Raw genomic sequence first — 144,179 nt, forward strand, 5'->3', positions numbered from 1 at the left:
TCCATCTCACATATTGAGGTGGGGTCTCTCGTTTGAACTCAGAGCTCTCTGGTTTGGCTAATCTAGCTGCCGGCTTGCTTGCTAGATCTTACCTCTGCCTCTTGAGGGTTGGATTACAGGTGATGTCATGCCTATAATGAGACCAACATTTTCATGGGAGCAGAAGATGCGAAATCCAATCCCCAAACTTCACACAGCAAGTGCTTTACCCATTGAGCACCTGCTGTGCACAAGGAATTTTCATTTCAACATTGTCCCTTGGATTACTTTACTGGGTTAATGAATCGCACTTTTGGTGTTGAATTATAAAACATTAAAACAAACAAAAACAAAATAGCAAGGTTGCCTCATGTGCAGGCTATTTCATGCCAACATGGAGTCAATTGGAAAGAGGGAGTCTCTGTTGAGAAGTAACTCCACCAGAATGCCCCATGGACAAGCCTGTGTTATCTTTTCCTGATTCGTGAATGATGGAGGAGGGCTCAGCCCATTGTGGAGGGAGCTATCCCTAGGCTGGTGGTTCTGGGTGCTATAAGAAAGCAGGCTGAGTAAGCCATGGGGAGCAAGCCAGCAAGCAGCACCCTTCTATGGCTTTGCAGTTCTTGCCTGCAGATTCCTGCCCTGAGTTCCCTAGATGGTGGACTATGAACTATACGATGAAATAAACCATTTCCCCCTCGAGTTGCTTCTGCTCATGCTGTTTTACCACAGTAGAAGCAGACCTAAAACACACCTGGATTTTTCTCTCCTATTAATCTATGAAAGCTTTATAACTTTGTATTTTATGTTTATAGACAGCATTTTGATTTACCTTTTGTATATATGAGGGGTGTGTGTCTAAAATCACTGTTCTGTAAATGAACATTATTCCGTTTGCAGGACAGCGCTGAAAGGTTGCTCTCCCCTAAATTGTGTTTGCTTCTTGATTAGTTATAGAAAATAGCTATGCTGCAAGGCTCTCTATCCGGTTGTCTTTTATCTAGTCGCTTTGTAAGAAACTGATGTCACATTGTCTATTTTACTGAGGGTCTATGGTAAGTTTTCAAGTGAGGCACAGCTGCTCCTTTGACTCACTCCATCAAGACCGAGGTGGCTTGATGTATCTTTTCCCTTTTCTATATAAACTTTAAAGTAAATTTCTTTATAGATACAAAGCATTTGCTGGAGTTTTGAGTAGAATTGTACTAAACTGATTGTTCGAAGTTGTGAATTGATATCTTGGATAACATGAATTTTTCATAAAAATACGACCGTGAGCACATCTGCCACCCAAATTTAGTTTTCTAACACCCTTCCCCAAGAAAAAGAGCCTAGGTTCCTTCTAGAAAAGACTGACAAAGAATGTATAAGATGAACCTGAATTAGTTGATTGTAGCAGGAATTGAAGAATGTCTAAAAATGAATCAATAAATGCCATCAACAAGAGAAAGGGTCTTGATGATCAGACCTGGAACAGCAGAGGGTTAGAATACTTATAGATCAGTTGTGAACCACTGGTGAATTGGATACCTTTGTCCTGAAACACCAAAACAAGCTGAGGAACTGCATGACTGCAACATGTCATGCCGAAGTAAATCTGTATTGAAAGAAAATACGCTCGGCCAATTGACAAAATTATAATCTGGATCATAGGTCATTGTTAGATTTTTTTCAGTTGCCAAAACTACTAGGATGTTGTTGTTGTTGTTGTTGTTGTTGTTTAAAAATATGCTTTTAACTACTTTGGGAAATGGGCCATCGGTTAAACATAGTCTCCCTCATTTCAGAAGGCAGTGTCTGCACTGTTTACATCTGTTCACATGTGCCACAGTGTGTAAGACTCAGTGCACATGTGACAAGGCAAATGCAGCTTAGGCTAAGATTGGTGAATTTCAATAGAGAACATACAAGATTTCATGTACTTATAACATTTCTCTTAAGTGTGAAATTCTTCCAAATAAGATTCTTGAAAGCATGAATTCAGCATACACCAAAATGGTATAGTAACACCATGTATTCTGAAGACCTGTTGTGTGCATGATGACTAAGACCTTGAATTTGGCTAGTCCTACTTTGGTCAGCTGTAATATCACTACGTATACCATGGCTCATGGCTTAGATAAGGCAGGAGTTCTTACGATACATAGATCCAAGTTCGCAGTCAGTTGATATGGGAAACATAAAGTCATGTATCCCTGAAGGTCCCTTGAGTGGAATAAGTGAGTGAAGAGAGCTGAACACTAGGAAAGGAGAAAGGCATGGTGTGGGGACAGTCTTCCTTAAGGAACAACCCCTCAGCATTGCATCATAACCCAGAACAGTATCTGGGAATGGCTAGGTGGGCTACAATGAAGTCATCTAATCCTCCTCTTTTTATCAGTTGAGGAAAAACCTGGTAAAAGTTCACAGACACCAAGTCTCAGAGTATAGAAAATAAAAAGTGTAAGTGTGTGTGTATATAGAGTACATATAAATATGTGTATATATATATACGTATATATATATATATATCACACCATTTATATCACACCATTCTTAACAACAAAAAATATATCACGCAGTTTGCTTCTGTACAATTTGGGATAATATATAATTTTAGCTGTTTACAAATAAGATGTGGTGCATCAAATATTACATAGGGTCGATAATACATTTCTGGCAGAAATAAATATATTGCACTTAAACAGAACTTCAGTAAATGTTACTTCATAGCATTAGGCTTATAATTTTTTCTCATAAAACATTTCCCACGCCCTTCCCCCACCCCGCACACTGCATTACAGTGACTTTTCCACGCAAATTGTTAATCAAATGAAGACACAGCAAACAGGGAAACTGTGACAGGGCCTACTAAGCAGGTGTTACACAATCTCATACGTTAGCAACTAAAAGAACCTTTTCAGATTTTTGAGGAAAAAAGTTTTAAAGCAACTAAATACAATGTCTTTGCGCCAGAGTAAAGTAAAATACAACAAATTGTATCTTTTGTCCAGATTCAGTATTTTACACACACACACACACACACTCACACACACACACACATACACATACACATGTACTCACACACACATACACATACACATATACTCACACACACATACACACACTCACACACACACTCACACATACACACACTCACACACACACTCACACATACACACACACACACACACACACACCACTATTTTCCTTGCAGGATGCTTTCTTAAAGGGTTAAGAGATTGAAATTATATTAGGGAGAGAGAGAGAGGCAGATAAAGAAAGCTAGTAAATACTTGTGGATTATTAACACATTGAATACTTATAAATGTGCCTTTGTACGATTAAGCTTGCAGATGAAAGGTGTTTGGTGTTTTATAACAGCTACAGAATAGTAAGCTGTGTTAAAGGGGCTTGTACACTTCCTTAAAATGTTAAAAGTGTGTAACCTTACCTTTGGTGTTTATAGCAATGTCTGTCATTCTAAAACAATATGAAAATGTATACAAAACCCATCCTTCCCTCAGTAACTCTATGGAGGAACAAATCAAATATTCTATCTTTTGTCGGCTGCTTTGTCAGAGTATTGTTCTGTTTGCAATAACTATCAGCTCCCTGCCCAGTTAATAATGGACGTAGCTTTTCTTACTCGGTAAAATGCAGAATAAGAACATGAATTTAAACACATTATCTTAGCCGGCTCATTAGTGACCACTAAGCTCACCCACCTAGCTAGTGGGGTGAGAAGTCCGCCATCCACTTTATTTGTTAACATATATTTAGTTATTTTTCTCAACCTAATTGCCCCTTACATAGGCAATGTAGCTTGAAAAGTTCATCTCAAGTCAAGAAATAGGATAAATATCCTAACATCTCCCCGAAGTGCTCATAGGCAGTGTGAGACAAGAGGTTTCACTACTGAGAACATTTCTTGAGTTTGGAAAGGATTCATTTTCCTTTTGCTTTGTTTTATTTTTCCGGTTGGGGGGTGGGGAGACAATGCTGTTGTATCTGGAGAAGCAAAGAGGCAGACAGTTATCCCCAGTGGCTGGGGAGGTAAGCACTTAGAATGCCCCAAAGTCGGTGCAGCTCTGCTAAATGATGAACCTGTATGGAGAGCCTTCTTGTAGCCCCCACATAAATGCTCATAACTTTCTAGGTAGGACGCCAGTGTTACAAGCTGGCAGTGCCATCGATGGAGCAGAAAGTCACTGAGTTAGACAATGCTACCTGACAACTGTTGATCTGTCACACACAACTGGAAGTACTTCCACAAGAACCGCTAAGGACAGGAACAGGGTGGGATGGTTCACACCTCAACTTGGAATTATCGAGGGATCTTTTAAAACCAGAGCGTGAAGTTATGAGCACATCCCTTAGAGCTCAGTAAAGCAAGCCTGGCCAGGCCTCTTCAATAACTCCATTCGACCATTCTTTCTCACAACATAATATCCATAAGGAGGGAGCTCTGAACAGTTTCAAATGTATTATAAATCTTCGTCATTATTATTTGATTGGATTTATCAATTAATATCTAATTATTACCATCAATTTCGGTGGAACAAACTTGGGGATTTTAAGTGATAAACTCCCCAAGGCTTAATAAAAGTTGACAGGATAAATCAGAAAGGCACAGGTGGCCCCAGGCTCAAGTGCCAGGCACTCACATGTTGCTGTTTCTCTTGGGAGATTTCTGTCTGGTTTACGTAATACCAACAGGGGAAACAAACACCCAGCGAAGCCTTTTAGGGGGAACGTGTTCAAGAGCCCGCCTTGCTGTCTATCATGCATTTCAGTGAGTCTCGTCCTCATGCTGCCTAATTACAAGCAAAATTAAAAGGTCAGGAGATGCCAGCAAAAGATCAGATGAACAGCAATTAAAAAAAAAGCTACTGTGAGGCACACCGGTTTGAGAAACTCTAAAAGCAATATTAAAACAATCTTTTCATCCTCACTGAAAAGAAAACACAGGCATGTGTTTAGAATCTCAACATAAACCAGGGGAGACATGAGGGGCACTCTGTACAATCCTGCCTTGGGTTTTTCTGCTTTAAATGGCAACACTTTATTCCAAGGTTCTTTTGTGAGAGACCAATTATTAAATATCAATACCCTACCCTAGCTCCATGGGCATTTATTTTAAACATCACTTGCAATGGGTTTTTAAGAGAAATGCACATCTGTCTGGAAACCAATGACTTGTGGAGACTACTACAAGACACACAAAAAGCTGGGTGTCTGACATAAGAGTTTAAAATAGTTCTGTTAACAGTTCATGCTTCTTTGTAAGTAAACTATGGACTTTCGGTGGAGAATATCAAGTGCAAAATCTAAAACCAGCATCCCACACTCAGGCTGCGTATGGTGCCTCGTTTCATAGACTAGACGTGGTCTGGGAAGCGTAACATTAAAGGTACCAAATCAAACTTCAGAGTGGTGTGGCAAATATATTGCATTTATGCCTAAATACACTTCTACTGTCAGGAGAGCTATTTCCCATATCTCTGATTGGACACACTCAATACTTTTGAAGTAAGAGCAGAGAGGAGTAAAAGCTACATATAAAACAAAGTTCAGAGGACCTACATGAAGCAAGCTGGTCACATCCTACAGGTGGAATACACTGTCTTCAAAGCTGAAAGCCTAATGACTTAATAAATCTAATCTATTAGGGAAATGTACTACTGCCAAACCAGATGCACTACCCTGACTGTAAATGCTAAGATACATGTTGCTCGAAAATAATGCGGTGGCTATATAGAAGGAAAACATAAGCTCTGGCTTACGCATCGAAGGAAAGCTTAAGAAAATAGCGAAAACCGGAAGAAGCTCCTGCTTGTTAGTGTTTCTGTCAGGGAGTCATTGAGTAAACATGCAGCTTCTTATTAGGGACCGGGGAAGATGGAAAGAAGTCTGTAAATGTAATACAGTCAGACAGGAGGAATCAGCTACAGGGCATATTCATACCCATCAGCACACACGAGAGCGTGGTGAGCCATGCACATGGAGAATGGCCACTGGCAAATCCCAGACAATAGTGGAAGCAACAGTAAAGCAGATTTATATAAAAAAAAAAATCAGAATTGGCCCAGTGTGTTTTAATATGCAAAAGGCCTCCTGACGCTGGGGTGAAAACGAAGAGGACTTTGGTTCCCATGGCAGAGAAATTCCCCACAGAAGAGAGACACCAGATTTTGATCGTGTGAGAGAGAGTCTCAGCCATCACATGGGCTCTGGACAGGTCCCCAGTGGCTATCCCTATTTACTAATGCAGCCCTTGAAAGCCAACCTCTTTGATGATGACAGAGCCTCTTGCTTTAAAATGGCAGATGGAGGGTTTTCACTACATAACTGCAGGGTTGGTGTGAGAAAAAGAATTATTAGGAAAAAGGAGGAACTGAAGACAGAGTTTATGGAGTCATGGCCCGTGGATGTGGCAGGGATTTGGTAAAGGCGTTCCCACGTATTCGTTCACGCCACAGGATGTACTAGCACCAACTTTTCCCCTTCTGTAGTAAATGACACAAAGGAAACTAAACATGCCTAAACTATAGCACTACAAACATAGCTACTGGCTTCCATTTTCTCCTGGGAGAAATGGACTTTCGTGTCAATGCGTTACATGGTATTGCCTTCTGGACGATGCTTTGAACTTGTTGAAAGCAGAAAGAAACCTCTACACGTGGATTTTATACAGGACTGCATCAACAGAACTTTTAACCAGTGGGATTATTAAGCTTTCTGGGCAAACTGATATCCTATTAGTTGTAGGAGTTTGTTGGCTAAACTTCACACTGATTCTCTCCTGGATCCAACCACAAGTGAATCCTGGCCCACGGTGCACTCCCTTACCGGTAGTTTTATTTTGTGAGTCCAGCTCTCCTCTTTTATAAGTCCTGTGTTTTTCTGGAGAGTCCCTGCTCCAATACCCCACTTCCCACCCACCCATCCCTCTCCTGTATTTTCATAGCCGTTTGCACACTCTGTATCTAGCTTCCCCCACTCTCAGAAGAATCATACAAATGGTGTCATCACTGCAGAAGAGTGGCGAAGTCCCTGGATGGCAGCATAGGGCCCCTGTTGGAAGTAGTGGTGGTATCTAGGCATGTGGAATGAAGGGAACGTGGGGCCACTTCCCTGCATGGAGCTGGCAATTGCAGATGGCGTCAGAGGCATTCCCAGGCGGCTGTAGGGTGGCAGAGAACCCTGGATAGGGTGAGGAATTGGTGTTGCTATGGATGCCGTACTGGTGCCAAGAGCAGTCAGGGGCTGTGGATGCTGAAATCCAGGAAAACTGGAAGACGATGATACCCAGGAACTGAGAGACAAATTGTCAGATGTTGTAAAGGCTGACCCTGGAAGAAAAACACTCATTAGATTCAAGTCGCTACTTCAGTATACTGATGAAGAACGGACAATCGGTTGGTTGTCTTTTGTTGTAGTTGTTGCTGCTGTTGTTCTGAGGCAGGCTGTCACTATGTAGTTCTGGCTGTCCTGGAACCCACTATGCAGAGCAGGCTGGCCTCACACTCACAGAGATCCTGCCTGCCTTTGCCTCCCCAGTGCTGACATTAAAGGAATATGGCACCACACCATGCTTAAGAGCATATTTTGAAAAGTTGCTAATGCCCCAGACCCAAGAGTAGTAAGGCAATGCAAATTGAACTTTTTCCTTTAAAGAAGGGGTTGGAGAGGTGACCCTGCAGTGGAGAACACTGTTACTTTTCCAGGGGAAGCAGGTTCATACCCCAGCACCCATACGGCTGTTCACAACCATCCATAACCCCATTCTATGGGAGCCTGACGCCCTCTTCTGACCTTGACAGACACCAGGCATACACATGGTGCACATGCATTTACACAGGCAAAACACTCATATACATATGAGTATATACATATGATATGTATATATCATAATAATATAAATAATACAAATATTGTAAATATTATAGATAAAATATAAAAAAAGGAAAAGAACTCAAAGCTGGGTGGCTAAATCTGAGAAGTATTTGGAGAGGGCTGGTGAATGAGATCACAATATACTACATTCTAAAGAAATTCTCAAATATTTGGTAAAACTATTAATCTTTTTTAAAAACTCTATATTAGCAATTCAAAAAGATACACCGACAGCAGATTGATTAGAAGGTAGATTCATCTTTCTAGATGAGAAGACTTCATTTACTCCCAACATAGAAGGAAGAATTTACTAAACAGAAAAATATTCAACTGATGTCACGGCCTACATACTCCAAAGTGGCTGAGCAGTGACACTTTGCCTGAGGATATGGTCTCATTGCCTCAAGAACTCCAAATATTAGCAGCACCTCTCTAAAGAAAGCTGGTCGTGTCTCTGCAAAGCCACCTTTTCCCAAAGCCATCATGAGAACAATAAACAAGAAATTCTTCTTCATCAGCATTCAGAAGTTGAAACAGGAGGGAATGCTGGCTGAATTTTCCAAGTAATCATGGCTTCCTTTCAGTGAGCTATAAAGAATGTCCTGTGCTTTCCCTAATAATGTCATTTGTTATTTTAGGCAGAGAGGCGGGGGGGGGGGGTGGGGAGGGAGGGAGGGAGGGAGGAAGGAAGGTAGCAAGGAAGGAAGGAGATTCTCTCCTCGTGTGAACATCCAAAGCCCTGTGGTGGGTCACCACTGGCCTCCCTGTCTCCCTCTTCTCTCTATTCTTGCTTCCTATGTGCTGAGGCTTCTCTCTGAGCTTTCTGCCCAGAGAAACTTTGCTCAATTCTTTGGTGTTCTGGGTGAATATACTCACATTTGTTGTGTGTACTGAACAACCTTAGACGCCACTTTTAAAATATAGCCTCTCGTTATTCTGGAGTTCACCAGTAGGGACAGGCTGGGAAGTCAGTGAGCCCAGAGATTTGCCTCCCTTTGCATCCCCAAATATAGGAAATTACAAGAGACTGAGCCATCCCCCAAGCCCTCTGTTTAGTTTTCGCTTCAACTATGAGGGCCAGTGATGGTCTTTGGTCATGACAATCTTTTTAAAAGTGTTCTTCATTTTGAACTGATCCTAATAAAATAGCTTTAGTTTTCAAATAATAAAGCTGGGATTCAAAAGTAGCATGAAATTGACCCAAAGTGTGGTTGGTGTCTCTTTGGCCATTAGTCACAGAAGAGCCCGCCACTAACCTGATTCAAAGGCTCTAATGTTCTGTCACTAGCAAATAAAACACCTCAGGTGGAGTAGCTAGTCAAGCAAACTAACGAAGCACATGAGAATCAGCACCGTAGACTACCTCTTCTGAAAAGGCTCAACGGTACTTGTTGGCATATGTTCCCAGAGGTTCAGACACTCCATCAACCCCTGTCATCCCCTGCCAAGCGCTCTAGCCTGTAGCAGTTCCACATCTCCAGATGGTGCATGGCCTTACCTCGGTTCGGAGTTGTCTGACTCTCCTCCCCCAGGACATCCTCCTCTCCATAGGTGCGGATGGGTGACCGGGCATAGGAATGCTTCTGGATCAGGCTCTCCACACTCTCCCTGTAGAACACAGGGACACATACATCACAGGTTCACTTCAGAGAGGGATTTACGGGGAACTCACAGGTCTGTTTTCTCAGGCAAAGGGAAAGATAACATTCGAACCTTGTATGTTCACTGGCTGTGCAGAGACTTCTGGGACATGAGTTCAGATGCCTGAGAGCAACTAAATACAACTAAACATAAAAGGAAGGACAGGGCAGTGAAATACGGTCTCAGGAATATGGAATTTAATTGAGCAAAAATACTATAGGGTGGCAATGCATCTTATTAACTTCAGCAGATGATGATTCAAAACAAGTTATGAATTGATCCAAATGTACTGGATCAGGATATGACAAAATATTGGGGAAAGTTCATTATATCAGTAATAAAGTGACTGCATTCACTAATGGCACAGATGTGAAGAGCATTGGCTACATGGACGTTGACGGTGTGGATAATAAATGTAGTAAATTGTTGTGCCAAAACTAAAGACCACAGAGAAGCTGTGCCAGGAACATAGGCAGCCATTAAGAAATCAAGGTCCTCTTGAAACAGATACGTGGTCTTCTAGGAGTGCAAATACCTCTTTCAAAAAAAATAGCTGTGACCTAAAGACAGTACCAAATGACTAACCAAAGAGACAAAGAAAACGAATATTTTTAATTGTGCGGTATGAGGGTATGAGAAAGGAGAAGCCAGTCACCCAATTGCATACTGAACAAACGAAAATAATAAACCCAATGTCCTAGCTACTATTCGAAATGTAACATTTGACATTTCATAGAGATGTATCAATACTTGTGAAAAATACTATCTAATTAACAGTGTCTGGGGTTCCAAAAGGTTACATACCTGGGACAATTCCCAACAGACAGTGGGGAAGGGCCCACTTCTGAGAGTTCTGCTGTTTTCTTAATCTCTATTTGCAGTTCTTCACATGGGAGCTACCACTTCCTAACTGCTGTCCCTCTGTGAAAATCTTGAAATTAGTTTTTACCAGTATCCCAACTTTATTTTTCTTTTTCAAAATTGTATTGGGTATTGTAGCTCATTTATTTCCATATAAATTTAATAATTTCTTTTTCAAGCTTACTGAAACTTTAATCAGGATGGTATCTAAGATGTACATCAATTTATGGGGAATTGACATTTATAATGTTGAGTCTTTTTCAATCCGTGTACAATATGTTCTTTCATTTATTTGGCACTAAAGTTCAATAGATTTAAATATAAAAACCTAACCTATCTAACCATATTTATCCCAAAACATTTCATATTCTACTAAGTGCTTTCTAATTTCCATTTCTAATTGTTCATTTATATTAGATACAAATGTAATTTTCTTTCGCATGCTGATCTCGTATCTGGTAGATTTTTTTGGCTGACATTACTGTTTGCCCCAATGGCTCTTTTAAAGATTTGCAGTTTGTGATTATTCTATGACCCGAAGTAATTTCAATTGTTTGCTTCTGTTTGTCACAACTGTTATTTTAATTTCCCACAGTTTACTGTTTGTAATTACCTGTGCAGTACTGAATAGTAGCCGTCAGAACCACTTACTAAGCTCTTCCACTCGGTGGACAATATGACCTCCCGTGATTTGGTAGACATCCTTCACAAGACTCGGTCATTGGTCCCTTCTCATCCCATGTTGCTGAGAGGATTTTTAAAACTCAGAATAGATTTTGTTTTGGTTTTGGTTTTGATTTTTCTTTGTCTAGTAAGATAATCAAATAATTTCTCTTAGTGGGTTTTTGTTTTTGTTTTTGTTGGTGGAGGGTCTAATGTCAAGCTAACTTTGTGTTTCTGAGGAACCTCTAATTGGACATGTTAGCATCCTCTTGTTGAACTCAATCTCTTAGAATTATCCTAAGAATTTTCCCATGTATATTCAAAAGGGCGTATTAGGATCTAATTTTCTATTTTGTAATATCTTCCTTCAGTCTTATTGTTAAGGTAATGATGTCCTTGTGGCTTCATTTTTTAAAGTATTCCTGGTTTCTTTTCCTGCTGCTGTGATAAAATACCCTTACCAAAGCACCCTCCGGGGGTGAGGGGAGACTTTATTTTCGCTCATAGTTCAAGAGTAAACCATGTCAGGAAAGTAAAGACAGCTTGAGTCTGGGAAAGCAGGTCATATTGTAGTCACAATCAGAAATGAGAGGGGAATGCATACAGGCTACTCCACTTACACAGTCCAGGACCCCAGCTAGTGAATGGTGTCACCCACAGTGGATGAGTTTGCAGTTAATGCAGTCAAGATAATTCCCCCACAAGCATGATCAGAAGGTTATCCTAAGCTATTGTAGGTCCTGTCGAGTTGATCGTTAAAACTAACATCACATATCCTTTCAATTCTGATCTCTGGAAGTGCTTGGATATTTTTGCTAGTGTATACTCTTCACATATTTCATATTAGTCATGGGGAGCACCTTAGCCTTTATGGAAATGTCAATTACAAATTTACAGCTATCAAATTACCTCTTTGTTCTTGAGTGACAATTGATCGTTTTTTTCTTCCCTCAAAAATGTATATATGTCATTTAAATTGTTGAAACTGTAAGTGTGCTGATTGTTGTACTAGACAATACCATTCCTTTATTACTCCTGGTCTTCTTATTTTTTGCTGTAGTAAAATACTCCGACAAAAGCAACTTAAAGATGAAAAGATCTTTGCATCTCAATTAAAGACAATTCCCCATAAACATGCCTCAGACCAACCTGATTTGGGCCATGCTTCATAAAGAGTCCCATTCCAGGAGATGATAGATTACTCAGACTATACAGTGATGTTGTCCCATCACAATTAATTAGGGGGATTGTGTTTTCTTCCTGGTCAGTTTGACTAGAGGATTGTCAGTTTTATTAAGCTCTGCATTAATGTCTCACTGTTTTTCTCCCCTTGTTTTCCACTGGTTTTTTTCCCTATGACTTTGAATCTGATTTGTTCTTCTTTGCCTAGTTTTTTTTTCTTTTTTGAGATTGAAGATGGGGGGTCATTGCCTTCAGACATTTCTTCATTTCTAAAGGAAGGCTATATACTACTCAGGAGTGATTTAGCAGCATCTCAGTGTTTTCTTTCTCCTTCAGTCCAAAGCATTCCGCAGTCATCTTGATATTTCCCTTACTGACACCTGCTATGTAGTTTACAAATGTTTAGGCATGTTTCAAGACTTCTTCATGCTCTCTCATACAGTTCTTTGTAGTCCAAGACAGGATTCATAGGACGCGGGTGTGTTTGACCTTATTGAGCCTTGTTTTATAGTACAAACCTCTTCACAGCACTTGTCTGTCACTTACGTAGAAGGCATAGTCACTACTGAAGGGAGTGCTGTCTAACTGTAAACTGGGTCAGGCTGGTTAACAGACCTGTTCAAATATTCAGACTTCTTTTTCATTTTTGCCTACTTAGTCAACTACTAAGAGAAGGACATTGAAATTTCCTACTCTGATTACTTGTCTGTTTCCTTTTCAGTCAGGCAGACCTGGCGTTCTGGTGTTAGATGTATAAACAGATACAAGAAAACACCCTAAAGGTGACAATTTATCCCAGTCAACTTTGATGTTAGTACAGCTACTCTACTTTTCTTCTTTTTCTTTATCTTTTTTTTCTTTTTGAGGCAGGATTTCACATAGCCTAGAATGTCCTAGAACTCCCTAACCACCTTCCTCCATTTCCTACATGCTGGGACTTGATATCTGTGCCACCCGTGCCACCATGCCCAGCTAGTCCACTCTTCTTTTAGTGTTAATTTGTTATATTTGTTTTCTATTATTTTACTTTTAACTCATCTCTTTATATTCTAAGGTACTCTATGAGCACCAATCCAACCCAAAATCTTCCACTGTTCTATGAGGGTGCTTAGCATAAGTGCAAGTGACACTCCTGGTTGGTCGTTGGTACCTTCTTTTGTCTGCAGCTTTATTTTGTTTACTTGGTTTGGTTTAGTTGGGTTGGGTTGGGTTGGGCTGGGCTGGGTTTGTTTGGTTTGGTTCGGTTCGATTTCATTTTGTTTCATTCCATTTGGTTTGGTTTGATTTCATTTCAGTTTTTGTCTGCTGCTCCTTTGCTTGTTCTCTTTGTCCTTGACTGTTCTCTGCCCTTTCCCTCTTTCCTTTAAGGTTGCATCTTCATGGTTCCTCTTTATCTCCTTCTAGCTTAACAGTTAATGTCTCCACATTCATAGTAAATACTTAATTTGTCACAACCTACCTTGAGGTGATATTGTACCTTTCAAGGATTACAGAAGAATCTTATCAATCCTCAGCACTTAAAAAAACTTGTATGTTTAATTTACCCCGTCTAGCTCTGTGCCCATCTTTTAAGTAACATTTTCTAATGATCTGTTTATTTTTTATTTTATGTGTACTAGTGTTTGCCAGTTTGTACACCTTCATCAGGGTACCAGATCCCCTATAACTGGAGTTACAGACAGTTGTGAGCTGCCATGTGGGTGCTGGGAATTGAATCTATGTTCTTTGGAAGGACAGCCAGTGCTCTTACCTGCTGAGCCATCTCTCCAGCCCCACTATGTAAACTTTTATCTGTCCATGTCCTCTGCCTTTCTGCCAGTCTTCCTTTCCTCATGGATATCCAGAATGGGACCCAGCACAATCATTTAGCCTGAAGACTTCCTTTACCAATCAACAGACCAAGTTGATGATGGTGAGTTCCTTGGCTTTCATGTGTCTGGAAAATGATCTTTATTTTTCTTTAGCTTTTAACAAGTAATTTTGGTGGCTGTTATAACTCTAGCCAACAGACTTTTCTCCTCAGTTCTTCAAACACTGTCTTACTCACAAGGAGTCTGTCATTGTCCTGGTCCTCTGACGTAATGTCTTTAATTCCCTTAGTATCTTCAACACTTCCTTGTGTCGTTGATCTCAGCCATGTGATTATGACATAACTTCACTGTTTCTTTTTGCTTCTTGAGGTCAACCTTGTTGGACCTTTTGGATTGTGTGTTTAATTGTTGTTAAATTTGGAAACATGATATTTCTTTTCCCATTTTCCCATGACCTTCCAGGGTCTCCAATTATATACACATGGTGCCTCTTTGAACTCTTTTGGTTTTCTAAGTTGACTCTTTGCTCTCTTTCACTTCAGATAGTTTCTGCTACTCTGTCTTCAATTTTACAAATATTTTCATCTGCAGTGTCTGTCTGCCCCTAATCCCACCCAGACACTAGTTCACCTTGTGAACAGTAGCTTTTACTTTCAAAATTTGACGGGGATCTTTCCTTTATCACTCATATTTTTGCATAAATGAAATGCAACTGTGTCAACTATCTACTTATCTTTATTATAATATCTGCAGTACATAAGCTACTTTATTTTCAGTTAGTTCGCTACATGGTCAGTCATATTCATTCATGTCTTTCATGCCTGCTTCCTTTCTCTCTGTGCTAGCATTTAGACTCAGCTTAGACCCTTACCAGGCTCTGAATAGCCTCATATTCTGGTACATAATCTAAAACATTGTTGTGGGATTTGCTTATTTTAGTCAGAAATAGTTTGTAGTTTTTCTTCCAAGATGTCTTAGATAGGACTGTACCTAACCAAGGACTATTTTTTCCCTTCACTCATGAAACAAATTTTCTGAAGCATTGCCCAATGTCATATTGAGTAGAACACATCCCTGTGTGAATCCTGGATCCTGCCATCCTTTTAAGCATTCTGTTTCCACTTTCTGGAAATTCCTTCACATATTTGTGTTTAGCAACTTCCAGAACACCCCAAAAAGACTCTTTATAGATCTCTGGGTTTCTTTCACTTAATCCATTGCCTCTTCCTCTTCCTCAGTTGTCCTCTGACTTCTCCTATCACAGGACTCGTCAGTTCTGGCTTCTCAAGGGTCATGCAAGCTCCCTTCTCTTCTTCCCTCCCCATGTCATGGTCTAAACCAGTGGGTCTCATCCTATGGTTCATGATGGGGATTGAACAACCATTTCCCAGAGGTCATCTAAGACCATCGGAAAACATATATTTCCATTATAATTCATAACAGCTATAAATTTGCAGTCATGAATTAGCAAGGAAAATATTTATGGTTGAGAACATGACAACATGAGGAAGTGTATTAGAGGGTCACAGCATTGGAAAGGTTGAGAACCACTAGTCTAAACACTCTTGAAAACAGTGAGCTACGGTATCATTTTTCTCTCCATTTGCTTTGTCCTCAAGGATTACACTGCTGTTTGTTGCCTCATGTCCAGTATCCTGTAAGGTTTTCTGTGTTTTGTTTGTTTCTGGTTCTTGTAGCAACACATTTATCTGGATCAGTGTTCCTCATGAGGCCCTTCTAAGCATCCCAAAGTCCAGCAAGAATCTTATTTAGATCAATTCAATCACTGCCTCAGGGGATGGGGTACAGGATTTAGTAGCTGGTAACTCCAACAGAAAGGTGAGATTAGGAAAGGAGAGGAGGAAGATATGTGGTAGAAACTTTTAACCAAGTACTGTTCTCTAAGTTTTGAATTTTTATGTATATTTAAAGATAAACAGTACAATATAAAAATACCATGTGGTTCTCATAGACTACCAATGGCAAAACAAAATTGATATCCACCATTAGCATTTTGGGGACTTACTATATTGAAATAATAAAAATAATAATCATATCAGCATTTATTTTTTATATCAGCCTATTTATTTAAAGCATATATTAATCTCAGAATGGAGAGCAGGAAATATGTTACTCTGGGAAAGGGGCTTGGCATAATTTCATACAGATGAATAAAATTATAGATTTCATACAAACTGGTAAAAAGCAGATGTGATAGAGAAGGACACCTTAAAGATCTTGGCTGTAGACAGGAAGAAGGAAATCAAGAAGACCAAACAAGACAAGTAACATGATGTCCTGATCCCTCTACATAGGAAGAGCCCTGAGACTGCCTGAGACATAAAAATGTCTCCAGTCAGAACTTCAGCTACACATAGCCAATGGATCTTGTTGCCTACCAAGTTTTCAAGATTCATTACACCATTCTTATGGTATGAATGAAGACTTATATTACAGTTTGTTCATATGATCAAACTAACTCAGCATTTGCATCAACACAAAAGACATAGGAGGCTGCAAGTTAGAGTGCAAATACCATGAACTTTGATCCATTTGATAACTGGATGGCTGGATCCACGAGGCTGTGAACTACTGACAACATTTTTGTCCTTGCTTTGTTATGTCCTTAACCTCTATTTCTTGTAAATTGGGGTTCAAAATTTTTGCTTCACGGATTCACATGTTCAAGTCAATAAGCATAGATGCATAAACATACATGCACATACATATGGAATTGTTATTATGAACAATCTATATAGAAATTGCAGAGTTATAAAATGAAATATTTAAAAATATCTCCTTTTTGAAGGAGGATGGTGAAAAGAGGAAGAGGAGGGGGGAGGGAAAGAGAAAAAAGAGAGAGAAATGTGGTGTCTATTCACAATGGTGTTGTTTGCAGTCATAAAGAGACTTTTTCAGCAAAATGAATAGGGCCTGAGGACATGATGTTCTGTATAATCTCTGGTTGTAGAAACATAGGCTCTGTGAGCTCTTTCATGTGTGGCAGAAACAAAAGAAAGGGGTCTGACAGAAGAGTGGCGACAACTAGAGACTAGGGAAAGGGTGAGTAGGATGGGGAATTACAGAGAACTGATATTAATATGTGTGTGTGCACTTATGTGCATGTGCCTATGTGTTATGTATGCATTGACATACAGCACTGAAGCCAGCTAAATGCAGACAACTAGTACATGTTAATCAAAAGGAACAAACATAAAGGGTGGCTTTAATCATGACAGACAACTCTGGTACTGTTGAAGCGAGCACCCCCAAAAGCTAATGGCACTTACTAAAGGACTCAAGCCACTGCAGTACCAGAGAGGGATTCTTTTTAGGGTAACTTGGGTCACTAAGAAAACAGTCAAGTTAGCTGAATAACCCAATACAATGACAACTTAAAATACACCAAATTTGATGCCATTTAAGTCTGAGCCATGAGTCATGGTGTTAATATTTAAAATACAAATTTTAAAGAAATGGACCATTATTTGTACATAAGGAAAAGAACTTGCTTAAACAGCATGGAAAACCACCTCCTTCTGGAACGATTATAAGGGGCGTAGCAGTCTATCTCTAAAGTATGTTCCTTTTACCACAACTTTCATATAAGATGCTACATGCAAGCATTTAAATTCTAAAGAGGTGTATGGTGCTTGCCTCTCCGAAAGGGCCTCTACGGAACATCATTTAAACATCTTCCACATTCAACAAAGGAAAACTCATTCTCCAAATGATATGATGAATCACTGTCTTGTGAAACATTTTGCTTTTCTATAAAAAGTACATTATATTCATTCTGTCCTTGCTAGACCACTGGTGTCATTACTTATGCTATTCCCTGGGAGTTGGGGGAGACGGGATTTTATCAAAGTGATTTACTTGTGTCAGGCCTGGAAGTGAACTGAAAGCAGTAGCAGTTCTTATATAAAGGACGGCCTAATTGTATTACTGCCTTTTAAGTGATTGAACACAGTGGTGCATATCAGACCCGTCTCCTCAGAATTGCTACAAAGAGTAGACAGCCCAGGATGTTTATTTTATAGGGAATCCATGATCGCAGCAGAAAGAAAGGAGCAAAGCCTCTGTTGAGCCTGAGAAACTATCAGAAGAGTTTCTAAGACACGGTCCCATGGAGAGTGACTCAGCTAGTGGACTTGTTTTGTACTGCTTGGGTCTGCTTTATCATAGTGTGAGCGACTATAGTTTCCACTCCACTTGCCTTGGACCTGTGTACCTCTGTAGACCAGCAGTGTCTCTAGCATCGAATGCTAAACTCACCTAAGCTAGAGGATGGCCTCTTTGCCTTAGCTGGCCTTCACTGGATTTCTTCTGCCTGCTCAAGTCAGAAGTAACTGTCAAGTCTGGGAACAAGTGTTAGAAATACAAGCAGACAGAGATGTCAAGACAGAAAAGTGGAAATGAGGATGCTGTTCTCCCTGTGGCCTGCAAGTCATTCACCCCAAGGTTGTTCTCAGAGCTTCAGCAGGCAAAACCAGCGCGCTCTGCTGGGAATGCAAATGGTTTCCTGCTTCCTCGGCAGTGAAACGCTTATTTCTCAATGCTCCGCGCCCATTCTCCTTCGTATCCCTGCTCTTCTGAACACACTCGCTTTGTCTGCCCCTTCCAGCTGAAGAGCAGGCCCATTTGCAAGACCTTGTCCTGCATCAGCCTTCCTGGGAAACGAAAGCACAGAGCCTGGATCTGGGGATCCAGAATTCTCAAAACACACACTGTCCCCAGGGCTTCAGGTTCATCTGCCTCGGGTGTGGCCTGAGCACGTGACGTAGTGCCTAGTGGTACAGATGTCAATGCCTGGAACCACGTGACAAAGCATTGTCCTGGGCAGCGGGGGACTGTGTTTTCTCAGTGCTTAACCTAAAGCCCAACTTGTCCATTTGTCCCCTAGCTTGTCCCCTTGCCCCACCCCCGGCTTGCCCCTGTAGGCTTGACACGTTATTTCACCATTCTATGTCAATGTCTCTGAAATGAGAACTTCAGTGTGATGTCACCGTGGATGTCATTATTAGATTATGTGAGTAAGTCAATACACATCTACCTTGGTACCTGACTCAAGGGTACTCAATAAATATGCAGAGATTTTAAAACTATGTTTAATTTCAAGACTGTGTTCTAAAAACTAAATGTAAACAAACTTATTTTAGATAAAACTGACATTTCTAGCCCCAACAGTTTTCTATGCCTTGATGAAATTTATTTTTCTATAACTTCTAAGACAGAAAGAGAATTAAGGTAAATTTATTTAAGTCTAACTTTCTCTTTTAAATATAGACCTGCTTCTCCCACCTCCCCAAAAGTGTTCAATCTAACTTAACTTACAGAAAACAAAATATTTAAAGTTTTCTTGTTCATTAATTTGTCCTATATCTCATTAAGTCTTTATAAATAACTTCTTGTCACAATATTTTACTAAAGATTTATGCAGATACATTGTAAATTATAATACATCAATATCTGTAACTTCCCTAAAGCATTTAATAAATGAGAACCTTGGGATAATACAATTTGAGACATATTATAAACCATTAATTTTAATCTGAGAACTAAATATGTTATGTAATCCATTCTGGAAAAACAAATAACTCTAAATTCATTTTTTAAAAAGCTTTTAGACTTGATTTTTATTTATTTGACTAAATCCGATTGGGTTTTGTTTTCCGTAGTAATATGTATTTCTAGTTCTGTATTGTCATTAACAACTTAACTAAGTAATGGAACCACTGAAAAGCACATGAGGTATATGTTGTCACATTTCCTTAAATCGCAGCTAGGACTAGAAGAAATCTCTTAGCAAAGTTCAAAGAACTCAACCTATAAATAAATCCTGATAAACCCTTAAGCGTCCTTAATTGAAGATGTTGCAAGCCTCTGTTTTGTAAATATATAGCGGTGAGTAGGACCAAAATACAAAGGAAAGATTAAGGGAATTGGTGAACTAAGATACAAACCACAACAATGTTATTTGCCAGGCTAAGGAAACATTTGTTTTCTCCTGGCCACAACTGGTTCCCTCCTTTAAAAAATAAAATGACGTGAAAAATATTTCCTTTAGCCCAAATCTATCTCATTGGCTTTCTTTCAAGAGCTAAGGAAGATAAAAAAATAATAATAATTCCGTTGGCTACTCAGCTAACAGCCGTTAGGTTGAATTAGTCAGCTTGCAGCCCTGACTTTTAGAATCCTCTCTTTCTCAGAGCTCGATGGTACGAGGGAGAAAGCACAGACAAGCATTCAAGAGGATGACGAGGGCAGAGATGAACTAAGGGAACAAATGGTACTGAACTCTGACTGTCCTCTCACCTCGAAACTCAACAGCCTCACTCCCAACAACTGTTTAATGGAGTGGGGATGTTTTTAACACCTGTTTCATTTCTTCAAAAGCCCTCTGAAAGGCAGAGAAAAGCCTCTCTTCCTTCATGTTTCTCCACTATACAAGAGTACTTGAGCCTGGGTTCTCCATAAAGAAAAGATGTTCATCTGTGTCATGGTTTTAAGAAATGAAACATCCAAGATTCATGCTCACTTTCCTAGGGCCAGAATCAGATCTGTCAGAGAGAGCCTAATGCTGTTTCTTAATTTGGCAGATGACATCAAGTGACAGTATCATGTGTTAGTGGCAAGGATATTATATATACCCAGAAGAAAAAGAGATCACAACGTGGTAAAGAAAGCAAGAAAATATGCCAAGGAAGACGAGTTTATTTTGTAACCACTCACTCTTGAAGTGAGTAACCTACACTTTGCAGAACAAGATCTCATTCCCTTGAAGAAAAATGAAACATTAATCCCTCTTGATGATACAGTAACTCTGCGACCTCCCAGAGATGCCACATCCCAATGCAGGCACATTGGAGATCTGTCACACAGCAAACCATATACAACATCACAGAGCTATATTTCATTTATTCATAACAACTGAGGTACGAGATTAACACAAATCTTTAAAAGATTCAACAGGTCTTTCAAGTGCACATCCCCACACTGTCACTTCCTCACCCCACACTTGTCATCTTCTAGCCAGAGCCACAAGTGCTAAAATGACCCTAATACCATCTTCACTGCCAATATGAGAACATAAAAGAGATGCGGACCGACATCGGCTAGCATCACCGTCTGGACTCCAGAATAAAACAAGACTTTTATCGCTTAACTCTGATGAAAGGAAAGGCAAGCCTGGAGTGTTGGCACATGTCTGTATTGCCAGCATCCAGTAGGCTACTGTAAGGAGATCCTATCTCAAAAAGGGATGAGGAGAAGAGAAAAGGGAAAGAGGGGGAAAAAATCACCTGAAGGGGATAAAATTGCTAGGCAGTCACATGGCTGTCAGCATTGCACGGCGTCTTAAAACCATGTCAGATAGCTAATACGTTGTTTTCCCTGTGGGTCTTATGCTATATACTTAACTCTGAGGCTATAGCAAAGAAGAAGCCATGTTGAATGTATACACTAAAAAACATGACTGTGTTCCAACAAAAACAACTACATCTCACTGGGCTTGCTTCCAAGCCCCACATTTGAAAGTTTTATTCAATGTACGTTTTAGTCAAGGTTTTAAAATCATTTTTCTGAAATTCTCAATATGGCTTCTAAAGCAACATGGTAATATAAGCTTATGTATTTAATTTCCTGCCCCACTTACATGCCCAGAGAAGCCCAGAAAACGAGGGAGTGCTGATTGCATACTTATACAAGTATTTCCTTCATTGACTAATTCTAGGGGAAGGTGCCTGCTCACTTAGCTGGGAGTGGTTGGAGCTTGGCACATAGAAACTCCGTTTCTGAGGCAGAGAGGGGAGCCACATGAGCTGCTCCCACCCAAGGGATCCAGCTCACTACCACACTGAATCAAAGTTTCCATGATGTGGGAGTAACAACGAATCTGTTGCCCTTCTTCATTCTCAGCTTGAAGAGCTAACCAGCCACCACATGTTTCTACTCAGAATTCATCTTGATTTCTAATATTAAATGAATATTTTATCCTACAAATGGAATTGGAGAGGGGCCATTGTAAAACACTCAACAATCAAAAGAAGGAAAGTTACTTAAAAAAAATGCCAAGATTTTTTTTTTTTGAAATGGGTTTGCTGTGAACTATAGGAAGACGCCATTTGAAACCTCTAGCTTGTACTTTTTAATTTCGATATTTAAGAAAAATAGATGAATAAAACTGGGGTGAGGATCCACGAAATGGGAACATTTGAACATGATAAATATTTGAAAATAATGAAATAGCAATCATCACATTTTAGAGAAACTCGGCAGAAACTATCAACATAGTATTAAATACTCCAGAAAGCAGGAAACAAACTAGAAGATTGATAAATTCCCCAAAACAAGAATTGAAGAGACAGAGGAATAGGAAAAAGACCAGGGGGAGCTGTGTGTGCACAGCAGGGGCATTAGAAAGTCTGAAGGGAGCCTTTGAACACCAAAAGAAACAGCAGAGTAAAAAAAAGAGAAAGGATAAATTTCTTCTTGAGCTTGATTAAAACTTCTAAGTAAGGGTTTGGAGAGATGGCTCAGCAGTTAAGAGCACTGACTGCTCTTCTAGAGGTCCTGAGTTCAATTCCCAGCGCCCACATGGTGGTTCATAACCATCTGTAATGAGATCCAATGCCTTCTTCTGGTGTGTCTGAAGACAGCTACAGTGTACTCATATTTATAAAGTTAATAAATCTTTCTAAAAACTTCTTAACAACACAAAAACATTAATCATATTTACATGCTTACAATGGACAGATGTTTAGTACTGTGTCTGAATTTTAAAGTGAAAGAAACACTTCAGAAACATATACAGAAAGAAAAGGTAAGCTCTCTATAACTAAAAACGTAAGCTTGGCACCAGCATTTTATCCCATTATCTATAAAAGGTAGATGATAAAGTGTTGTGTAACAATTTCCTCTGAGGTAAAACATTTCATCTGAGGTAATGAGAAGGAAGCTCATTAAGATGCAAGGTGCTTGGGGGGGGGGGTGAATCATCCTATCCTACAGGGAAGCTCTATTAAACCCAGGAAGTAAACAACTCACATGCTTCAGTAAGTCCCTAAAACTGACTAAATACACTAGACTCCCCCTTCCCCAATCTTATATAAGTTGTAAGGGCTGATGAGAGATGCTCTCCAATAAGCTGAGGTGAGCTTTTCATGATGCAGCTGTCATTAACTCATTTCTCCTCGTAAAAATAACTCCTTTACCTATACTCCTGTAAGTAACCAATAAAATCCATTAATTCACCAAGGTGAAATTCATTTATATCCTTAATTTCTTATCAGTTCTTGGTATGAGAGGAGAAGACATTAGTTCATGTCTCTCAGAAACAATACCACCCAGCATACACTTAGAAGAAAGATTGAAAGGGTTCAAGGAAAATTACTGTGACCTTTATCAAGTTTATACATAACAACAGACATACTAGAACTCCTAATATGGGTGGCTTGAATTTTTAAAAGGCCCCAAAAGCTGATATGATGATGGCTTGGCCCCAGCTACTATTGTTATTAGGAGTTTAGAAGATCATAAGGATCTTGTTCTAGTAAATGGATAGTCCATTGAGGGATTTTCATTGAATGGGCTACTATGGTGAGGCCTCAAGTGAAAGAAGCAGGTCACTGGGCGAGTTCTTTTAAAGGGTATACCTTGTACTTTGCCTTCATGAGAACCATGAGGTATGAAAGGAACCTCCTCTGCCACACAGCCCCACAGCCATGACACACAGTCCCCACAGCCATGACCCTCTGCCTCACCTCAGATTCAAAGTGACATAGCCTGCCAACCATGATCTGAAATACCTGAAACTGAACTAAAAATCAGTCCCTACCGATGTAAGTGCTCCCAGGTACTTTGCTACAGAAACATAAATTGATAACACAATGCATGAAGATCACACACACACAAACACACACATCACATACACACACACAAACACACACATCACACACACACATACACACACATACACACACACAAACACACACATCACACACACATACACACACATACACACACACATACACACTCATACACACATACACACACACATCACACACACATACACACATACACACACATACACACACATACACACACACATACACACATACACACACATACACACACATATACACACACATCACACACATACACACATACACACACATACACACACATCACACACACAAACACACACATACACACATACACACATACACACACATACACACACATCACACACACACAAACACACATACACACACATCACACACACAAACACACATACACACACATCACACACACACAAACACACATACACACACATACACACACACATCACACATACACACATATACACACATACACATACATCACACACACATACACACATCACACACACATACACACATACACACACATCACACACACACATACACACACATACACACATACACACATACACACATACACACACATCACACACACACACATACACACACACACACATACACACATGGCCTTCCAGAACCAATTGTTATATGTTCACTAGCGAATTGGAGTCAAAAGAATCCAACTCCAATTGCTGGAGAGAGAAAGGGAGCAATGAGTGTGTGAAGAGCTAAGGCTGCAATGATTGTGCTTAATGTTTGACAACAGCAAGGAAAACAAAAGAGCTCTGGGGATAAAAATCTGGCAGATTACCTAAATAAAGATTACTGGTTGATGAAGGCTAGTGTGAGGAAGACTCCATTTCCCGTTTTCTAGGATAAGAAAGTTTATAGTTTCATTCACATCCAAAAGTACAACAATGCCAAGCAACCAGAGCTTCCAGGGACTAAGCCACTACCTAAAGACTATACATGGACTGACCCTGGACTCTGACCCCATAGGTAGCAATGAATATCCTAGTAAGAGCACCAGTGGAAGGGGAAGCCCTGGGTCCTGCTAAGACTGAACCCCCAGTGAACTAGTCTATGGGGGGAGGGCAGCAATGGGGGGAGGGTTGGGAAGGGAACACCCATAAGGAAGGGGAGGGGGGAGGGGGATGTTTGCCCGGAAACCGGGAAAGGGAATAACACTCGAAATGTATATAAGAAATACTCAAGTTAATAAAAAAAAAAATTAAAAAAAAAACAGCGAAATATTGATTTCACAATTGTTTTATTCTAGAATTTAAAGGTAATGATCTTACATTTAAAGGCAATAGTTATTGAAAATCAATGATTGTTAGGGAGGGGAGTTTGTGGCGAGAAGGCTGTGTACCATGTTGTAGACAACAGTGGTTTGGGGCTTTGCCTTCCATATGAGACTCTGTTTTACACAGTGGAACTTGATCCATTCTGAGCCTAAGTGCTAAGGCTCTGTACCACCATTGCCACCAGTGGTCTAACCCAACCATGCAGCATAGATTGAAGAAAGAGCTACAGAAGCAACAACAATACCACTTATGGTGCTACTAGGTTACCTCAGGGACTTGCAGCACATCAGACTATATATAAAATGAGTCTGTGAGATTGCCTGCACATGAGAGCAATGCACTCAACTGAAACATTTAAAACAGGGAGTATAACATGGAGAGGCAGTACCAGTCAGACATCAGATGGCCTAGACATCCAAGCCTCAATTCCTATGGGCAGGGCTGGAAACATGGTTCAGCAGTTGAGCGCATATATTATGCATGCATAAAACCCTGTCTCAGTTCCCAGCACCCACATCAGGAGGCTCACAGTCACCTGTAGCTCCAGTTCCATGGGATCCAACACCCTCTTCTGGACTGTGCAGTCACCTGCATGCACATATACTCAGGTATGCACACACACACACACACACACACACACACACACACACACATTTCTTTTGTCTATATGACAGTTTTCATCTGACAGCTCCTCAGTTGACAATACCTCACCTGACATCTCCTCACCTGGCAGTCTCACCTGACATCTCCTCACCTGGCAGTCTCACCTGACATCTCCTCACCTGGCAGCCCCTGCCACTGAATAGCCTGACTGGGTTTAACAACTCTTACAGGACCACCTTCCATGACTCTTACAACTCTTTCATGTCTGCCGTCACTTTCAGCAAGGCTCTGTAGAGTCTTAAGGCCACATTAACCCTTCCTTGTCTACTCTTTCACTCAAATATCATTGTATGAAGTGTCATATGTGACCTGAATGTTAGTGATATTGTTCATTACGGTTAGAATAGAATACAGAATTTAGGTTTGCCCTCTAAGTTAACTCGAGACTGTTTGGGCGGTTAAAGCCTAAGGAAATGATGGATGGATAGAGCTTCTGAATAACTGTTGGTAAGCCCTGACTGTGGAAGGACATCTCCATTGCTGGCATAACCCACTCAGACAACTTTGGGTTTTTCACACACTGAACTGGCTTTGATGCTCAGCTGTGACAACTCATGTGAATAATGACAGAGCGTCAATCTCACTCAGTTTGTCACGTGTATAAGATAGACATGAATGTCTTAGCAAGCCCTTGTTTGGAAGAGTTACAGAAGTGCCAACTCTGTAACTCAGTGTTCAACACATATGAAATGATCCTGTTAAAGTACTAGGAACAAAGCAAGTTAAACAAGACTCAGACTTAGTAGCAGCCGCCACAGGATCCAGCCTCAGCTCACAGATAACCGTGCAAATAACTGTCAATAGATTTATAGACGTTTAACTTTGTATTAGAAAAAGCAAAGACCCTCACACATTTTTCCAGAAAGATATTTTTAAACACACATCACCAACAGTACAACTTACCAGCAATAATACTTGGATATTAATACAACCAGACACTAAGTTCAGACATCAAAAATACAATGCAAAGACTTCCATCATTCAGACTTAAGGGCAGCAAGTCCAATGCCAATAGATGGATGATTGGGGGACATAAGTGCTCCCATTTAACCTATGCATGCTAGAAGAAAGGTAAGCAGACCAAAGTGTCTAAAGCAAATAGGCAAGAGTGATGATGGATGGACGCCCTAGGAGACAGGGTAGAGTTCACTGGCCTTTGGTGAGTAGAGTACCATGTGTAGGGGAGACGTCCTGTCACTTAGAAAGTCACTCTGACTGCTCTATTTAAAGTAGACTGAAGGACAGAAAGGGTGGAGCCAAACAGATCAAGCAGAAAATTAATGTCATAATTTTAGGAGAAAGGGGAATATTGTGACTATCTGTGTGGTGTAAGCAATGTGGTAAATATTTGGAGTGACCTGAGAATATTTTGAAGGATTAGATGATTAGAGACATCAACTGATTGAAGACAGAAAAAGAAGAGTCAAGAGTGACTTCCCAGGTGACTGGCCAGAGCATGGGGAAAACTCAATCGTGACTGCATCAGGAACAATGTGATGTCTGTGTCTTTTATCCATGAATTCAAGGGAAGTTGGGTGGGGGCTAGTAGCACAGCCTATTCTGGGAGCATTGTCAGGGAAACAAAGCTACACACAACAGTTTACTACTAAGGCTTTTGAGTACAGTTCAGATGGGCTATGGGCCCATGTTTGTTTCTAAATTCAGGATTGGGATAGCCTTCCTTAAAATTTTCACTAGCTACCTTGTAGTCATTGCACTGAATGTTGCAATGTCATAGAGCCAATTTAAAACCTGGAAATGCCAAACTATGTTTCATCATGAGATGACATTATATTAAGAAGGTAAACATGAGTAGTCCCAAAGGGACCTCTTAACCTACAAACATATCAGTGTCCTCCTGAAAACTTATATATAAATTCAACAGAAACACAGTCAAAATCCCTATGACATTTTGGGGGAAGACTTTTCAAATTGTTCTGGAGATTGGATGCATATGGATCAAAGCTTATGAAGAAACTTTAAAGGGAACAAGAAAATGGAGATTTGACATCTCAGACATTTGAGTATTTATTTATATGTATCAATTAAAGAGAAGGACAAAAGCAGCAGCTCGCAAGACTGGAAGACATGGTACAGATAAGAGTTTGGAGCCAGCACTGTCTCCACCCGTGCTCCCTGGAATAGACACAGGTCTCTAGACCCAAATCTCACCCAGAGAGAGCTGGACTCCCAGGAGTGCTGACACACCTAAGATCACAGGCCCACAGGTGCACATGAGGGACAGGCTCCAGACAGACACAGCAAGTCCAACGAAAACCAGAGATAACTAGATGGCTAGGGGAAAGCACAAGAACCTAAGCAACAGAAACCAAGGTTACTTGGCATCATCAGAACTCAGTTCTCACACTACAGTAAGTCCTAGATGCTCCAATACAATGGAAAAGAAAAATTAAGATTTAAAATCACATCTCATGATGATGATAAAGGACTTTAAAAGGACATAAATAACTCCCTTGGTGAAATACAGGAGAACACAGGTAAATAGATAGAATCCCTTAAAGAGGAAACACAAAAATGCCTTAAAGAATTACAGGAAAATGCAACCAAAAAGGTGAAGGAATTGAACCAAACTATCCAGGATCTAAGAATGGAAACAGAAACATAAAGAAGTCACAAAGGGAGACAACCCTGGAGATAGAAAACCTAGAAAAAATTGCCGGAGTCAGTCACCAGCAGAATAAAAGAAATAGAAGAGAGAATCTCAGGTACAGAAGGTACAATGGAAAACATTGACAAAACAGTAAAAGAAAATGCAAAATGCAAAAATCTCCTAACCTGAAGCATCCAGGAAATCCAGGACATAATAAGATCAAACCTAAGGATGATAGGTATAGAAAAGAGCTAAGATTCCCAACTTAAAGGGCCAGTAATATTTTCAACAAAATTATAGAAGAAAACATCCCTGGTACAAAGAAAGAGCTGCTCATGAACATACAAGAAGCCTAGAGAACTCGAAATAGACTGGACCAGAAAAGAAATTCCACCCTTAACATAATAATCAAAACACCAAATGCACAAAACAAAGAAAGAATAATAAAAGCAGTAAGGAGAAAATGTCAAGTAACAGATAAAGGCAGACCTATCAGACTATGAAAGCCAGAAGATCCTGGGCAGATGTCATACAGGCCCTAAGGGCACACAAATGCCAGCTCAGCCTATTGTATCCAGCAAAACTCTCAATTAACATAGATAGAGAAACCAAGATATTCCATGACAAAACCAAATTTACACAATATCGTTCCACAAATCCAGCCCTACAAAAAATAATAGAAAATTGCAACACAAGGTGGAAAACTATACCATAGAAAGAGCAAGAAAATAATCTTCTTTCAACAAACCCAAAAGAAGACATCCACACAAACGTAATTCCAACTCTAAAAACAAAAATAACAGGAAGCAACAATCATTTTTTCTTAATATCTCTTAAAATCAATGGAGTCAATTCCTTGATAAAAAGACATAGCCCAACGAACTGGAGAGATAAACAGGACCCAGCATTTTGCTACATACAAGAAATGCAGTTCAGTGACAAAGACAGACACCATCTCATAGTAAAAGGCTAGAAAAAAATTTCCAAGCAAATGGTCGCAAGAAACAAGCTGGAGTAGTCATTCTAATATTGAGTAAAATCAACTTCATAATCATGAAAGGAAAAAAATCTATCAAGATGACTCTCAATTCCAAACATCTATGCTTCAAATGCTAGGGCACCCATACTTATAAAAAAAACTTTACTACAGCTCAAAGCACACACTGCACATCACAAAATAATCGTGAGTGACTTCAACGCCCCACATTCATCAATAGGCAGATTATGGAAACAAATTAAACAGAGATACAGTGAAACTAACAGAAGTTATGAACCAAATGGATTTAACAGATATCTATAGAACATTTCATCCTAAAACAAAAGAATAAACCTTCTTCTCAGCACCTCATGGTAACTTCTCTAAAACTGACCATATAATCAGTAACAAAGCAGGCCTCAAGAGATTCAAGAAGATTGGAATAATCCCATGTGTCCTATCAGATCCTAAGATCTTCAATAACAACAAAACCAACAACATTAAGCCCACACACACATGGGAGCTGAACAATGTTCTACTCAATGATAATTTGGTAAAGGAAAAAATAAAGAAAAAAAATTAAAGAAATCAGAAATTAAAAGGGAGATGTAAGAACAGAAACTGAGGAAATCGAAAAAAATCATCAGATCCTACTACAAAAGACTATACTTAATAGAAATGAAAAATCTGAATGAAATGGACAATTTTCTAACAGATACCAGGCACCAAAGTTAAATCAGGATCAGATAAACCATCTAAACAGTCCCATAAACTCTAAAGAAATAGAAGCAGTCATTAAAAGTCTCCCAACCAAAAAAAAAAAAAAAAAAAAAAAAGCCCAGGACACAACAAGACAATCTTTCATTATGATCAAGTAGGCTTCATCCCAGGGATGTAAGGATTGTTCAATATATGAAAATCCATTAACATATTCCACATATAAACAAACTCAAAGAAAAATACTTCATGATCATTTCATTAGATGCTGAGAAAGCATTTGACAAAATTCAATACCCCTCTGTGATAAAAGTCTTGGAACGATCAGGAATTCAGGGCCCATATCTAAACATAGCAAAGCAACATACAGCAAACCAGTAGCCAACATTAACTAAATGAAGAGAAACTTGAAGCAATCCCACTAAAATCATGGACTAGACAAGGCTGCCCACTCTCTCCCTACCTATAGCCAGAGCAATGAGACAATAAATGGAGGTCAAAGGGATACACATTGGAAAGGAAGAGGTCAAAATATCACTATTTGCAGATGATACGATAGTATACTTAACTGACCCCAAAAGTTCCACCAGAGAACTCCTAAGCCTGACAAACAACTTCAGCACACTCGACTGGATATAAAATTAACTCAAACAAATCTGTAGCCTTCTTCTACTCAGAGGATAAACAGGCTGGGAAAGAAATTATGAAAATGATACAATAGTCACAAATAATATAAATACCTCAGTGTGACTCTAACCAAGCAAGTGAAGTATCTGTATGACAAGAACTTCAAGTCTCTGAAGAAAGAAATCAAAGAAGACCTCAAGAGATAGGAAGATCTCCCATGCGGATGGATTGGCAGGATTAATATAGCAAAATTGGCCATCTTGCTGAAAGTAATCTATAGATTCAATGCAATCCTCATCAAAATTCCAACTCAGTTTGTCATAGAGTTAATAAGAGAGATTTGCAAATTCACTTGGAATAACAAACAAACCAGAATAGTGAAAACTATTCTCAACAATAAAAGAACTTCTGAGGGAATGGCCATCCCTGATCTCAAGCAGTATTACAGAGCAATAGTGATAAAAACTGCATGGTATTGGTACAGAGACAGGCAGGTAGATCAATGGAATAGAATTGAAGACCCAGAAGTGAACCCACACACCTAGGGTCACTTGATTTTTGACAAATGAGCCAAAACCATCCAATGGAAAAAAGACAGCATTTTCAACAAATGGTGCTGGTTCAGTTGGCAGTCAGCATGTAGAAGGATGCAAATTGAACCATCTTATCGCCTTGTACAAAGCTCAGGTCCAGGTGGATCAAGGACCTCCATATAACACTAGATACACTAAAGAGAAAGTGGGGAAGATCCTTGAACACATGGACACAGGGAATTTTCCTGAACAGAACACCAATGGCTTATGCTCTAAGATGGACAAATGGGACCTCATAAAACTGCAAAGCTTCTGTAAGGCAGAGGTCACTGTCATTAGGACAAAACTGCAACCAACAGATTGGGAAAAGATCTTTACCAGTCCTATATCTGATAAAGGGCTAATATCCAATGTATACAAAGAACTCAAGAGGTTAGACTCCAGAGAATCAAATATCCCTATTAAAATAAAGTACAGAGCTAAACAATTATCAACTGAGGAATATCGAATGGCTAAGAAGCACCCAAAGAAATGTTCAACATCCTTAGGCATCAAGGAAATACAAATCAAAACAACCCTGAAATTCTACTTCACACCAGTCAGAATGGCTAAGTTCATAAACTCAGGTGACAGCAGATGCTGACGAGGATGTAGAGAAGGAGGAACACTCCTCCATTGTTGGTGGGATTGCAAGCTGGCACAACCACTCTGGAAATCAGTCTGGTTGTTCATCAGAATATCGGATACAGTACTACCTGAGGACTGGGCTATCCCACTCTTGGAAATCTACCCAAAAGATGCTCCAACAAGGACACATGTCCACCATGTTCATAGCAGCCTTATTTACAATATCCAGAAGCTGAAAAGAACCCAAATGTCCTTCATTGGAGGAATGGATACAGAAAATGTGGTACATTTACACAAAGGAGTACTACTCAGATATTAAAAACAATGACTTCATGAAATTCATAGGCAAATGGATGGAACTCGAAAATATCATCCTGAGTGAGGTAACCCAGTCACAAAGGAACACACATGGTACGCACTCACTGACAAGTGGATATTAGCCCAAAAGCTCGGAATCCCCAAGATACAAATCACAGGCCACATGGAGCCCAAGAAGTAGGAAGACCAAAGTGTGGATGCTTCAGTCCTTCTTAGAAGGGGGAACAAAATATTCAAGGGAGGAAATACAGAGACAAAGTGTGGAGCAGAGACTGAAGGAAAGGCCATCCAGAGACTGTCCTATCTGAGGATCCATCCCATATACAGACACCAAACCCAGACACTATGGAGAATGCCAAGAAGTACTTGCTGGCAGGAGCCTGATACAGTTGTCTCCTACGAGGCTCTGTCAGAGCCTGACAAACACAGAGGCAGATGCTCACAGCCAACCACTGAACTGAGGGTCCCCAGTACAGGAGTTAGAGAAAAAACTGAAGTAGCTAAAGGGGTTTTCAATACATAGGAAGAACACCCTTGGCTCCAGCTGCAGTTGTAGCAGAGGATGGCCTTGTTGTGCATCAGTGGGAGGAGAGGTCCTTGGTCCTGTGAAGGCTTGATGCCCCATTTTAGGGGAATGCCAGGACAGGGAGGTGCAAGGTAATTAGTGAGTGTAGGGAGGGAGCACCCTCATAGAAGCAGGTGGGGGGATTGAGTAGAGGGTTTCCAGAGGGGAAACCAGGAAAGGGGATACCATTTGAAATGTAAATTAAAAAATATCCAATTTAAAAAATTTGGGGTTGGGGATTTAGCTCAGGGGTAGAGTGCTTGCCTAGGAAGTGCAAGGCCCTGGGTTCGGTCCCCAGCTCCGAAAAAAAGAACCAAAAAAAAAAATTTGAAGGCACAGTGGCAAGAGCCTTTAATCCCAGCACTCAGGAGGCAGAGCCAAGTGGATCTCTATGAATCTGAGGTCAGCCTGGATGGCCAGGGCTACAGACAGAGAAACTCTGTCTCAAAAAATATTGATACACAATCAAGGGAGACTCATAATTAAGTGAACAATTAATGTACCAGTAATATATAACATAGACAAAACAGAAGGTGATATGTCCATTTCATATCCTATCAAAACAAATCCTTTAATGAGTCAAAAATTCAAATAGCAAACTAGAAATTTGATGACTCGTGTTAACTGTGAGGTTGAAAAATCAGAAATCGCCTGGGAGACTTGCCTCTGGGCAAGCATGTGGAGGAGGAGTTGACACTAACAACTGAGGTAAGAAGACCCACATCATGTGGGTGGTGGACAGAGAAGGGAACTGAGCAGGAGCAAGTCAGTATCCACCCCTCTCTATTTCCTGGATGTGATGTGACCAGCTACCTTGATCTTCCTGTCAGAAAGAACTGTACCTTGAATGGGAAGCTGAAATAAACCCTTCCTCCCTTAAAGGTTTTTGTCATGGTATTCATGAGATATATACAATTTTCATAGGTCAATAAGAGGAGACAGACGAAGCAAAATAAATGGAGCTCGGGAAATAAATAAGCCAACACCTTAAAGAAAATTTGTATTTATCCTATTATATTAGCAAAAATGAAGTGGTGAGCACCCGGTTTGACAGGGTGCAAATAGATGGGCAGTCCGTCTTTCTTCCTTTCATTCATAATGCTCAGAGAGGATCTTTCTTGGAAAAGCTTGGCTGTGTGTTAAACATATTTGAGAATATGTCCCTATCCACTCACTAGAGTTACTTAACTGGGAAGATTCAAACAGATAGAAATTAAAATGGAGGCTACCAAGACCTTGGGCTGAGGGGAGAAAGAAGGAGGGTGGGATTGAGCATACCATCTCTTTGTGATAATGAGAATATTCTGGAACAGAATAAAGATGGTGGTTGTATGACATTATGAATCTACGTGATGTCGCAGAATAGCATACGTAAAAATAGTTAAATGATTTTCTAGATCATACGACTATAAAGTTTATTAAATAATTTCTTATTATTAAACACTTCAGTTCTCTCCTAAAAATGTTGACATGTAAAATAGAACTATAGCAGAAGAATAAATAAAAGCACATTTTTTTTCACCCAGCATTTTTATCTGTGGTTATTTATCGTATGATCACAATCAGGACTACACGTAAAAAAAAAAAAAAATTCCTTCCAGGCATTGTTCATAATGGAGAAAAAGAACCCTAGATGACTAAAATTGTGAAAAATATGACAATCATTTAAAAGTATACATATCCTGCAGGGAAAATGTTTTTAAAAAAAAAACAGTATCACGTGACTGGTGCCCACATAGGAATGTACCTAGGCGAGTATGCAGACTGAAGTCTGTGCCTCCTTTTGTGTTCTTTCCCTCCTTTCAATATTATTTTGTTGGTTTTCTTTTTTTTCTACAGTTCAGCAGGAATATTTTGTTGGTTTTTTTGTTTTTTTGTATTTTTTGTTTGTTTTGTTGTTGTTAAGTGGTGAAGGGTGGGGCTACAAAGGCACTTAATTTTGAAGAAAATATCCTAAACCTTTCCCAGTTATCTTTCCCTCTTCAGAAGCAGCAGTGAGCTTTTATGCCACCCCCAAAGCAGGAAGGAGTGGTGAACAGCAACCAGCAGGAAGCTGTCCTAGGCTACTTACTTACTATGTGGAACCAGCAACACTTTTTCCCCTGGTCTACAACGCCAGAAATTGACTTCTCCTAAGTCATCGCTTAAGGCTTTTGCATCGCGCTTCTTAGCTGGCCGCCAGCAGTGATAAAGACATTAGTTTTCTTTTACAAATCAGGAGAACTCTGATCCTGCACAAAGTCGCTGAACGGGAAGGGCAGATAGGACACATCGACCTAAGTAGAGCCTTCTAAACCTAAATTCAGAACAACAATGATACTTCACAAAGCACCCGGAGCTGACAGCATGAAAAGGGCCACACTGAAGTCTACGGGCGCAGGTCCGGTCCTGAAGGCATTTTGGTTTGATTGTTGCACACAGTAAGTTATAAATCTACAGCAGGAAACTTGAAATCATTAAGGTCACATATTTATTACATCGTATTCAGTTAGGTTAGAAAAATGCGGTATCTGTCATCATGTCATAAAAAAATGTGTTTTCCTCTCAGATCTCTTCGGAAGAAAAGCTCCCAGGATTGATACAGATAGGACTGTTTTCAATCAGTTACAAGGAACAATTCAATTACTACGTGGTTTAGTGCAGTAACTGACTCCAGACTAATTTAATTTCTTTAGGTCTCTAAAGATCAATTGATCTGATTTGTCCCATCCCCAAAGGCTATTTAGGAAAAATTCGGACTTAAATACCTGGAAATGAAATCCAAAACCTTGGCCAGTTTCACACCACTTAGGTCATCTTGCAAACTTTCAGCTAGTCACGTCAGAGTGCTCTTGTGGCCTTAGGACCATCTCCAGCCACTTAGCTTCCCATGCGAGTGAGTGCTCCCAACGTCAGGAGGCTTATTCAATAAATGGAAAATGTGGCCACATGCATTATCAAATCTGCTGTGCTAAAGGGCAGCCAGGCTGGGTACTCCTATCTCATGAGCGTGTGTGCAACCACGGGGCTATTTTTATTCTAAAATCTGTTCTCAAAGTCCATTCGAAGTTGCTCAGACAGACTCTAAAGGACCAGATGCAAGACTCATCTGAGACGAGAGACTTAGAAACATTTTTTTCACGTTAGATTTACAGCGTGCTTTTATAAACGTCACTGTCCACAATTTTCCATCAAGCCTGCTCCCTGAAGCTTACAATAGATGTCCATCCACCAGCCTAAGGTGTGTCCCTGATTTCGCCACCTCTGACCCATTGTCAGACTCTCCAGTAATTAGTCCTTTTTTTAAACCAAACTCTCTGGCTCCCTACACAGCCTCTACATCTGTCCTTGGATTATACCTACCACTCACGCTGTCACTTAGGCAGGTTTAAGAAGAGTCAGAAGTTGCTAAAACATAATTAGCCTTTCATCTGAGTTGCCAAGACAAGATGGACAGAAGTGTCCATGGGGTAGGCAATAAAAGGAATAGCAGAAATGGGTAGCAGTTGACAAGAGAGTCACACAAAGACATGAGGGCACAATAAGTAAGGGGTCTGATACCTATGGTGTGTCCCACCCAATCAGCAAATATATCAGACCTAGTATGAAGATGAAGGATGAAAATCACTGTGAGCATAAGTAAACAGTATAAATAAGCAATTGGGTCAAAATCTCCTTAAAAACGTTTCAGCGTTAATATTGAGCTAATAGCTATGGGTTTCAGTCACTCAAGGACCTCAAGCAACAATGAACAACTGTCATTGGGAAGGGGTTAAGCTTCACATGCATAACTATTTCTTCTTACAGGACCTCAGATTTGATATTTCTGCTACTAAAGATAGCAGTCTATCTTACAGATAGAATTGTGTGGCCCTGCATTAAATTACATCTCCTTGTTTCAAAATTCCAAATCACCTTTATAATTTTGTGTTATCAAAGACATCCGTTCGGAAGGCAAATGTGCCAATCAGTAAGACAGGACAATCAATTATAACTGGGACCTGGTCTCTGACCATGGCAAAGCCCAAATCCAGCATTTGAGAAAGCCGGAAGCAGCTGGGGCTCTTACAACGATGGAGTTTGTGGTTGGAAGGGGAGGTGCAGAGACTACGAACTGCCAGATCGAAATTCATTGGCATTAAAGGGGACTCGTTCTTACAACCCGCCCTTTATCTTATCTGGACAAAAGAGCAAGCAGAAAATTCTCGTTACCTCTCGATGTCAGTGAGCCTGGAGGAGTCCCGGAATCCTTTGGCAAACGGATTGCTGTCTATTTTCAGCTTGGTTATCTAGAAAGAAAAGAATGGGCACAAAACAATCTCATACCAAGGTCAAAGAAACAGAATCGGAAATAGTCCATTAATTCCCCAAAGCCCCCAATAGTACAGTGGTGCCTACTCGCATCATGAGACACAGTCTGAGTGAGGGACAAGTGCTCAGGGATACTGGGCCATGACTGAGATAGCAAAGGCTTGGTGGCCTTTCAGGCAAGGGTACCTAAGAAACTAGATTGTGAAGTTATTGTAAATGCTAGGGAAAGGCTAGGACTCAACTGGGGAAAGGAAAACTACCTAGATGAGAGAACTGTGTAGAATATGTGTGTTGTCAGGGAGGGAAGAGTAAAAGTAAAGACACTGTCTCATTCTGTCTGGGCAGCATCTCACAGTTAAGTTTACAAGCATGCTACTAATGCCATGAAAGGTAAAAAGACTAAGTGGCCAATGATAGCCCATGTCCAATACTGTGCTGATACTGACACCTTTACGTAAATACAGGAAATGAAGCCTTCAACATATTAACTTACTACCATTATTCTTTGCATTTCACTAAATAGAATCAAATCAGTCATTTTGTCAGCCTTCCGTTCAGTGTTACTCAATAGCTATGCTTCTGTAGAAACATTTACTTTCTAGTAAGAATCAGTGTTAAGTATCTGCATTGGGGGATTTATGACTCATACAGTATTACCATCAACACACAAAGACCCGTTAGAGCCTTTGTATCACACCTCTGCTGTGCACGCATCAGGCTGTGGAGCAGAAATCAAAGGAAGCACTGACTAAAAGAGTCAGACTAGAAAAATTCCTGTTAGCACTTAAAGGGACCTCGCAGATAAGCAAGCCTCAACTGATACATAGATGCAGAGGGGCACAACCAGTGCCTGGACCCAAGTACAGCCTTTTCCTAGCTGCATTACTGGCACGGAGGCCCTGCAACAGTTTTAGCTTGCAAGACCAAAGCTGGACTATAAATTCATCTTTGGAGGGAGACACACACAAAATATTCTGAGCAGGGAAAAAAAGAATTATGGAGTGAGGGATATCCTCCTTTTTCACACTGAGGAGAAAATAGTTAAAACAAAGTATGAAATATTACTTTAAAAAAGAATCAGGCTGTATCCAAAGTTCATTTGCAACCATGTTATCCTTTCTCTTCTCACCTTAAAGGAGACGCCATTTTCTTTTCAATCTTTTCTCAATGTGAACTACATTTGCAAAGATGCAAAGAAGCTTTCGCCTCCCATAAAAAGCCCTCCATCACACAGATGAACCAGGTCGATATCCCTCTCTCTCTTCAACACTGGCAGGGCCTGGAGGGAGCCTGTGACTACCATCGGCCTTGAGGGTCACCTGAGCTTGAAACTGGCTCAGAACATGCACTGGAGAACTGCAGGTAAAGGTTAGTGAAGTTTTTTTTTTTCAGCAAAAAAATGGGGATATTGGTAAACAGAGAGGGGGATGCCGTACAGATAAGCCCTGTTTGCAATGACTAGCAAGAGCTAAAATAAGCACGAAGTCTGAACTGGCTTCTACAGTGTGCACATCAACACTTCAGGAGAATCTCTTCTCATGGGGCTGCCTCTCCTGAAGACCTGTTTGTTCAGAACTGAATTTCATCTTTCTACGTAAATTGTACACATCTTTTAAAGCCCAAACAACCAGTGTGCTCTGAAAGTTTATGTTCCAGCAAGATTTAAGTCTTCAAGGGGAAAAGAGTCACATCTTTCTACTCAGCAACTGTAATTTAGAACACTCTACCATGCGAACATGTCTTACAGTTCCTGAAATATCTGGGCAATCATTAACCAGCACCTATGTACTGAAGATTGGCTGGCTTTGGTGCATGGTGACAACACCAGGTAAGGGATAGCTGCCTTGCCTTGACAGAGCCTAAAACTCTATGGAGCAAATGTAGAGATGCACAGTGAAGAACCCTGGGAGCAGTGTGTGTCCATTCCAAGGTAGTGACACTAACGGCATCTCAAACCCAAATGAAAACCTTTAACTATGGGACCAAACAATAAGGCAAATCTTGCTCGAAGTAGCACATTCTAAAATTGAAAAGGGGTTGGATTGGCCAGTCAGGAACATTGTCTGGAGGTAATGGCAGATGGCGTGTCTAACACAGAAGCTAACAAAAGATCTCAAAGGCTTTTCTCTTCGATGTGAACCATAACAGTCTCTGTCTGGTTGCATGTAAACTGTGCAAGAGAAAGAAGTGTCTTTGTCACGATGGTCGTCTTGTTCTGGAAGGGATTCAGAACAAGTGTACTTGGTTTTCATACTCCCAGGGTTAAAGTTCAGAGGCTTTGAATGAGGTAAGCGTGGCTAACATCCTCCAGAGCCAGGGTACAAGTAAAGAAATGCATGTCACTTAATGTGTCCCTGGTCTAACATTACCGCTCTGACTTGGTGCCTGGAAATGAACTAATGTATTTCTTTACGTCTTTGAATTAGTTTTCACCATTAAAATTATTTACCACTGATATTTTTAAATGTTGCTTTTTATAACCTTCAGTGGTGTCAATGTTACCTTTTATTCTCCATGTTTTTATATAATCTAAAACGTCAGAAAAAAAACTGAAATAAGGCATGGTCCCCTGTATAACCAGCCTTACTACAAAGGTGCAGTGATGGTTTAATTTAGAGCATTAGTTAGAAAGAGAATGCAAGACAGTTAACTAGTTAACTAGTTAACTAGTGTTTACTCACTCTCTGGATGACTTGGATTAAACCCAGAAAAACAATCCCTGGTTTTGAGCATCAGAGAAGGAAAAAAAAAAAGCCAGGTGAATCAGGGGTTGGGATTGTGTTATCCCAGTGACTACTGCAGCATAAGACTGTGGTTAAACTTGAGGACCCACCTCATGCAATTCAGCTCAACCCCAGACGCAGCAGACAACCATGGTAGGAATTGCAGGCAGGGTTGCTGGGCTTTATATTAAGAACAAACCAGGGGTTGGGGATTTAGCTCAGTGGTAGAGCACTTGCCTAGCAAGCGCAAGGCCCTGGGTTCGGTCCCCAGCTCCGAAAAAAAAAAAAGAAGAAGAACTTATCTATAAACACACACACACACACACACACACACACACGCACGCGCGCGCACACGCACACACGCACACGAGAACAAGCCACCAAATTATGATTTAATAATTTTACAGACTAGGATAAACTGTGCTGCTTGAAAGCATTCTATTTTTTTTTCTTATTTCAAGATAAAGCACACATGGCCACACACACACACACACACACACACATACATTGTGTGTTGGGTTTTTTTGTTTGTTTATGTTTGTTTGATTGTTTTTTTTGTTTGAGACATGGTCTCTCTATATACTCCTACCTGTCCTGGAACACAGTATGTAGACTAGGCTGACCTCAAACTCACAGAGATCAGTCTGTCTCTGCTTCCTGAGTGCTGGGAATAAAGGTTTGTTTCACCATACCTGGCCGTAAAATAATTTTAAATAATTTTCACATACTACACAATAACAGACCATAAATGGTCCAATAATGGTATTTAAATTAAAAGCATGAAAACTTGCTTCTGAAAGTATAGTCTTGCCTCCTTTGTAAACCGGGGAAAGTGGAGAGAGAGGCTATGAAAAGGGAGGCGAGGAAGTGGCCGGGTGAGGCGACTGCACCTGGACCTGTGCACAGGGACCCGTGCAACTCCTGCATGGGGAGTCTGAAGCAGGCAGTGCTGCTGACCTATGTCATCCTCCCCAAAGGTTGTAATAAAGGGAGGATCAAAAAAGAACCAGCCACCGAATATCATTTGTTCCAAAACCAGAGACAGCTTTTTAAAATGCTTTTTGTAAGATTTATGTTTTATTTTACGTGTATGTGTGTGTGCCTGGGTGAGTTGAGGTTTACTACATATGTGTGGGTAAATACAGGGACCAGAAGTGGGCATCCAAACCCCTAGAATTGGAGTTGAAGGTGGTTAAAAGTTTGCAGATATGAATGCTGGGACCCCACCCCCAATGCTCTGCAATAAAGAACCCTCTTTATTGGACCGAGCCCCAAATCAGTTTTTTATTATTTACTTTGTTTATGAGTGCTTTTTCTGCATGTGCACTTGCAGGCCAGAAGAGGGCATCGGATCCCATTACAGATGGCTGTGAACCGCCATGTGGTTGCTGGGAATTGAACTCAGGGCCTCTAGAAGGGCAGCCAGTGCTCTTGACCACTGAGCCATGTCTTTGGGTCCCAAATCAATTTTTTTTCTTTATGTATGTGAAACCCTGAAGTTTGTATGCTCAACTACATGCAAAGACATGTTTTTATTACAATTGCAGTGACACAGAGCACAATGCATATGCTAACCAGAAAATACTTTTATTTTTACTATTGCTGTATTTGTAAGTAAATGTGTGCACAGTTAGAGGGCAGATCGTTGACACCAGCAGCTGTGCAGAGAAGGGCGACTTCACAGTGGTTATTATTTCCTAGCAGAGCAGCAAACTCTGAATCCAGCTGGGGTCCCAGTCATAGGTATAATTGGCCCTTGGAGACCATTTCTCCAATTATCAGGAAAAGATCTGACCAAAGGCATTTAGAAATGAAACCTGACCTACACTTCAACTCCACATCAATGATCTGCCGGCTCAAAAACAATGTATGACCTTTAAATCGTAAATTATAAAATAGTTTGTTGAAAGTGTAATGTATTTAGCGTTCATCTAATAATGTAAAGAAATGCGATCATCCCTTGCAAAAAGAAGAAAAAAAATGGGTAAAGAAGGCCCCATTTTCATTAATTCTAAATAAAACTACTGGTCTCAATAAGAAGGTCTCTCTCTCTCTCTCTCTCTCTCTCTCTCTCTCTCTCTCTCTCTCACACACACACACACACACACACACACACACACACACACACACAGTCTTTGGGGAAGTTTGATTAGAATTTAGCAGACATAAAAACAACAATCACATCAAAAGTTTAAGACAGAGAAATGGGCCCAAGTGGGAGCTTTTGAATCATTCCTCCTTTGCATTGTATTTCTCTTACTGTGTTTACTGTAGGAAAATTAATACACACCATGGGACAGTGAAAACACAGTTGACTCCAGGAGACCTAGAAGCATGTCAAGAAGACCAAAAATGATCATCTCTGAACTGATTTCTAAGGAGACCTGTATCGGTTTTATCCACTGAAGGAAACGTATCAGCCATTTGCGCAACTGCCCTTCTATAGCAAATCACAGCCATGGATGGTTTTATGCTAAAGACTGTTTCAAAGACGGATTACAGAAATAAAATCAGGGATCTATTGAGAAAGGCGCTCCTCCTGGGGGCTCTTTGGCACTGATGGCCCATTATTATACTTTATGATGCCATCAAAGATTGACGGATTCTTGTGACTAAATTTTGAACCCACCTGTAATATCAGTTATAAAAATAAACTTTAGTGGGAGGAGTAATTACTGCCAGAATCTGCATTCGTTAGCATTTTAACTTATTTAACACAGTAGTAACATTTTCAGATTCAGCTTTCAGAATCACTTAGACGTGATTACTTTGTTGGCCTTGCAATGTCACGAAAAAAGACATAAGGCCTAGAAGATCAAGCCATCTTGATGGGTCTGGCACTTATCAAATATGTAGCCTTGGGTGCCTGTCCTAACCATTCTGGGCTTCAGTTTCATTATCTACGAAATGACACTCACTGGACTTCCATTGGCGATTAATGTCAGAATTAAATAAGATTATTGAGAAGGATATGGGAGGACTTTTCTAAATTAAAAATAACCATCTTAGACCATGAATTTTAGTTGAAGCTTGTAACTGGGGTGGGAGGACCAAGGTCTCAGTGGGTATTACTGGTTCATACTAAAATCCAAATGGACTGACTACCGCATAATATTAAGGGGCGTTTCTAATAAATAACCATCTGAGATGTGACACAGGCAATGTGGACACAAAAATAATTCCCTCACTCCAGGGACACACTTACTGGAGTGGTTGATAAGATAAACACAGTAGTGTCAAATGGCAGGGCAGAAAGGACAGGGAGTGGAAAGACTGAACCAAACTTGGAAAAAGTTAATTACGAAGCCTGAGTGGAGGGTGTATAGGTTCACCTCACCACTTACTTCTAAGGCTTTGTCTTGAACACTGAAGTTTCTCTGAGTAAATAGTTCGATGGAAGAAGTAATTCAGTGAGATTAGCACACGAATGCACATGGTATGTATTGGCTGAAGAGGGCTCAGCTGACCCTCTAGTTGAGAATGGTAACTCACATATTCTCTCACTACCCTCTAATATTCAGCCACTCACAGATAAATAGTCAGTATGTTGGGGGGAAGATGATATCTTGAATCCCTCTGGGAAGGGATGTCTAAGAGTCCGATAGAGCCAGGAGCTAAGAGGGGGAGAGTTCTTTCCCTCTGAGAAAGGGCACTTAGCTCAAAGGTCTAGGGCTCTAACCACCTTGGTTCAAATCCATGCTGAGCACAGCAAGCCACCTTCAGGGATTAGTGTAGCACATGCCTCAGTTTCCCAGCTCTATGCTGCATAATAAAAATGCTATTTCTCTGCGTGGATAATATTCCTGCAAAGATTAGTTAAGAAAACATCCTTTAAGTGTTGCTTTGTATGATAGCAAGTGCACAAACCTTTCCTTCCTTATACGATCTAAGCAGTGCGGCCGAAGACCTAATGGTATTTATTTAGGATTGCTCCTGGGCTGGAGAGATGGCTCAGTGGTTAGGGGCACTGACTGCTCTTCCCAAGGTCCTGAGTTCAAATCCCAGCAACCACATGGTGACTCCCAACCATCTGTAATGAGATCTGAAGCCCTCTTCTGGTGTGTCCGAAGACAGTGGTAGTGCACTCATATATAATGAATAAATAAATCTTTAAAAAAAAAAAAAGGATTGCTCCCATGCCTATTAAAACAAATCCAGAGCGCTCTGTGTAGAAACTTCCCTTCTAGTTTATTCTAACTCATCACATCTCATGTTTTTAAAACAAAGAAACTTGTAATTTACTTTTCTAGTTTCGGCCCCTCCCTCTTAGAGGGAATTCTGATAACAGCATTGAGAGTTTCCGTATAACAAGTTTTTATTTCCTCCCAAAACGGCAACGCAATTTCTCGAAGTGTCCTACATGCATTTTTGAATCAGAGAACTACCCGTTAGTGCGAGTGAGTAGAATGTTTCAGGATCCTTTCTAAATTCCTAAGACCCACTTCCCGAGTGCTTGCAAATACAGGTGAGACCAGCTTCAACTGTCCAGATCGTCAGGGCTGGAGGGTGTTCAGACTCTGGTCCTACTCACTGAGTTTTACCTGGATGTTTTCTGAAAGTCTCTCCCTTCATGTTATCATTTTGGAGGTCAAAAGAGGTAACACTTTGTTTATACAATAAGGTGATTTACATAACAACTATAAATCGATTTATCTTAGCAAACGCACCAAAAAATTTTAATTTGATGTATTTGTGTGTGTGTGTCTGGTGTCTGTGTATGAGTGTGTGTGTGTGTGTGATGTGTGGTGTATGTGGTGTGTGTGTGTGTGTCTGTGTGGCGTGGTATGTGTGTCTGTGTATGTGTGTTTGTGTGATGTGGTGTGTGTGTGTGTGTGGTGTGGTGTGTGTGTGGTGTGTATGTGTGATGTGTGGTGTGTGTGTGTGATGTGTGGTATATGTGGTGTGTGTGTGTATGTGTGTCTGTGTATGTGTGTTTGTGTGATGTGGTATGTGTGTGTGTGTGGTGTGGTGTGGTGTGGTGTGTATGGTTGGTGTGTGTGTATGTGTGTGTATGTGTGGTGTGTGTGGTATGTGTGTCTGTGTATGAGTGTGTGTATGTGATGTGTGGTGTATGTGGTGTGTGTGTGTGTGTGTGTGTGTGGTGTGTGTGGTGTGTGTGGTATGTGTGTCTGTGTATGTATGTATGTGTGATGTGTGGTGTGTGTGTGTGTGTGGTGTGTGGTGTGTGTGGTATGTGTGTCTGTGTATGTGTGTATGTGTGATGTCTGGTGTGTGTGTGTGTGTGTGTGTGTGTGTGTGTGTGTGTGTATGTGTGTGTGTCTCTTTTCTAGGGATCTGCCTCAGGACATCAGATCACACACATCTCCTCCTGCTGAGCCATCTCTATGGCACAATCACTGGCATTTTAAGGACCAAATGTGGGTAAGCACTCTTGGTATCCCTGAATAGTCCGACCTCAAAGTTCCCAGGGAATGTTCATATACATCATCACATGTGACTTTCCTGCAATTCTCAAAAATAGTCTGGTTGGTTCTTAGCCCCAGCTTAACAGTAAGGGAAATGGCAGACTTAGTTGTGAAATAAACCCCAAGCTCATGTAGAAGTTATGCGCACGTGAGCCTTCTCCACCTGCTCTGGCCATTCCTCTTTCTTAGGACAGGACTACCTGTGCTGTCAGCTTCCTCCCGCCTTTCCAGAGCCTCTGCATCGCCCCTGCCTGACCCACCCAGCCAAGCTGGATGCTCGGCCAGCAGGTGGCCCATGATCAGCATCTATGTAGACCGAACAACACACCAGCTGCATGATAAGAGGAAGGCAAGCATCCTGGCTACTTACAGCCAATCAGACAAAAGCAAGGTGACGTGCTCTGAGCAGCCTAGCTGTTAGTTAAACTAAAGGTTTGAGCACATTTTACTACATACACTCAGAAGAATTCTACTCCCTGACTTACTCAACTGCAGGAAAATTACTCAGCCTTTCTTTCTTCCCCTCAGCTTCCTCCTCATTCTGTATCAAACTGATGCTTCAAACCTGTCGACCTTTTCCTGACTAAGAAAGAAGAAAACATTTGAGCACGTGCCTAACAGCACTTGGCCTTAGAGGGAGATTGATCAGTGTTTACTACATCTAAATCTTATGCAAGAAAACAGTGCTCACGTTGGAAACACAGAGCATGACCACGAATTTTAGAAAACTATAACCTGACGTTATAACTGGTATTTTGATGTCAATGAAATAGGATTGCAGCTTATTATTTAAAGAGACACCCACACCATTTTCCTTATCCTAGGTTGTGGCTAAGCCGGTTTCTGGAAGCATCTCGAGTGTTAGTAATTTGATCAGCTGTCTGCAGGGTACTCGCAGAAGGCACAGTGGTTTGGATTCAGGTTAGGGGTCGGCCACGAAGCAGCCTGCACTATAGAAAGAAGGTCCTGCAAGACAAGCTGGTGCTCCATACAATCTCAGAGGCTGCGACGCTCGTGTTCATGAGCTCTCTTTCTCCGAAGCAACTTCCGTTTTGAGTGCTGGGGGAAAAAACACCCGTTCAGGAACTGAACTGTCAAGGACCCACTCACCAGTTGGTTCTGGTAGGCTGTGACTGCTGTGAAGACTGTCTCTGGAAAGATGAACGTCCTGAATTCTTCCGACTTCAGATTGAGCAAGGAGGCCGTGTGGTCTTTCTTCTTTATGATGTGCACCCTCGGCTGGTACTTATGCATTGAATTCAAAATTATCTACAGTGAAGAGATGGGGAGTCCTGAGTGTTCGCATCCTCCACCGGTCTATCTAACCTACAACATCAAGTTCTATTCTAAGATTAGAACCAACTGCTTCCTTCCTCTGTCAAGCCATTTTCATACAATAACAGAGCCATCACGGTGAACCACATTTTACCAAAACAACTGCAAATTACGTGAGCCCCCTTCTAAGATGATTGGGGCAGGAGCCATTCAGAAGGTACACTCTGTGTATTAGCTTATTTTAGTGTGTGTGTGTGTGTGTGTGTGTGTGTGTGTGTGTGTGTGCATGCCTCTCTGTAGGTGTTCCTGTGTATATGAGTACATGCGCCTACGCATGTGGAGACCAGAGGTGAATGTTGGATGTTTTCTGAAATCCCTCTCTACATGACAGATTCCCTCACTGAACCTGGAGCTCACTGCTAGAGAGACTAGGGGGTGAGCTCTCGGATCCATCTGTCTCCACGCTGTACCCCTGCCCTGCTGAAACTTGGCTTTTATCATCCTTGTTGCAGGCATCCCATCTCAGGGCTTCCTGCCTGTGTGGCAGGCATATTATCAACTAAACTATCTCCTTGGACCATGTTTTATTAATTTTTCAGAATCAAGCCATGGGCAAGTGAGATGTCTCAGTGGGTAATGGTGCTTGTCTCCAAGTGTTAATGGTTTGATTCCTGGGAGCTACATGGTGGAAGGAGAAAACAGTTTCTGTAAGTTTTCCTCTGGGCTCCACACATGCTCTGTGGCATGAATACACACACACACACACACACACACACACACACACACACACACACACACAAAGAGAGAGATGATAGATAGATAGATAGATAGATAGATAGATAGATAGATAGATAGATAGATAAAAATTAATAAAAGGGGGACTGGAGATACAGTTCAGTGCTTAAGGGCACTTGTTGCTCTTGCAGTAGACATTAAGCGCTATTGCCAATAGCCATGTGGTGCCTCATAGCCATCCATAACTCCAGCTCCAGGGGACCTGATACCTTCTTTCACTTCTGACTTCCACACAGCCATCAGGAAGGACCTTGGTAAACTCACATGCAGGCAAAACACTCAAACGCATAAAATAAATGAATTAAAATTAACAATAGTAACAACAAATCTAAAATATTTTGGGAGTTTTCTGGTCTAGTTCCAGCATAAAATGTATATTTATGTTTTCTAAATAAAAAAATATTTTCTAGGAGGTCATACTGTGCTTCACAGAGGAAAACATAAAACGACTTAGAAATGCAGTATTGTATTAGGCGGTGGCGGGTTAAAACATCTCGAATCTAGGAGCGAGCAAAAAAGCTGGTGCTAACCTCCATCATGAACCATAGTGAGAATAGAGGAACTGTTACTTTTATTGTTTGTGTACAGTTACCCATGGAAGCCAGAAGAGGGCACTAGATCCCCGTGACCTGCAGTTACAGGCATTCATGAACTGCCTGACACAAGTGCTGGTGTCCTCAAGACAGAGCAGCAAGTGCCCTTCAGCTGCTGGGCTGGCTGGACATCTTGCTCCCTTGGGAATTACGCAGGACTGAAGAAGGGCTTACAAACGTAACCTGTGTTGTGACAACTTCTTTGACTAGTACCTTTCCCTTTTAAAACTAAATTTTAATCACTGCCACGGCCATCGTCCATTCTATTGGTACAAAAAGTTGCAAGTCCTTAGCAATGATATGTCTCAATTTAAAAGGCAGCTAAGAAATAGTATTTTCGTTTATCCTTCCTTTAATTAAAATATAAATGTTTGCCACTGTACAAAATGAGCAAAGAAACTCTTTTTTGCTCTGGTTTGCTCCGTGATTTGTTTATTTCCAGGAAGGGTTCCACTTTGTACCCCAGGCTGGTCTTAAAATCTTGCCAATTCTCCTGCCTTGTCTCTTGAGTGCTAGGATTACAGAAATGACCTATGACACATTTGGCTGAACATAATTCATTTTTAGGTCTAAAATGTCTCCCGCTTGTCTCCACCGACAGACAGCTATTTAAATGTACAGAGCTGCTCTGCCTTTTGGGGGTGGGGGTTCAGCTGTACCCTGTCCTCAAACACTGCAAATCCCTGGTCTCAGGAAGCCCCCTGTATGCAGTGCATGAGCCACTAGGAGATGCTTGTTTCGGGACACTGCGGCTGAGGGGCCCCTTGCTTTCTTGGCTAATGTGGACAGATATGGTGCGGGGATCGGGGGGTGGGGGGACTTCCGTTGAAGGTATTTACAAACTATCCACTAAATACCAGGTTAATTGGTACGTGGTGGACATGTGCATCTTTGGGTGGTGTCTCAGCAAATGTGAACAACCTCACATTGGACCAGGAGTGATTGTGCACACCTTTACTGCCCTCACTCACAAGACAGGCAGTTGGATCTCTGTGAGTTTGAGTTCAAGGCCACTCTGGTCTACATGGCGAGTTCCAAGATAGCTGGGACTACATCGAAAAGCCCTGTCATAAATAAATACCTTAGATCAGAAGTATTGTGCCTATACTGATCATGTACACTTTTCCTTGTCTTTATTCCCTAAACAATTCAGACTAATTATTCATGTAACATTTGCATCGTATAGGTTTTACCAGTAGCCCATGCACTGCTCAGGATATAGAGAAAACTGTATGTCAATAGTGTCCCATTTCATTTAAGTGACTTGGGCCATGGTTTCTCTATTTAAGACACCTTAGAACTAATATCTGTAGCAATGAGAGAACTGACCACATAGCCGATGTCTTCCTGTCAATCTTCCTAACCTGTAAGCTGACCCTGAGTCATTGGATGGAAATGACTTTTGTACCTGCCACTTTTTTGGGTCTCACACTAGAATAGGAACAACTAAGGAAAAAGAGACATTATTTTTCAAATATGTTGAAATAAGCTTTGAAAAATACCATCATTTCTCTGTGTATAATGCACTGCCTCCGAGGAATTCAAGACAACGAGATTTGATCATAGATCTGGAGCCAACTCAAAGTAGCGATAGCGAGTGTTTGTCTCCTAATGTACATATTTATCAACATTCCTCATATGTTCAAATAAGAAGATAAGAAAAACTATCAAGTAGCATTCCTGCCCATGCATAAACATAACGAACAACACCCTGCCAAAAAAAACCCAATGTAATTCAAAACTTAAAGTTTAAATAACATCCCTCCTACTCCTAACCCTCCTAGCCAGTGTCCTTGGTAAGGGGCACGGAACAAACTCAGACTCCAAGGCCTGCTGTGGCCCTCATGGACCTATGAACTACCAACAGAAGAGCAAACTGTGTTTTTCTGAGGAAATGCCTTCCTGGGGATAGCTGATGTTCCTGACAGAGACTAAACATCTATGATAAAAGAGAACTGTCGTCAAGCTGATTCAAGAAGCTGGTTAAATAATATAGTGCTTAAGAGCCTGTCTTTCTCAGTTCCAGTGGACACTAATTCTGGTGACAAAGGGTATTATTACACAGGACAAGTTTTAAGCCTACAGTAAATATACGCAGCTACTGACAACTGAACAATTTGACACGGTCAGATTGTCAGGGTTCCTGAAATCCAGCTACACCTAATGCTGACGATAAAATAAAACATTTAAATTCGGAGTAAGTAATCTACTATTGAAGTCTAAAGTCCCAAGTAATTCTTAAACTTCTGCATGTCAAAAATGCAAGATGAATTTAAAAAAAAAGTAGTTTCTCCCTCCAAAGATTTCAACTGGAACCTAAAATATTTTAATATGAATCACATTAAGTAGGACCGATGAATGACCTACAAAGACTATCTCAGATAGTTCATAAATCTTTTTTTTTATTTACCCCACCCCTAGTTCATAAATCTTAACATGACAAAAAAGGTCCAACAAGAGGAAGCATCCTCTATTCTTTAAAGGTATAAACTAGGCCAACATTGAAAAGGTCTTTTCGCTTTCCAACAGGTCAAACAGCAGAAGCTCATTAATCCACTCCAGTGTCTCTCCAAAGCTCCTCAAAGTGACAAGATAACCTGGTCACCCTGGCGTGGTCGTGAAAACAAGGAAGGTCTGGGGGCACGAGGACAGGGACACTAACCCAAGTCTTTGCTCATCCCCAAGTTCAGCCGTTTGAAGCCATCTCTAGACTGCTCTTACTGTCTTTTTAAAGCCATTTTCATCTATGACACAAACCCAATACAAACTAAACCTTAAAGTCCCAAGAGCCTTACTTAGTAAGAAAATAAGAGGGATTTTTAAAGCCATGGAAAGAAACTGTGAAACCATGTTCTTTCTGACAACGAAGGCAAAAACACAGAAATCATCTCTTCAAAAGGAGCACGTAATCCTGCCTTAGGTTTTCTCACATAAAATCTACAGGAGAATCTGTGCAAACATTTCTATCTAAGAGCATTGAGTCATAGCACTTGGGAGATGACTCAGTGAATAAGAGTGCTTGCCCTGAAAGCAAAAGGTCCTAAGTTCAAATCCCTAGCACCCATGTAAAAGCTTGGCATGACAGCTGTGTACGCCTGCAACCCCAGCACTAGGAGACAGAGATACCAGGATCCAGGCAAGGAAAGGCACCGCATGCATGGCATTGAGCACCCGCACCTCATACATATGTGCACATGCGCACACGTGCATGTGTTCAATTGCATCCAAGACAACGCCTTAACGAGAAGCATTAGGACAAGGCAAGAGTCCTTTAGTCAGTGGCTGTTTGCCCTATCAACTCAGCTCTGAGCTGGATTCTCTCTTTTTCCCATAACCCACACTACAATGATCTCTTTACTGATGCAAAATGAGATGTGCTTTTCTTTGGCTCGCTTTGCTTTCTCAGTGTCATTGGGAAATGTCATTTGGACCAGGTTAACCACCTCCTGCCTTGCCTTCCCTGCCGGGATTACAGGTGAGCGCAATATCCTCTGCTTTGTTCATAATTGCAGATACTGTCAGTGTCTTAGCATGTATGCAGCTCTCTCAGAAAGGGGTGTACCTAAAACTAAAACTTAGAGTCCTGGAGGAAAACGAGCAATGACTGAGCCTGCAGAAAGACACACGGACACTCTGGGCTCCTTTTGGGGAGAAAACGGACAACTTTGTCTTACAGTTTGGTGTGTTTGGTGTATTTGGTGCAAAGCGAGGTCACTGGGAGTGCCAGACCTCATCTAGAGCTTTCACGGTCATAAGAACTCTGAGTTACCTTCCAAACACACTTCTTCTAAGAGAAGTACCTAAGGCATTTTTCTTCTGGCTTTCAGATAGCCCTGCAGTATTCAGAAGAGAGACCTGAATGCCAAGGGGAGAGTTAACTTGAGTCAGAGGGAGCCCTAGCCATTCGGTTTGTCTCTGATAGACGCATCTCAGACTTTCATCCAGGCTGTATAGCGACGTTCTACATGACTAGAAGCTTTGCAAATTTATTTGGAAATGAGGCCCTTGCGGTCTGCTGTACCTCATGTGATGTGCTCTCCAGAACACACTTAAGAAACTCCAATAGAAAGTCTCAGCCCCACTTTCTCCATGCGTATTATTAATCTACTAACAGAAGTAAGATGCTTAACCCCAAAATAGGCTTGCCGGCCTCCCTAAATAACATTTGCTTTGTTTTATTGGCAAACAGAGTTTGCAATAGTGTTGGGGCACCCTTGGCACGGAAGATCCCACACCCATTATACAAAAGAGCCCTAGGAGCAGCTTTAATAAAAGCAGTCAAGATTTTCACAGAGTGACTCAGAGATAGCAGGAAGTTAGATGGAGGAGAGGGAAAGACATAGGGAAGAGGAGAGAGGATATTTCACATCACATGTTCACTCCATCTAAGAGAACCTGGGGATCCAAGGCTCGGTACTTACATGGCCATGTTGGTCCAGTTCATTGTTGGTGAGCTTCACCTTTTCAAAGGACACCATCTGTTTGAGGAGCTGCTCGCCAGTAAAGGGGGAGTCTGGATGCACGTAGAGCCTGCGGAGTGTCGGAGAGCTTTACTGGGGCATGATTTAACAAAGCCGTCTTGAACTAAGCGTATTGTCACACACGTTCTGTCACGTCAGCACTCAGAAGGCTGAGGCAGAAGGATTGAGAGTTTGAGACCAGCTTGGGCTACAAAATGGGAACCTGGATCACAACACAAACAAAATTCGGTGTTTCTTCTAAATGTTTTGATGATTCTAAAGGAATACATAAGCATCATATAAAGGGGACATTTTATTTGCCCCATGTACCTTGAATTTATTAAAATAGCAATCCCAAGGGAACGCCAAAGCACCCAACATACTCCGTCAAGTCCCTGAGATCTCGGGAGTGAGGAATACATTTTGCATTATCTGCTGAGCAAGCCGCTTTGCAAAAACGAGTTGTTTCCTTGATATTTTGCCACCTCTGGTTTACTGTCTCCATTTATCAAGTGTCTGATCTTATTGTCAGAGGTATTTAAAAAAAATGCCACGGTAACGTCTAAGTTTCCAATATGGGCATTATTGTAAAGTAACGGAAAGAAACAATATAAATGAGAAAATCGATTTAGAAAACCAACTTATTTAGACTTAAAGATGACTCAGTCTAATTTACAAATACAAAGGCAGGCTAATTTTTGATACAGGGCCCAGCAAATGTTTACTGGTCCATAGATCAGAGAGCCCACCGTCCTGCCTACTGTAAACGCCAGCATTCGGCTCTGTCGCCAACGATACACACACCGGCTAACGGAGCATTTTAACAAGCTAAGTGAACCTCTGGTTATTAAATTGATTTGTTTACAGGTAGCTTAAGCAAAAAAAGCTTTGATAAGAAAGATCTATTGATTGGTTGCCACGTGGGAGGAACACAGCCTCACTGGGAAGGTCACCCACTCATTCACTCCTGCTCTTGTCCTAAATACAGCACTTTGCAAATCTTGTCCCTGCTGTCTTCCCCACCAAATCTTCTAAAACTGGAGTGAGGTGACAGAATGCATGAGGAGGAAGAAATAAATCCTTTTTTTATAAGACAAATTATATTTTTCCCTTTCTTTTCCCTTTTTTTTTTTGTTTGTTTTCTTCCTTTTTGTTTTTGTTTGTGAGCTAGGAACTGACCTATGGAATTGACACATGATAAGTTCATGGAGCGATATGACCAGCCCTGACAAATTCCTTTACCCATATACCAGGATATTTATAAATCATTTTTGCATAGGACCCTTATAGCTGGAATTTATAAATAGTTTGGTTGAAAAAGGCAGGGGAAAGTCATAAAATGAATCTCCCTGGCAGTATTTGGATAAAGAATGAGACATCTGAGCCACAGTATATAATACAAAAAGACTGGGAATCCTACCCATGCCGAATGTGCGAGAAACAGGCCAGGGGTGCGGCCCAGAGGGGCAGGCAGGGCCAGAAAGTCTTGCCCCCCCCCCACACACACACAGGGGAACTTTACAGGCCTCCTCCAAGGCCCTTACACTGTTCTCAGGAGGGTGCCCATGACCGCCCATGAATCAGAGCACCCGTTGACAGTTCAAATACAAGAGCATCTCAAGTTTTAGCTCTCCAAAGCAAAGGTCTTATAAATAGTGATCAGTATCACACTGCCCTTCTCTCCTAAAAATCCCAATTTACTAAAAGACCTAGAAATTGATGACACGCCCATTCTCCAACATATTCACTATCCATAATCCCACCGCATAGCTATTAACTTGTTTAAATAAAGATTGCCTTAGTGGTATGGAAATGTAGTCGTATGATACTTTTGTCCATGAATTAAAACTACTAAAACTACCAAATAATATTATCAAGTATTGTGCTTCCTGATTAGAAATCACTGGCTTCAGTCTGAGGGAAAAAGAAAGTCTTCTCAGATTTAGAAGTTTCATAGAAACTCACTTTGTGCCAGCAGCTTAAGGGTTCTAATCTCCAAGCTCCCTCTTCTATGCAGTGGAAAAAATGTAACAGACTGTTTTCTGTAATAGTAACAACAACCCGGAAATTTCCATAAATTATCTAAAATGTTTCCACTTCACGCTTTTATCTAATATTAATTTAAATAAACTGAATGAGGGTACACGAAACGACCTACAGGAAAGCCTTCCTTCCTCCTTCCCCTCCTCCTGAGCTAAAATGCCAGCAATTGCCTAAAAAAAGCCGCAGTTAAGATGGCAATAACCAGAACAGATTGAAAACGCAAACAAGCATGTCATGTTTCTGCAGTCCCACTGGCCGGCAGCATTTGCTCATACTTTCACAGAGGAAGAAAAAAAGAAGGTAAATAAGAATGAGCCACCAGAGAAAAAGAAAGGCCAGAGGAAGCAAAAATGAATCTGTATGTAAAAAAAAATGGTTAGGAATCTGATCAAACTCATACCCCAACCCCTTGAAGTCAGTATTAAAGGGAAACCTAGAACTGAGCATCTGTAAACCAGTAAAATCGAAGTCTTCCTACTGAGGCAGGAGAACCACGAATTTGAGTACAGCCTGAGCTACGTAATAAGACTGTCTCATAAAAAAAAATTAAACAGAATTGGCTTCTCAGAAGTAAATAATACAAACCACCAAATTCTATCGATTTTAAAATCTATTATGAAGTTTTTTTTTTTCACTCAAAAGAACAAATTGCAATTTACAAGTATTTTTTTGTCCTAATTGTTTAATATGCTGACTTGGAAGGTGGCCTTCCAGTGAGGTCTCTTTAGGAACAGAAGGCCCAGGAAGCTGTTGTCTGTTTCCTGGTGCCTTTACCAGACTGCAAGGCCCATGGTGTGCTCACTGCTTGAGATGCTGATACTCTCAGAACCGTGTGTACACCATCCCAGTGTCTGTGGTGTCAGTGTACTCTGAAACACTTCCACCGACCTTAAATCTGTAAATTAGAAGATTGGGTGTGATCTAACTTTCAATCATTGCCAAAAGTTAGTCAGAGAGCTGCCTTTTGTTATTCAAAAATGATGGAGTCCTCGAATGCTCCTTGCTCTGCATTAACACTTACAGACAGAACCCTGTAACCGGCTGGTGTTCCCACTCCTCCTGAATCCTTCTTTGAATAAAATGCTCCAAAGGGGAGTTTAGGACAGGGTACACCCCCAAAAATTACTAACAAAAGTAGTTGAATTGTCTCCAATGTGTTAGCTATGCTTAATGTAAATGAATATATTGAAAACTTATTGAATTATGTTTATCCAATCAGAATTGTACAGGGGGAGGAAGAAATTGCTTAAAACCTGTGAATCTTCTGTGGGTCAAAACAAATCAATTTTACTAAAGTGGTGCTTATTGATATGGATATAATCACACTGTTAACAATTTCCTAAAATATATTATGTGCACGAAGATTTTAGGGCAACTTTCAGCACATTTATCTAACCTGACTCTAAGTAGCCTATTAGAAATATTACACATACACATGTACCTTTAAAAGGTCACATTTCTAACACCTTTTCAAAGTTCACGAATGTCTGGGTTTAATTGCGAAAGATAAAATGAAAGTTATCCTTTTCTTTATGCACAAACTTCACCTTTCTTGAAGACTAACCAACATGTTTCGTATTCAGTCCTTGCTTAGAAATCTCTTTTCCAGCCAGAGGCGGGGGCTTTGAAACAACTCGCTTAGCATTCACATAAATCAGAAAGATTAATACCCCTCTACTATGCGAGTAGCCCAGAGTCACAAACCTGGCTGGCAGGGGAGGATCAGCCTTGCCAGCCACCAGCCAGGAGGACCGGTGATAGGCATAGCGATATCTCTTGTTGTCCACCGGGACGATGTCCATCAGGACTATGTACTTGGCCTCAGGATCCACTCCAGAAAATGACACGCGGATGGTGGGGAACATCCTCCTGACAAAAAGACACAGGCCAGATTCACTGTTTGTAAAGAGGCAGCTCGAATTGGGGAGAAAGGAAGAGGTTGGAACCACCCGCTAAGCGGTTCCCAATTTCCCTCTTGGTTTTTGCTGTTTGCTTGCTTGTTTGCTTGGTTTTGTTTATGAAGCTTCAGAGATGTGTCCACAGAAACACGACTTCCCTCCACCCCCCAAAAAATGAATTTATACCTCCTTTCCAGGGGCCTTACTGATAAGCAAAAATTTTACGTTTGTTTTGTTTTCTCCCAAACAACCGGAGATGACTAAATCCGGGGCACTCCTTAGGGAGGGGATTCGGGGATTCGTAGAGTCAGATTCTGAAATCAGTGAGGAATTGCCCAAGGTCTAGAACCACCCGTGGACCTTATGCAGCTTCTTCTGCCCTTGTCTGGAGCAACCTGGCTCCGGAGTCCAGGCCACCGCCCCAGCCTCCTTCCATCGTTCACATTTTTTGTCCTCTGTCCGGGGTTTCAGCTGACTTTTCGTTGGAAGCGGGAGGCTTCAGCAAACTGAATATAACCCGGAGTCTCTCCCTCCTCCTCCTCCTCCTCCTCCTCCTCCTCCTCCTCCTCCTCCTCCTCCTCCTCCTCCTCCTCCTCCTCCTCCTCCTCCACCTCCTCCTCCTCCTCCTCCTCCTCCTCCTCCTCCTCCTCCTCTTCCCGTCTGTAGCTTCTAGCCAAACTCTGTCCACACGTGTCTTGCTCGGAACCTAAATGCCACCAGGGTGGGAGCGAAGACCCGCGCTGCGCGTCAAGGTGCCCATCTCCGTGTGTGACGTCTCCTCCAGCCAGACCCTGTTTCACTTCCAGTTTCACGGCCCTTTCTAAAGGAACTGCTGGGAAACACAGACTCCTGAACTCAGTCACAGCTCTGCCTCCCAATCAAGGCTCCCGAGAGCTCAGCGTGTACCCTTTGATCAATGCCCGCCCGCCTGCCCGCCCATGTCACCTACCTGCCAGACTTGGTGATAATCATCTCCGTGCCCAGTTCATGGAATTTGTCCCAGAGCTCCTTCGTTTCCAGGCTGCAGGCGATTTTAGCCATCTCTTCGCTGGGGATGATGGGGGTGGTGGGGATCAGTGGCTCTGTGCACAGAGAGGATGAGGAAGGGCTGCTGCCCCCGCCGCCGCCAAACTCCGCGTGAGCATCCAGGCTAGTTAGCTCACCCAGCGGCTGGGCACAGGACGATTTCTCCACAAATTGTTCTGGAGGAAGTAAGAAGGAAGACTGACTTCTAGCACTAGCTAACAAGAACACTGTAGGAAGGATCTGGGGAGAGTATCCAAAACATGCACTTGGATTTGACGCTAATAAATTCAGAGACTGGCAGAAAAGCGAGATCCATTACTGTGCAAAGTGACCTGGGACATGCTCCCGGGCTGGGCGCTAAGTCAAATGAGCGGTGTCTATCAAGAACAGGGGCCGGGGCTGGGGATTTAGCTCAGTGGTAGAGCGCTTACCTAGGAAGCGCAAGGCCCTGGGTTCGGTCCCCAGCTCCGAAAAAAAAGAACCAAAAAAAAAAAAAAAAAAAAAGAACAGGGGCCGATTTACTACTTATGTGGCTGAAACACTCTTAAGAATAAAATATGAGGAATGAAGGAAAGGAAAGGCTGTGGTCCTGAAGGGTAAAATGTAACTATTACAATCACCCCAAATTCTAGCCTTTGCAGATGCAGAGGGTGGCACTCAAAAAATACTAGCACCCAGCTTGCTAAATCACAGAAGTGGGCTCGAACAGATTTTTTATATTTCATTTTTAAAGATAAGGACAGATTCGTGGAGCGATTATGTATGATTTTCCTCCGAATAGCCCTGGAAGTGAGGGAATCAACTTCAACTCCAGAAAGCAGGAAATGAAAGAGGAAAATGTTTTGCCACCCAGCAGTAGTTAAAATACTGCTACCTATGAACCAAACATTCCCGGGCCCAGCTGATAAGAGACTGGACCTCTACACTAACTTTGGGGTAATACAGAGTGAGTTGAGTGTTTGTTTGTTTGTTTGTTTTTGTTTTTGTTTTCCCCTGCCAATTATTTTTTATCTCTTAAAAAAGAAACTACTTCAATCCCCCCCTAATCAAACCAGGATGTTCTAACTGCTCTCTAGAAAGCCAACCGGTTCAGGCTGTGTGTATGCACATTCACACCTGTGTGTGTGTGTGTGTGTGTGTGTGTGTGTGTGTGTGTGTGTGTGTGTGTGTGGTGTGGGCTTGAGTTTATGCTATGAAATGGTTTCTTATTTTGTATGCGTCTTACTGTGAGGCCAACAGAAAATAGATGTTTGGGCTTCTCATGAAGCGGTAATTAAGTATTATCAAATGAATTGCTGTGCAGGCTGTTTCAAAATCAAAGGAACCCAGATAATGCCAACATCCTGAAACACTCTTGGAAGCAAATGCACACCACATCTTTATAGGAAATTGAGAAACAATCTAAGCGTCTCTTATTTTTCACGGACTGACAGGCAAGCTCTCTAAGTATCACCTGGCCATAGCACTACAAAAATAGAGGATGACAACAAAATAGAAGTCCCCAAGAGGTTATTTGGAGTAGAATTAATGGAGCATCCTGAGACACATTGGAAAGCCACCTTTGCAGATTTTTAGTTCAGTGAAAACACCCCTCTGTCTCTTAACAAAACCGTTGGGTGTTTGTGTCTCTGAGTCTTGATTTAGTCATTCATTAAGTAATTGTGTTCTGTTGGGCTGGTGAGTGTAAGGGATAAAAATAATATGGACTAGAGCTGTTATCGAAACAGGTGAGCAGGCTCCTTTTCAGGAGGGGGTAGCGGGGGGGGGGTGAGAGCTAGGACTGGCTTAGAATTTAGAATTTGTAACCTTGACTGCTGAAAGATTTTGTTGGTGTTTTGCCGTATTTTGTTGAGAAAAATTAGAGGAAGAACTGATGCGGAATGATAGTAGTGGAGCTAGCAAGCTTCCAGACCACTGCTCACAGGAGTTTTGACTGAGATCTTCTTTTCCTACTGGGTACCAAAATGGGATGGAGGTATGAAATTCCCTAGGTACAAAGGATAATGATAGGAAGCTTCAGCAGGTCCAACTTCGACAGTAGAGGCCGATGCTGTCCTAAAGAGTGGGAATTGGTTGGCTGGCTGGCTCTCACTGCTTTCACAGATCTTCAGTTAGACTGAATTTGGGAACTCTTTTCCACACTAGTTTCATGGTCTTACATCTCCTTTTGGTATCACTGCTATTTTGGACTTTAGTAATCTCCTGTCTCTGGGTAAGCTCCTTAGTTTCCCAAGCCCTTAAGGTTTCTTCTTTACTGTTATCTTGGATGTGATATGTATTAGAATTGGGAAAGGATAGAGAAAAGAAAAACGTGATTTTTTTTCAATTGCCTTAACTTAGCTATTTTAATTTCTGATTTTAAGAATAGTCGGTGATTGGTTTGTGTGTTAATTATTTCCAAGGCCCCTAGAAAATATGGCAACTCTCTTTCCCTGGGTCGTAAGGGTTTTCAGAAACCCTGTCTTGAGCAGTTGCCTTTATACAACTCAAGAGATGCTCAGCGCTCATCTATCTTTAATCTGTTCCTAGTGTCCTCTGTAAAGAAAACAGTTTTTACAAAGGCATTGTAGCTGGAATTTGGGGAGGCTTTTGCCAGTCTCGATTGAAAATGGCAAGTATAAAATGGGGGTTCCTGACCAGGCTCGCGCTTCCCTGGAGAAAACCGTCTTATTCCTTTTTAGACATATAATACTGTTTATGGTGACAGAGAAATTAAACTGGTTTCTTGTTAAGTCGCTCAGCATCTATGCTTCCAAGCGCAGGCTCAGTTGTTATATGCACCGTGAATCCCGCATCTTAACCCTTACTTGTCCTTGAATTTGTTTTCAATCAAACAAATTTGTATTTGTACAGCCTTCGTACTAACTACTTGACGTCGGGATTCCAGGAAACTGGGGAAAACGATACAAACACAAGACGGATTTCCACGATGATGGTGAAACCCCCCAAAGAAAACTTGGAAGGAGAAGAAAAAAATCGTTCTCCCAGGACTGAATTCTGGTCTATAGTCTTAGACTTAGCAGCGGATCCAGCCGGTAGAAAAAGCTAGCTTTGCTTCCCACGGAGCAAACCGCCCGCACCCAGGAAACAGAGTTACAGGGCCCCTACTGACGGCCTAGCACCCCGACTTACCCAGGGGTTTGATGGTGTTCTCTGCTGCCTCCTTCTCCTTGGGGCCGCCGCTGGACATTAGCGCGGCGATGGAGAAGGCATTGGCTCGAGAGGAGAGCTGAGGCTTGGGCGACGCGGTGAACTCCATGGTTCCCAGCGTGCGGTCCTTCTCAGGGACCTGGGCTGCCAAAAGCACAGTCCAGCTTCCCCGAAGGGAGACAAAGACCCAAAACGCAGCTCAAAGTTCCCAAGAGCAGGAAGAGCGGGACTGGGGACTCCAGTTCACTAGAGCAAACCAGCACGAAAGTAGGGTGGGGACCAGCCGGGAACTCAAAACTGTATGTAAGCCTACAGAGCAAAACGCGGGGTCCCCAGAACCCGCGCTGAGTTCTCCCTCCCTTCCCTGCTTGGGACCGCGGGATGGCCCAGGTCTCGGAGAGGTGACGATCGGCCGTGGGACTCTAGAGGGTGCAGAAACCTGGGAATCGGATCTCCTCTGCAGAGCGCAGCAAGGCGCGACCTAAACTGTGCCTAGGCGCCTGCTGCCTCGCGCCTTAATTTGCTAGCGGTGACCGTCCCTGTGAACAGCAGCCAGTCAGCGTGGTCTCACGTCACTGCTTCCTGGCTGTGCGGCGTGGGGCGGGGCCAAACGGCGCCGGGAGGGAGCGCCTAAGGCCAGGCGCCCTCCTACCTCGCGCTCTTGGTGGAGAGCGGGAGGTGACACACTGAACCGTGCCACTAATAGGATGGCGCAGCTAACCCTTACCACCCCGGCCCAGTGTCTCAGATCCCGCAGGAGAGGAGCATGCCCAGTCCAGAGAGGTACTTTCACCGCCACCCAGAAGCAGAGATACTTGGCGCAGGACGGAATGTCACCAGAGGAAGCCCTACTGAGTTCCGCTATTTTCACTCCTTTGAACTGGAGCTCAGAAGTTTCCAAATAGTTGAGAAGTGCCCAGTGATGCAAATCCCTCATCATTGAGCAGCATTAATTTGACGATGCTTGCTGCTCAGTGCCCAGTGCTAGCTCCCCTATTTGATGGTCCCCAAGACATCTACTTTCGCAGAGAGCTAGAAAGGTACAGCTCTGGGGAAGAAATGCTGAACTGCAGGGTGAATTCCTGTAGGAAGGATTTGTTTATTTGTTTATTTATCTATCTATGCATTTATTTATTTATTTATTTATTTATTTATTTATTTATTTATGAATGAGAACCTGGCTTTCTGCCGCATAGTGATTGTTTCTCTTCTAGTCTGACTTTTCTATTCTGGAGACTCTGAAAAGTAGGGCAGTGACCCGAAGCAAAGAGCAGGGTTGAGACATGGAGCTCTATGGGGACTATGCGACAAGTAGTGGGAGAGTGTGACCTTCCCAGCTTTCTGGCTTTCTGGGACACAGAACCATCCATCTGCCTCGCAGACTGGACTAGGGACTTCCCACGGCCTTGTGGGGGGAGTTCTGTTGGCCTTGCTCAGTCTAAATAACTCGAATTCTCCAAATTCGCAGGGTAATCCGCTTCACTAGCAGCCGTGTAAACTCTAGAGGACACACACACACACTCACTCAAGCTATACTTGTAAATATTTGCCCTCCTTTCCAGTCAGTTGGTCTGGCGATTAGGAACCTCTTGGTAGGTCTTAAGGGTGCGCGGGTTGGGGAGAGGACATAAAAAGAAAGACATCTCCTATCTCCTACTGCATCCTCTTCCCAGCTCCTGAAATAAAGTTATGGGTGAAATGGAGAGCCAGAGTAACTATTAAGAACATCCTGTGTAAACAGAATGTTGGCATCTAAGCAGTTCTGATTTAGGCTGGCCCGGCCATCCTGTCCATGCTTGTTCACTTCAACATCACTGTTGTAAAGTGTCAATGTTGGGGGAAATTAGAAATTAGGAAAATTGAAGGCTTTCCATACTAGAAGGTGGTTATTTTTTTTCCTCCTTGTCTAGGCCACCAACTTTTAAACAAATGGAAGGAACCCCCCACCGCTTATCCTCCATCCACGTCCCTGTAATTCCCCTCCCCCAGATCATGAAGCCCCAGGACTCATAAGTGTATGAATACAAGCCCAAGCCAGTAGAGTATTGGATCCCCGGGAACTGGGATTACATCTGTGGTGAGCCCTCTATGTAGGTGCTAGGGAGGGAAGTTCTCCGGGTCCCTGGAAGAGCAACAAATGCTTTTAGCTGCAGACTCATCTCTCCTGGCCTTAGATACCGTGTCCTAATCAAAGTAATGTTTTCTTTTTATTGCAAGGGTCACATTGGTTTGCTTCTTGTCTGAATTTTTAGAGTTTGTCAAGGAAGATGGATTTCTTTGAAGAAGTGAGGTTTTTAATTTGGGAGAGAGAGGGGGGGCTTGATATAATGTTTTAATTAATGTTGTAGATTTTGTTTGTTTGTTGGATCTAGTTTTCAGTAGCTCACCACGCCATTACATCTCAATTAATAAAATTTACTATTCTGTCTTATACAAGGGGAGGTACTAACTTTATTGCCTTACTGTCTTAGATTGCAGTTGGAATGGCGTCCTGAAAGACATCAGTTACAGAGAAGCTGACTGAGCACAGGAAAGCAGAATTCCTGAACTCACTTTCCACTTTCTTACAAGTGCCACTGTACCCCAGTTCTGGGACTCGGGCAGAAAAACATTCAAAAGCAGAAGACGCTGAGCAAGTGAGAGGAGGCAGCAAGCTAAAGGGATTGAACTGAGTGCTTAAACAAGCCCTAGACCAGGGGTGAGTCACTTGGGTGTCCCTAAGCTATGCATCTTGCTGGTGTTGAAACTATCGCCACGGTGAAACATCACTGCCGGGTTATTATCCTGGTAAGCTGTTCTTCTCTTAGATCCACTGCCTATGCAAATCAGCGTGTTGCAGTAAGACAAGGAGCCCTTGCTGACAGAGAGGAACTGCCTCAGGGTAATTCAAGCCTTCTACCTAGGGAAGCTGAGGGTAACTAGCTCTGAGGTCCCTTCAAAACCCCTTGAGGAGCAAGGGTTAATGCATAAAACCACCCATGGAGCTAGAACAAAGCAATCACATTAACACTTCCCTCAACCCTGGCCAGGCTGCTGACAGGCTGTGTGTTCAGGCTGCCTTCAGATACTGGAGAAGGCATTGGACTTGAGGAAAGCTTTGAGTCTTGACTTTTAACACTTGTTAGCACTGTGGGTTTGGTTAGCCTTTCAAAGCTTCGGTTTCATCGTCTACTTTAAAATGGGACTAATACTTGACTGCTATGTGGTAGGTGGCTTTGTGAATTTAAAAGTGCGCAGTGTGTAAAGCGCCCAACCGTAAGTGACAACGATTGCTCCACAAAAGCAGAGCAGTGCAGCTGTTTAATCGTTTGAATTTGAGCTGCACACTCTTCATCACAGAGATCCCAAACCGTTCCGGAATATACACACGTAGAGGCACTTGGGCTATCACAGACAGCTAAACTTCGGAGCTAGACAAGCCATCTAAGGTTTTGGTATTGTCTGGAAGGACTAGGCAATGTCCCCTAATATATGACTCGCATGTTAGAAAATTCTCTATTGTAGCCCCCCTGAGCTCAGGAACTTAGACAGCTCCCTAAAACTGTCTAGGAAGCAATCGGCAACCCGCTTTCTGCAAAAGGTTTCTAATTTAACGAATGCTCTGTGAACGCTTTGCCAGGAGCTGCAGGGACAGATCCTGCAAAGATCTAGCTGACAGTCCGCAGGCCCCGAGGGTGAGAGCTGCCCCTGGGCGACCGGCCAGGTATCAAGCAGAGAGTGCCACTGAGCAGCTGGGGTTGGGGGGCAGAAGTTGAAAGCAATAGGGACATCAGCTTCTCAGTAATCAGGCAACTGCTTCCTGTAATGGCCTGAAGTCCTGTCCTGATCTTCCTTCCAGTTCTCCAGGGTTGACACTTTTAAAGCGACAGCAAAAGGCCGCTGAGCCTTTAGATCAGTAAATTTACTTTGCAGAGGAGGGACGCCCCCAAGCAGTGCGGGGAGTAGGGCGGCCACATCCCTGAAGGGCCCCCGAGGAACGTTCCTTGGGATGCGGGAGCATTGAGCTGCCTGGTGCTGGGTAAGGAGCGCTCCGGGCAGTCAGACTGCAACTAGCGAGGAGAGGTTCCACGGAGACGTTAGGTATTTTCGAACACAAGCGGTTTGTGGGAAGTAAGGGCATAGGGTCTCAGCAAAAGCCGCCGGACGCTGCGGTTGGGCGCTATACATCCAGACCTGCAGGGGACCTACGTGTCACCAACCTGCTTTGGGAGCTGAGTGAATGCGCACCTAGGATCTCACATTCCTGCCCAGCCTAGGCTGGGAGGAGAGAGGTGTAGCGCAGACATTAGGCAGTTGCTGTCCCTCTTCAGTACCCACGTGAACTGGAGATTAGAGGCTGCGGAATATTTCCTTAGCTGCAGGCGCAAGGAGTCCAGCAGCCGAGGAGATCCATGGCCACGGGTGTCCTTGTGGGACCGGTCCTCTGCTTGCCAGAGTGTTGGCCTGGCCCCATTCCGCAGCGCCTTTGGACCTGTGGCCTTGATGGCTCAAGTTCACTCCGCCCCTGTATCTTTGCTTTAAGATCTTTGCTTCTGTGTTTCTACGAAGTGCATCACCTCCCAGCACCAAACCACCGGCTACTGAAGGCTGGCTGCTCTTTAGAAGTCAAGGATTTCAAATACTTCGATTTGTTTAAAAAAAATCACATTAAAATGTGTGCTTGATTGCTGAGGTTGGGTCACTTCTAAATTTGGGAGTCTCACCTGGTCCAAAGCTTGTCAGGAAGATTAAGAATTTAATCGAGGCAACAATAAACGGTAGAACCAGGACTGGACGGCAGATGGGCAGCGTTGAAAGGGTCGCACCTGCAATCAGTGTCCACTCAGAGCACCGCCCCCCTCAGCTAGTGGGGAACAGACACGGGCTTAGTCCACTTGGGCCTTTGGTGAAGATCCAGTTGGACAAATCCTCTCGTGGTGCGAGAGGAGGTGCATAGGGCCTGTGTGGATAGCTGTCGCCGCCATCAGCCAAAGAATCCTTCCAAAGCTGCGATTTCTTGGGAATTTAAAATGAACCAAATTCAATGTCCATATAGGAGAGCAGCCACATCTGCCTTACGGCTCCTTTTCCCTGTCAAGAAGGGCCAGTTTGGGAGATGCTACCCTGTGAAACCCCAGGCAATCCAATCCGCTCAAATGGTTCCTTTTGCTGCCACAACTGTGCACTGCCCCTTCTGGCGACTGCCTTAGCGGTCCCACACTAGGCACTCTGCACTAGGTAGGAAGACAAGGCAGCCCTTCTGTTACAATAGACCCACGTCTCTATCCTGAGGTGTAAGACCTGCCTTTAAGGTCTCTTCCACTAACCTTAGGGAGACGCTGGAGAAGCCACTGTTTGAAGCCCCACCCCTACCCCAGGAGTTGACAAAACTCAGCCATTAAGATTCACTGGCTTCAGACAGCCCGTGGCAAATGGGAGGGAGCAAACCCTATGCATCCAGTAAACAAACAAAAACAGTGCACAGTGTTTGTTCATTTAGTAATATACACTTTGGTATGGTTATTGTGCCAAGCTTAGCAATCAGAATCCTAAACGTCTTGTCTCAGTATAACTTAATATGGGATATGGATATATATATGTATATATATATCACATAGAGAAATTATAGGAAATATTGGGCTGGGCACTGGTGATTCAAGCCTTTAATTCCAGCACTCAGAGACAGAGAAAGGGGGATCTCTGTGAGTTCCAGGCCAGCTTGCTTGTCTACAAGGATACAAGGAGAAACCCTGTCTTGAAAACAAAATGGAAAAGGAGAAGGAGGAGGAGGAGGAGGAGGAGGAGGAGGAGGAGGAGGAGGAGGAGGAGGAGGAGGAGGAGGAGGAGGAGGAGGAAAAGAGAATGAAACTGTAGGGATGATTTAAGGAAATTAAGAGAGAACTTAGAGAATTCAGCTTATTATAGCATCCATACGGAAAATGAGGGTGGCATTTCCATCCAAGAACAAATAAACAGCCGTTCAAGACCTTGCAGGGGAAGGGCTTTGTTTCCACATCTGCAAATATGGGAACTGATGAGATATCGACCCCAGCTATTACTAAAGGAAGCCAAGTCTATCTTGTGTGTGAGCAAGGATCTCCATACATTTTCCTGCTGGCCAACATCCTTTTTTTTTTTAATTTAGAAATTATATAATTATATCTTATCAAAAAGATGCGCTCCAGACCACGGTTCTAACACCACCTATTTAAGTAGGTGGTTGAACCGCTGTCTCTCTGGCATCTGTGTGCTGGGTCTCAGGAACTTGGTGGTGGAGAGAAACCAGTGAGAACCTTGGAGGAGGGCAGCTTCCTGCAGAAGCCAGGAGAGAGGCTGTTGCTGTGAGTGCCTTGTCGGAATGGCTGCAGACCCACAGCCGCTTTGCTGGGTTGCCATGCATTAATTCACACTCTGAGGGTACTTGTACCTTTCAGTTTTTCCACGAATCTGAAAAGCCTCTGTTTTACACCCTTAGAATTGCCAGGCTTGGCGATGGCTAAGTAAGTCATTTGCCCAAGGCACAGGAGGTGTTTCAGGGTGCAGTAGGGTTCATTCCTGGTCTGTGTGACGAGTCCTCAATGCTCGCCCCAGAATATATCAATGACACTAGCTTCCTGGGTTCCGGACAGAACCAATTGCTGGGAGACTAAATAATGTGTGAAGAAACTTGGGAGAACCGAGGACCACCGACCTCTACAGCTTTGGTAGTTTCTTCCCGAGAGAGTTACTACCTAGTAATAACTGGGCATCCCTCTTCAGTTCCACAAAATCCTCTTGTACCCCTAAATTTGCCACACAGTCAATATTAAGTCAGCTCCGTCCGTTTTGGTGGTGTGACCCTAGCCACTGCTTTCCTCTGGGCCGTTTTTTCTCTTGTCTTAAAAGGGCAGGGGTGTTCTGTAGCCCCGTCATTACGGAAGATTGAGTGGTCCAGCATGGGCAGGACACCAGACACCCGCTGGGGTGTGTCTGAGCAGGGCGGGAGGCGAGCTAGTTGGTGCCGTGATTGGCAGGTCGTACACACCTGCACTTCCTTCCCAAAGCTCAAGATACCTGAGCCACCTCTCAGCTCTAGGATGGCTTGGTTCCCTCCCCTCTATCCCTAGCATCCGCTCCGGGTCCCAAACCCAGACCTTAAAGAAGCCTTCCGGCCCTTGGTGCTGAAGGCGCGATGGCGGAGCTCTAAGTGGCCCGGCTCTCGCCGATCGCCCCAGGCCAGCACTGCGGAGGTCCCTAAGATCTTCTTTTGGGGTCTGCACCCGGGTCACCTTTGGCCCATGGCCTTTCCTCCAGGACCAGAGGCCAGGGACTGCGCCCCTAGCTGCAGCTGCGGTGGCCCTGGGGCTGGGAAGCAGACGCCGAGGCGGAGCCTCTGCCACCGCTGGTCCCTGCTCTGACGGCGCGGGAACCGGGCGCTGGCGGCGACGGGGCCTTCCTCTGGCTGCCCCGCCATTTAATCAGGGCTATTATCAGACTGGGCTTGCAGGATGGCGCCGGCCAGCTTTACCCCCATTATCACAGAGCGGGGTGGGGGTTGGGTCCCTGTCGCAGCTGCAGCACTTCTGGGGTATTGTGACAAAGGGCCACGCATCGCCTCTACCCAGCTTTCTACACGCCCATGTTTTATTGGAATTTGATTTCCTAGCTTTTCATCTGACTTTCCAGTTCTATATGGTAGAGGCCACTCACCAACTATTTTGAACCTCTGTTTTCTCATCTGAAAAATGGGTCTCGAGGGATATGCCGCTCCAGTGAATAAGATTAAGCAAGATGACGCCCTGGAGTGTTTAAGTGTTGTGCGTTGCTACTATTACATTAGAATTTGGCTTCTTCAGGGAGAGAGAGAGAGAGAGAGAGAGAGAGAGAGAGAGAGAGAGAGAGAGAGAGAGAGAGAGAGAGAGAGAGAGAGATTACTGACCAGTCCGCAGAAGACTGAAAATCACCCCAAGGTATTTACTGATTGCTATTAGCAAAATGGTTTTCCAAGCCACAGACTTCAGACTTTCAAAAGACCTGCACCAGCAAGTTTTCTCCTGATCTCAAGGGGTCTATCTATGGGGAAAGGATTCCAGTATTAGCTTGGAGAGCGGAGCTGTGAATCACCTAAAACCCTGATCTTCAGTTTCTTTACATTTCTTACAGGACATCTTATTGACCGCCCTAAAAACAACAGCTCGGAGTAGAGATCAGTCACCATTATTATCAGACTTTGCTTTTAAAAAAAAAAGCCTCCTTAGCACTCACGGCAAGTCTGGTATTATCAGCATAGTTTCTAATCAGTAAAGTGTAATTAGCAAAGCAGGGCTAATTAGTAAAGTGACCTTCTAAGTAGTGAATGTTTGTGAATCGTTCTTAAGTGGGATGTGCTGGGCGCTCAGCCCAGTCCCACAGCCGGCATGGGATTCCTTCCCCCTGAGTTGAGAGCTTCGGTCTTAGTGGCTCCTGCTCTTCAGTTTCTCCCAGAGCCTAATTCTAGCTATGGTTTTGAGATGGCTGTCCCCTCACCATGTAAAACATCCAGCTATAGTAATGGGTTTCAAGTGCCTAGATGTACCAAGAGGCAACACCTTGCTTTCTCTCACTTAATGGATGACAGAGGAAAACTCACAAATAAAACTTTCTGTATTTTATGCAGCTATAAGATTGATGGTGCATTGGCTTGAACCCTGGGCTGCCTCTCAGCCTCCAGTGCTGTTAACCCAACTCTCCTAGACTCTAAAATGGATTTGGAGTGCTGGTAATGAACAGATAGGAAACAACCGGGGCAGAGGGAGAACCCAGAGGGGGCAGAGGATCTCTGCTGCTTCCTCTAGAGTCTTTAGCTGCTGTCATTCCGTCTGAAGGCTTCATTAGTAAGTGTAACCACCTCACCACGGAGGTGCCAGTGACTTCCATAATGGACTGTATGCTTCTAGCATTGTTCATTTGCTATACCATCTAAGGAGCATTTGGTGGGATCTAATATATGTTAAATCCCATGTAGATGTGGTGTGTGTGTGTGTGTGTGTGTGTGTGTGTGTGTATGCACACACACACATATAATTTCACTTTGAAATAAATTTTACTTTTTAGTAAGTAAATTCTACTTTATAGGGCTTTGGTTTAAAAAACCAAATTATTATTTTTTAAGAGTTTGAGAGAATTTATCTATTATTTATTTTAAGCATTCAGGAAAAAAAGCCACATTCTATAAGACAGTAGTTTTTCTATATGGAGTTCAAGGTCTTCAAAGACCTGAAGATCGGATTTTGTGTGTATTTCTTGGATCTGCCCAGAGCTGCTGGACTCATAGCCAGAATCAACTGGTTTGTAAGGTAGATGCATTCCTTATTTGATATTGAATCTTCAAGGAGCAAATGCTGTCCATAAGCTCCTCATTTACGTGACAGCTGTCAGTTAGGCATGTTTGGTTTTCTTGGAGTAGCCACCTCCCCGCCCTGTCATCTTTCAAAGTCACTCAGCACATTGATAACCTTTCGGATCTATTGATGTGCAAATGGTTTAAAGAAAATGGACAGGATTTTTTTTTAAAGAATTATTTATTTTATGTATGAGTGCACTGCCGCTGTCTTCAAACACACCAGAGAAGGACATCGGATCCCATTACAGATGGTTGTGAGTCACCATGTGGTTGCTGGGAATTGAACTCAGGACCTCTGGAAGAGCAGTCAGTGCTCTTAACCGCTGAGCCATCTGTCCAGCCGAGGAAATGGACAGGATTTTATGTTCTCCATTTCTCTCCAACTCCTTTTATAAAACTCATTCAGCTCTCACTTGACACACTCTGCTCCCCGACACACCCTTGGTGGGTATTGATCTCTATTCGCTCTGTTTCAGATCTTTTTCCAATGTCACTGTACTTCTGAAGAATCAACTTTCCGAACACATGAAACTTTGATGTTACCACCGAGAAAGAAAGAGGAATGGGGAGCCTTTGCTAGGCGTGGAATTAAGGCTTGCAGAATGGCAGTTAAATTGGTTTAGGTTCTAGCCAGAACCAATGACATGGAAGCTAAAGAATAGAGGCCAACCAGCTGAGGAAACAGAGTAGCCTTGTTCCTCCCTGAGTGGGACTGACTACAGCACGAGGGAGGTGCTGTCCAAGCCACAGATTCACAATGTTTTATGTGGTGATGTATATTAGCCCCTGAGTGTCATTATATAATAACAATATATAGTGTTATATGTCATACATTAATATGTATAAATATAAATATATACAAATAATACATGATATGTAAATATGTGTATATTTATATATTAATAACACAATATAATATTTAAAATACAATATAAACATATAAAGTAATATATCAACATATAATTTTATTACCTAAATATATATAATGCATATTTATATCTATTACTTATATAATAGATAATGCACAATATATTATATATTTATATATAATAAATTCTATATAATATATAGTTATATAATAGAACTAATAATACTATTATTGGTAATTATATAGTTTTTTATATATACTTACTGTATATATATTATTATATATATACTTATTGTGGTGGTTTTAATGTGCTTGGCCCAGGGACTGGCACTATTAAGGAGGGTGGCCTTGTTGCAGTGGGTTTGGCCTTGTTGGGGGAAGTGCATCATTGTAGGGGTGGGCTTTGAGACCCTTTTCCTAGCTGCCTTCGGAACAAGATTTAAACCTCTCAGCTTCTGCGCCATGCCTGCCTGGATGCTGCCATGCTTCTGGCTTGACAATAATGGAATGAACAGCTGGTTCCAACTAAATGTCTTTTCAAAAGTTGCCTTAGTCATGGTGTATCTTCACAGCAATGGAAACCGTAACTAAGACAGTTACATAAATATATATCATATATTAAGTAATATTTTACAATACAAATTATAAGATAAATATATAATATAAATATATAGTATACATGAAATATATAAATATATGTATTGATATCTGACTGCAGATTTGGAGGAAATAAGGGAATTGGAATGGTCTTGATGAAAATAGAGACTTATGATATTAGTTTAATATAAATATATTTATATAATATGAATATACTTACTTTAAATATATATTTATATAATATAAATATAGTCACACACATATGTATGTATATGTATATCCAAGATCTATAAATAGCAACATTCTATCAAACACACTCATGTGTGTGCAGAGAGGAAGAGAGACATATACATAGGCACACAGACACAAAGACACAGATACACACACACATAGACACAGAGACACACAGACACACTTGTTCACACAGGTACACAACTGAAGTGCTGAGGTGTGTGCTGTGAGTACAGACAACCTTCCTTTCTTTTTCTTTTTTTTTTTTTTTTTATTAACTTGAGTATTTCTTATATACATTTCGAGTGTTATTCCCTTTCCCGGTATCCGGGCAAACATCCCCCTCCCCCCTCCCCTTCCTTATGGGTGTTCCCCTCCCAACCCTGCCCCCATTGCCGCCCTCCCCCCACCAGTCTAGTTCACTGGGGGTTCAGTCTTAGCAGGACCCAGGGCTTCCCCTTCCACTGGTGCTCTTACTAGGATATTCATTGCTACCTATGAGGTCAGAGTCCAGGGTCAGTCCATGTATAGTATTTAGGTAGTGGCTTAGTCCCTGGAAGCTCTGGTTGCTTGACATTGTTGTACATATGGGATCTCGAGCCCCTTCAAGCTCTTCCAGTCCTTTCTCTGATTCCTTCAACAGGGGTCCCATTCTCAGTTCAGTGGTTTGCTGCTGGCATTCGCCTCTGTATTTGCTGTATTCTGGCTGTGTCTCTCAGGAGAGATCTACATCAGGCTCCTGTCGGTTTGCACTTCTTTGCTTCATCCATCTTGTCTAATTGGGTGGCTGTATATGTATGGGCTACATGTGGGGCAGGCTCTGAATGGGTGCTCCTTCAGTCTCTGTTTTAATCTTTGCCTCTCTCTTCCCTGCCAAGGGTATTCTTGTTCCCCTTTTAAAGAAGGAGTGAAGCATTCACATTTTGATCATCCGTCTTGAGTTTCATTTGTTCTAGGCATCTAGGGTAATTCAAGCATTTGGGCTAATAGCCACTTATCAATGAGTGCATACCATGTATGTCTTTCTGTGATTGGGTTAGCTCACTCAGGATGATGTTTTCCAGTTCCAACCATTTGCCTACGAATTTCATAAAGTCGTTGTTTTTGATAGCTGAGTAATATTCCATTGTGTAGATGTACCACATTTTCTGTATCCATTCCTCTGTTGAAGGGCATCTGGGTTCTTTCCAGCTTCTGGCTATTATAAATAAGGCTGCAATGAACATAGTGGAGCACGTGTCTTTTTTATATGTTGGGGCATCTTTTGGGTATATGCCCAAGAGAGGTATAGCTTAATCGATGCTTACTGTAATGCAGGATGATTAGCTTCTTGGTTTAAAAGGAGGTAGAGTGCAAGAAACCTGAGAGTAAGACCCCACTAGACCTCTTAGAATAAATCATGTGGCTGGCCTAAGAGGCTGGTCCTCTTGAAAGGGAGATTGCCCACTTTAACTAAGGCCTTGCATGAGGCTAATTACTAGTTCTGCCTTTCACTACATGGGAGCAAAGAACCACCTTAGATCCTCCAAGGCCTGTTGTTCTGAAACAAAAGCCAGATGATTCTGGGGTCTGTTTACATTTCACAGATAAGGAGGGAAGTGGCTAAAAACCTGTGGGACTAAGGATCAGAAACTTACTGCTCAGCACACCCCAGACCTGACTCTTCCCGTTCATAAGAGGGGACTCTCTGGGGAAATGTGGAGGACCACCAGAAGTGGGGAAAGCATAAGAGAATATAGTGGCTGGATATGAGCCAAGTACAGCAGCATAAGGTATTAAATGCTGCAATGATATGTATTATTTTGTACGGTGACTAAAAGGCTTAAAATGAATAATTAAAAATAATTGATTACTTTAAAATTGCAAAGTGGATAAACTGCATTTCCACAGAATAGACGAGATCTGGCTAGCTATAAATCTAGAGGAAATGAGGGGATTGGGATTGTCTTGATGAAAATACAGATCTTGCTGTGAAACGAGCTTTCATAAGGGAAGATGGTATTAACATTAGAATAATAGATTTGCTGAGGCTGCACTCAACTTTTATCAACCCAGAACAATTATATTTAAGTCTGATTAGCGAGTTTTAGTGAGTACTTGTAGCAATCAGACCTGCTTCTCTGTTGGTTTAAGGATCCTGGGTTTGTCAAGTTGACAGCCATGTAACGATATCTGTCCTTGGCTGTTAGTAATTATAAACCTTACGGCTGCTGTTGTGATGGTCTAGTTTATCTGATGGCTGATGTGCCTTGATCTGAGATTTACATTACTGACCCTGGAGGCTGGAGAGATGGCTCTATCAGTCAATTGCTGGCTTTGCAAGCGTGAGGACACGAGTTTGGATCTCCAGGACACAAAAGGACTACAGGGCTGCTGTGCCTGTCATCTTGGCACTGAGGAGGCAGAGACAGGAGATCCCTGGGCCTTGCTGACTGGGCCAGACTGGCTGAATCCATGAGCTTTTGGTCAGGTGGTTGACCTTGTCTCAAAAGAATCATGTGACAGTAATCAAAGAAAGTTTCCTATGCTGACTTCTGGATTCCACATGTGTACACACACACACACACACACACACACACACACACACACACACACATGCACATTCCTGATCTTAGAATGTCAGTGTGTTAGCTTTTCAGCAGCATTTGAAGTCACTGACCCATACCACAGCCACAGGATTTGACATCATTATCCTTTCCGTAAAGGTTAGATGCAGCAGCTTTTTAAACACACACACACACACACACACACACACACACACACACACACACACACACACACAAGTATGTTGTAACTGTCTTTAGACACCAGAAGAGGGCATAGGATCCCATTACAGATGGTTGTGAGCCACCATGTGGTTGCTGGGATTTGAACTCAGAACCTCTGGAAGAACAGTCAGTGCTCTTAACCACTGAGCCATCTCTCCAGGCCCCGGGATTCAGCAGCTTCTAATTAGTGATTCACTCCAGCAATAGTTAAGATTTCTTTAATTAAAGTCATCTTGCTGCCATTACATGCTGGGCACCCTTGGGGTTCCCTCTCCTGCCAGCTCTGAGATCTTCCTAAACAACACAAACACTTATAATGTTTGGACTCCATGTACTCAGTTCCCAACATGTTACCGTATGTTTTACTTCATGTATGATACAGACCACAGAAAACAGTATTGTTGCTAATGCCATAAAAAAAATGCACTTTTCAGACACGCTTTTTCAGAGCCCTCGCCTCTGCGCTGAGGTTCTAGTCTTTCGTTCACTTGAAGAGCTTCATTTAGTACCTCCAGTGCTTAAGATCTGATGAGAAACAATTTTGAAAACCCTCCCACTGGTTTTGAAAGAGAATTGTTTTTAGATTTACAGACAATTGCTAACATGGATTTCTTGAATGCACCATCCTGGGGGCTGGAGAGGTGGCAGAGTGGTTATGAGTGCTACACTGGTTGGTCTCCTTCGTCAACTTCACATGAGCTGGAATCCTCAAGGAAATGAAGCCTCAGGAGAGACAGGGCCCCATCAGTTAGGCCTGTATGTAAGTGTGTAGGGCATTTTGTTGACTAATGGTTGATGTGGAAGGGGCGGGCTCACGGTGGGTAGTGTTGTCCCAGAATTTAAAACAAACAAACAACAAGATAAGCTGAGTAAGCCTTGGGAAAGAAGTCAATGAGCAGCATTTCTCCATGGCCTTTGTTTCAGTTCTCACCTCTGGGTTCCTATACTGAGCTCCTATCCTAACTTCCCTTCATGATGGACTGGATGCTGGAAGCCTTTCCTCTCCGGGTTACTTTTGGTCACAGTGTTTATCCATGGTGTGGTGGTTTGAGTGACACTGGCTCATATATCTGTATATGTAATTCCCAACTGATGAGCTGTCAGGCAAGGATTAGAAAGCATGGCCTTGTTGGAGGAAGTTTGTCACAGGGGTAAACTTTGAGGTTTCAGACTCCCATGCCAGGTATAGTCTCCCCAACACCCGCTCCCTCTCGCTCCTGCTTGTGAATCAGGATACAGCTCTCAGCCCTGTGCTTGGCACACTCCCTGCCATGGCAATGGGCTAACTCTCTGAAGCAGTAAGCAAGCCCTCAATTAAGAGCTCTCTTTTTGCCTTGACTATGCTGTCCCTTCACAGTGATAAAACTAAGCCAAATGAAAAACCTAACTAAGACAGAAATTGGTACCTGCTCTGTAAGGCATTGCTGGGACAGTTGTGATCTTGTTTGGAACTTTGGCTGGAAAAGCATGGCGAGCTCAGAGCTTAATATTCTATTGCAGGGACAATAAATGCAGAGTGCCAGGCAAACTTCTAGTAAATGTTTACATCAAACATGTTAAAACAAACAAACAAACCAACAACATCGAATCATCCACTGTCTCTTCCTGACACTTGGGAAGGCCCTATTCTGATCTCACACACGTGGACAAGTATCTTGTCTATAAGATTCTATTTGAGATAGGTATAATGATGTCCCTCTGGCCATGTCAAGCAACAACGTGTGTGGGTAGATTTAGGGTAAGCAAAAAGGTAAACTAATAATTAATATTTAATAGAAGCGTTTGTTATCCTTTCAGGCACTAGAGACCATAAAATCTCTCTAGCTACACATATCTTATACTCCACTTTTTCCTAAGATTTAAAAATTATTTTAACAGCTACTATACAGTATGGGGTTAAATGACAATATACAGGTGCTTGTCACATAAAGCCATCCCATCCCTCCTACTTAGGTGTGAATTCCTAATCCGTTCTTTGATTGCTAACATATTCCACATACAAAGGCATATTCAAGTACATCACTCCACAGAAAGTTCTTCAGGAATAAAAACTGGAATTCACATGAGCTGAAGTTTCTAAGGGAGAGGAACAGCGAAGGACGAACAAGTTAATGGGAAGAGGGCATTTCAAACCCATAAGGAGTGTCCAGCAGTGACAACCACTCAAGGAGTCATTAGATTTGCAGATTAAGGAGGCAATCCATGATTTTCCAAAGAACATTTGATTAGAGTCTCTGGGGCTGACACCAGATTGCAGGCCCTGGAGCCCTGAGGCTGATAGTCTAATGGGAGTGGCTTGTGTGAGGCTTATCTCTGAGAAGTTCCATCCCAAGCACGGATCACCCTCAGTGGCCAAAAGAAGGGATTAGGGTTGAAATGCAGAAAGTCCTGCACATCTCTCAGGGTCATTCAGATGTTCCTCTGAGAGCTCCTGCTGACCCACAACTTGATGACAGTCTGTCAACACCTAGGTATCAACCTCTCCGGCAGGCAGGTTCAGGCTACCCACCTTTCACTAAATAATGAAAAGTATCATGGACAAGCTTCCTGATGCACAGCTCTAGTATTTTGTAGCATAATTAGCACTCTCTCTCTCTCTCTTTCTCTCTCTCTCTCTCTCTCAATCTCTCTCTCTCCCCCTTCTTCCCCCACCCCTTCCCTCTCCCCCTCCTTCTCTCCTCCCCCCCCACAAATATAGAATGAAGATCTAAAGTTGTCCAAGCTACACAATTTGTACAACTTAGTCTTCATCTTTGAGAGCCCACAGGTGAAGTGGGCATGAGAGGAAATGGTCACAGCAAAACATTGCCTGTTAGAGGAATGGGGAGATAGTGTGGACTTGTTGTCTGAAAGAGCTTCCTGTAGATCTCAAAAAAAATGTGATCAAGAGTTTGCAACACAGTTAACTAATGGAGGGCAAAAATTGATGAAGGGGGTTTGTTAGAAGGCTTCACCAGCTGGCAAGAGAAGGGAGCCCAGAGGAAGCAGTGCTTCTGTTTTCCCTCTCACTTGCCAAGCCTTAGGATGATGTGTATATATTGCTTAATAATTAAATGAGAAAATTAAAGTGTGCTTGTGGTTTCAATAAAGATAGACATTTTCTACAAGGTTGGCTTGAACTCCAAATTGGGAAATAAGTGCTTAAAATTACACTAATGACCACATAGTCGCAGTGTCCTTGGGTTGAGAATCACCTGCAGAGAGAGATAGCACTTGTTTGAAGCCAAATCTGAAAATGCCCAGACACACAGAGGAAGGTACGGCTATCCTGCTGGTATAACCCAGGCGATAGCAAGTTACACACTGTTCCAAAGTCTGTCTTTCTCTAGACCTGGTTCTTAATGAACTCTCAAAAACAGGGGAATTGTTTCTTCCACACCCAGAGCTGCCCCATCAAGGTGCTGCACAAATGTCCCTCCTAATCTTTTCTGATGACAAGCCTGGTGACCTTTGGTGGCACTCAGACTTTTTAAGGAGATGAAAAGAATCACCAAGCACAGAAGCTCAACAATCCAGTGCCCGGGATTAACAGCCCATGTCTAGCCTTCATATTGAATTCTTCATCTTGCTCAGGTTCTCATTAACATGAGGCAAAGTATAAAAGTTCCAACATCAGACTGCTGGGGTTTCTTCTTGGTGCATTCCTGTAGTATACTTACATTGCTCACCTCTCAGCGCCAGCAACAACCGGGGAATCCAGGTGTCATTCTTGGAGGAACATTTCACTGGTGAGCTAGGGACACTCATGGTCTTAACACATACCTACCTGTTCCTAATTCCCCTTCAATACTGTGTCAGGGAGCAAAGGTTCCCTATGAGATCTGACAAGCGTGGGCTGTTGAGGAAGTGGAGGGGAAGCTCTCTGCTCATATGACTAATTAGACAGGCTTCATGCTGGGTTGCTCTTTTTTGATGCTGGTCCTAGTCCTAATTGTCAGTTTGCTCCTTGGAAAACTGTGCTCGAGTTCAAATGCTTATGTAGCCTGTTTCTCTTAGCACTTGGAGCTGAAGGTGATGTAAGGTGACAGCAAACAGGGAAGAGAGACTCATTGCACCCAGCAAAGCTTTTCAAGTTCCCGAGCAAGCTTAGAACTAGAAGCAGCTCCGGAGGGCGCGGTTTACCGCTTGCTCTCCTCCAGGACATAGTAAGCTTCTGTCATGTCAGCCAAGAGTGCGGATGTGCTGACTAGAGGTTAGACCAGAGGCCATCTCAGATGTGTAAATAACACTTGGCTCATGGATCTGGGGGAAGGCTGAGGAACAGAATGTGAGATGGACGCTTGATATGATGGTTGAACTTTCTTACATGACCCTCTCCCTTTGCCTTTGGCAACGTAACTTTCCAGCTAGCTATTCCCAGTAGGAAGTGGCGTTTGTTTCCTCAAACAAGTCAAAGTTGGTTTTGTGTGGACTGGCAGTAAACACTGCACAGGATTTTGTGTTAGTTTCAAGCCAACAACACGAGAATCCAGAGAATCCTTCCTCTTCAGAGAACACTGCATGCACAAACCTGAGGGTAGAGAGTTGTGTGTCTCCAAACTGAGGCTTCCTAGCTGAACTCATCCTAGGTGACTCCGTGAGAAGCTAAGCCAGCATCTGACCATGATCCATGGGCAACCCTAGCCAATACTAACTTAGCTTTACTCATCTCAGGGGCTCAGCTGGGAGTTTGTCTCAGTGATCTCACAAACACATATGAATGAAAGGATATTGACTGTAGTTATAGAACTTGTGTGTGTGTGTGTGTGTGTGTGTGTGTGTGTGTGTGTGTGTGTGTTAATTCAGGTCTTCTGAGCAAAATAGAAAACATGGACTTAGAGAAGCAAGAGACAGATTGTATGAAACGTCAGCAATGGAGGGAAATAGAGACAACCTTCAAACTAAGAAATAAGTTGGACTTTCATGAAATAACAAAGGAGTGTTGGGCAAAACAAAGCCTCAGACTATATGCTGGTTTTATGAAAGTTCTGGCAAGTCTGATGAAGATTTCCTGAACCATGCCCACTGGAATAGAGCCCCATGCTTCACAGAAGTGGGGCTGTACTAGTTACCTCAGTATTGTCAGTCATGGGTTGGGAGCAGCCTAGAGGAAGTGGAGTTGCACTGTGAACTTGGGGATGGATCTAGAAGGACATCAACAGGAGCCGTGAGTCACTGATGAAGAGAGTTGAGCTGCATAACGCTTTGTCAATGTAGTTCTATTAGGGAGGTAGATCAGATAGCTCTGACACACGAAGCAGACAGGGTTCTAGCTTCCAGAGCTTTCCACTATGTCCTGAGTCAGGTATCTTTCACCTTTGATCACTCTGATCAAAACTAAAGAAGGAAAAACAAAAAATGAGAAAAGAAGCTTTTTCCTGGAATAACTTCAAAGTTTGTCACTGTTTGTTGCTAACAGAAGCACCGGGAGTGTCCCGAGAAAACGCAACTGAAGCTGTATTCCATTCCTTAAAGGGCACAGGAGGATGTATGTTGTTCATCGGTTTGTCTAAAAAAAAAGGTGGGGTACACAGTGCTCTCCACAGCATAACAAAAGGAAACTGAGTCCTTGGCCGAGAAGCAGAATTGGCTTCAACCTGTCTGATAAACCTTACCGAATATTGGTAGTGCAAACCCTTCTTGCACCTGTGTGGCCTGGGTTAGGCTGCCTCATTTCTATTGTTTTTACACTGCAAATTCATTATAAGCTTTTGCAATCAGTATTATTAATTAGTTTTTATGAACATCTAGGGAGAAGACACAACCACAGATTCGATTAACATTTATGGAGCTCTGTTTATGAGTTAGGCAGTTTGCCAAGGATGGATCTTATTGAATTTTCACCAAAACCATGGAAGGTACTGAATATCTCTATCTCAAGATATGTTTCAAGAACCACACTGCTATATAGAATGAGAAGGTCCCTTAACTTCACAAGCTGTGTGCTCAACACACTTTTGTAAGTATTCAGCAAATTCTATGAGCTGAACTATTTGATTGTCATATCAACCTAGTCCCTGCTCTTAAGTTCCTCATAGGTTAGGAGGTAGAAAGAGATCATGATCAAATACAGTGACTCTCAGCCTTTCTAATGACGTGACTCTTTAATGTAGTCCCTCATATTATTTTGTTGCTTCTTCATATTGTAATTTTGCTACTGTTACAAATCCTAATGTAAGTGTGTGCTGTGCAGTCTATCTGGTAGACTCTATGAGATGTGTACAGCACCTGAGAACTCGAGGCTGTTGTGGGCATTGAAAAATGGCTATGGGCTGGTTGCCACCCAGTTTGTATGCTGAAGCCTTATAGATTCATTTGATGGTAGATTTTTCAGAGGGATGATTAAAGTAAAACAAGGTCATATGGTTGGTTTCTCATCCAAAATGGCTGGTGTCCTATTGAACAGGAAAGCAGGAGACACAGACATGTGTATATACAGAGGCGCGGCCATTTGGGGACATGGTAAGAAAGCTAAGGAAGAGGCCTCAGGAGGAAATACTTGCATGTTGACTGGGGGCTCCTGGTCTTCTGACCTGTGAGGAAATAATGTCAGAAACATTTCTGAGTGAGGCGGACACCTAGGCCAAGCAAGGACTGGATGAGCAGAGTCAGACTTTGAGTTGCCTTTCTATGGGTTCACCTAAGGTTCTCCAGCAAGTCACCTCTTATCTCTGGACCTCAGATGATCATTTATTGGTGAAATGAGGGACAAATCCAGACGTGTTTCCCCAAATATGTCTCACAGGACAATGACACCCTGAGATATCTTAAACAAGACAGTGGGGGAGGTTCTCTGTGGCCTGGTATGTTGGGAGCACCATCCACCAAACTGTTTCCAAAGTATTCTGACTTGGGGAAATATGCTAAAAGTTATGAGGAGTCCTTCAGCAGGAAAACCTGGTGTTATATGGAAACGATCAACTTGATTTAACCATTTGACCCATTTCTATAGCACACTTAAAACTCATGCTACAGAGAACCCATAGTGACTGACTCACGTACAAATGTCTGCTGCTTTTATCCCTTAACCAAGGTAGTTAGGAACGTAAAATTTGCAACTCAAGTCTGAAATCTTCTGAGGTTAAGAGTGAATCTATAATTTAATCATGAAGAACTACTCCCAACATGTACAAGTTGAGAAGTATTAGTTGAGCCTATGTTCTCTGGTTTGATAATTTATTTTTTGTTTCTCATCTTTAAAGCTTGCTTTCTCTTTAACCTATTTCTTTGGCAAAAATTTACCTGCCAGTGTTGACTAACATAGGCAACAGTGTTCATCCTGGGCTTATTTTTGTCTTAACTATGTAAAATGTCTCACCATCAACTTGATGTTAGCTGTTCTCTGAAAAACTGTCTTTTATTATGTTAAGAAAAATTTCATTTCTTATTTTTAGAGAGTTTTAATGGAGATGATTGCTGATTTTTAACAAAATCATTTTTTTCTTCTAGAGGGACAATACTGTTTTTAACATCATCAGTTTGAATCATCAGTGTAATAAATTATGTTGATTGACAAAATGATTCTGATATTGCTAGGATAATAATACCTTGGATGGGGCTGGAGAGATGGCTCAGCGGTTAAGAGCACCCGACTACTCTTCCAGAGGTCCTGAGTTCAATTCCCAGCAACCACATGGTGGCTCACAACCATCTGTAAAGAGATCTGATGCCCTCTTCTGGTGTGTCTGAAGACAACTACAGTGTGCTTATATATAATAAATGAATAAATCTTTAAAAAAATAATACCTTGGATGTGATTTATTAGTGTGATACATTATTAACTCATTTCAGAATTTTAAGTTATTGTAATTACTGGCTTTCAGGTGACTGTACTCAGAAGTATATATTTTTAAAAAAAGCTTACATAAAACAAGTCCGTGCTCATGAGAATTTCACCAGGGTTCTTTAGCTATTCGGTAAACAAGCTGTCCACGTCTAGTTCAGTCAGCTGTTAGTCTATGAATATAACAATATCTAAGAATGAATGCACAGAAATTAAAAAGTTACATTGAAAAAGGAAATTGCAGGTGTATCTGTTAGTAGATATTAGATATGGTGTTCTTACAGCCCAAACTACAATTGTGTGTTGAAAATAAGCCTTTATACATCAGTCTTTAAGAGAGTGGGATTAGAAGTGGAAACTGACAGACAATTGCTGACATAGATTTTAAATTAAATTTAATAAAATATGTGTATTGCATATTTTGCTTGCATGTATGCCTGTGTACCACACGTGTGTCTGATGTCAGCAGAGGCCTGAAGAGGGCATCATTCCTCTGGAACTTTCATAACAGAGTTTTCTTAATTATCTCTCTGGAGATTGGCCATTTTTTTGTTAAATTCTGTGCATTCATTCTTAGATATTGTCATATTCATAGACTAACAGCTGACTGAACTAGACGTGGACAGCTTGTTTACCGAATAGCTAAAGAACCCTGGTGAAATTCTCATGAGCATGGACTTGTTTTATGTAAGCTTTTTTTAAAAATATATACTTCTGAGTACAGTCACCTGAAAGCCAACCTCCCCTATGTCCTTCTCAAAATCATGATCTTCTGCAATTATTCATCTCTCTCACACGCATACACACACACACACACACACACACACACACACACACACCATCAGTTACTTGTAGCTGTTCAAGACTATAACATAGACTCACCCACAACTGGTTCAAAATTCAGAGAATTTGTAACTTCAAAATTCAGAGAATCAGTAGCTGTGTTAGTTCATCTATAACACCTGCCGATTTCTTGTCATATGATCCTAGCTAAGAAAATGAATCTTATCTCCATCTCTTCTCAGACTGACTAGAATATTTAAGCAATCCAGCTGGAGTAATTAAGATGATAAAGTGGAAAGATCCCCAAGGCTGATATTTAATTTCTTTTCCTATTAATGTGAAACAAAGACAGAACATACGACACCAGGAAAATTGCATTGGGCTGGTTGATTCGCCTTTTAACCAGTTTATTTTGCATTCATTATTGATTTAAATGCTTATTTGAATCTTGATAGGCATACTCAGATACACATCAGGGGCAGATTATTAATTTATACTCCTCTCAGAGATGTTTCTCAGCTATAGAAACAATCAAGGTCCATGTAATTGCTGCTGCTGAATCTGTGGAAACTGCTGTGGGCTTTCCAACCCCCAAACTCCCAGACCACTTTTCTGCTAAATGAGGAGCAAGACCTAATGGATCACAGAATATCAAGGCTTGGAAGGAGCCTTGTGGACAGCTCATCTGGCTTCATCACTAGTACAGACTTCTGGTCTTCAGTGAACCTCCCTTCCTACATGATGGTTTCTTTGAATGCTAGTGAAATCAGTGAAGATAGACATCATATCAAGAAGTTAAAGAAAGGTATTAGATAATGGAAAGTAATAGCCCTCTTTTATTTTAATTTTTGGACCCATGTTGGAGACTCATTGTGTTATAGTCAAATGAACCTATTGTAAGTTGGAGTATTTAGCGCATCTGCCTTTCACTACAGCTTAGTCGAGCAACATGGTGGTCTGTGGTATTGTCTTACTTTCATGGACAACTAGGGGTTGTCTGTGCAGTTGCCTTTACTCCATGGATGACTAGGGAGTGTGACTCATTGTTGCTGCCCAGTATCTGAAACCATCAGCCCGTATATTACTAGCTCATGGAAACATGCAACTTCCCAATTGGAGATGCAGTTTCCTTTAAACATGTATCACTTTTTAGATCACCTTAAAGTTGAAGAATACAAAGTCGCTGTAAGTATAGAAGAGTCTACGCTCCTCAGTGATTACAGGGTGCCAGAGCCCACTGTGAAACGCTGCCTACCACTGTGCTCTTTTACCACAGTAAACCATGTGCTAGAGTGCTTAAATAAATGGTTTGGTTTTGCTGTGACAGATGACCTAAGTCTTTCACTGTTACATTCCTTTGAACTCTGAAGACTGGATTTACAAAGTGTGATAGGACCAGCATTAGATGCCTACTGTTGGGAAGTAGGCGAGTCATTGTGGGCAAACCTCGGCCTGGTGGAGCATCCTCATCCTGGTCAGCCTCTTCTGCTATCTATGAACAGGAAGCAAAGAATCTTCTGAAGCTCAGGGCTCAGGGGATACTGAAGGATGACAAGCTGTTATATTATTAGGCTGACACCTGGAAGTCCTCTGCCACAGCAGTTAAGGGACTTACCATGACAATTGCGGTCATGTAGCAATGGAGCTAAAACCAGGAATCATAGCACCCAGTCTTTGGTGTCAATGGCAGATCACCCTCTAGTCAGAATTACTCATCTCCACAGAACTCTGGGCACGTTCTTCCTCACTGAAGACCCTCTAGGGAAGGGCCTCTCTGTTACAAAGCTGAAACAGCAAGTGATGACTGGTCATCCTGGAGTTCTCACGGCAGTGTGTGTTTTTATTCTCAAAGATACATCTGATGGGTCACTGGGCAAGTCAGTGACGTGAAATAAACCACATTTTTGATAGCTTGGAACACAGGGAGGAACTTAACACTATTTAGGGACTTCTGGAAATTTCTCAGTGATAATGGGAAATGACTAAGTCTTCTGGGGAAGATAATTTTACATGGTTTTAGTGAGTCTTTTATATATAAAAAGCCATAGGTGGGGAATATTCCATTTGATACCCATCCTGCCCTCTCAATGTATATTGAGCTCATAGTAAGTCTGAATGAGCCATCTACAGAGTTCATAACTGAACCCAATAACCAACTTACCTTCATGCTCAGGGGAAGGGTGGAGGCAACGTGTCTTCCTTCTAGCCACTGTGGCTAGACCCACTGACATATTTCACTGTGCTAGAAATACTAAATTGCGTTTCTTAGTTGTAAATACTAATCAAGATTTTGCTTGATTTCCTGTGGAATATTTTTCCTTCTTATTTTTTTTCTAATAAGTGTTTTGAATGTTCATTTTTTTGTGTATGTGTGGATAAAAAGATGGTATTCTTTAAGTATTCTGATATCATTTGACTTACTGGAAAATTAAAACTTTTTGGAAAAAATAAATTTTTGATGAATACTTTGTTTTTGAGTTCAACCAACTGGCATGTTTTCCAGTGTCTAGGATGGTGAGTTGGGACAGACTTTCCCAGAGACTGCAGCATGATTATTGGGGTAATGAGGAGGTAGACTGACCCAAACCAATTCTACTTCCCAAGTAAGAAAATGAAAACAAAGTACATCCCCCAAATGTAAAAAGAAATATACAGTGAAGATGAGAATATAAAATAGTACATTAAAAGACATTCACAAGGGCTGGAGAGATGGCCGGCAGGTAATAACACACTGCTCTTACAGAGGACCCAAGTTCAATTCCCAGCACCCACATCAGGCATTTCACAGCTGCCTGTAGCTCTAACTCCAAGGAACACAACGTCTTCTTCTGGCCTCCATGAGAACTTGTACTCCCATGCCCATATCCACCTACGTACCATTAAAAATAAAACAAAAATCTCTTTCTGAAAAGACACTACAGTAAAGTAGACAACCAAACCAAGCACTTGGTTTGAAAGGAATGATATAATTGATAAAAATACATGATTGCCATATATTAAATCCCTGTACCTTATTAAAATATGTATAAGTAACATGACATAAAGCATAGAATTTATTTTTAAATACTTAAAAAAACTGTAAATTATCAAATGATCCAAGTGTGATGTGATAGTTATAGATTCTTAATGTAGAACCGGGGAGGCAGATATGTTTGCAATATAAATGTGCATTTAATCAATTGACAAATTGGCCAAGGGGAGCAAGGACAGCCTCTCTTGTTTACTAAAATATTACTTTAAGGCTACAATTTTTCCAATTAAAAACTTATCTGGCTATATCCCACATGCACAAGAAGTTGTTTGTTTGTTTGTTTTAGTCTCCATGCTTAACTTCTTTTAAATTGTTTGTAAAATTTATTTCTATTGTGTGCATGCATGTAAATAGTGTGTGTGTGTGTGTGTGTGTGTGTGTGTGTGTGTGTGTGTATTCATAGGTCATGATGAACATGTGGAAACCAGGGGACAGCTCCATTCTCTCCATTTGTATATGGATTTTGGGATTCAACCCAGGGTTCCAGGCTTACACAAGTGCCTCCCACACTGAGCCATCTTACCAGCCCTAGAGCTAGCCGTCATACTGAAAATTCTATGTTCATTATGATTTCTCATTTGACTGATAGATTATTAAATATATTCCAACAATATGGGTAAATTCTAATTTCTTATGTGATTTCAAATTAAAATTTGATGAGACTCTATGGCCTAGTTTACATTTCTCCATTTTGTAAACATAATCATTTATGTGCAAAAGATGTGGAGTTGGTGGTTCTGCCTCCCAGAAGCATTTCTGACCCATGCTCTTTTTGATTGTGTCAGAAAGGAGGTAAATGTCAGCATAATCACAATTAACTATCAGTTTCTGAGAGGGATAGTTCTCCTGTGTGTATGTCCTAAAGTCTAATTTTTATAAGTAACTTGTATCCATTTGAATTCTGATTTGTAGACATGTTGAATACTTACATGCAATATAGTATACGTAATTATGTTTTCATATATATATTTAGGAACGTATCTTATGAACCATTTTTTAATCAATAATCCTTTTCTATACATTATAGCATTAAACTGTGAAACTGTGAGGATTGCTTTAATAGAATATGGTTGAATTTGTTTTTAAATGCTTTAGACTCATTTTAGCGCTGGCCTTTGCCTTTGCCACTGTGTGGAGTGGGAAAGGCCTGCTTTTTCTCTGAGTGATACCCAACCAAGTTTTTTTTTTTTTTTGAGACCGATATCTGATGGATTACATGCCTGGCCAGCCAGATCAGTCCCATCCACCCTATACAGGATGAATGCCAGGAGCAGCTTCTCCAACATCCAGAGCACCCTGAGGGGTGTTCCGTTCCTTCCGTGGTTCTCAGGGATGGGTAACAACATGGCCATGTGCAAATTTTCAGCATCTGTGTTCAGCTGGGGCTGTGATGTGGGGGAAGATTGTTTCTACTGTGGGTGTTTATCTGGGGAGGGCTTCCTCCTGAAGGATAATAACAGCCTTCCCTTCTCTATTCCAGGCTGAAAATACAGCGACATCATACCAGTCCATGCTGGAGCCTGAGGATGCTTGGGCAGAAAATCCCACATGTACTTCTCACTATACTGTTTACATGAACTGTCTCTCTCGCCCGTGTCTTCCCATCCTAAGATTCCCTTTTGTTCATCTGGGATCTCTTCTGCTTCCTAATGTATGGTGGGCATCCCGGTAAGTGGTAGAAAGGTGGAAACTGAGTAACTTGTGTAACAGCCAATTCACAGGAGAGTATAGAAGTGCAATAATGTAAGAGGAAAGCTTCCTTCACACACCTTGGCAAGCCTTCAGAAGTTATCATCATTTAGAGGTGAGACCAGGTTAATTATTATGCATATTTTCATATTTAAAACCACATCTTCCTTTGGTCCCAGTTTATCATGCATGTCCTTATTTTCCACAACCTTCTCCCCCACCATCTCTTGGAGTTTCTGTTCCACTTGAAAAGAATTGAGGATGAAGCCAGCTATCAAACACAACAGATGCCTGGCTTGAACTGTTAGAGTCCAACTCTCTATGTGATGATCAGGTTTTATCACAAGGAATGTTGCCTTTTATCACAAGAACTCTGCCTGTGGTATCTAAGACGTGTGTTCCTTTATAGACCACAGCATCTAAATAACATTTAGGGCTATATTCCTAAATATATATATATATATCATATATAATTATGTATACTATATTGCATGTAAGTATTCAACATGTCTATAAAACAGAATCTAATAACAATTGGCTTGTGAACACGAGGCTCTATATCTTGCCCCCCGACTATATAAATTATCAAGTGGGACTTACAGCCCTTTGCTCTAGTTGGCTTTCTGTTGCTATCATGAAACATTCTAACCAAAAGCAACTTATGGAAGAAAAGTTTTACTTGGCCCACATTTTTAGCTAACAGTCCATCACAGAAAAACGGAGGAAAGAACTCAAACAGGAACCCGGAAGCAGAGGCCACAGAGCATTGTTGTTTACTGACTAGGGATGGAGCCACCCACAGGGGGCTGGGTCCTCCCACATCAATCAATCATTAATCAAATAATCTCTCACAGGCATGTCCACTGGCCAGTATGGCCTGAGCAATTCTTCAACTGAATTTTCCTCTTCCTAGGTGACTATAAATTGTAGGCAGAAATAGCTTGGGCTGGCGGTGGCCAGAAGACACCTAAGCGCCCACTCTGCCCCAGCCTCACTGCAGGCACCACGACAATGATCAAATACATGATAGAGATACATGAAGAGGGAATAGGCTGTAGAGAGATGGGAAAGAAGGTGAAGCCAGGTGGTTCCTACACTGTGGAAAGAAATGGAACGGAAGATATGAGGCAATGAGGAGCAGGCAGATATGAGGGCCTGTGAGGCCATCAGAGGCCATGGTGACATCCAGGCCCATTCTTTCCCACAAGGTAGCCAAGTCTGGGTCCAGGGTCCTATCTTAGCCAGGGTCTATGTTGCTGGCCCAGGTTCACGTTACCTTCAAAGGCCAAAAGGCTATGACAATATCCCTGGTCTAGGCTGCAGTCTGAGTCTACATTGATATCCAGCACTGTGCTAAGCTGCCCCTGCCCCTCACCTCAGCAAAGTGGAAGGGCTGCCAGGCTGACCAACACAGCTACCGCCCAGATCCTGGGCTTTGAGCTGGGTCGCCACAACATCTACCCCCCCACCCCCATGAGCTGCTGAGATCTCTATGATTCAGGGAAAGCAGGATATCTGAGAAGAGTCTCAGTAAGAATCCAGTATTGGCAGTGTAGCAGAAGTCAGAGGCCTCAAACCAGACCAATGAATGACTCATTGTAATGAAAATTTGCAAGTAAAGCTGTTTGAGCAAAAAGGTATCTATTGTGTGACACATCTTGAAACATGGCAACTTCAATAGCAAGATCTTTTTCTTTTGGTGGGTAGAGGGTGGATATGGAAGGACTGACAAGTGAGTGTCTTTGGGATACATGATGTAAAATTCATAAGAAATCAATAAAAAATTAGAAAATAGAAAGAAATAAAATTACCATGATTGTTTAAAGTTTGGGCATGGTCTCAAGGCCTGCTGTAGCTCCTAGGATTGATCTCTCTCTCTCTCTCTCTCTCTCTCTCTCTCTCTCTCTCTCACACACACACACACACACACACACACACACACACACACACACACACACTTTGTCTGGAACTTCAAGGAAGGAAATCCACTCATGGAGTGTAGAAGAGAGGGAATGGGTTTTGGGTACTGAGATGGGAGGAGAGTTCACACAGATGATACCAATAATCAAGTACTCATCAATGCAGCAAGGTCAAAATGGTCATAGATCAATGTGGTAGGGTGGAAGAGGGTTACCCATGATTGGTCATGGGAACTGCATTGACATCACTGGAAAGATAAATCTCCCTGCAAGGACTGCCCTGGATATATGACACGTTTAGTTTTCCTGTCAGTAGGGCAATGGCACCCCACAAACATTTTATCGAAACCATAGAAGTTCCCACCCACTTCTAAATTCACATTAGTGGGGTGTCATCACCCTTTGTTCTGGACCAATAGTAGGCGCTGAAGAATCCTGACTCCTCATTCTTCTTTGCCAGTTGCTTATTGTGAGTCTCTAAACAATGGTTTTCAGGTTTGCAGTTTTCTGTTTCCTCTTCTAGAAAGCTGGAAGGACTGAAAGTTCTGTATGAATTCCCTTGTCCTGTGTATCTATGCACTCCATAGTTTCCATGTTAGCGATACTTCTGTTCCAGTCACACAATTTCTGAAGTAGTTAACTGATGAGAACGAGGGGCTTATTCAACTAATGATTTTCAGAGGTTTCTTCTACCTGTGGTACTTTGATCTGTCTCTAGAACCCTGGCAGCACAGTAAATTACAGACAGGGTTCAAGACAGAGCAAGTCAATGAAGATAACTAAATACAGGGAGTGGGAGAGAGGCCCATGGCTCCTGCAGAATTCTTCCTTTAAAAGCCCCAGAAAGGAACAGCTTATTCTGTGCTTCTTTGAGCCCAGATGGGAACAAAAAACCAAATCAAAGGGAAAGTGGGTTTCGTGTTCTCCGTGAGTTTCCACGGGAGGCTCTTTGTCATTGTCGGCCTCCTGTTTGTGTCCATTTGACTTCTCTCCTCTCCCACCTTAGCCCTCCCTCCAAGAACCAAGCTTTTATCGCTGGGGGCATTTGTTAAAAGTCCTGTCTTGCTGTGTAAGATTGCAAGAAGGAGCTGTGTACCCAGGAACATTCTCACCATTTCGATGTATCAATTTTTGTCTCACTTGCTTGACCGAAACATTTCCCCTTGGGGTGTTTTTACTCACTTGAGTGCTTTAAGCCTACATTAATACACTTATTTCAACTAGACCTTTAATCAATATTTCATGGAATGTATTGAGGAGATCCATTTAAACTCTTCTCATCTATGCAGGTGTAGGACTGACACAGCACTGGCTTAGGAAGGCAAGCATCATATGCACACAGATGAAGATGTTCCTACATCTGTGAAGCAAAAGCTTATTGGGATGCTCACACTTGATAATGAATCATTTATAGGAAGTGGACAAGGCATTTTATGTTTTACAAAATGGAAAGTTTTAATCCTTAAATATATCTGAGACCCATTACTGGCATGACAGAGTCAAGGACAACCATCAGATTGACCTTCTAGCGAGAAAGATAGCAACAAAAATAATTGAATAGTTAGGCCACTTGGAATCACAAAATATTGCAGTATTTGTGATATGACATATTTTAAAGAAAACTTGGGTTTTTGTTGTCCATAGATAAGAAGCAATGAGTGAGAATGTAATTACAGTCTTGGTATGGTAATTCCATTTGGGTACATGGCGGTAAATGGTTCTTGGTAGGGTTTCTATTGGTGTGATAAATACCATGACTGAAAACTACTTAGGGAGGAAAGGGTTTATTTCATCTTGCAAATTACAGCTCATTACCTAAAGAAGTCAGAGAAGGAACCAAGACAGGAACCTGGAGGCAGGCACTGAAGAAGAGGTCATAAAGAAGTATTGCTCACTGACTTGCTCCCCATTACTTACTCAGCCTGCTCTCCTGTATCAGGGGTGTCACTGTCCCTCATAGGCTGAACTGCATCAAGCATTCATCACTCATTAATCATGAATCATTCATTCATTCATCTACAGACAATGTGGGCAGGCATTCTTACGACTGAGGCGCCTCTTCCCAGATAGCTCTGGCTCGTGTCAAGTTGACAACAGAGACCTGACCAGGACAGAGTAAGTGTTGTATTGAGGGTGGGTGAGGGGATGTAAAATTCTCGCTCTAACACTGGTTCTTACGTGTGTGAACATCTTGCTTTACATCCCTCTGGAGGCAGAACCTAAGCAGTGACATCTTGGCTTAATAGCGAACACATGTTAAACACTTGTGTGCGCGAGGCTCCCCTAAGTCCTTAAGAGACATTACTTTTTATAATCCCATAATTACCCTTCAGGAGAAATACCACTGATTACTGGTAGCTATGCAGTAAACCTACACAGGGTTTCTTCTTACTTTTCTCCTTCAATTTTTCAAAATTCTGTTAGCAATATTAGAATAACTTTGTTGAATTGATTTACTAGGGTGTTTCAAAGAAATTGGTTTGCTGATCATTTTAGGGACAAACATGTTTATAAGACCGAGTTTTCAGATTATAGAAGTAGCACCTTTGCTAATTCAAATCTTTGGTTTCCTGATGGAATTCTCAGTATACAGATCTTGTAAATTCTGTGTTACATTCGAGTGTAACTACTACATTTTCGGAGTAATCATAACTGGTGTTCTAGTCTCTCTTAAACATTGTAGCTCAGCAGTTTCTGCCTGATTATTTCTCTAGAACATAGAAATGCAATCTTTCTTTTGTTGATCTCAAATTCTACAACTTTGCTAAATTCACTTAGAGGTGTTTTTTTTTTTTTTTTGAGAACACAGGGGATTTTCTCTGTTGACAATCACTTTATTAGCAAACAGAGGTTCCTCACTTTATAACGGGTTACATTCTTAACTGAAGCCCACACATAAACCTATCGTGAGCAGGGCATCAGTAAATCAAAATGCCGTTTGCTCTGCTCTGTCCTCGGACAGCACTTGGAAGCACCGTTAGAATCTCTTCACTGCGGCCATGTCAACATTTCCAGAAGATTCTGACCATCTGCAAAGTGCTTCATAGGGAGAGGGGGATGGAGCTTTGAAAGATTCTGTAAGATCTGAGGAGCTGTGGAGAGCTCTGGGGAACACTGGCCAGCTGCATGGGACTGAGAGGTCCAAGCTCCCAGCGCTCTGGGGCCTTTATGCCTGTCACTTTCTCTGGATGGAAGAGTTTTGGAAGCAGCAATAACTGTGTCGGGAGAAGGTTTTCAGAGACCAGGTCCCCACTGATCTTGAAAAAGACCTTTTTACTGGTGGCATTAAAGGAGACACTGAAGAATGTTGCCTGTGAATCTAAGAGAGGAAAACAGAGGTGACAGAAATCCTGACTGAACTAGGCCATGGGTGGATGAGGAGCTTCGTTTCTGTCCTTGCTGCTGACCGTGACTGACTCTGAACACCCTGGTTCTTCAGAAATAGAAACTGACTGGCCACACTATGAACAAAGCCACAAAAGATGTCATGGGGGTTGAGATGGTTCTGGAAGGTTTGGTGGTAACCATGGAGTGACAATTTTGGTGGTGGAGGAGACGTCAGTGGGCATGGTGACCTTGGTGGCAGCTGTGGCGGAAGGAATGGTGGTCGAGATGATGACAATAGATTTAGTAACCGTGGGAGCACCTGTAGGGATGGTGAAGACTAAACTGAAGTAAATCACCACAAATGGCATTAACCTTTCGGACAAACGAAGAGTGAAAACTTGGGAGGCAGAAGCTCCGTTCTCTATGACAGTGGAAGCCTGTGCTTGGTCAATCACGGAAATAAAGCACATATATGCTCTGTGCCAGTAGCCACAACAGTAGGTATGGCGATGGCTTTAATTGGTGATGGGAAACACAGCTTAGGAGGAGAGGAGAGCCAGAGAAGTGGGAAGAGGCTATGGGTTACAGTGTAACCAAGCACAGTGGTAGCAGGGCCTCCCTGCATCAAGAACACGGCTGCTAGGTAGTGCTCATGTGAATGCTGGCAAAATTCAAGGACTGACTTTGGGACTGACTGATAGCAGATTATTTTTGTGTGTTTGTTTGTTTCTTTTTTGTTTTATGGAAATTGAAACATTCAAGTGCAGAATTTTGCTACAGACAGACTTTTTCTTTTTTTTTTTTAGACAGACTTTTCAGACTGTTGATTGTTAAATGACACATTCTAGCCATGATGTTGAATAAAAGACACAAAAGCATTTAATACATATAACCTATCAAACGTCATAGCAGCTTAGCCTTGCCTACCTTGAATATGCTTAGACCACTCAGTCTACTTTGAGTGCCAGAGGAAATCTCGAGTAAGCAAGACCTGAGTGAGCCTCTGCTCTTGGCACAGGCAAGGCCATGTCAAGGACTCCAAAACCTCAGGCTCATGGAGAGATGCCAACGCCTTCCCGTGATCCACGTGTACATGTTGACAGTGTGCATAAAGAATGCATACCGGGGCTGGGGATTTAGCTCAGTGGTAGAGCGCTTACCTAGGAAGCGCAAGGCCCTGGGTTCGGTCCCCAGCTCCGGGGGGGGGGGGGGGGGGGGAAGAACCAAAAAAAAAAAAAAAAAAAAAAAAAGAATGCATACCCGCTTTCCCACCCTCACCCAGAGCCAGCTCCTGATGACCTACTGAGATTAGCTAAACTTATCCTCTTGATCCAGTTGTATATCAGAAACCTGCCTCCTTGCTTATCTAAGGGTAACAACGGGCCTCCTGGTTCCTGTATGCAGTAACGGTGCCTTTCTGTTCAACTCTATATAATAAACATTCTGAGCTTCCGGCTTGCTTCAACATCTCCAGCAGTGCTCCAGCTCCAGACCACCGGATCCCAGTTATTCTGTCTGTCTCTGTCTGTCATTGGTTCATTCCCTATCATTTAATTTCCTCACAGTCCCCACTGAGGTCCGAGTCTCTAGAGGCCGTGAGTGGATATGGCAGCGTGCAGCTGAGCCAAGTCACCTGACCTGAGGCCTCTTTCATAATAAAGAGTTGAACGTCTCACGTCCTGATACAGTGCACTGTGGGCTGTGGGTTCTTGGATTGCACATGAATGGCTGGCTGACTGGGGCAAGAAGCTTGCTACCACTGCTGATTGAGCCTCACGAAAGAGTATGATGCTGCACTGTGAAACTACAAAGAGATTCAAATTTAAAAACTCAAAGGCAATTTCTTCCAGATGCACGTGGCTTCCACACCAGTGTAGTTTTAAAAAGTTGTAAATATAAGCATAAGCACCTCACACTGGGAATTGCATGCAATTTTTTTCTTTCCATTTTGCTTGTCTTTCATCACGCGATTATTGCCTTGTACTGCCCAGGACTTTCAGTGTTGGGCTGAAGGAGATTTGGGGAGAAAGAAAAGACCATCTTATCCTATAAATATGTTCCTTGCCTCATAAATATTCATAAGGCCTCTTTAAAATTTACAAACAGAACCCCCTGGGCTGCTTCCCCGGACCCCAGCCTCTCCTCCCTGGCTTTGCTTACTCTGCTTGGCTCTGCTAGAGTTCTGCTTCAGCCTCCCCTCCCCCTCCCAGTTATCCCCGGCTTCATTTTTAAATTATCTTTGAATTTCAGAACATCTTTCATTTTGGTGGCTTCTCTCCCTATCTCTCTGCCATCCCCAGTCCCTGCCCTTCTGCCCTCCTGCTCCTATGGATGAAGTTACCCTTCTCACTCCCTCCCTTAAAGCCTCTTCCTCCAGGCCCTTGATTGAATTCCTTCCTTCAGGAAGACAAGAACCTGAAGGGCCCTTACCATATATGTGAATGCTGGTTAACAAGTTAAGAAATGCCTTCTATCTCAGATCTACAGAGAGCGTTTTAAAAATGCATAAGTGGGTGATGAATTTTACACATAATTTTTTTTTGTTTTATCGGTATGATCATATGGTTTGCTTCTTTTTTTAAGTCTACTAATACAGCAAACCACATTGGTTGGATTTTCCCCAATTCTCCCAAGCATCTACTTGCTTCCCCATTTCTCTGGATGTGTTTATTCTTAACTGCTGAGCCATCTCTCCAGCCCCCTCTCAGTATTCTTTTTATTATTGTTATTGTTATTGTTATTGTTATTATTATTATTATCATCATCATCACTATTACTTTTAGTTTTAACAGTCCACTTGTTGCCCCCCCCCCTTCCTGGTCCTCGATCCTACATTTCCTCAGCCTATTCTTCCTCTCTCCTGTCCCCAAGAGGGTGCCCCCCCAGACTTTAGTGCCGTAAATTTCTTTGTTTATAGCATGGTACTCTAAAACATTTCTCCCTCAATTTTGAATAATAGTTTTTGTGGCTATAACAGTATGGGTTGACAGCTGTGCTCTTAGAGAATGTCAAACAGACCTTTCCAGGGCTTCGTGGTTTAAAGCTTTCTGTCAAATACTCAGGTATCATTCTTATGGGCCTTAAAGTACTTGTCCTTTCTCTCTTAGAACTCTCAATGCCTTCCTTTAGTCTGCATTTTTAATGTTTTAGCTATGAGTTTCTTCTCTGACGCTGCCCGACTTGGTGTTCTGAAGGTCTTTTTTTTTTTTTTTTAAACTTCCCCGACATCTCCTTCTCTGGGTGTGGAAATTTTTCTTCTATGATTTTACCTAAAGTATATTCCATGCCTTTCATACTTTTCTTTATTTACATTTCAAATGTTAGCCTCCTTCCGGTTTTCCTTCCAGAAACCCCCTATTCCACCCCCTTTCCCGCTTCTATGAGGGTGCTCTCCCACACACCCACCCACCCACCCACTTCTTCCTACCTCCTTGCCTTGGCATTCCCCTATACTGAGGCATCAAGCTTTCACAGGACCAAAGGCCTCTCCTATTGATGCCCATTGAGGCCATTTTCTGCTACATATGCATCTGAAACCATGGTTTCTGCTCCATGTGTACTCTTTGCTTGGTGGTTTAGTCCCTGGGAGCTCTGTGGTATCTGGTTGGTTGATATTGTTGTTCTTCTTATGGGGTTGCAAACCCCTTCAGCTATTTCATTTTTTTCTCTAACTTCTCCATTGGGGACCCTGTTCTCAGTCCAGTGGTTGGCTATGAGCATCCACCTCTGTATTTGTCAGGTTCTGGCAGAGCCTCTCAGGAGACAGCTATGTCAGGCTCTTGCCAGCATGCACTTCTTGGCATCCACAATAGTGGGTGACTGTTTGTGGGATGGATCCCCAAGTGGGGTAGTCTATGGATGGCCTTTCCTTCAGTCTCTGCTCCACACTTTGTCTCCATATTTCCTCCTGTGAATATTTTGTTCCCCCTTCTAAGAAAGACTGAAGCTTCTGCACTTCAGTCTTCCTTCTTCTTGAGCTTCATGTGGTTTGTAAATTGTATTGTGGGTATTCTGAGTTTTTGGGCTAATATCCACTTATCAGTGAGTACATACCATGTGAGTTCTTTTGTGACTGGGTCTACTATTCCATGCCTTTGCTATGGTATTCTCATTATTCAGTGCCCATGATACAAAGGTAATGTATCTCCAAAGTATCCCAAAACACTCTCAGCTTCCCTTCCTGGATATTAATAAATTTATTATTGACCTTGACTGAGTGAGCCATTCCCTTACATTGACTTTCAGGCCAGATACTAAGTTTTCTGCATGACCCATTCTGTTGGTGAGACTTTCCATGGAGAGTTTTATTTGAATTATTGAGTTATAGTATCATTTTAGTCTGGCTTTTCTTTAGTAATTCTATCTATGGTAAACTTAGTCATATCTTGTATTGACTTCCTTATTTTATGTGTTCTTTAGTCATGTTCTGTTGAATTTGAGGTTTCCTCTATAGGAAGCAATTTCTTGCCTGCTGTTGTAATACTGGTCAAAAGCCCACAACTGGGAAGGTCATATGCTCTAGGAAAGTTCATGTTATTGTTATTTTGCTAAATGGTCATGTTGTCAATTTGGTTTGGGGAGGGTTTGTGCTATGGTATGCACAGGGTCTGCTGGTATCAGGAACTGGCTTAACAGTTACTTGCAGATTGCCTCCGAACCCAGCAATGACAATAATGTCACCCATAGGTGACAGGGACCAGAGCATCTGTTGCCATGGCAATTGCCATCCATTCACAGCATCCATTTGTTTTACCTCCCACCTTTACCTGGAGTGGTTATATCACAGCCTAAATTAATGGCAGACCCTTCCTGAAATGGGTCATATTTTGGTTTAATTAAAAAGGAAAAAATGAGAAAGAGGCAATGGTGAAGCAGAAATGGGGTCATAGTGATCTCTAGCTACTTCCTGCTGGTTTTGTGGTGACGTGTCTCTAGGAACCCTACAAGAATGTGTATGGGGATGTTTGTCCAGTCTTAGGAGAGTTTCCTTGCTGTCCAGGGTCTGTGGAACCATCTGCGGATAGATCAGAAGGAATGGGTCCAGTAGAAGCGTCTGTGTCTGTGAGAGAAGGCTGGGGCATCTGGAGGTGTAGTAAGCTCCTGGACTTGACGAGAAGCTGAAACACACACATATATTAAAGGTAGAGAATAAGGTTGGACAACCTTTTAGACTCAGTGTGTCCTTCCCCTTCTATAGGGATTCTAGGAACAGAATTCAGGTCCTCAGGCTTCATGGGAAGTTCTTTGCCTACGGAGCCATCTCACCTGCCCTATTTCCTTGGCATTTTGCTTTCATCACCATAATATTTTTTGTAAACGAAAATTAAAAAAATTATTTTTTGTTCTAGGTAATCAAGAATAACAGCTTTAAAAACACTTCAATCTTTTTCACACTCAAGTGATATCTTCTTTCAGTTTGCTATGCAGTACCTCTGAGACCCTTACAATTCTAGTGGATCATAGTTTATAAACACAAAATTATATGAAACGTATATATAATATTTGATAGTCTTCTCTACTGTAATTAAAGTCTTCTTTGCCCTCTTGGACTGCTGATGGCCTCTGGCAGCCACTGATCTTGCTTTCCACATTTTGCACTTTCAGAACACATGGCCTTTTGAGCCTAAGCTCCTTTTTAAGTTCTTTTTGGTTCATATACAAAAGAGTGGGTTTCATTATCAGAGTCCCATATACATACATATCCTGGTCCCATTCAACCCCGCTGCCATCCCTAACCCTCTGTCCCTTTAACTTATTGCATTAGTGTTCTGTGTTTAAATTTCCCTGAAGTCCCTGTTTGATAGTTCCTTCCATGTTAGAACGTTTATTTTAGCACATCCAGTCCACTTATTTCAGAGGTACCATTCTTTATCTATTCTGAACTCTAAAACATATTGATGGCTTGTAAATTTTCAGCAAAGTTGTATCATTTAATGCATATGTACATGTGTGTACGTGTGTGTGTGTGTATGTGTGTGTGTGTTTGTGTGTGTACATATGTGCATACTACAGATCACATTTGAAAATCAAAGAACAAATTTTGGGAGTAGGCATTCCTCTTCCACCACATGAGACTCGGGGTTAAAATTCAGATTGTCAGGTGAATTCTCAGAACTCTTCAGCCTCTGAGCCATGTTGCCATCCTAACCCCTTAGCTTTGAATAAAAATACTACAAATGTTCCTGGGAGAGTTTGTATGTGTACAATGATTTTCAACTGTTTGTTGGAATAGTAAACTAACTACATGATTGGTAGTGTATGTAAGAAACTGGACAGTGACTGAATTTGCTTTATCAGGAGCAGAGAGAATTCTCACTTCTCCATATTTGGACAAGCGGTGCCGGTGGATGCTGCCTGCATCTGATTTGCTCATTCTCATAGGTGTATGAGTGTTTCAGGCTGCATTAAATTCTCTTTCCCTAATAACACATAATGCACGCCATTTCTTCATTTTCTACTTGCATCCTTTTTGATGAGTAGTTTTTATTACCCGATGACTCCTCCTAAAATTTGTATGACCTGGTGGTGTATGTCTTTAGCTTTGGTACTCAAGAGTCAGAGGCAAGTGGGTATGTCTGAGTTTGAGACCAGCCCAGTCTACATAGGGAGAGCTTGTCTCAAAACAAACAACCCTTCCACCAAATCAACCGAACAAAACAGTGTGAGCATCTTTGTAAATGCATTACTTATTTCTTTTTTTTTACATTTGAAAGCAACACAGACTTGATGAAATTTCTGTGAGCATGAAGTCTAAGTGGTAAGAAAAAAGGTCCATCCAGTTTTAGTTCACGACTGCTTGCCCTTCCCTTGCACCTGCATCAGTTCTTCCTCAGGTCTGCATCGGTAACTCAGCCACATTGGAGTCTGCTGCCCACAGTTATCCCTCTGTGCGTCCTTCTGACGATCACCAAGCTTCTGATTTCTAATCTTTCTCCTGACTTCACTGTCTGATTTGCTGGAGAATTCATTTCCTTTTATTTTTTGTTTCCAAAAGGACTTTTGTATAACAATTGTTTTGAGTCCTGGTCTTTTTCAAAACAACCCCCATTGCACCTTACATGTAAACAACTATTCCAATGCCTTCTGGCAGTCCAGGTGGAAAAAATAATGTTCGATATTGGTCAAATTCTAACTCCTTTACAAATATTTTATTCCTTTATTTTCAAGGTAAGCTCAGAAATTCCACGAGTACATGCCTAATGAACATCTGCGTCTGTTCCTTTTGTTCACAGGTCAGCAGTGAAATCTCAAGCCTTTGGCCATCTTAATGAGATTGTGGTGTATTGTCACTGTTCCTATGTCTCCCATCTTCCTCAGCTTGCTTTTTAGTTCTTAATTTCTTATAAAATAGACACATCAGTGTATTCTTACTATTTAAATTGGCCCAGCTAAAACATTTCTCAGTTTGTAAAATTTGGTTTTATGGAGCATTTTCATTTCCCGGGCCTCTGTATTCAAATAGGTGGTCCATTTTCACTTCAACATTCAGTGTTTCTTTTGAGATAATATGATTTTGATTTGTGCTTTTAAAAAATAGTGCCCAGTTCACTCTCAGCCTAGAGGTTGTGTTTCTCAACTCTCAGGGATCTCTGGGGTCCTCCTTACGTTGATGGACACATGAGTTTCCTTCTTAAGGATATCATGTCCGTAAGTTTGTTCCCTGAAGGGAAGAGATGACTGTCAGTCAGGCCTGCTGACAGGTGTGTTTATATCCAGAGATAAGGTAAGACAGAATCTAACAAGCATGCCAGAGACAGACCTCATCTTGTTACTTAGAAACCTTCTAGACCTCTCAACCCCTTTGGAGGTTGAATCACCCTTTCACAGGGGTCAAGGTTACCTAAGACCATTGGAAAACACAGATATTTACCTTATGATTCATAACAGCAGCAAAATCACAGTTATAAAGTAGCCATGAAATAATTTTATGGTTGGGGGTCCCAACAACACGAAGACCTGTATTAATGGGCCACTGTGTTAGGAGGGTTGAGACCCACTGGTCTAGGGCTTATCCTCGCCCCTTATGTTTCTCATTTCTTTTCTTTCAAGTTGAAAATCTGGGGCTGGGGATTTAGCTCAGTGGTAGAGCGCTTACCTAGGAAGCGCAAGGCCCTGGGTTCGGTCCCCAGCTCTGAAAAAAAGAACCAAAAAAAAAAAAAAAGAAAAAAAGAAAAAAAAATCCCTCTCTCTCTCCTCCTCCCTAAAGAGGGATCCCTTCCTCGGGGGAAGTGTCCTTAGGGTCTCTCCAAGAATTTAGGGCAGTGGGCCAGCCTGCAGAAATGTGCAGAGGACACAGACCCTGTACTTGCATGAGCTCCTTTCAATGATTTTTATCCTGAGGCTGGTCTGTCTAGGGTCTACCCAGGACCCTGTGTTTGTACTCCAGCCATAGAGGTTCTAGAATGCTTGGGACCAGCAGTGGTGTTCGATGCATCCTGACCCACGGCTGCTGATCTGTGAGGTCCTCTACTCTAGCATCTTTATGACCTCCTTCTTTCTGATTCCCTAGCTTCCAGAAACTCTCTGCAATGCCTCCTCTCCTGCTTTCTAGATCATTCCACGTTTATTCTTAGATTATGGGTGTTGTGTCATTTTAAATAGATTGAGGAGGAAGGGTGTTCTAATTGGAACAGCTAATCTATCTTTGATGTATAGCTAATGTTCTATAGGGCGATCAAACTAGAAGCTCTGAACAAAATCTAAATTGTAGTTTAAATTATCTTTGCTTTCTAAATGAAATCTTTAGGCCATGAGTTCTTATCCTAAGGTGTACAGGATGTTAGCAATCTATTACTCTTCCGTGTCACAAACCTATCAAACTGGCAGCAGACAGCTGAGCTGGAGAGATAGCTCAGTGGTTAGGAGAGCATGCATCTCTTGCAGAGGACTCGGCTTCCATTGGCAGCACTAGAGCGCCTCATAGTCCTCCATCACTCCAGGTTTGGAGACCTGATGCCCCATTCTGGCTTCCCGGAACACCAGGCACGCATACAGTGCACATCAATACATACAGACCAAGCACCCACATGCATAAAATGAAAATAAATAACTTTCAGAACAATGTCAGTAGACAATTTATAAACTCTAAAATTGTTTACATAATTCAGAAAACTTTTGTGCAATGGGATTTTCCCAGCATTATATTGGGGAAGGTTGGAAGAATTGCGCAGAGAATACCCATTGACTTACTTCAGTATTCACTTTATCTCGTTTGTATCTATTCCTCTGTTTAGTTCTTTTCTGTGCATTTCTAGGGAGGCATCAAGTCTTTTTACCATACGTTTTCTCTCTTTCCTCTTCCCATGTTTCTCTACCTTCTTTTGTCATTAGAGTCTCTGAATCTCACACCTCTGCTGCCCTGACTGCCTAACCAGGAACAAAGAGGTGAGAAGAGGAGATTGACTGCCTTAAGGGGCAGCTGAAAGGTCGCCTCTTCTGCAAAGCCTTCTTTGACTAAACACACTGATGATCTCCCGAGATCTCAGAACACTTGAGCAGACTCCTGCTTAGCCATTTATCAGATGGGCAATGTGGTTCCTCTTTAACATGGACGTTCCTCACTGTGACTACAGGATCCTGTGTGTGTGTGTGTGTGTGTGTGTGTGTGTGTGTGTGTGTGTGTGTTCCCATGCCTGACTATAGGGGACAGTGGATTAGAACCTAGGTTTTACTCATTTCTATGTCTAATAATTGAATCAGCTTATGGGACCTACAGAAGAATGAACCAATGGGTTAGCAATGCTCTCCTGATTGAGATAGACAACGTGGTTTGAGTCTGCTTTTGCTGATTATAGATTTTATTTTATTACTTTGGTAGGTCAAATTAGAATGGTTTTGTTTAAGAATATTTATGACCTACAAGTTTTTAGTGAGATGCTTAAAGAAGACAGAATAATGACCCTATTAAACTACAAACCACAACTCCAGGTTTATCAAGGGTGGCTATTGCTGTGCAAAAGTGGAATGACTGTATCAAGCCCTAATCTGTGACTCACAGCACACGTCCTGCCATCTGTGCTATTTATTATTTGATCATGTGGTCAGGTCTTTCCAGGTTCTTCCTGAGAATTCATAGAAACCATGCTGCCATAATGACAGTATTTCTGGTTTTCATTTTTTTTTTCACTTCAAAAACTTTCCCATGACTAAATTTAGTAGTGGATTTAACAATACCCACACCAACAGCAGCAGGGAAACCTTGACTCTTGGTGAAACTTCCCTCTATGACAGGCTCTCTTTGATGCAAGTGATTCAGGAGCCAGGCCCACAAGGGAGCTCAAGGCAGGTAGCAAGCAGGAGCCAAGATTCACTGAAAGGGTACGGTGAGTTATATTGATGAGTTAGGCTGCTTCCTTAGATTGCCTCTGATTTAAAACAGCCTCCCAGTGAAGGAAAATTGGACTAAGGTGACTGATACCACTGAGGTGTACTTTCCACACGGCTAATAGTCACTGTTTGCTGACTCAAGGGGAAGGAACCAAGCTTCTTTTTCATAAGTGTCTTCATGCTTTAAAAGTAATGATCAAGGGGAATACCAGAGCACAGAGACACCAAGCCTGGACATAGGCAAAGTTAACCCATTATAGTGTTTGCTACTGAATAAAAAAGTTCATTTGCATATTGCCTGGTGCAGGCTGGGATTGGGTGGCACATGACTTGCCGTTGGCAGACTGTAGCCCTCTTGCCTCTGTTTGGTATGAGTTTTCCGGATCAAACATAACAATTATGACCCGGAAGGGAACAGTAGGAAGGAAGTGCGTTTCACACTAAGAGAAATCCCCCAGCTGGGCTCTTCCTGTTCCACCTGGTTGGAGAGTTCCTGCAGCAGCCCATTGCTCCAACATGCTTCCCATGGCTGCCCTTCCTGCTTTGCAGCCTTGGGACAATCTGTGTTTGTGGGAACAGATAAGGAATGAGCTTAGAGGGGCCCTTTATCAGCTGCTTGTGTTCACAGAGGCCAGATGATCTTGAAGGAGCTCTTGGGCATTTAAAGAACCAATGTGACAGGGACACTTTGATTCCCCTGGTCCAGCCATCCCTCTGAAGGCAGTGTTTATACAAACTTGAAAAAGCATGCCACTACTGCTCATCACCCTTGTTTTTCAACCTTAATGGTAATTGCATTCCAAAGACTGGGAAGATTTAACCTTCCCATCAAGGGCTGGATTGAAAACTCCCATTTCCATGGGCCTGGGAGCCTTTGAGCCTAGTCCTGGAGGGCACTGCAGGTATTGCTGCCCTCAGGGAAGTTTCTGGTAAGTGTGTTGAGGTTGGTCCGAGGAGAACTTTGGCTTATTTATAAATTATTATTAAGCACTCAAAGTTCTGACTCTTTAAATTCAATGCACCAAACAAAATATGTTAACATTTTGAATAAAATAAAAATTCAAGAGTCAGACGTCAAAGCTTGCTTACCTCACTCAGTGGAGACTTGAACCCCTTTCAACTCTCATACTCAGAACCCCATGTTCCTCTAGTCATTTTTGATGGCAGAAATGGAGCTATGGAAGAGACAGAGCACCTCTCAGTTCTTGGGCATTAGATGCCCCTCCCCATCTTCTATCATCCTTCCATCATCTGGATTTATCCATATTTTCAATTTCCAAAAGAAAAAACTATTTTGACTGGGTCATAGAATTATGTCTGAAGATTAAGTCACACTTTATCTCTTCTTGACTGCCTTTCCTCAGTCAGACTCTAAAGGTTAGAGATGAGGGCTGGGGAAGCCAGTTCCTGGGTCTTGAACATCAAGGGATGGCCACTCACATCTTCTTGGCACGCTGACTACCATCAAGTTCTGACCTGGCATCATGCATTGTTGAGTCCTGCTTCCAGGCTCACCCCTGGAATGGTGCCAGAGGCTCTGGGCACAGCCACCCAGATGAAAGAATCTTGGGTTCTATCCCTAGAATCAAGAGCAAGTGATGCTGATGGAGCCTTTCCCTCCTTTGCAAATACTCGGCCTCTGGCAAGCTTTTGTTCTCTCTGTCCAAAAAAGCCAGCTTTCAACGGTGCTGCTTTTAAGACGCTTCATCACATTCTTCTTCAAGAGCTGCCCTAGGGTGGAGCTCTGGGCTTATTTCAAACCACCAGCTTGCCTGGCACTATGAATTCCACAGGCTTGGTACTCGAACCTCACATTTTTCATCTTCCTCATCTTGGGAGAAAATGCATGGGAAGGCAAAATGTTTTGAATAATTTTCATGTGAATAGTGTGTGTGTGTGTGTGTGTGTGTGTGTGTGTGTGTGTGTGTGTGTGTGTGTGTGTGTATGGTGTTTGTATGCATGCCATGCCAGGTGTGTAGAGGTTGCAGGGCAACTTGTGAGACTCAATTCTCTCCTTGCACTATGTAGGTCCTGAGAGTGGAGCTCAGGTCCCAGACTTGACAGAAAGGCCTTTACCAGCCATTGACCCAGACTCTGGAAGGTGCAGGTTTTACCTGACCTGAAGTTCTGTGAAATGTTAAAAGTCAACTTTAAGAAAATTATGAAAGTAAAAGAAAGTGTTGGGTGAGGTTGTTTTATCTTCGCTATCTCAAAACACTCATCAGAAAATGACCCAGAACTGGCAAGACCTGCTTGGTCAAGGTGTTAGTTCATTTTATAGTAGATTAGAAGTGAGATAGAGAGTAAGGAGGCAAAGCAGGATGTCCTTCATTCTCCCGACCCCACACTCCCCTAACCATCACCCCGACTTAATTTCCTCCAGCCATTCCAGTTCAGTGGATTTAAACCATTGGTTTCCTCAAAATGCTCATAAACTAATTATTTCTGGAATTTCCCTCACAGGTTCCCTAGAAGCTTGCTCTATGTCTCCTGAATGTCTTTTAATCCAACCAGGTTGGTGATCAAGATGAGCTAGCATAGGTACTCAGTATGCCGGTGTAGAGTAGTGTCTCTTGGAAGCTACTGCACAGACAGCCTGATGCCCAGTCTCTAGTGGGGCTGGGAGTTGACAGGTGCCTAATATGAGGAGCCTACATCATTGGGATGTGCCTGCCCCTTACTGCCTCTCACTCCCTTCTAGCTGCCACACTGAGTGCCTTCTCCCAACACACAATCACACACACACACACACACACACACACGCACACACACATGCACACACGCACACAGAGAGAGAGAGAGAGACAGAGACAGAGAGAGACAGAGACAGAGAGAGAGACAGAGACAGAGAGAGACAGAGACAGAAAGACAGAGAGACAGAGAGACAGACACACATGGAGAGACAAAAACAAATGCATGAGTGTGCACGCACACACGTCCATTTATCTCAGTGTACAAGCTCAACACAACCCCAAAACAATGAGTCAACTGATCATACTGGAAATCTCTATAAAAGACACCCAATTAAACCTCTGCCCCTTTCAGTTTAATTACGGCAGGTACTTTGTTATGGACAGGCAGTACTATACACTTTGCCAAATACCTATGAACATTTCAAAATGACTAACCCTGGTGCCAGTACACTGAAGTAGAAAGACTAGGAAGAGAGCTGTGCAAGTGAGAGGCTCTGCAGCCGATGTCTCAGTAGCTGCATGGTGGCTCTATCACTGTAGGAATATTCTCCTTTAAACCCAGCTTCTCTTCCTCTAAGACCGTATTTTATGTGTCTGAAAATGCTTCTTAGGTGATCTTCAAGAAGAGTGCATGTGTATTTTTTTATGCCAATAATTCTATTTTGGGAAATATAGCCTAAAAAATGTCTAGATCATGAAAAATCTTCACGCACAAAATGTCTCCTGAAGCATTCTTTATAATCTCTCAAAGGTTGGAAATTTTGATGATTAACTGATTGAAAATAAGAATGCATGACATTCATCTTGGGGAGTTTTAAAAATTTTTATTAATGATTTATTTTTATTTTATTTTGTGTGCATTGGTTTTTTGCCTGCATGTTTGTCTTCATGAGGCTGTCAGATGCCCTGGAACTGGAGTTATAGACAGTTGTGAACTGCCTTATAGATGCTGGGAATTGAACTCGGGTCCTCTGGAAGTCCAGCCAGTGCTGTTAACTGCTGAGTCATCTCTTCAACCCCATCTTGTGGATGACTTCTTTTTTAGATAAAAGATCTTGCTTTGTAGCTCAAGATGACTTCAAGCACAGAATTCCCCAAGGGCTGGAACTATAAGTATATACCACCAGTCAAGTATGCCAACAGTTTAAAAACACAAAATGCCTACAATAATCCTGGAAGAGTAACTGTATAGATGCTCTCTGAAAATGGCTGCAGATGGGAGGAGTCTGAGACTAAATGGAAGAAAACTCAGCCGGTGGAGTGCTTGCCTACTGTGCATGAAGCCCCGGGATGAGTCTCTAGAGCAAGGTAAAACTGGAATGGTCATCCTAGTACTGGAGAAGCTCGAGGACCCACAAGTTCAAGGTCACCTTCTGCTACTTAGAAAGTTCAAGGCCAGCCTGGGCTAGAAGAGAGCTTATCTTCACAATGCAAAAGAAAAACAGCAACACATCTCAGTAATAGAGAAACAAGCGAAAGAGTTACAGAAAGCAAACAAGACCAGATGGGATTTTACTCCATAAGGAGTCCAGCCGTACCCCTGGTCACGCCAAGATGCTCTACTGAGCTGAGTCCTGCCTGAGAAACCAGCCTTGATGTCTGAAGGCATCAAGAGAGCCAAGATCATGGTGTGGCTGCACATGGTGTACCCAGAAAGCCAATTGGAGCTTAGCACGGTAAAGGGATGTGGGGTTCAGGAATGGAGAAACTTGCATCACTCCCATTTCTTCACCTCCTACCATTGCTTGAATTAGCTTCATGTGAAAGAAGTTAGTCCAGCATCCTGACGGTAGCAGCAGAACCAACCGGCTCCTGATTGAGGGGAGGGCCACAGAGGGTAGTAAGGAAATGTGAACCTGAGCTGTTCTGAATGCACCCCATTCTTCCACTCTGACCTACATGATGAGATCACAGGAAGTTTGTGGCAGGAGCTGTTTTGTTATCCCAAGGACTGAGAAAATGTAAACAGAAGCTGATGAGTTCTCCACATGACCACAGAAATCCCAAGCACAGATTGACAGACCCCAAAGCACCAGGGAAGTCTGACAGGAGTCGGCCTTCAGAAGACACACATACTTCTCATGTTTGAATTTCTGAGACCACCTCCATCATAGTTTTTCCTACAGTTCATTTTCCTCACACCAAAAGTAAATCTATGTTAAGACAATTCACCAGGAAGGTTCACATAAAACAGAGCAAGTGAAATCAATAGAAAATGGAGGTGGGGGGAATAAAATCCAGAAAACACATTGATCTTAACATGTGGGTAAATGCAATATCTGAAGTTTGTAACTTCTCAATACTGGAAACTACCAATAAGGAGATCACTACATAAAGACTGCTGAATCCTGCCTTTTCTTTTGTTTTGTTTTCTCAGACAGGGTCTCAGGAAAACCCAGACTTGCCTAGAACTCCATAGGTAGTAAAAACGTGATGTACTTCTGACCCCTCTTCCCCTCCTTCCAAATTGCTGGGATTGTAGGCCTTTGGCCAGTTCAATTGGTGCTAGAAATCAAACCCAGGGTTTTATGCCTGTTAGGCAAACACTATGCCCAGTGTGCAAAACTCTCTCTCAGTCAAAGTCTGACTTTTAAAAAGGATCAGTGATGACATAGATACTCAAATACCCAAATAAGCAGATATATGTAGTAAGAAAGTCAGTACAAATCCTACAGAAGAGTTACCAAAGTAGATGATGTAGTCAGACATTAACTTGGAAAAAAAATAAAAAACATGGAGGAAAAAATCTCTCTAGGAAAGTGAGATACAGGGAATTAACCAAACATAAGTTTGACAATGAAAGAGTCAGTCAATCAAATAAAAATACACCAACAGAGAAAGCGGGATAGAAAATGAATTCCAGAGATTTAGGGCACAGTTGAGATAGTAATGCTCATAGGCAACTAATGAACACAGCCCAGGTTTCCAAGATCTCTGGGCTTTATTCAGCAGACCCAAACAAGAATATATGAGGTAGGAAAAATAAAGCTGATACAACCTCTAAAGACTTAGATCACTTATTCAATGAAACTGTAGTTGAGGACTTCTCAAATCTAGAAGGAAACCAAAGGACATCAAAACACAAAAGGCCAAAATAGAAGTTTCCAAAGAACAATCTTTCCATGTCATGCCATAGTCAAGATGTCAAAATTGGAAAGCAAACAAACAATACTGAAAGCTGTGTGGGGGGACAAAAGCTAACATACTTAAAAAGGCAGGAACATGAGAACATGACATCTTTTCTCAGCAACCCCCAAAAGCAAGAAATTGTGGAATGATACATTTGAAGACTTTAAAATAGGTAACTCTTAACCAAGATTGTCATACTCAACAGATTAGTTTTTGTAAAAACATATATTCATTTACTCAGTGTGTGTGTGTGTGTGTGTGTGTGTGTGTGTGTGTGTGTGTGTGCGTGCGTGCACGCAGCACATGTAAACCATAGCATCTGTATCAAGGTCAAAAGGCTACATGTACAAGTCAATTCTCTTTTTGAATCATTTGAGTCCTAAGGATTGAACTTACAAGGCTTGGCAGCAAGGCCTTTCCCCACTGAACTAGCTCTCTGATGCCACAAGGTCAATCGCTAAAAAACTGACAAATAAAAAAAAAAAAAAACAAAAAAAAAACTTCAAGACAAGAATGCACAAGGCAGTTCATTACAGTCAGGCCAATACTACATACAGTTCTGAGGATTTTTATATAATGCACAGAGGAAGAAGGAAGTCAGTCTCAACATACGTCATGCGAAGAACTGAGGAACAGAGGGATGCCAGGAAGGAGTCAATCTTATCTAACAGAGCAAAGCAGCAAATCCTTACTAACAACAGGGCAGGGAGAAAAGAAATACCAACAACCAGCTAACCAAGACAGCTACCAACAGAAACCCTGGGAAACAGGAAACAGTTCTCAGAAGCAGTCTTAAATGCAAATAGGTTCCACTCACCAAGTAAAATCAAAGCAAAATAGCAACAAACAGCAAACCAGAGTGATTGCATTTAAAAAGCAAAAGAAAGGAAAACAAGCTTCTGGGGCTGAAGAGATACATACCCACACATACCCGAGTTTGTAAAGGACCAGAGTTCAGTTCCTGCAGCCATGTATGGAGGCTCACAATGGCCTATAACTCCAGGAACCCAATGTCTATGTCTAGATTTTCTGTGCATATGGACACACACACACACACACACACACACACACACACATATAAATATTAAGAGAAAAAAAAATCCTACTATCTGATATCTCCAGGAAACAAACTTATTTAGCAAAGACACACCAGAGTTGAGAGTCAGTGCCCGGGATTCAGACTGCCGAGCATACAGAAGCTGTCGACAAGTCGGTGTAACAACTGTCACATGTGGTAAAGCAGACTTCAACAATAAATAAAGAAGGCCATCACATATTAATAATGGAAGCAATTCATCAAGAAGACACAAAAATATTTATGTCCTGAATCTTAGGAATCTCAGTTTCATAAAACAAACACTGAAAAGCATAAGAGGTCATATGGGTCCCGACACAGAGAAAGTTGGAGATGTCAACACCTCACTTTTACATCTAGATAGGTCTTTCAAACAAAAAACCAGCAAAGACACTGCCAATCTACACCATGTACCACCTGCATTTAATGAAGACCTGCTGAATATTCCACTCGAGAGACAAGGAAGACATACTCTTTCCAGAAGCACATGGACGGAATATCCTCTAAAGTTTAGCACTTCTCAGGGCACACACACACACACACACACACACACACACAAATACCAAAACAAGCAAACAAACCAACAAAGCCCCCAACCCCTCCTAACAATTGAAAACATTCCTTTTATCTTATGAGCCAACACTGGAAAAACTTGAACAGCAAAAGAACTTTGAGCTGGAAGATCTAAGACTCTGCCTTAAAGTGAACAGTAGGTCATTGGAGAAACCAGGGAGGAGATTTCCAAGTGTCTGTAGGTAAAAGAAAATGAGAGTAGCAGTCCTCAGTATTGATAACCACATGGATTTAAGTGAAAAAGTCAGAGAAATCTCAAATAACCTACCAGTGAGGCACATCGAAGTTCAAGTTGACCAAAAGGCCAAGACGGAAGACAGCAAAAAATAAAATATATTGTGATACAACTAGAGATTAATGTGTACATATATACATATATAATAAGTCAAACAAAGAGTTGGTTCTTAAAGAAAATTAGCTTAATAGAAAAAAGAGAGAGAAATCAAATCTTAAATTAGAGATGGAAAGAGAATTCTTACAACAGGCATCGGTGACATTCAGAAGATCATTGGGAAACATTTTGAAAATGTATAATCTCAAAAAGCTAAAAACAATATGGAAAAATAGGTGTTCCTAAACTCATCTAATTTACAAAAGTAAAATTCTCAAGACCGAAATAATTTTAGCATATCTGGGCAAGCAATGAAGCTGAAGTGGCAGTTCAAAGTTCTCAACAAAGAAAAGCACTGGTCCAGAGGGACTTACCCCTGAATTCCATCAGACGTGTAAGGGATCTGTAACAGAACAAACACTACTACATTAATATAAACTCATTAAATAAGCCAGTACTACTTACTGGATACTGAAACCAGATCATGATACAATAACAATGGGGAGGGGGAACACACACACGCACACACACACACACACACACACACACACACACACAGAGAGAGAGAGAGAGAGAGAGAGAGAGAGAGAGATCTGTAGACGAATCTTCAACAATATACCTGGAAACTTTATTCAGGACCTATTCAGTAACCCATAATCAGTCCCAATGGATAAAAACCGTGGATACACTGTTTGCAAATAAATAAATATAATATAAACTCTAAATAGACTTAAGAACAGAAATCACAGAGTTATCTTGATAGATGTAGAAAAGGTATTTGAAAAAGGTGAACATGCTTTCATGATGGAAATCCTGAGGGACTTAGGATGACATAGTAAGGATGACTCTATGGCAAAGCAGAACTGATAATAGCATACTAATGAGGGGGGAAAATGGACATCACGACCTCTAAATTTCAAATGAGAAAGGGTGCCCATCCTCTTCACACTTGTTCAATGGAGTGCTTAAAGCTTTAGTGAGAGCCACAGGTAAGAGAAATGTATAAAAGGATACAAGTAAGAAAGAAACGAAATTAACCCTATTTGCAAATTACAGGTACCTGCGGTTTCTTGGCTTAAAATACATTGAGGATTCTACCACAAAACTTATAGATCTGGTAAACACATTGGGGAAAGTAGTAAGATTCAAAACTTAGTAACTTTTTAAATATACATGTTTGTTGAGGGCTAATATCCGAAATATACAAAGAACTCAAGAAGATAGACTCCAGAGAGCCAAATAACCCTATTAAAAAATGGGGTACAGAGCTAAACAAAACATTCTCAGCTGAGGATTATTGAATGTCCAAAAAGCACCTAAGAAATGTTCAACATCCTTAGTCATCAGGGAAGTGCAAATCAAAACAACCCTGAGATTCCACCTCACACCATTCAGAATGGCTAAGACAAAAAGCTAAGGTGACAGCAGATGCTGGCGAGGATGTGGAGAAAAAGGAACACTCCTCCATTGTTGGTGGGATTGCAAACTGGTACAACCACTCTGGAAATCAGTCTGGAGGTTCCTCAGAAAATTGGACATTGAACTACCTGAGGACCAAGCTCTACCTCTCTTGGGCATATACCCAAAAGATGCTCCAACATATAACAAAGACACATGCTCCACTATGTTCATAGCAGCCTTATTTATAATAGCCAGAAGCTGGAAAGAACCCAGATGCCCTTCAAGAGAGGAATGGATACAGAAAATGTGGTACATCTACACAATGGAATACTACTCAGCTATCAAAAAGCAATGGCTTTATGAAATTCATAGGCAAATGGAAGGAACTGGAAAGTATCATCCTGAGTGAGGTAACTCAATTACAGAAAAGCACACTTGGTATGCACTCATTGATAAGTGGATATTAGCCAAAAAACTCGAATTACCCAAGATGCAATCCACAGACCACAGGAATCTCAAGAAGAAGGATGGCCAAAATGCAGATGCTCCCACTTCTTCATAAAAGGGGGGAAAATATCCATAGGAGGGGATATGGAAGCAAAGTTTAGAGCAGCAACTCAAGGAATGGTCATTCAGAGCCTGACCCCCATGTGGCCCATATATATATATATATATATATATATATATATATATATATATATATATATATATATATATATATATACAGCCACAAAACTAGGTAAGATTGATGAAACTAAAAAATGCATGATGAAAGGGACGGGATATAGATCTCTTCTGAGAGACACATCCAGAGCATGTCCAGTACAGAGGTCAATGCTAGCAGCAAACCACTGAACTGAGAACAGAACCACCTTGGGGGGAATTAGAGGAAGGATTGAAAGAGTTGAAGAAGCTTGCGACCCCATAAGGACAGCAATGCCAACCAACTAGAGCTTCCAGGGACTAAACCACTACCCAAAGACTATACATGGACTGACCCAGGGCTCCAACTGCATATGTAGCAGAGAACAGCCTTGTTGGGGCACCAGGGGAAGGGGAAGCCCTTGGTCCTGCCAAGGTTGGACCTCCAGTGCAGGGGAATATGGGGGCCGGCAAAAGGGGGATGTATGGGGGAAGACCCATATGGGGGAGGGGGAGGGGAGGGAAAGGGAGCTTAAGGACAGGAAACTGGAAAGGGGAATAATAAATTTACTTTGAAATATAAGTAAAGAAATATATCTAATAAAAAATTTTTAAAAAGAACAGTAAAAATAAAAGCACAATAATCATCACATTCACAGTAGCTTCAAAAATCCAGAAAAAGTCTGACCAAGGAAGTGAAAGACTATTCTAAATAAAAACGTGAAGATGTTCAAAAGGAAACTAAAGGTAACATTGGATGTTGAAAAAAAATCTTTTATGCTCCTGAACTGGTAGAATTGATATTGTGAAAATGGCTGTATTACCAAAAGTAATCTACAAATGCCCAATGGAAACTCTTCAAAGTTTTGATGACATCTTATAAAAAGCCTCAAAAGCAATCCTAAAATTCATCTGAGACAGACCCAGCAGTGCATAGTTAAAGTGCTGTTAGCTTGAGCAAAGGGAACACCTGACTTCCAGCCCTACCACAGAGCCATACTAACGACAGCACTGTGCTGGTGCAAACCCAGGCGTGCATACCAATGGAACACAATAGAAGATCCCAAAATACACTACACTGTGACCACCCGCTTTTTTACAATAGTGTCAGAAACACTTTTGTAGAGGCCAGAAGAGGGCATCAGATCCCATCCCCTGAGCTAGAGTTACAGGCAATCAGGACATGAGTGCTGAGAACTGAACCCCACTCCTTCACACCAGCAGTCAGAGCTCTTCATGCACATCTGAGCCAACCCACCAGTGGCAGAGAAGAACTTTCTAAATCAGGATTTCAGTAGCAAAGAATGTAACCCCAAGAACTGACAGATGGGAATTACATGAAATTAAAAGGTTCTGCATGGCAAGGGAAGCTATCAGAATAAATAGAGGAAAATCTGTGCCAGGTGTACTCTAGGCACAGGGCTAACCTCTAGAACATACAAGAACTGCAAAGATTAAACACACAGACAGGAGTAGATCTGCCAATCAGTAAATGAGCTAACACTCCGAGTAAATAGATCTTAAAATAAGACACAAAGATGACTAGTAAATGTCCTTTAAACTTTTTAATGTAGTTATCCACCAGAGAAATGAAAATCAAAATACTTTGAGACTTTATCTCATCCCATAGAGAATGGCCACCAAAAGGTAAGTGACAGCAAATGCTGACCACATATATATATATATATATATATATATATATATGTATATATATATATATATATAGATAGATAGATAGATAGATAGATAGATATCTGCTCTAGCCAGGAAGGAAGTTAGTAAAATTGCTCAGAAGACCAAAAGCAGAGCAACCATATCATTCAGACATATTACTTCTAGGAGTCTACATCCTACCATACTCCTGATACTTAACATGTCCATCGCGACTACTCTAGTCACAACTTACAGAAATGGAACCTTCCTACATGTTTATCAACAGGTAGGATAATGAAAACGTACAAATTTATTCAGCCAGAAGGAAAAATGGGATACGGGTATATCTGGAAATCGACATATGTAATGAGGAAACCAGGGTTCAGAAAAATAATTGTGCTACACTGTGTCACATGGAGATCCTAGCTTTGATCTGTGGTGTGTATGTGTGTGTGTGTGTGTGTGTGTGTGTGTGTGTGTGTGTGTGTGTGTGTGTGTTTGTGAGTATGGGAATGGATCACAAAACCAGAAATGGAGCTATGATAGGAAAAACATGTTTTCAGAAAGGGGAGAGAGGGCGGCAGGATGCAGGTAACATGAGGAGACCTCCAGATGGAAGGCCACAAGGGGGGACAAGGTAATGACTTGGGAGCAGGATCAAGCAAAACAATGTTCAGGTCACTACAAATAAAACTTGGTATGTTACTTACAATAAGCAAATAAGGAAAATAGCAATACACTATACATACATACATATATATATGTATATATATATATGTATATATATATATATATATATATATATATATATATATATATATATACACACATATGGCTTTAAATAGCCAACTAACTGGTGTCACTGGGCTGCCTGCACTTTGGAAGTGTTCTTGAAATTCACCAGTCTCCTTGGGAGGGCAGAAGAAAATACTGAACTTCTAGGATCCTTCAAAGTCCCAAAGTTGCTCAAAGGAAATTTCCTTTGAAGATACTGTCATGTTTTGTCTTTTTAAAGATAATACCTCATTAAGGTCTGAGCCAATGGTGTCAACTCATCCTTCAGCAAGAGGCTTCCACAGGGATCGATGGGGACAAAAGGACCTAGTAATGCACAAGGGCTTTCCTTCATGAGATGAGTGAATTCAAGGACAAATGGAAGAATCTTGGAGGAATCCTGGGAAGGACCCATAAGGAGACATAGTGCTCACAAACAGCGACACTTGTATTAAGCAAAGCCCGAGATAACAGCTTGTGATGGCTAAGTCCTCAGTTTTACAGGATCTGGATTCACCCAGGAGCTGAGCCTTGGCACTTCTACAAATGATTGTCTTGCTAGGGTAACTGATGTGGGATGAGCACAGCACTACCACTCCCAGTCACAGATCCTATGCTGTAGGCACTGAAAAAGAAAGCCAAGAATTCATGCATCTCCTTTTCTGATTGTAGATGTGATGCAGCCGGCTGCTTCAAGGTCCTGTCACACAATTTCCCCACCGTGATGGACTGAACCACTGGATTGCGATCCAAACAAGCCCTGTCTCCTTTAAGTTGCTATTGTTGGAACATTTTTTCACAGTTACAGAAGAATAGAGTGAGACGTGGCTTTTGTGAGGTACACTTAGTTACATAGTTACATTCATAATTGTCTTTAGGGAGTCTAAATAGCTATACAATAGTAACTAACAAGATAAGAAACTTCAGGTCTTTGGCTCGAGCTGCATGCCAGGTGTTTTAACTTTTAACCCAGAATTCCATACCATAGATAAATGCATTACTATTTTAACATTCTAATCAGTTAATAAAACAAAGGAAGACAAATCATGATTTTCTATCTTTCAAGTACAGAAGAGACATTTCATAAGTTCACTGTAGTTTCATGATCAATAACATCAATGAGCACTATAGAATCTTTTTTCAATCTGAAAAGAGAAGGAAACTTCCCTAATCTAATGATTGGCTTAGATAAAACAAAATCAGAAATGCATATCTAATCGTGATTAGGAATTGATATTCCCCCCTTGGGATTGGAAAATAGACCCAAATTCTTGCCATTTTTAAAAACGTTTCTCTAGAGTAATGAAAAATAAGAAGCTAAATGCTTTGGATGGCTGCTGTCGACTGCTTCTGTCTTCTCAGTAGGAAGCACAGTAGACTGCGTATAAACTATTTGGATGAAACAGTCTAATATGGAGCCAGCACAGAGTCCATACTGTAAAATCAGCCAAAGAATAGATGTCACAACACCGCCAGAATTGTATCCAGTTCAGTGTCCTCACCCATGAAGTTGTCGTGTCTTGGCAGAACCTCAAGACCCACATAGGAGAAACATGCCATGGACATGCATTTCGCACTGAAATAAGACTAAGGTACGAGCTCTTCACCCAACTGTCCCACAGAATTAATGAAATCCCAGGCAGAATTCCACAATTCCAGAATTCCAGAATTCTTTGCGGAAACTGATTAGTTAATTTCAAAACGTATACGGGGTTTGTAAAAAATCTAAAGGGGAGACAAGTTTGAGGAACACAGAGTTGGAGGAAGTACTCTCCTAAATGCCAAAACAGACAATGTGGTATTATTTGTACTTTATGATTATATTAAAATGGAAATGAGTCAGATGCCCATTGGTAGACTGGTAAATAACTTGTGCATTTCTGCAATAAAAATTTTGTATAGTTGTATAGTACTGACAGTGAAGGTGCCATTGCTACGTGCCACACCACAGGGAAGCATGATATTGAGCAAACCAAAACAGGTGTGTGCCTTCTGCATGTTACGGTTCTGTGTATGTTAAGTTCATGGCTGAAGTCTATGGTGTCCACAGTCAGGTTAGAAGAGAAGGGAATCATAATTACTGTGGGAACACAGAACTTCTAGGCTGCCAGCTATGCTCATTCATTGACCTAGGGGAGAGTGAGTCACGGGAGACTATCTCTTTCAACATTCATAAGGAACTTTATGACCCGTGCACCCCCTTCAGAGCTCACTCTGTAGTACATCTCCTTAGAATGTTCCAGAAGGCTTTTTTTGTATGCCAATGGGATTGTTGGGTTTATATGCTGTATTTAAACTCCGTTTAAAAAATAAAAATAAAGACTTGATTTGTGTGTGTTTGGCCCACAGAGACCAGTAAAGTGTCAGATCCCCTAGAGCTAAAATTACTGGATGTTGTGAGCTGCCTGTCTGTGTCCTCTTCAAGAGCATCTGTTGGTCTTAACTCCACGCTGTCTGTTCTGCTTCCTCTTTCCTGCTTTACCGTCACGTTTCCGGTTTGGTTGTTGGGACAAGTTACTCTATTGAGACCCGTGTAATCAGACTTCTGGCCTAATGTGGGTTCTCTGAAAGCGAAGGAGAGCTTCTTAGTTTTGGAAGACTTTGTGCGCCTGCGCACATGCTTGCCGGTGTGAAGAGGACACAGCCTAGGTTCCCAGGGGCTTGGGGGAGGTGTTCTATAAGTTCCAGTACAACATAGGGAAGGGGGTCCAGAAGCACAGCCAAGTGATCTTGGAAAAGCTATGACCTGATTGTCATTATCTCAGGATTGTTCAGGAGGGGCTTGTCACAATACAACACTCCTTGCTATCTAGGAGAAGTTTCAACTCTTGCCACGAGCTATTGATCCAGCAAACCTGTTGTTTCTAGAATCCAAGATGATTGACTATAAGAGCGACTGTCTCCAAAAGGACAAGTCAGAATGAGATCACAGATATCAAACTTCTGTCCCTCTTTAGTTACCGGCTAGGCACATGTATTGTAGTGGGTTTAATGGGGTTTAGCAAAAGCCACCTGTTGGTGTTTATAAGGATGACACAAAACCAATTTGTTAAACACTCTGGCTGTTTCCTTAAGTATCCATCCTTTTCCTTCTTAGTAACCTTGGTTTGTCTGGTATAGAAGTAGAGTCCCCCTAAAAGGCTTGGCGTCGCCTGCTTCCTGTAGCGGATTTGTGGCCAGACCGGAAGGGTGATGGAGGCCGGGCCTCTGGCAAAGCTGTTTGGGTTTAAACTTTACTGGGCGATTCTCATTCCCTTTGCTCTTTCTTTCTGATCACAGATCGAGTGCAATAATATCCAAGTTTCCCGACCCTGGCTCTGAGGAAAGCCTGTAAACAGGGACCATCTCCTAGAACAGCGGAGATTGTGGAGTTTCTGAATGCCGGCACCAGGCCGGACTCCTTCCCCCTAGAAGAGAGAAGTTGATTTAAGTTCGTTTGATTTATAGTAAGAGTCGAGCACTTCTCACACATAAGACACTGTGCTAGTGTGTTGATAGGCTGTTCCCGTTTTAGATGAGGTCCCTAAAATTCAGAAATCTGATAGAATCAGTTTGGGATTCTGAACCTGGGTGTCTCAACTTTATCACTGTAAAACTCTTAACTTTCTAAACATGTAACATCTAGACATCCGAGTCATGTAAAATGTCCGTGAGTCTGTTGCCTACTTTTGAGTTTCAGAGTTTTGTTTTATACTAGTCTCCCTTTTTAGAACCCCCTGCCTTGCTTTTCCATTGGGAAACCCCTGCTCGTCCTGCATGTTCTTTAGAAGACTCCTGGATGGTGACGGCTTTGCTCTCCCTGTGCCTCAAGTGCTCTGTGCGAAGCTTCATGAAGATAGGGCTTATGGCGAGTGTTTACATGCCAGTCTTGGCTGCACAAGTCCATCTTCTTTAGGACCAAAATCTTCCAGTCTTTCTTCTCACCTTTAGTTTATGACTTGGCCAGAAAGGAGAAGGGGAGTAATAAAAATGAAATAAATGTATTGAATGACTATCTGACGGCAGACTGGGCAATCTAGCTTTAAATACTTAGGGTGATCTTCAGAGAGTGACTACAGAGTACCAGGGCTTACCTTCTTGTCTGTCTCTTAAGCCACTTGCAACACAGAGGGAATATGTCACTAGTGGTCTACTTTAAAGAGAGACCTCTAAGAACTCAGGTTTCTTTTGCTTACTCTGTGATTCCCCCGACTCTGGAGACAACTGTGACAGATTTCCAATTCAAAATATCTTTTTTTTTGCTGTGGAATGTGACTAAAACGTTAATAGAGATGTGGCTATTTTGCCTTAATTCTTTCCAGAAATCAAATCAATTTTGAGGCTGCATCCCTTTTCCCGATTTTGAAGACCGCATCCGTCTTAAACGAGACTGTGATCAACAAACCTAAGGGAACATTAGTGAACAGTTAAATACTAATTAGCCAAGCCCTTGCTAATCTCCAGCTGTCAAAGCAGAGATAGAGACAAAAAGCTTCAATTAAACCTAAGTTGGTCCCAGAGGAGGAAGAGGTCAAAGGGGAATGTTCAGTCAACTGTGAGGTTATGTGAACCAAGTCCTAGGGAATTATCGTGAAGAAGTAAAAAACTTACACGTCCCTATACTCATTTAAAAAGACATCATATCGAGCTGGAAAATCGCCTTTTGTCACTGTCTTTCACCCAAGCTCTCCATCGTTGAAATGGTTCCCACCACGTTTGGGATCAAGTTCAAAGCCTTTTCTCTAGAGTTGTCCCAATGGAGATTTCCAGTTGCTTGTCACTTCCTCCCCCAGAGCTTCCGATCTTGCTGCGAGCCTCTTCACATACAGGATGCTCAGACAGAACCGGCTCTAGTCTGCTCTGTGCAGTCCAGGTCTGAGCCACTCAGCTTGAGTCTACCTACTCTTCACAATTCACTCCATTAAGAAGTAATTGACAAAACAAATCTGTTACGAAGTCACTTCCGGTCTTCCCCACAGCTTTAACCATCAGGAAAGACATAAAGAGGATGGCAGGAGGCTGTCATTGTTTTGTCTAATGTACACAGGTCTCTGGATGAAGGACTAGGAATGACACCAGACATGGCTTCCCAGTCTTCTGTTCTTCTGACAACTCTAGCCAGCCTTCCTAGAGTCAGTCAGCCTGCACAGCCTATGACAATTATGAGCACAAATAAAAATATTAGGAACTCATCACAAAGTTGAATTTGGTCAATTTAGTGGATTCCCTATTATTTTAAAACAATACCTTGGAGGTATAAGGTACTATCTTTTCATTAATGGTTCATGCATTTCCCCCCTTTTAATCCTTATTTGAACAAAATGTTGAATTCAGACTTTATTTTTTTTTTTGAAGTATCAGTAGTTTGTGCAGTTTCAACGTTTAGAGTATATTAGAGTTTTAGGGAAGCCTTTCCTAACTATATGTCGTTTAACTAAATTGCTACATTTTTGCTCTTCAAAAGTAACAAATTATTCTACCATTTATTTGCTAATAAGGTTGAATATATATTACGTTAGTAAACCATTTGATTGCTATCATAAGAAATTCTTCACTATAACTCCTTACCGACTGAATTTACCACTTCCACTTTCAATAACTCATGTGATACTGTCACATGTCAGGTTACTTAGGTTTTTTGGGACATACAAACTCTTGGAGTGTGAAGACACTACCCCAACACCAAAACAGGTCTCTGTTGATGTCTTATAACTACCAAGAAAAGAGCTATTCTTTTTGCGGTGTCAGCCTACAGCCCTGATGATAGCATGTGATATGTATGTGCTTCTCACTGCATAGTCTGCTCTGTGTGGGTTGTCAGGGTAACGTCAGGGAGCCAGATCATTTGCAGGTTCAAATAGGAGGCCTGTTTAATCCCAGTGTTCAGTTTAATGAAGAAAGAAAAAACTTTCACCGAATGGATTATGTTTAACCTTGAAAATGTGTAGAATTAAAAAAAAAAGGAAAGGAAATCCCATTGGCTCTTTCTAAATTTCACTATTAGAACTCATCCCTTATCTACTCATTGGTTTTTCTCTTAGTACTTCATTCAAAATTCGAAGTGTCTTTGGAAGGTGGCTGTACAGCATGAGAACAGATGGAGATGCTGTGGTTGTAAGAGGGTGGTATGGGGAGTATTGGAGAGAAATAGCAGAGAAAGCTTAACTGGTCTACAGCAGGGCTTTATCCCTAGAGTTCACTGCTGCTTCATGGCCTTCTACTTCTTAAACGTTTTGAACAAACACAACCTGGCCTTTAGATTTTGTTCAAGTCATGCTGACACCTGTCCTCTAAGAAACCCATTGGCACAGTAGAGGCTCCTTCACCTACTTCTTGGTAATGAACTGGGATGTTCATGGCTTTCACATGTGTGGCAGATATTTTAGAGTTCCGAGGGTTAGGAATAATAGAAGAGAATGGTAGAATTCCAACCAGTTTTGTGAAATTATGATCTGCAGAACACAGGTCTTAGGTTCATCTTGGGTCCTCTTTTTGGCTTTTGTTTTATTTTGATTTGGTTTGGTTTTGTTTTGTTTTTAATACAGATTCTAATAATTAAAGTGTAGTCTGTTCTTTGGGGATGGGTCATAGTCAACGCAATCATGATCCCATAGCTGCTGTGGCTACCTGCGGTGGGCTTGCCTATGCCTGGGTAGGACAGTTGTCACTCACTGATCCCAGCTGAACTATTGGCTTCTTATGGACTATGGGGGGGCACACGTTGTCTTCTGTGTTCTGACCACTAAGGAGCCCATCAGGTTCCAACAGACAGCTCCAGTCTCATGGCCACATTGACCACCCTGATCAGAATCAACGAGACTCAAAGCAAAACAAAAGACAAGACGTGAGTGTTGGAAAGATACTTACATGGAGGGTAGGGGAGTAATAAATAGGGGGAAAGGTATTTTAGTGGGTTGAAGGAGATAATGGAGTATGGGGATTAGAGAAGGCAGGGGTTGCAGTAATCAAATATTCTATATGTATGTATGAAGCTGTCAAAGAACAAATTCAGTAAGTTATTTTAAAAAAAAATCTGGTAAGGCAACCTCGAATCTTAATCTTGAGCCCTCTTAGAAAATGCACTTCAAGATTTTAGAACTACTTACCATAAGTTGATTCAGGTTCAGTTCAATTTGATTAATAATTATCCGTTTGCTGGAACCCTAATACTGGAGTAGTTAATTCCTTGGGCTTTTCTAAAAGACAATTGTATCTTGAAAATAATGATAACTTTTAGTTTTCTCAAAGTTTCTGATTGTTACTCCTTTCTCTTCTCATGCTGGCTATTCTGCAGAGCACGGTCTGGTAAACCACGGAATACTCTGTCTACACATTCCAAGATGTTTATGCAAGTACCTATTTACTATGTGAATGTTTACCTTAAAAGCATGATTCAGAAACGTGCCGTCCAGGGCCTGGCTTTGAGCAGCCTCTTGTAAGGCTGGCCTCAGCTGCAGGAAACCAGCTGCCTGACAGAAAGCCTTCCAGAGCAGCCTGAAGTGGACATAGGAACAAAGTGGGAAAGAAGGTCGGTTGGTGGAAGCCATGTTAGCTCAGGGCAGGCACTCAGTGGACAAGACTTGCTCCAGGCCTACCATAGGTTAGCCAAGCCCCTTGGGAACAAGTCAACAGCTGGGCTATGGTCCTTTCCAACTCCTGTTTCCCGTGCCTTACCAGCATCACATTGACTGACTTTTCAAACATCTCGTGCCAAAGTCCTGTTTCAAGATCTGCTTTGAGAGATCCAACCTTTAACAGGCTGGGATTTAGAGTAAAATATTAATAATACTGATTAAAATGAGTATTCTAGCCTGTTCCGAACTTGAGAGATGCACCTCTTAGCCATTGTTAGGGAGAATGTTTGGTACCTGTTACAAGTGGATATTTGCTGCTTCTTAGGAAGTCTGTGAATAGGTAAAATAATTACATTTCTATTTATTACGAAGTTTATTGGAAATGAATTTTAGATCTTACCACAAACATTTTTAGCAATTTCCAATTTTTTTGTTACATCTTAGAGATTTAGTACTAGTCAAACATCCTGTATTATAGATTAAATGTGGGTAATGTCTTTTTACTTAATTTCTGTACATAGCATCTAAATTTTACTACTTTAACATTAAAAATTGAAGTACTATGGAAACGAACTCTTTGTCATTGGTTAATGTGACAACATCACTACAGCCGGATATGGCGCTGCCATACCATCTAATCTTTTCCTAACTCCTAGTGACCACTGATTTTCTGCATTCCTGTGATGTTTGTCTTTGGATCCATGTCCCATGTAATAATGCTTTGGGAACAGTTTCTTCAGCTCGGCGTTTTTGTCTGAGATTTTCCCATGGCGCTGCATGTACGTCTTCCTGGTTTCAATACCCTTCATTGTTGAGTAGTTAAAAATACATACGGCATCCATTGCTTGCCTGTCCATTCATTGAAGACGTTCCTTTCCAGTTTGGGGCTCGTATGGACACAGCTCCTATATCCACCCATGATCAGGTTTTGGATGCTCAGAGTTTGCATTTCTGTGGGATAAACAGTCAATGTTGCAATTTCCGATGGCCTATATCCCAAGCAGTGCACCCCGCCCCCCTTGCTGTGCAAATATTGATGATGGAGGACTGTTGTTATCTTGCATTTTTCCTGGCATTAACTTATTTTTATTTAGCATTAATTCACTAATCTAACAGGTGTTTAAAAGTATCGCTATGATTCTAATTTGCATTTTCCTAATGATTAACGATTCCAAATATTTTAGCAAGTGCTTTTGTATCTATTCTTTGGAACATCTAAACCATTGAACATATGTTTTCTTGCTGATGGATTTTGTAGGTTTTTAAATATATATATTCTGGAAATAAGCTCTTTGTCAGAACCGTGATTTTTAAGTATCAGTTTTAATCCTACTAATCTTTTTAGAGTACAAGTTTCTAATTGTTTTCTCCCCTGAGGGCTACAGAGGTGACTTGATGCTTACGAGCAGTCGCTTATCTTGCAGAAAATCCAGGTCAGGTCCCTGAACTCTATCAGGTGGCTCACAAACACCTGGAACTCCGGATCTAGGAGACCTCATGCCCTGTGGCCTATGTGGGCACCTGTACACACGTGCTGCACATAATACACCTGGGCACCTGTGCATATGCATAGACTAAAATACCTTTTTCTGTAATATGCTATTAACCTCGCCAAAAAAAAAAAAAACATTCTAACTTAAGGTCACACAGATTTTCTTCTGTGCTTCTTGCTTCTTGCTTACGTGACTTCACATGTGAGTCTATGACTGGAGGAATCCATGTTTGTATATTGTGGGAAAGCAGGGCTGTTGTTTCCTTTTCATACGTGTGTTCAATTGTTTTGAAACATTTACTAACAAGACTATCCAAAATGTGAGCTATTCACATTTTGGGTTATGTCTCTGCCCACGAAGAATTTTTTTCTCTCCTTTTCTCCCAATTGTTTTTGCAGTTCTAGATCATTGCCCTGTCCCATAAATCTTAGAGCCAGGCTTCTGTGCTGACACAAGTCTCAGTGAGATTTCAGTTGCAACCAAGTTAAACCTATGGGTCTAGAGACCATAATGAGAATGGGAATCTTGATTGTAGATTGTTGAATTCATGTGCATCTCGTACCATAGCTCCCTTGTTTAGAGCCCAGGACATTTCAGAAGAGTGTCAACACATAGAAAATCCTGCCCTGCCATGGTCTGTCAGCTTCTTTGTTAAGCGTTTTGCTCTCTTTTTGAGCTATTAAAATGGTAAATGTTTTTTTCTTGAAGTTTCCAATTGTTACTTGCTAATAAAGAGAAATGCCACTGATTTTTATGTGTTGATTTGTGTCTTACAATCTTGTTAACTTCCTTTTTAGGCCATGAGCTTTACTGTGTCAATTTTGCAAGTCTTTTTACTGTACCAGTCAATTATGGCTTTATAACTTTTATTCTTCATGATGTTTATATAAAAGAATGGATTGATACTTACACACTAAACTTGTCTCCTATTTCGGGCATAACCCCCACTTGCTGTATTTGTCCTTTTATTCATTTATTCAGTTAGTTTGATAATGTTTAGTTGAGGCTTTTTAATCCCTTTTCTTGAGGAATCTATGTCTTTAATTTTCATTTTTTACCTTTGTCCAGCTTGGGGTCTAGTGAGTGCTAGCAGTATGAGATGACTTTGGAAGTGTCTCTTTATCTTTTTAAAGAAATTGCACAAACTTTTTTTTCATTTTTAAATGATAGAATTTATACGCGAAACCACAGGGACATGGAACTATTTGAGGGCAAGATTTAAATGATACATTAGACTAAAGATAATCAGATGATTTATTGGTGGATGGGTTTGGTAGCTGTGGTCTTCCAGGAATGTGGCCATTTTATTGATGGGATTATTGTGATGTTCTGACCTGAAAAGATTTTCTCTATTGTTATATGTGTATGAATATTTAACCTGCAAGTATGTGTACCATGTGTGTGACTGGTGCTCACAGAGGCCAGAAAGGACATCAGATTCCACAGAGCTGAAGTTGCCGGTGGTTGTGAACCACCAAACACTTTCTCTGAATTCTCTGCAAGAAGAGCAAACACTCTTAACTATTGAGCCATTCTAACGCAACTCGCTAGTTAGTTGTTTTTGTAATTCTGATTTTTCCATCATTTCTCAGTAATCAACCACCTAGTTTTCTTTCAACTCTTAAAAGATGGTTAAACTATTATTCTTTCTACCAAAGCACATGCAAGATTTCTTATTTTTTTTTCTTTCCTTTATTTTCCAGAGCTGGGGACTGAACCCAGGTCCTTGCGCTTGCTAGGCAAGCGCTCTACCACTGAGCTAAATCCCCAACCCGCAAGATTTCTTTTAAGTCTTGCCGATCTGAAAAGTTTTCTTTGTTGGGCATACATGAAAGACATCTTAAGTTTGTATAAAGTTTCTTTGACTATAAGGTTTTCCCTTAAGAGAATAGGTAGGTAAGAGTTTATTATTATTTAGATCATAGTATACGAAAAAATTGTTGTCAGATCTGGGTTTTGCTCCATAATTGGAGATGTAGTTTCCATCCTGAGATGGAATCCACAAGCGTTGTAATTCAAAGCCTGAAACCATGTTTACAAGTGTGAGTCAGTTTTCAGTCATTTTTATTTGGAGTCCAGTGAGTTCTTTTAATCTCTGGGTCAGTCAGATAAAGTCTCCGGCTGTCTGCTATCCCCGGCCTCTTCCTTGTAAATGCCATCCTGCAGTGCTGGCCCGTCTTTCCCATTCTGTATGCAGAGCGACTTCTGTCTGTCCTTTCTCTCTTTGATTCTCTGCAACCTGATGCCTTCTTAGTCCCAGACCTTCTGTCTCATCTTAGACTCCTGAATTCAGGTGCTTCGGTCCTAATCTATCGACTTTGTTTTTTATCTGCCCTCTTCTGAATATGTCAACTGGTTTATAAAATTTTATCTTAATTTTGCAGTAGATACCGACCTCGTAGGTTTACACATTTAGACTGTCTTTGTTACACTGTTCTTTCTCCATTGTTTTTCAGTACTTAAAGCAAACTTACATTGGTTTTCTTGTTTTCACTTAGCACAGCCTAGCACAACATAAAACAGTGTTTGTTGATTTTTGTTTTTCAAGGCAGGGTTTCTCTGTGAAGCCCTGGTTGTCCTGAAACTCACTATGTAGACCAGGCCCGCCTCAAACTCAGAGGTCTTTTTGTCTCTGCCTCCCAAGGGCTGGGTTAAAGCATCTACCACTACCCCTCGTGACCATACAATAATTTAATAGGCACTTGTTTAATCAATGACTGGTAAGAAATGTTAAGTACCACTGGCTTGGCTCTCACATTACTTATGGAATAACCTAATCCTCTTTTCAGGTCTATAGTTGTAGGCTAATTCATACCCATAGTCTGCAACCAATTCCTGGGTTTTCAAATAAGACTCCTTCTGACCCCTCCACCTTTCTAGTATGCGAACTGATAGACTTGGTGGACTAGCATGGTCCTCCTGGCTACAACTTTTCCCCTGTGCTTGCTCAGCGGCAACAGCTTCTCCTGCTGCTTAAAGAGCCCATGTGCAATGAAATCAATGTGTCTGCATAATCTCTCCGTCCAGCGGATCAACGGCGTTCGCTCTTTGACTGTAGGAAGAGGTTACCAGAATCAGAGAGGTTGGCAGGCAGATGTAGTCAACCTTGGGAGGAAAATCAGATGCCTAATTCTCTCTCTCTCTCTCTCTCTCTCTCTCTCTCTCTCTCTCTCTCTCTTGTTCGCTCATTTGTTCTGTTTTTCAAGACAGGGTTTCTTTGTGTAGCCCTGGCTGTCCTGAAACTCACTCTGTAGAACAAGCTGACCTCGAACTCAGAGACCTGCCTGCCTCTGCCTCCCTGGTGCTGTGATGAAAGGCGTGAGCCACCACCACACTACTGCAGATGCCCAATTTTTCTGAGTGGTTCTGGTTGGACTTTCTGAGCCTGTTCCGTTTCTTCTTCTGTGGGCTTCCTTAATTTATTGGGAACTCAGGAAATGTTAAAGACAGATCTATAAGACAACCTAATTTTTTGAACCAGAACTTTGCCTCTGGTGTTAGGATTTCGTAAAAAGTGGAGCTGGAAGCAAAAGCATTTATTGCAAATGCACACCTGTCACTGATTTCACTAGTCATGCCCACCTCCTCCTGCACAGTCTTATCGAGAAATTCACCAAAATTAAGTGTTCACATAGCACAGTCATCCCAGAAAGACAATAAGGGATGTTTGAAATCCTTACAAACATTTATCAGGGTAGGATAACAGCAACTGTTGCCAAAACTAGTATCTTACCTCAGATTATTCATGGCTGAAGATCTCCAAGGTCTTCTATTATCAACTCATAGTTTCTTTATTATAATGCTGACAGGGTACTCATTCTTAAATCAGTTCAGAGTTATCAACTCTTCTCCCTCGTGAACTTCCAGTCTGATTAGCAAACGCTTACATATTTGATTATAACAGCTCTCACAGAGTCTTTCTAAGGTATATTTCTAGAAAAATCTGGTTAAAACCCTAAAACACTAAAGTGTGTGGTTCTAATGGTAGGAAATCTTCATAATACATGTTATTTTACTCTTAGATGTTCTTACTTTAAGCCAACCAAAAGTGGGGCTCATCATGACGTTTCTGCACACATCGCTGTAGCCTATTCACACCCCAACTCTCCTCAGTCACCATTACCCTCACCCCACCCCAGGAGTTTACTTCCCCCAACCAGAATCACCAAAGATTTAATTTCAAATTAAGAATTGATAAACAAGGTTGTCTTGTTGTTGTTGCTGTTGTTTAAGTGTGTGTTTTGCACTCAAGAAAGATAAAAAATGTAGGAAAGCCCAGAAGCCTCTTCTTTATTGTCTTGCATAGCTCTTAGGCTAGAAAGCATGACTACAGTAGTCATGAGCTCCAGACTGACCTGGCTAGAGTGTGCCTCAGAACTGGAGGCTTTGAAACACTCAGCAGGAAACAACCAACAAAACTTCAAGGGCAGGAGAGCATGGATTGAACACATATGGAGATGCACTTTTTTATTCAAAACATTTCTGGAGGCAAGTTTTCTGATCAACTTTTAGCACTCTCCTATTGATATATATATAGCACAGTCCAAGCTGCTCCATTTACTAGTCTCAAATCCAATGTTTTCCTTTGCACAATGGCTGTAATCATGTTTTCCCAGGTCTCTCAGCAGTTAACACTAATACAAAATAGCAGACAGTTTCTGTCCCGTGCATTTCGAGAGCAGATTTCTCATATGGCAAGACAAGAAAGGGAAAAAAAAATCATTGAACATAAAATGAGGCCTGTATCTGAGGCCCTGTGAGGTCATGTCTGTGCAACAGATTAGAGTCCTGCTCAAGTTTTTCTATTGTCGACATGAGGGACTTGATGATTACAGAGGGATTCTGCTTTGGAACTGTCAAGATTTAGCTAGATGACAAGACTGGTTCAAAAAAGCAGCCTTCACCAGCAGCCTAGCCAGAGCATAAAAGGAGTTGAGACTTCTCTAAATCACCTCCATGGTTTTTATCAATCTCCTTAAAAATAGGTATTGCTGTATTAGGAGTCTGTAGTTCTTCCCAACAAAGTGAACAAAGCTTTGTCCAGCCAACCCCAAAATTAATTGTGCCTGCAATACTTGTAGCTGATTCATTCCATAAACATTAGAAACATATCCTGCATGGCTGTGTTGGTAGGCAAACAAAAGGAGTAAGTCCCAAACTAGCAGACATGATTGCCAAGGTACAACCTTTCTTGTCTTATGCAAAGCTTCAGCATGATATGAGAACCATAGCACATGGGTTCCCCATGAAATAGAGGATCAAATGAGTTTGCTGGTGGGTTTCTAGAGAAATCCCCAAGGCCTGGACTAGAGAATAGTGAGGAAGATGAAGTGAAGAAAGAGAAGCCAGAGAAGTAGCTGAAGCCTGAGGCTGAAGTCTTCTAGAGTTCCCCATGCCAAGTGAAACGAAGACACTGTTGGTAATAACATTGCTTAAAATCTAGTCTGAATTTGCGTGTTATATGCTTGATTCTCTTTATTCAACAGAGTTGAATCCTGTAAAGCTGCTCCAACTACTGCCTGGGAAAAACCTGAGCCTTGCTCCAAGGAGCAGGGAAAGCAGGTTCCCATGAGAGTTTGCTCACACATTTTATTAACTGCTTAGCACAACCTACTATCTGTCTTCTGCTTAGGGATGCCCAGTGTAATGTGTATCACTGGTTCATTAACATTGACCTCACCCCCACAGCACTCATGTTTTCATGCAGTTCAATTCATGGGCAGCATTTCACTTCAGCACTGTGGTGGTTAAGAGTACTCATTATCTATTAATCATTCTTGAGGTTTCCCAAGCTGAACTTGAACTCACAATGCAGCCCAGGCAGGACTAGAACTTAAGATCTTTCTGCTTTACCCAACGCCCAAGATTACTGGGATTATAGGCATGCACCACCATGCAATTTGGTGGTCATTTTAAATAAAAGAAATATGAACAAGAAGCACAAAGTGTAAGGCAAAACCACACTAAACAATTCATTTGCCCAAGCTGGGGTCTTCCCAGATAGACAGGACATTGTCTATGGGCCTGCTGGTATCAGTTTCTGCCTACAATGACCTTCACATAGCAGTGGCCATTGCCTCATTTTCACTTCCAAATAATGCCCATTTTCATCTTTTGGTCCTTCTAACTCAGGGCAATATGGGAGAATGTTCTGGAGAACACAGTTCTAGCTTAACTGGAAATACTACACACAACCATCCTTGGGAAATCCAGATGGACTTACTGAGAACCTATTGAAATCACTAACAGAATCTGAAGATACCATGGAAACAGGCCAATAGCTTTCTTATACAGCACCAATCATGACTTAGACAGTAGATTGAGAGGAAGTTTGGCATGCTAAGTAAGAAATATATAGGAATAGTGTGAGTAAGAATTGAGCCGTGCCTGTGTGTAATAAACTTCAAAACTTAATGAAGAGGCATAAAAGCAAGACTTTGAATTCAAGTCCCTGGACATATCAACCATGTTCTCACATGGAACTCTGTACGACAGGGAGGCAAGATCTTTATTTTATTTATTAATGTGCCTGGTAGTTTGAATGAGAGGAATTCTGATAGGTTCATACACTTGAATGTTTGGTTCCCAGCTTGCGGTCCATTTAGGAAGGACTAAGACCTTGTTGGAGGAGGGGTGTCACTGTGGGCGGGCTTTGAGTTCCAGAAGACCACAGCCAGGCCTAGTGTCATTGCTCTCTGCGCTGGCTTGTGAATGACATGGCAGCTATCAGCTACTGTTCTCCCCCACCTCTTTTTTTTTTTAATAAGTTGCCTTGCCTTGGTCATGGTGTCTTCTCACAGCAATAGAGCACTAAGTAAGACAATGTGAAACAGTCTTAATGGCATTATTTTTGGAGATCCGCATGAAAATTATTAAAAAAAAATAATGAGGAGGTACCAGAAAAGGATAGTAATTAAGATCATGTAAGAGGAACAGTGGGAGGGGGTCCACCCAGCTAAGAAGCTGCATAAAGTTACAGTCCGTGAGACAGCTTGATATCCTGTCGCTGGGATAGAATGTCAAGATAAGAATCACAAAGACAAAAACTCTGACAAAAAGTGACATTGAAAGCACTAGACCAGAAATAGGTTGTTCGATAAATTATATTGAGGCAGACACAGTGGATTCATCTGGTACAAAGGATGAAGCTACAGTACAAACAATTCTAACCAAAATAGCTTTCAGTTGACTTTGGGATGTAAGCTGCTCTAAAATATAGATAAAATACTTGAATATAACTTTTAATATTAGGGTGGACAAGGTCTTTTTCTTTCATATGTCATAAAGGAATCATAAAGAAACAAATTAATTACTACGTGAACATTTAGAACTATGTAGCACAAAAGAAAGAAAGAAAAATGAAGCAGGAAAAATTATCCCCAAAGTAACAAACTGAAAACAACTACAATCTTTAACACTCTTAGTGCCTACAGCTCTCCAAAGAGGATCAGCATGTGAAAGTACGTGAAGTGGGGCTGTGAACTAAATGTTTGTATTACCTAAATCCGTAGGCTGAACCCTAAGTGTCCAATGTGACAGATCTTTGGGGTCAGAGGTAAATGGATCCTGAGAGTGGAGCCTTCAGGACAGGGTTCAGGCTCTCCTAAGAAGACAGGGAAGGAAGCATTTGCTGTTCTCTCTGGTCAACGTGGTCACAGCAAGCTGACAGTCATCTGCAAGCCAGGACACAGTCCACACCAGACGTCAGGTTTCCATTTTCACTTGCCTGTCAGACCTTTTGTCTAAGACAGCAAGCAAACCTATCTGTCCAAAAAGTAGCTAAAATCTAAAATTAAAGGCAATTAATTCAAGGTTACCTGACAATCAAGAAATGAGAATATGTAGGCAGTAAAGATTTACCTACAAGATAAGCTACGATGATGAGAAAGGTAACTTCTCCTGTGCTGTTGTGTTGGTCACTCAGATGCTCATCTCTTGCAGATTGAACCTTGAAGGGCTGGGAGACATCAAAGTCTTAAAAGATGCTCACCTGGCCTCTGTGCTCAGGCTTAATTAATTCAACTTAGCTACATTTGAAAAAAAAAAGAAAGGAAGGAAGGGAAAGAGGGAGGGAGAGAGAGAGAAATAGAGAAAGAGAAACAAAGAAAGAAACAAAGAAAGGGCACGAAGGTGGGAGTATGTGGTATTCTAGCGGTTTTAGGGAAAGTGGGAGATGAACCAAGGTTAGATATTATCAAAGTACATGAATACATGTATACTTGACGAACAGCAAATACAAAACATTAAAACGTGCACACCCTTTAATTTAGAAAAGATCACTTCTAGTGTTTTCCTTCAAGGGCATTATAACTACATTTTTAAGTGTAAGAGATTTTTGTCACAGCTCCCTTAAAAATATATTTCTAACTTGCTGGAGTAAAGAATGGCAACTCTGCCCAGGAGAATGTTATGTAGCCATTAAGAGGTTGCTTTAATTCCTGGGCAGATATATGCAATCTGCAATGTAAAATGTGACAAAGTGGAAAACAAAGTTGTAAAGCTCAGTTGGTCACTCAGGTCGTCTGTCGCTCTAAGTGTCTGCTAAGTTTAAATACACGCAATGCAATTAAACAATAATAGGATCTTAGCATCCTTGCCCTAGACCTAAACTATGCTCGCACAGAAACATGGAGCACACAAGTAACGAAGAACAGGCATGGAAATATGGGTATCAGTTGCTTGTGAAAACATGTGACTCGTTTCTTCTGTTTAATTCTGGATCCCAAATATTGCACGATGGGCTTATTTATTTCGGAACATAAAATCATAAAAATCGATAGTTCCCTCTTCTTGTATCTCGTCTCTTCCACCCTTTAAGCCATTGTCCCATTCTCTCCCACATATTTTGATCAGGATTTAAAATAGGAAGACCACTTTCACCTTAGACAGTTATAGACACCCCAGGCTGAGGCAGAGGAACTCGGCTGGGGAAGACGTGAAGTGTGGCATAGCGCCTTTGTTTCTTCAGAGAGGAGAAGGGTGTATGTTTAGTTTCTCAGAGATTCAACCCACACGGCGAGGGCCTCTTCTGAGTACTGACTGTCTATGTCCTCTGCTGCTTCCCAGCTCCCTGGGCTGGCTCTTCCAATATTTCCAGTGTTCGATACTCTCCACTGATGTAGAACAAGAGTCCAGGTCCTCAGCCCTACACCAAAGGCCTTTCCATCTGGTGTCTGCCTTCCTGCCCCTCATGATCTCTATTATATCTTGCAGTGCAACCTAACCAAAGGAGTTCTAACCAATAGCCTGATCTATTCTACTCTGGCTTCTGCTCATGCTTGGCCTGGTCAAACCAGTCCATCTGTCACTCAAAGCTGCTCAGTTCCTATGCCTGATCGATCTCTCTCTCTCTCTCTCTCTCTCTCTCTCTCTCTCTCTCTCTCTCTATTCCTCTCTCTCAATCTTTCTCTCTCCCCTCCTCACCCTCTTTGTCTTTTACAAACACACACAGACACACACACACACACACACACACACACACACACACACACACACACACACACACTCAGACAGAGAGAGAGAGAGAGAGCTTCCCCACTGCACTTCAGGCTTTCCCTGTGACTATAAATCTGGAGTTTGATCCTAGCTCCTGTCTCTGACTGACATCACAGTTCTCAATACGTAAGCTAATCTTTTTTGTGTCATCCAAAGTGCACATTTGTTAACTGAATTCAGCACACTAAATAGGAATCAGCATAACTGTGCTTGCCACTATAAATATTGTCTTTATTTTTTTTAATGAAATAGTGGGATGCTTATATATTGTTCTACTGGAGTTTTCTTTCTAAGAGTTCTCCTGTTCATTAAGAAATGTCAGGGAAAATATTTTTAAATTGCATGTTCCTTGGGAAACCAATTTATCTAACAGTTTATGTAGTCGGGACGCAGAGTCGAGCAATAAAATCTGATTTCTTCTCCGTGCTTCCTGCTTTCCTTTAAACAACAAGGTTCCATTTATAAGGACCGTAAGCCTTGGGATATAAGAGTTATGGTTTTCAAATCCATCCCATCGTGGAGATGATGGAGGAAGGTCCTGTTATTTTGAGCTTGACTAGATCAGACGTTTTCTCGATGACTTTGTCAGCATAGGAGCTGCTCATTTGGCCTGCGTTCATGTGTCCTGAGCTGTGAAGTAGCTTCCAGTTGTTTTTCTTTCCCAAGGTGGGGCATGGCCACTCAGACCCATCTAATGCTGTGGACTTGCCTTGAGGCCATGGGCCCTGTGTGTTTCCTACAAACGCATCTGGTGTTTAGTCCCAGAGCGAACGAGAGGCAAGTTGGTCTGTAGGGCCTGCTTGTTCACAGAGGCCTTATCAGTTGTTGATGAGACCCTGTCTAGGCTCACAGACAGGCTGTTTCCTCCAGTCCTGAGCCTGAGCCTGCTGTGGAGCCAGAAAAAGGTGATAAGGGCCCGAGAAGATTTTTAGGAGCCTTGCCTATCTTTCACACCAAGTCGCCAGTGTACATTTTCCATGGTCGCCATTTACAGATAGGGTGGCTGCTCTGGATAAGGCTGGGGCCAGAGGTAGGCGGAGGTCATTAAAGGAGCAAATGGCTTTCCAATTAACTTCCCATAGGACTTCTTCAAGATCCTTGAAAGCTTTATTAACAACTCTTTTTCTTTCTCTCTCTCTCTCTCTCTCTCTCTCTCTCTCTCTCTCTTTCTTTTCTTTCTTTCTTTCTTTTCTTTCTTTCTTTCTTTCTTTCTTTCTTTCTTTCTTCCTTCCTTCTTTTCTTCTGAAAAAACCAAACCCTCCTCAGGCAGACCAGGAACTTCTCACTAACTCCAAAGCAAGTGGACAGGGCAGACCTCATGGTAAAAGAGTGAGAGTCTCGCTGGGTCTCAGCTGTGGGGAACGTTCTGTCTGAGTCTTCGGGGCAGGAAGGCTGTGGCAACAGGACTGGCTGCCACAGAGCACCTCTGAGGGAGGCCAGTGTCGGCAAGCATGGGAATAGAAACCGGGCTGTGGACCTAACTGCTGATGTCTTAAGGTTTCCCTACGTGCATTCCCACCATTGTCCAAACCGGAGCGAGCTGGGCCAGAAGGTGGGCTCCTGTTCCAGGGTCCTGAAAACCCACCTTATCTCTGCATTCTGTTAGTAACTGATGGAGATGGTCCACTCTGCTGATGAACCGCTCACACAGGAGGTTGGCCGAGGGCTGCAAGTCAGATTTAAAAGGTCCATTATCCTGGTTTCTTGTTCAAACAAGTAGCTGTGTGTTCAAGAGTAACCATGAGAACCGAGGACTGAAACACAGCAAACACAGAGACTGGATATTTACCATCTCAGTGGCCACGGAAGCTGTAGACTGTCTCAGCGAATGGTTCTTATGACAGTTTCTGGAGTTAAGACACATACCCAGGCCCCGTCCCACAGCTAGAGCAGGAGACAAAGCTGGATGTTCAGTTGATCGTCTGTTTCCTTCTGCTCCAGGGTTTTGCACTGTTTGGGTGTGCCCACCGCCCCGGCGAGCAAACTTTAGCAGGGTGTGGAGCTAGAACAAAGCTTTGGTGAGAGGACCCGGTGGGGATGGGGTGGTGTGAGTTGGGCGGTTCTGAGACTTAGATGAGGATATTTTATGTCACCTGAAAGCTCCCTCCCAACCTTGGATGGAGTTTTCCAGGTGACACATCGAACTATTGCCAGTGCTCGGAAGCACATGCTGACTGTTGTCACTTTGTAATATTGCCAGGTTTCTCAGAACCACGGTATGGAAAGCAGTTTGCATCTGGCACATGTATTTGAGTGAGGTAATGTCCACATTGCCATCAGGCATGCAGGGAGTGGACAGTGAGTAGGGGCTAGGATGCTCATCACTATCACCACAGTTCGTGGGAAACAGCAGTGGCCTGAGAGTTGACTGAAGCACTTACTACATGGAGAAATGGATCAGGAGGGTGAGACATGGAGAACACAAAGGACAGGGGTTCATCTAATCCCCCAACCAGGCGCAAGGAGTAGCGCTCTCAAGTGTGAGCATTGTCTGCCATTAGAGGCAACGCTCCCATTCCTTGCCTTTGTAGAGTTGGCACTTCTTCGTGGATGCCATGTATCCTGAGACACTTAGAATCTGGAGAGACACACAAGGTGGCAATGCCATTCTACCCCCCACCACTCCCGGAAGAAACAAAGAGTTGTTGATCTGGAGAGGAGGTACCCAGCACTAGTTTACTGTCCTGCCCAGTTTCCTTTGCTTTGGAACCGGATACCTCAAGACAACCCTAGGCAAGACCACCAACTCCTCACTCTGTATGCAGAGCTCCATGCACATGGTGCCTTGCTCGCTTGGCTGACACTGAAGGTGGAAAGCAGAAGGCCTGGCCATGGCTTCAGATGTCAGTGCTATTATCTGTTGGACTCCCAGGCAGCATTGTTTTTCTACTGATACTTTGGGGCTCAGCTGAAATACTCATCCCATATTGCATGGAGAACCCATAAATCCGTTTAAACTTTGGGGACAGGCTGCCACAAAGGGTGCCTCAAAAATCACTTTCTGACATCAGAGGTTTTACTTGTCAAAACTGTGCTGGCAGTGTTGTTAGGGACTTCTGTGCTGGTGGGAGATGCCAAGACCTTGGCAAATGTGATTCATTCAGACTAATAAGCAGGCCTGGCTGGAGAGGGCGGTGCACGTAAGTATGTTATGCTATGGGAGAGGAAACAGAACAAAGAATGTTTTACAACATTCTAGGGAGCTAAGTCCTAGCAGAGACTGGACCACACTGCCAGCGCTCCTCTGGCTGTGCATTCCCAACACTGTGCTCTGCAGTGTGGAGTTGGCCTCATGGGGACAGTAAGACACTGTTAAGTGTTCCCGGGGACCATCTGTCTGTGACTCAATAGCCTTGGCTGAGCACTGACACTGACCATGAGGATGTCACCTGCTCTTCCTGGTGGTGCAACACTAGCCCCAGGTCTCTCTCTCACCACGATGGAATGTGGCTGATGAACCCCTAGAGAGCCCCATTACTTGAGTTATACTATGTGTCCTAGCATTTACAAGCCTTCCTTTCCCAATATTTTTTTTTTGCCAATAAAACCAAGAAATAGAAATTATCCATTAGGAAAATAACAAATTTGTGAAATTTTGTTTTTCCTTAAATGAAAGTGATCTCATAATCTTCCATAATAAAGTCCTCTGCAGCCACCGTCAAACCAACTAGAAACACAGCTACCCAAGATTTTCAAAATACACTGGTTTTTAATAATAGTGTAAACAATGGTTTACTAGAAGTAAATTTCAGCGTCCACAGAAGTAGTTCCAGTCTCTCAATTTCACCCACACACACAAACCAGGGTCCCCCCACAGCTGTGTCCTGGAGCCATTCCCAGGACCTGCATTTACCAGTGAAACTTTCAAGAACTTGCCTCAGAGCACTTTGCAGACCTCCAGGGGTGATTCCTTGTTTACAGAATCAAATCTAAGCAGCAAGCCCAGTTCTTGCCCTCAGATGGTGAGGACTATTTGGGTAGAAGAAGCCATGAACTTCCTGCCCCTCTTAGTCTTCTCCTCTTGGAAAACTGTGAAAGACCATGGTGACTTGTTTATTTTGCCTTTCCCGAGTCACTCTCCGTAGGTGTTGGCTTAGAGAGTTTCCCTTCCTCTTGCCAAAGTGATTTCAGAAATTAAACAATTATCACTGAAAATCCATGGAATCTTGGGCCAGGTAAGGTGCATCTTTAACCCCAACACATGGGAGGCAGAGGCCGGTACATATCTGTAGGTAAACCAAGCAATCCGAACTCTGTCAATAAATAAGTGAATAAACACACAGACAAGATGTAAAAGATGTACACAGTAGAATACCATACAGCCTTAAAGATGGACGCTTCAACACATAGGGATGCATACATGAAATTTGAGAACATTGTGCTAAGTGAAATAAACAAGGCACAAAGGGACAAACATCGTGGGACTCCACTTAAGTGAGGTGCTTAAAGTAGTCAAACTCACGGAGTCAGAAAGTTGAATGATGGCTTCCAGGGCTTATGGGGAGGGGAAGGAGTGGGAGTTTAATATGCTTGGAGTATTTGTTAGCATAAGAAGATTCTGGAGGCAGGCAGACGGTGGTAATGGTTGCACAACAATGGGCATGAACTTAATACACCAATGGAACACTTAAAATGACCCCAAAATGTATATATGTTGCCACACTATAAGCACATCTGAATCATGTAGACATATGCCATCCTTGACTATAGCTTGTCAGATCTTCAGCAGAAATGCCAGCCCTCTGTCTAACACCAGGGGCAGTGCCATTACTTTCAGGTCCTCTTTGCACCAAGGCCTGGCATGCTGTGAGGCAGATGGCAGAGTTCTGCAGCATGCTGATGTCTGAGACACTTAGCAGAGGCCTTTTCCCGGGTTCATGTTCTTGGCGACATGATAATGCTCTTAATTAGCACAGTGACCCATGTGCAGACATCCTGACAAGCCAGGCTCTCATGCCTGGGATAGAGTGGGAGGGAAGACAGGAGCTTCCAGCAGCCAGTCATGGTGGGTCTTCACTTAGAACAGCTCCTCAGACATGGGGAACTGGAAGGAAGAGGGGCCCCAGATAGAGAGGGCAGGACGAGAATGCTTTGCTGACAGAAAGGAGATTTGAGACCAACTTCTAATGGTAGTGATGTCTTAATCTCATTGCTAGAGAATAGTGAGGGGGAGTGGGTGTCCACTGAGGGCCAGAGCATAGTCTCTCCTCTCCCATTCCCTCCCCTCTTCTCCCTAACTTTCCTCCCCTTCCTTCCTCTCTTCTCTTCTCTTTCTCCTCCATCTTCCCACAAAGATCTTATCAAACAAACAATTGAAAGTAACTATGGAGACCCTCATCTATAACAATTGGCATCCAGTCCTTTCTCTTCCCAGGGACAGGTCCACTAACAACAAGTGTAATGTTGGAGGGATCCAATGATGGTTCCCCAAACACGGACAAATACCTAAACCTTATTTGTAAAAAGGGTCATGCAGATGCACTGAAAAATTCCAGGACAAGGTCACCTTGGATGTGCCAGGTAATCCCTAAATTAGGGTCCATGTAAAAGAAAGGTAAGGGTGAGAGAGATGCAGGCAAGGCCCAAGGAGGATGGGCACAGCGAGAGAAAGGATGCAGCCACACCCCCAGGAATTCTTAAAGCCATCAATAGCTACAAGGAGGTCAGGAAGATTCATGATTTTAGAGTTCTGAGGAAATTTAATTCTTCCTGTTCAGTGCAGCAGCTAGAAGATGCATATATATATATAAATTGCACACTCAAAATCAGTAGTCACCTCCAACGTTAAGTCACAGCCAGTGAGCCTTGGGCATTCTTTCTTTCGAATCCATGGCTGTGCTGTGCTGGAACAGGGTTTCTGGAACTCTCCTGTGTACGTGCATTACCTGGAGACTTGGCTGCTTATCACAGTGAGCTACCACTTGAATCCAAGGTTCAGCATTGCTGAAATGCTTCTTGTGACACAGATGTTGCTAACGGTAACCACACTCTGAGCTCACAGAGTTAAGTAGGACACAGGCTTTCCAACAGTATTAACACTGTGTAAGAACATAAGTTCCCAGGCTGGAGAGGTGGCTCAGTGGTGAAGAGCACTGACTGCTCTTTCAGAGGTCCTGAGTTCAAATCCCAGCAACCACATGATGGCTCACAACCATCTTTAATGAGATCTGATGCCCTCTTCTGTCTGAAGACAGCTACAGTGTACTTATATATAATAAATAAATCTTTAAAAAAAAATATGAGCTCTTAGCTCCTCCAGGCTTCACCCAGACCCCTCGAGCATGCTCTGTACATTTTACAGGTTTATTCACAGTGACTGTTTGTCCCACGGTGGTCAATGCTATACCAAATATTGCTGTCCTTTAACAGCGAGAGGGGCAGGAATCAGCCTCCTACAGACCTCTGTGGCGCATCTTCCTCATCTGCTAAACAAGGGACTAGGGTTTCCTAGGTTTCTGTAGCTCACTGTTTCTCTCACATGACAGAAGATTCTGTTATGGGTCTCTGCTGTCTTTTACTTTCTGCTTGAGGCCTTTCCCCTGTTTCCTCTATGCTAAATGCATAAAATACCCTTGAAAGTAACCATAACTCTGTTCTCCTTTGCACATCGTTCCTGTGGAGGGTTTGTTTGTTGTTTTTTGTTATTGTTTTTTTTGGTCAGGTCTGAGGATTAAACCTAAAGCCTTGTGCATATCAGGTAAGCATTCTGCCCCTCAGCTGCGGCCCTGGTTTTGGGAATGGCTAATCCTCATAAATACCTGTTGCTGGGTCTTTCTCATCTGTCCTTTGTTCTCAAGGAGAGCGTGTACCCCGCTTTTCTCTCTCTCTCTCTCTCTCTCTCTCTCTCTCTCTCTCTCTCTCTCTGTGTGTGTGTGTGTGTGTGTGTGTGTGTGTGAGTGTGTGTGTACATACGTACGTATGTACAGCAGTTAACCTCACTGGCCTCATCCCTATGGTTTGCTCATGCTGAACTGGCTTCATTTGAACTTGGTGTGAAGGTCAGTGTGGCAGCCATAGTGTGTTCCCTCAGCACAATCTGGGGTTGCTGCTCTGTGGGCATGAAGATGCTCTCTGTGCCCGATGCCTTTGTCAGGATGTCGCTCTCTCAATCACTGGCTCTTACGAAAAGCACTTTAAGGGAGAACACTGCGGGGGTTCATGCATCCGCTGGGGAGTGTGCAGTGATCTCAGCCTCACAGCCATCTCAGAGAAGCCATCTTCAGAACCATCTGTGAATTCCTCTGCTCTCTTGCTGCATGGCTGCACTCACCAAAGTAAGTGTTTATAAGGCTCAGTTTTAAAAGTGAAACAAAACCAACTGGCAACTGCTGATGTGGGAGCCGATGCTCACCCCGGGCCCTGCAGTTCACTGAAAACACAGCTGCCTTCTTCACAGACCGAGGCTCAACTCTGCTCACCTCCCAGAGTGACAGTGCTGCAAAAAGGAGATCAGACAATGACTGTAACCTCCTCCTCAACTTGACTGGACCTCATTTTGCTTTTCCACACTGTCTCCCCTCATTTTTCTCCCCCAACCTCACTCTCTCAGTGGGATTTGTTTGGTGACAACATCAAAGTACCCCATGGTTACAAGCACAGATAAAAGGAATGCACGTAGGGTAGAGGCATGTCTCGTATGCTCTCACATGTCTTGCATGTTCTCACATGACCTCTCATGTCTCAGATGCCTCAGATGTCTCACATTTTCACAAGTCCTCACAGGTACCTCTTCGTCCATCATCAGACCTGTGTTCATGGTTTCAGCTTCTCCATCACTCAGGCTCAGGAGGGGCTCTTTTTGGTCACCTGGCAAAGCCGTCCTTCAGCCCTCACTATGCATCAACAGAACACTTTTCCATGAGGCCCTTGGAAGACTGCTAGCCAGTCTCTGATTGATGCTTTCAGATCATGTGACTCTGGTCATAGCTGACAATGACCTGGCTTCCAGGGTACACACCTTCATCGCTGTACTCTGGCCTTTGCGTATAAACTCCAAAAGAACCTTTATTCAGGGCACTGTGGATCTTGGACCGTAGAGGGCTGTGGAAAGTATCACCTCTTTCCCTGGTGTTCTCAGGCCAGAAAGGGTGAGGCCAGAGACAGAAGTGTGTGCAGGAGTCAGACACAGTGTCCTTGTAGGGCTCACCCTGGCATGTACAAACCTTGAGAAGGACGGGCTGAGGATGTGCTGGTTGCTGTGTGAAGGGGCAGAGGAGGCAAGTTCTCAGCTGTGCGCTGGTGCTGTGCACTGGGGAGGGAGCCCACCACACTCTGCCACACTGTACTCCGAGGGTCGTGGCACTGTGTGAATTCCATTTGCAGGTCCCTTTTTAAAAGGCAGCGCTGGCCTTCCTTAATGGAGAAGAGCCACTCTGAGCTCACAGCAGAGAGAAGGCAGCTCCCCAGGCACATGGGAGACATGGACGTCACCCACTTCGCTTCTGCTGGCCTCAGCTCCCTGCTCCTCCCGCCGCCTTTTCTGCCCTGCATTCTCCATAGCCTGTGCACATATACTAAAGGTTTCTTGTGTCTAAACATCAGTGTGTGATACTCAGTGTGATGGAGCAAAGTGATCCAGTAAAGCTCTTGGGAGAAAAAAAAGTGCATCTTCGCCACTAGCTGCGGGCAAAATTTCTGTAAGACACAAAGACCACTAAATATAGAAAAAGAAGGAGGAAGAGGAGGAGGAGAAAAAGAGAAGGAATGAGAAAGGAAAAGAAGAAGGAGACAAGTTGCAGTTCAACAGAATTAATGTTTTTACTCACTTAAAGTTACTCTTAGGAAAACAAAAGGGCCAAAGGCTGAGAAAAACATTCTAACGTGCATAGCTACAGAAGACACATCAGATCAAATAAATAATCCATTCAAGTCACAATAAGAACATAAACCAGAATAAAATTAGGTAAAGGCCTTAGCATCCACCCTCTAGACACATAAGTAATCTATAAATATGCGTGATGAGCACATCTGGCTACAATCACAAAGACTGTGTTGAAAGTATGTCTAATGAATGCAGAAAAGCAGAAGTTGCCTATATTTCAGGTAGCAGCGTGTCTTAGTGTGTGTCGTACTGCTGTGACAAAGCACTGTGATGGGAAGTGATGTGGGGGAGCTTGTTTGGCTTCGTTCCTCTTCACGCTCCATCACCCAGGGAAGTCAGGGCAGGAACTCAAGCAGAGCAGGAACCCGGAGGCAGGAACTGAGGGAGGAAGGGATGCTGCTTACTGACTTGTTCTCCAGGACTTGCTCTCTGCTTTCTTACACTGCCTAGCAGGTAACCTAAGACGACCTGCCCAGGGATGGCACTGTCCACAGTGGTCTGGGGCCTCTCAAACCAACCTTCACTCAAGAAAATGCCCCCAACAGGCTTGCCCCACGCTAGTAAGAGGAAGGCATTTTCTCAATTGAGGTGTCCTCTTCCCAGATGATATTAGTTTGTGCTAAATTGACAGCAGCAACAACAACAATAATAATAGAGAAAATAGTATAATCACTTGGGGCAACTGTTAACTTTTGAGGAAACAACTAACCTCATGGCTCACAAAGTCTACGTCTATGTATTTATCTGAAGAAAATGAAAATATGTGTCCATAGCAAGACTCATTCTACAATGTTCACAAGTGTCACAGCAACGAGCCCAAAACAATTGGATTGTTTATCAGCTTTGGAGATAAATGTGTGGACAAGACAAAAGGGAAGATTCGTCTATGGGGGCAGAGCATGTGGCAGCTGTGGGGATGTTGTTAGTGCTTGCACTGGTTGTGAATGGATGGACAGTTTGTGGTACAGTAATATATAGAATGATACCAACAGTTTAAATCAACCCTTATATACACAAAAATATAACTGAATCTAGAAAGTATTGTATGCCATACACAAATGACTTTTTGTGTGTGCTTCTATTTACATAAAGTTCTAGAACTTGTGAAGATAATCTCTAGTTACAGGATTAAAATGATAGTTTTCTCTTGGTCATGGTGTAGGAGGCTGAAGGGCCCAAAGAACTGTCTGGAGAGGTGGAAATGTTGGTCTTAGGTGGGATGTTCCCTATAGAATACACTGGATTAACATGGTTCCCTGTCACTTCTGGACTAACATATCCTAGCTCTACCTGCTGGGACCATCAGCCAAGACACCCCACATCTGCTCTCCCCACTGGGCACTGCCTCTGACTGCAAGGAACTCT

General features: G+C 42.1%; 1 protein-coding gene across 2 annotated transcripts; it reads right to left on the reverse strand.

Moving 5' to 3' along the window:
• Nucleotides 1–2,545: 2,545 nt before the first annotated feature.
• Tbx20 (T-box transcription factor 20) lies at nucleotides 2,546–61,030 on the reverse strand. 2 transcript variants are annotated; one of them, NM_001401090.1, is given in 8 exon segments: nucleotides 2,546–7,313; nucleotides 9,356–9,465; nucleotides 37,053–37,129; nucleotides 46,411–46,569; nucleotides 52,385–52,493; nucleotides 56,171–56,335; nucleotides 57,314–57,566; nucleotides 60,523–61,030. In NM_001401090.1, coding segments are annotated over 8 exon segments (1,341 nt in total). In that variant the 5' UTR covers nucleotides 60,650–61,030; the 3' UTR covers nucleotides 2,546–6,972.
• Between the last annotated feature and the right edge of the window lie 83,149 nt (nucleotides 61,031–144,179).

This window comes from Rattus norvegicus, chromosome 8 (genome assembly GCF_021556685.1).
Source record: "Rattus norvegicus strain SHRSP/BbbUtx chromosome 8, alternate assembly SHRSP_T2T, whole genome shotgun sequence".
Classification (NCBI taxonomy): domain Eukaryota; kingdom Metazoa; phylum Chordata; class Mammalia; order Rodentia; family Muridae; genus Rattus; species Rattus norvegicus.